Source organism: Haliotis cracherodii, unplaced genomic scaffold (assembly GCF_022045235.1).
Source record: "Haliotis cracherodii isolate W230 unplaced genomic scaffold, xgHalCrac1.p SCAF_23, whole genome shotgun sequence".
NCBI classification, from domain to species: Eukaryota; Metazoa; Mollusca; class Gastropoda; order Lepetellida; family Haliotidae; genus Haliotis; species Haliotis cracherodii.
Genome location: NW_027266279.1, coordinates 11,267,501 through 11,376,861, shown reverse-complemented (window position 1 = coordinate 11,376,861; position 109,361 = coordinate 11,267,501). Strand labels below are relative to the sequence as shown.

The 109,361-nt window shown below is 40.5% G+C and overlaps 2 protein-coding genes and 136 non-coding genes across 138 annotated transcripts; all 138 read right to left on the bottom strand.

The window, feature by feature from the left end:
* Positions 1-1,536: 1,536 nt before the first annotated feature.
* Positions 1,537-10,687, bottom strand: LOC139471794 (toll-like receptor 4). The gene is made up of 2 exons (XM_071254286.1): positions 10,633-10,687; positions 1,537-4,038 (listed from the first exon to the last, which is right to left on the bottom strand). Exons 1-2 carry the CDS (start codon positions 10,645-10,647, stop codon positions 1,537-1,539), a joined length of 2,517 nt encoding a protein of 838 aa, XP_071110387.1. The 5' UTR covers positions 10,648-10,687.
* Positions 10,688-17,129: 6,442 nt separating this feature from the next.
* Positions 17,130-17,202, bottom strand: Trnar-ucu (transfer RNA arginine (anticodon UCU)). The gene has a single exon. It is a non-coding gene; the product is annotated as a tRNA-Arg (tRNA).
* A 255-nt stretch (positions 17,203-17,457) lies between these two features.
* Trnar-ucu (transfer RNA arginine (anticodon UCU)) lies at positions 17,458-17,530 on the bottom strand. Its single transcript has one exon. It is a non-coding gene; the product is annotated as a tRNA-Arg (tRNA).
* Positions 17,531-17,784: 254 nt separating this feature from the next.
* Positions 17,785-17,857, bottom strand: Trnar-ucu (transfer RNA arginine (anticodon UCU)). Its single transcript has one exon. It is a non-coding gene; the product is annotated as a tRNA-Arg (tRNA).
* Positions 17,858-18,111: 254 nt separating this feature from the next.
* Positions 18,112-18,184, bottom strand: Trnar-ucu (transfer RNA arginine (anticodon UCU)). The gene has a single exon. It is a non-coding gene; the product is annotated as a tRNA-Arg (tRNA).
* A 254-nt stretch (positions 18,185-18,438) lies between these two features.
* On the bottom strand, positions 18,439-18,511 carry Trnar-ucu (transfer RNA arginine (anticodon UCU)). Its single transcript has one exon. It is a non-coding gene; the product is annotated as a tRNA-Arg (tRNA).
* A 254-nt stretch (positions 18,512-18,765) lies between these two features.
* Positions 18,766-18,838, bottom strand: Trnar-ucu (transfer RNA arginine (anticodon UCU)). Its single transcript has one exon. It is a non-coding gene; the product is annotated as a tRNA-Arg (tRNA).
* A 255-nt stretch (positions 18,839-19,093) lies between these two features.
* On the bottom strand, positions 19,094-19,166 carry Trnar-ucu (transfer RNA arginine (anticodon UCU)). The gene has a single exon. It is a non-coding gene; the product is annotated as a tRNA-Arg (tRNA).
* Positions 19,167-19,421: 255 nt separating this feature from the next.
* On the bottom strand, positions 19,422-19,494 carry Trnar-ucu (transfer RNA arginine (anticodon UCU)). Its single transcript has one exon. It is a non-coding gene; the product is annotated as a tRNA-Arg (tRNA).
* Positions 19,495-19,749: 255 nt separating this feature from the next.
* Trnar-ucu (transfer RNA arginine (anticodon UCU)) lies at positions 19,750-19,822 on the bottom strand. Its single transcript has one exon. It is a non-coding gene; the product is annotated as a tRNA-Arg (tRNA).
* A 255-nt stretch (positions 19,823-20,077) lies between these two features.
* Positions 20,078-20,150, bottom strand: Trnar-ucu (transfer RNA arginine (anticodon UCU)). The gene has a single exon. It is a non-coding gene; the product is annotated as a tRNA-Arg (tRNA).
* Positions 20,151-20,404: 254 nt separating this feature from the next.
* Trnar-ucu (transfer RNA arginine (anticodon UCU)) lies at positions 20,405-20,477 on the bottom strand. The gene has a single exon. It is a non-coding gene; the product is annotated as a tRNA-Arg (tRNA).
* A 254-nt stretch (positions 20,478-20,731) lies between these two features.
* Positions 20,732-20,804, bottom strand: Trnar-ucu (transfer RNA arginine (anticodon UCU)). The gene has a single exon. It is a non-coding gene; the product is annotated as a tRNA-Arg (tRNA).
* A 255-nt stretch (positions 20,805-21,059) lies between these two features.
* Trnar-ucu (transfer RNA arginine (anticodon UCU)) lies at positions 21,060-21,132 on the bottom strand. The gene has a single exon. It is a non-coding gene; the product is annotated as a tRNA-Arg (tRNA).
* Positions 21,133-21,385: 253 nt separating this feature from the next.
* Positions 21,386-21,458, bottom strand: Trnar-ucu (transfer RNA arginine (anticodon UCU)). The gene has a single exon. It is a non-coding gene; the product is annotated as a tRNA-Arg (tRNA).
* Positions 21,459-21,711: 253 nt separating this feature from the next.
* On the bottom strand, positions 21,712-21,784 carry Trnar-ucu (transfer RNA arginine (anticodon UCU)). The gene has a single exon. It is a non-coding gene; the product is annotated as a tRNA-Arg (tRNA).
* A 254-nt stretch (positions 21,785-22,038) lies between these two features.
* On the bottom strand, positions 22,039-22,111 carry Trnar-ucu (transfer RNA arginine (anticodon UCU)). The gene has a single exon. It is a non-coding gene; the product is annotated as a tRNA-Arg (tRNA).
* A 255-nt stretch (positions 22,112-22,366) lies between these two features.
* Positions 22,367-22,439, bottom strand: Trnar-ucu (transfer RNA arginine (anticodon UCU)). The gene has a single exon. It is a non-coding gene; the product is annotated as a tRNA-Arg (tRNA).
* A 255-nt stretch (positions 22,440-22,694) lies between these two features.
* Trnar-ucu (transfer RNA arginine (anticodon UCU)) lies at positions 22,695-22,767 on the bottom strand. Its single transcript has one exon. It is a non-coding gene; the product is annotated as a tRNA-Arg (tRNA).
* Positions 22,768-23,021: 254 nt separating this feature from the next.
* On the bottom strand, positions 23,022-23,094 carry Trnar-ucu (transfer RNA arginine (anticodon UCU)). The gene has a single exon. It is a non-coding gene; the product is annotated as a tRNA-Arg (tRNA).
* Positions 23,095-23,348: 254 nt separating this feature from the next.
* Positions 23,349-23,421, bottom strand: Trnar-ucu (transfer RNA arginine (anticodon UCU)). The gene has a single exon. It is a non-coding gene; the product is annotated as a tRNA-Arg (tRNA).
* Positions 23,422-23,676: 255 nt separating this feature from the next.
* On the bottom strand, positions 23,677-23,749 carry Trnar-ucu (transfer RNA arginine (anticodon UCU)). Its single transcript has one exon. It is a non-coding gene; the product is annotated as a tRNA-Arg (tRNA).
* Positions 23,750-24,004: 255 nt separating this feature from the next.
* On the bottom strand, positions 24,005-24,077 carry Trnar-ucu (transfer RNA arginine (anticodon UCU)). The gene has a single exon. It is a non-coding gene; the product is annotated as a tRNA-Arg (tRNA).
* Positions 24,078-24,330: 253 nt separating this feature from the next.
* Positions 24,331-24,403, bottom strand: Trnar-ucu (transfer RNA arginine (anticodon UCU)). Its single transcript has one exon. It is a non-coding gene; the product is annotated as a tRNA-Arg (tRNA).
* A 254-nt stretch (positions 24,404-24,657) lies between these two features.
* On the bottom strand, positions 24,658-24,730 carry Trnar-ucu (transfer RNA arginine (anticodon UCU)). Its single transcript has one exon. It is a non-coding gene; the product is annotated as a tRNA-Arg (tRNA).
* Positions 24,731-24,984: 254 nt separating this feature from the next.
* Trnar-ucu (transfer RNA arginine (anticodon UCU)) lies at positions 24,985-25,057 on the bottom strand. The gene has a single exon. It is a non-coding gene; the product is annotated as a tRNA-Arg (tRNA).
* Positions 25,058-25,311: 254 nt separating this feature from the next.
* Positions 25,312-25,384, bottom strand: Trnar-ucu (transfer RNA arginine (anticodon UCU)). The gene has a single exon. It is a non-coding gene; the product is annotated as a tRNA-Arg (tRNA).
* A 254-nt stretch (positions 25,385-25,638) lies between these two features.
* On the bottom strand, positions 25,639-25,711 carry Trnar-ucu (transfer RNA arginine (anticodon UCU)). The gene has a single exon. It is a non-coding gene; the product is annotated as a tRNA-Arg (tRNA).
* Positions 25,712-25,965: 254 nt separating this feature from the next.
* Trnar-ucu (transfer RNA arginine (anticodon UCU)) lies at positions 25,966-26,038 on the bottom strand. The gene has a single exon. It is a non-coding gene; the product is annotated as a tRNA-Arg (tRNA).
* A 254-nt stretch (positions 26,039-26,292) lies between these two features.
* Positions 26,293-26,365, bottom strand: Trnar-ucu (transfer RNA arginine (anticodon UCU)). The gene has a single exon. It is a non-coding gene; the product is annotated as a tRNA-Arg (tRNA).
* Positions 26,366-26,619: 254 nt separating this feature from the next.
* Trnar-ucu (transfer RNA arginine (anticodon UCU)) lies at positions 26,620-26,692 on the bottom strand. Its single transcript has one exon. It is a non-coding gene; the product is annotated as a tRNA-Arg (tRNA).
* A 255-nt stretch (positions 26,693-26,947) lies between these two features.
* Trnar-ucu (transfer RNA arginine (anticodon UCU)) lies at positions 26,948-27,020 on the bottom strand. The gene has a single exon. It is a non-coding gene; the product is annotated as a tRNA-Arg (tRNA).
* Positions 27,021-27,274: 254 nt separating this feature from the next.
* Trnar-ucu (transfer RNA arginine (anticodon UCU)) lies at positions 27,275-27,347 on the bottom strand. Its single transcript has one exon. It is a non-coding gene; the product is annotated as a tRNA-Arg (tRNA).
* A 255-nt stretch (positions 27,348-27,602) lies between these two features.
* Trnar-ucu (transfer RNA arginine (anticodon UCU)) lies at positions 27,603-27,675 on the bottom strand. Its single transcript has one exon. It is a non-coding gene; the product is annotated as a tRNA-Arg (tRNA).
* Positions 27,676-27,929: 254 nt separating this feature from the next.
* Positions 27,930-28,002, bottom strand: Trnar-ucu (transfer RNA arginine (anticodon UCU)). Its single transcript has one exon. It is a non-coding gene; the product is annotated as a tRNA-Arg (tRNA).
* A 254-nt stretch (positions 28,003-28,256) lies between these two features.
* Positions 28,257-28,329, bottom strand: Trnar-ucu (transfer RNA arginine (anticodon UCU)). Its single transcript has one exon. It is a non-coding gene; the product is annotated as a tRNA-Arg (tRNA).
* Positions 28,330-28,584: 255 nt separating this feature from the next.
* Trnar-ucu (transfer RNA arginine (anticodon UCU)) lies at positions 28,585-28,657 on the bottom strand. The gene has a single exon. It is a non-coding gene; the product is annotated as a tRNA-Arg (tRNA).
* A 252-nt stretch (positions 28,658-28,909) lies between these two features.
* Positions 28,910-28,982, bottom strand: Trnar-ucu (transfer RNA arginine (anticodon UCU)). Its single transcript has one exon. It is a non-coding gene; the product is annotated as a tRNA-Arg (tRNA).
* Positions 28,983-29,235: 253 nt separating this feature from the next.
* Trnar-ucu (transfer RNA arginine (anticodon UCU)) lies at positions 29,236-29,308 on the bottom strand. Its single transcript has one exon. It is a non-coding gene; the product is annotated as a tRNA-Arg (tRNA).
* Positions 29,309-29,562: 254 nt separating this feature from the next.
* Trnar-ucu (transfer RNA arginine (anticodon UCU)) lies at positions 29,563-29,635 on the bottom strand. Its single transcript has one exon. It is a non-coding gene; the product is annotated as a tRNA-Arg (tRNA).
* A 254-nt stretch (positions 29,636-29,889) lies between these two features.
* On the bottom strand, positions 29,890-29,962 carry Trnar-ucu (transfer RNA arginine (anticodon UCU)). Its single transcript has one exon. It is a non-coding gene; the product is annotated as a tRNA-Arg (tRNA).
* A 254-nt stretch (positions 29,963-30,216) lies between these two features.
* Positions 30,217-30,289, bottom strand: Trnar-ucu (transfer RNA arginine (anticodon UCU)). Its single transcript has one exon. It is a non-coding gene; the product is annotated as a tRNA-Arg (tRNA).
* A 254-nt stretch (positions 30,290-30,543) lies between these two features.
* On the bottom strand, positions 30,544-30,616 carry Trnar-ucu (transfer RNA arginine (anticodon UCU)). Its single transcript has one exon. It is a non-coding gene; the product is annotated as a tRNA-Arg (tRNA).
* Positions 30,617-30,871: 255 nt separating this feature from the next.
* Positions 30,872-30,944, bottom strand: Trnar-ucu (transfer RNA arginine (anticodon UCU)). Its single transcript has one exon. It is a non-coding gene; the product is annotated as a tRNA-Arg (tRNA).
* A 255-nt stretch (positions 30,945-31,199) lies between these two features.
* On the bottom strand, positions 31,200-31,272 carry Trnar-ucu (transfer RNA arginine (anticodon UCU)). The gene has a single exon. It is a non-coding gene; the product is annotated as a tRNA-Arg (tRNA).
* A 254-nt stretch (positions 31,273-31,526) lies between these two features.
* On the bottom strand, positions 31,527-31,599 carry Trnar-ucu (transfer RNA arginine (anticodon UCU)). The gene has a single exon. It is a non-coding gene; the product is annotated as a tRNA-Arg (tRNA).
* Positions 31,600-31,853: 254 nt separating this feature from the next.
* Positions 31,854-31,926, bottom strand: Trnar-ucu (transfer RNA arginine (anticodon UCU)). The gene has a single exon. It is a non-coding gene; the product is annotated as a tRNA-Arg (tRNA).
* A 254-nt stretch (positions 31,927-32,180) lies between these two features.
* Positions 32,181-32,253, bottom strand: Trnar-ucu (transfer RNA arginine (anticodon UCU)). The gene has a single exon. It is a non-coding gene; the product is annotated as a tRNA-Arg (tRNA).
* Positions 32,254-32,507: 254 nt separating this feature from the next.
* On the bottom strand, positions 32,508-32,580 carry Trnar-ucu (transfer RNA arginine (anticodon UCU)). Its single transcript has one exon. It is a non-coding gene; the product is annotated as a tRNA-Arg (tRNA).
* A 254-nt stretch (positions 32,581-32,834) lies between these two features.
* On the bottom strand, positions 32,835-32,907 carry Trnar-ucu (transfer RNA arginine (anticodon UCU)). The gene has a single exon. It is a non-coding gene; the product is annotated as a tRNA-Arg (tRNA).
* A 254-nt stretch (positions 32,908-33,161) lies between these two features.
* Trnar-ucu (transfer RNA arginine (anticodon UCU)) lies at positions 33,162-33,234 on the bottom strand. The gene has a single exon. It is a non-coding gene; the product is annotated as a tRNA-Arg (tRNA).
* Positions 33,235-33,489: 255 nt separating this feature from the next.
* On the bottom strand, positions 33,490-33,562 carry Trnar-ucu (transfer RNA arginine (anticodon UCU)). Its single transcript has one exon. It is a non-coding gene; the product is annotated as a tRNA-Arg (tRNA).
* A 254-nt stretch (positions 33,563-33,816) lies between these two features.
* On the bottom strand, positions 33,817-33,889 carry Trnar-ucu (transfer RNA arginine (anticodon UCU)). Its single transcript has one exon. It is a non-coding gene; the product is annotated as a tRNA-Arg (tRNA).
* A 254-nt stretch (positions 33,890-34,143) lies between these two features.
* On the bottom strand, positions 34,144-34,216 carry Trnar-ucu (transfer RNA arginine (anticodon UCU)). The gene has a single exon. It is a non-coding gene; the product is annotated as a tRNA-Arg (tRNA).
* Positions 34,217-34,470: 254 nt separating this feature from the next.
* On the bottom strand, positions 34,471-34,543 carry Trnar-ucu (transfer RNA arginine (anticodon UCU)). Its single transcript has one exon. It is a non-coding gene; the product is annotated as a tRNA-Arg (tRNA).
* Positions 34,544-34,797: 254 nt separating this feature from the next.
* Positions 34,798-34,870, bottom strand: Trnar-ucu (transfer RNA arginine (anticodon UCU)). The gene has a single exon. It is a non-coding gene; the product is annotated as a tRNA-Arg (tRNA).
* A 254-nt stretch (positions 34,871-35,124) lies between these two features.
* On the bottom strand, positions 35,125-35,197 carry Trnar-ucu (transfer RNA arginine (anticodon UCU)). Its single transcript has one exon. It is a non-coding gene; the product is annotated as a tRNA-Arg (tRNA).
* A 254-nt stretch (positions 35,198-35,451) lies between these two features.
* Trnar-ucu (transfer RNA arginine (anticodon UCU)) lies at positions 35,452-35,524 on the bottom strand. The gene has a single exon. It is a non-coding gene; the product is annotated as a tRNA-Arg (tRNA).
* Positions 35,525-35,778: 254 nt separating this feature from the next.
* Positions 35,779-35,851, bottom strand: Trnar-ucu (transfer RNA arginine (anticodon UCU)). The gene has a single exon. It is a non-coding gene; the product is annotated as a tRNA-Arg (tRNA).
* Positions 35,852-36,106: 255 nt separating this feature from the next.
* Trnar-ucu (transfer RNA arginine (anticodon UCU)) lies at positions 36,107-36,179 on the bottom strand. Its single transcript has one exon. It is a non-coding gene; the product is annotated as a tRNA-Arg (tRNA).
* A 255-nt stretch (positions 36,180-36,434) lies between these two features.
* On the bottom strand, positions 36,435-36,507 carry Trnar-ucu (transfer RNA arginine (anticodon UCU)). The gene has a single exon. It is a non-coding gene; the product is annotated as a tRNA-Arg (tRNA).
* A 254-nt stretch (positions 36,508-36,761) lies between these two features.
* Positions 36,762-36,834, bottom strand: Trnar-ucu (transfer RNA arginine (anticodon UCU)). The gene has a single exon. It is a non-coding gene; the product is annotated as a tRNA-Arg (tRNA).
* A 254-nt stretch (positions 36,835-37,088) lies between these two features.
* On the bottom strand, positions 37,089-37,161 carry Trnar-ucu (transfer RNA arginine (anticodon UCU)). Its single transcript has one exon. It is a non-coding gene; the product is annotated as a tRNA-Arg (tRNA).
* A 254-nt stretch (positions 37,162-37,415) lies between these two features.
* Positions 37,416-37,488, bottom strand: Trnar-ucu (transfer RNA arginine (anticodon UCU)). Its single transcript has one exon. It is a non-coding gene; the product is annotated as a tRNA-Arg (tRNA).
* A 254-nt stretch (positions 37,489-37,742) lies between these two features.
* Positions 37,743-37,815, bottom strand: Trnar-ucu (transfer RNA arginine (anticodon UCU)). Its single transcript has one exon. It is a non-coding gene; the product is annotated as a tRNA-Arg (tRNA).
* Positions 37,816-38,069: 254 nt separating this feature from the next.
* Trnar-ucu (transfer RNA arginine (anticodon UCU)) lies at positions 38,070-38,142 on the bottom strand. Its single transcript has one exon. It is a non-coding gene; the product is annotated as a tRNA-Arg (tRNA).
* A 254-nt stretch (positions 38,143-38,396) lies between these two features.
* Positions 38,397-38,469, bottom strand: Trnar-ucu (transfer RNA arginine (anticodon UCU)). The gene has a single exon. It is a non-coding gene; the product is annotated as a tRNA-Arg (tRNA).
* A 255-nt stretch (positions 38,470-38,724) lies between these two features.
* Positions 38,725-38,797, bottom strand: Trnar-ucu (transfer RNA arginine (anticodon UCU)). The gene has a single exon. It is a non-coding gene; the product is annotated as a tRNA-Arg (tRNA).
* A 254-nt stretch (positions 38,798-39,051) lies between these two features.
* Positions 39,052-39,124, bottom strand: Trnar-ucu (transfer RNA arginine (anticodon UCU)). The gene has a single exon. It is a non-coding gene; the product is annotated as a tRNA-Arg (tRNA).
* A 254-nt stretch (positions 39,125-39,378) lies between these two features.
* On the bottom strand, positions 39,379-39,451 carry Trnar-ucu (transfer RNA arginine (anticodon UCU)). Its single transcript has one exon. It is a non-coding gene; the product is annotated as a tRNA-Arg (tRNA).
* A 255-nt stretch (positions 39,452-39,706) lies between these two features.
* Positions 39,707-39,779, bottom strand: Trnar-ucu (transfer RNA arginine (anticodon UCU)). Its single transcript has one exon. It is a non-coding gene; the product is annotated as a tRNA-Arg (tRNA).
* Positions 39,780-40,033: 254 nt separating this feature from the next.
* Trnar-ucu (transfer RNA arginine (anticodon UCU)) lies at positions 40,034-40,106 on the bottom strand. Its single transcript has one exon. It is a non-coding gene; the product is annotated as a tRNA-Arg (tRNA).
* A 254-nt stretch (positions 40,107-40,360) lies between these two features.
* Trnar-ucu (transfer RNA arginine (anticodon UCU)) lies at positions 40,361-40,433 on the bottom strand. Its single transcript has one exon. It is a non-coding gene; the product is annotated as a tRNA-Arg (tRNA).
* A 254-nt stretch (positions 40,434-40,687) lies between these two features.
* Positions 40,688-40,760, bottom strand: Trnar-ucu (transfer RNA arginine (anticodon UCU)). The gene has a single exon. It is a non-coding gene; the product is annotated as a tRNA-Arg (tRNA).
* Positions 40,761-41,014: 254 nt separating this feature from the next.
* On the bottom strand, positions 41,015-41,087 carry Trnar-ucu (transfer RNA arginine (anticodon UCU)). The gene has a single exon. It is a non-coding gene; the product is annotated as a tRNA-Arg (tRNA).
* A 255-nt stretch (positions 41,088-41,342) lies between these two features.
* Positions 41,343-41,415, bottom strand: Trnar-ucu (transfer RNA arginine (anticodon UCU)). The gene has a single exon. It is a non-coding gene; the product is annotated as a tRNA-Arg (tRNA).
* A 255-nt stretch (positions 41,416-41,670) lies between these two features.
* Trnar-ucu (transfer RNA arginine (anticodon UCU)) lies at positions 41,671-41,743 on the bottom strand. Its single transcript has one exon. It is a non-coding gene; the product is annotated as a tRNA-Arg (tRNA).
* A 257-nt stretch (positions 41,744-42,000) lies between these two features.
* On the bottom strand, positions 42,001-42,073 carry Trnar-ucu (transfer RNA arginine (anticodon UCU)). Its single transcript has one exon. It is a non-coding gene; the product is annotated as a tRNA-Arg (tRNA).
* A 590-nt stretch (positions 42,074-42,663) lies between these two features.
* Positions 42,664-42,736, bottom strand: Trnar-ucu (transfer RNA arginine (anticodon UCU)). The gene has a single exon. It is a non-coding gene; the product is annotated as a tRNA-Arg (tRNA).
* Positions 42,737-42,992: 256 nt separating this feature from the next.
* Trnar-ucu (transfer RNA arginine (anticodon UCU)) lies at positions 42,993-43,065 on the bottom strand. Its single transcript has one exon. It is a non-coding gene; the product is annotated as a tRNA-Arg (tRNA).
* Positions 43,066-43,320: 255 nt separating this feature from the next.
* Trnar-ucu (transfer RNA arginine (anticodon UCU)) lies at positions 43,321-43,393 on the bottom strand. Its single transcript has one exon. It is a non-coding gene; the product is annotated as a tRNA-Arg (tRNA).
* Positions 43,394-43,649: 256 nt separating this feature from the next.
* Trnar-ucu (transfer RNA arginine (anticodon UCU)) lies at positions 43,650-43,722 on the bottom strand. The gene has a single exon. It is a non-coding gene; the product is annotated as a tRNA-Arg (tRNA).
* Positions 43,723-43,977: 255 nt separating this feature from the next.
* On the bottom strand, positions 43,978-44,050 carry Trnar-ucu (transfer RNA arginine (anticodon UCU)). The gene has a single exon. It is a non-coding gene; the product is annotated as a tRNA-Arg (tRNA).
* Positions 44,051-44,305: 255 nt separating this feature from the next.
* Trnar-ucu (transfer RNA arginine (anticodon UCU)) lies at positions 44,306-44,378 on the bottom strand. Its single transcript has one exon. It is a non-coding gene; the product is annotated as a tRNA-Arg (tRNA).
* Positions 44,379-44,633: 255 nt separating this feature from the next.
* On the bottom strand, positions 44,634-44,706 carry Trnar-ucu (transfer RNA arginine (anticodon UCU)). The gene has a single exon. It is a non-coding gene; the product is annotated as a tRNA-Arg (tRNA).
* A 255-nt stretch (positions 44,707-44,961) lies between these two features.
* Positions 44,962-45,034, bottom strand: Trnar-ucu (transfer RNA arginine (anticodon UCU)). The gene has a single exon. It is a non-coding gene; the product is annotated as a tRNA-Arg (tRNA).
* Positions 45,035-45,288: 254 nt separating this feature from the next.
* On the bottom strand, positions 45,289-45,361 carry Trnar-ucu (transfer RNA arginine (anticodon UCU)). The gene has a single exon. It is a non-coding gene; the product is annotated as a tRNA-Arg (tRNA).
* Positions 45,362-45,617: 256 nt separating this feature from the next.
* Trnar-ucu (transfer RNA arginine (anticodon UCU)) lies at positions 45,618-45,690 on the bottom strand. Its single transcript has one exon. It is a non-coding gene; the product is annotated as a tRNA-Arg (tRNA).
* Positions 45,691-45,944: 254 nt separating this feature from the next.
* Trnar-ucu (transfer RNA arginine (anticodon UCU)) lies at positions 45,945-46,017 on the bottom strand. Its single transcript has one exon. It is a non-coding gene; the product is annotated as a tRNA-Arg (tRNA).
* A 254-nt stretch (positions 46,018-46,271) lies between these two features.
* Trnar-ucu (transfer RNA arginine (anticodon UCU)) lies at positions 46,272-46,344 on the bottom strand. Its single transcript has one exon. It is a non-coding gene; the product is annotated as a tRNA-Arg (tRNA).
* Positions 46,345-46,597: 253 nt separating this feature from the next.
* Positions 46,598-46,672, bottom strand: Trnar-ucu (transfer RNA arginine (anticodon UCU)). The gene has a single exon. It is a non-coding gene; the product is annotated as a tRNA-Arg (tRNA).
* Positions 46,673-46,927: 255 nt separating this feature from the next.
* Trnar-ucu (transfer RNA arginine (anticodon UCU)) lies at positions 46,928-47,000 on the bottom strand. Its single transcript has one exon. It is a non-coding gene; the product is annotated as a tRNA-Arg (tRNA).
* Positions 47,001-47,254: 254 nt separating this feature from the next.
* Positions 47,255-47,327, bottom strand: Trnar-ucu (transfer RNA arginine (anticodon UCU)). Its single transcript has one exon. It is a non-coding gene; the product is annotated as a tRNA-Arg (tRNA).
* Positions 47,328-47,582: 255 nt separating this feature from the next.
* On the bottom strand, positions 47,583-47,655 carry Trnar-ucu (transfer RNA arginine (anticodon UCU)). Its single transcript has one exon. It is a non-coding gene; the product is annotated as a tRNA-Arg (tRNA).
* A 254-nt stretch (positions 47,656-47,909) lies between these two features.
* Trnar-ucu (transfer RNA arginine (anticodon UCU)) lies at positions 47,910-47,982 on the bottom strand. The gene has a single exon. It is a non-coding gene; the product is annotated as a tRNA-Arg (tRNA).
* A 461-nt stretch (positions 47,983-48,443) lies between these two features.
* Trnar-ucu (transfer RNA arginine (anticodon UCU)) lies at positions 48,444-48,518 on the bottom strand. The gene has a single exon. It is a non-coding gene; the product is annotated as a tRNA-Arg (tRNA).
* A 255-nt stretch (positions 48,519-48,773) lies between these two features.
* Positions 48,774-48,846, bottom strand: Trnar-ucu (transfer RNA arginine (anticodon UCU)). The gene has a single exon. It is a non-coding gene; the product is annotated as a tRNA-Arg (tRNA).
* Positions 48,847-49,100: 254 nt separating this feature from the next.
* On the bottom strand, positions 49,101-49,173 carry Trnar-ucu (transfer RNA arginine (anticodon UCU)). The gene has a single exon. It is a non-coding gene; the product is annotated as a tRNA-Arg (tRNA).
* Positions 49,174-49,428: 255 nt separating this feature from the next.
* Positions 49,429-49,501, bottom strand: Trnar-ucu (transfer RNA arginine (anticodon UCU)). The gene has a single exon. It is a non-coding gene; the product is annotated as a tRNA-Arg (tRNA).
* A 254-nt stretch (positions 49,502-49,755) lies between these two features.
* On the bottom strand, positions 49,756-49,828 carry Trnar-ucu (transfer RNA arginine (anticodon UCU)). The gene has a single exon. It is a non-coding gene; the product is annotated as a tRNA-Arg (tRNA).
* Positions 49,829-50,084: 256 nt separating this feature from the next.
* Positions 50,085-50,157, bottom strand: Trnar-ucu (transfer RNA arginine (anticodon UCU)). The gene has a single exon. It is a non-coding gene; the product is annotated as a tRNA-Arg (tRNA).
* A 253-nt stretch (positions 50,158-50,410) lies between these two features.
* Positions 50,411-50,485, bottom strand: Trnar-ucu (transfer RNA arginine (anticodon UCU)). Its single transcript has one exon. It is a non-coding gene; the product is annotated as a tRNA-Arg (tRNA).
* A 256-nt stretch (positions 50,486-50,741) lies between these two features.
* On the bottom strand, positions 50,742-50,814 carry Trnar-ucu (transfer RNA arginine (anticodon UCU)). The gene has a single exon. It is a non-coding gene; the product is annotated as a tRNA-Arg (tRNA).
* A 255-nt stretch (positions 50,815-51,069) lies between these two features.
* On the bottom strand, positions 51,070-51,142 carry Trnar-ucu (transfer RNA arginine (anticodon UCU)). Its single transcript has one exon. It is a non-coding gene; the product is annotated as a tRNA-Arg (tRNA).
* A 256-nt stretch (positions 51,143-51,398) lies between these two features.
* Trnar-ucu (transfer RNA arginine (anticodon UCU)) lies at positions 51,399-51,471 on the bottom strand. The gene has a single exon. It is a non-coding gene; the product is annotated as a tRNA-Arg (tRNA).
* A 256-nt stretch (positions 51,472-51,727) lies between these two features.
* On the bottom strand, positions 51,728-51,800 carry Trnar-ucu (transfer RNA arginine (anticodon UCU)). Its single transcript has one exon. It is a non-coding gene; the product is annotated as a tRNA-Arg (tRNA).
* A 254-nt stretch (positions 51,801-52,054) lies between these two features.
* On the bottom strand, positions 52,055-52,127 carry Trnar-ucu (transfer RNA arginine (anticodon UCU)). The gene has a single exon. It is a non-coding gene; the product is annotated as a tRNA-Arg (tRNA).
* Positions 52,128-52,382: 255 nt separating this feature from the next.
* Trnar-ucu (transfer RNA arginine (anticodon UCU)) lies at positions 52,383-52,455 on the bottom strand. Its single transcript has one exon. It is a non-coding gene; the product is annotated as a tRNA-Arg (tRNA).
* Positions 52,456-52,709: 254 nt separating this feature from the next.
* On the bottom strand, positions 52,710-52,782 carry Trnar-ucu (transfer RNA arginine (anticodon UCU)). Its single transcript has one exon. It is a non-coding gene; the product is annotated as a tRNA-Arg (tRNA).
* Positions 52,783-53,038: 256 nt separating this feature from the next.
* On the bottom strand, positions 53,039-53,111 carry Trnar-ucu (transfer RNA arginine (anticodon UCU)). The gene has a single exon. It is a non-coding gene; the product is annotated as a tRNA-Arg (tRNA).
* Positions 53,112-53,364: 253 nt separating this feature from the next.
* On the bottom strand, positions 53,365-53,439 carry Trnar-ucu (transfer RNA arginine (anticodon UCU)). Its single transcript has one exon. It is a non-coding gene; the product is annotated as a tRNA-Arg (tRNA).
* A 256-nt stretch (positions 53,440-53,695) lies between these two features.
* On the bottom strand, positions 53,696-53,768 carry Trnar-ucu (transfer RNA arginine (anticodon UCU)). Its single transcript has one exon. It is a non-coding gene; the product is annotated as a tRNA-Arg (tRNA).
* Positions 53,769-54,023: 255 nt separating this feature from the next.
* Trnar-ucu (transfer RNA arginine (anticodon UCU)) lies at positions 54,024-54,096 on the bottom strand. The gene has a single exon. It is a non-coding gene; the product is annotated as a tRNA-Arg (tRNA).
* Positions 54,097-54,352: 256 nt separating this feature from the next.
* On the bottom strand, positions 54,353-54,425 carry Trnar-ucu (transfer RNA arginine (anticodon UCU)). Its single transcript has one exon. It is a non-coding gene; the product is annotated as a tRNA-Arg (tRNA).
* Positions 54,426-54,681: 256 nt separating this feature from the next.
* Positions 54,682-54,754, bottom strand: Trnar-ucu (transfer RNA arginine (anticodon UCU)). The gene has a single exon. It is a non-coding gene; the product is annotated as a tRNA-Arg (tRNA).
* Positions 54,755-55,008: 254 nt separating this feature from the next.
* Positions 55,009-55,081, bottom strand: Trnar-ucu (transfer RNA arginine (anticodon UCU)). The gene has a single exon. It is a non-coding gene; the product is annotated as a tRNA-Arg (tRNA).
* Positions 55,082-55,336: 255 nt separating this feature from the next.
* On the bottom strand, positions 55,337-55,409 carry Trnar-ucu (transfer RNA arginine (anticodon UCU)). Its single transcript has one exon. It is a non-coding gene; the product is annotated as a tRNA-Arg (tRNA).
* A 254-nt stretch (positions 55,410-55,663) lies between these two features.
* Trnar-ucu (transfer RNA arginine (anticodon UCU)) lies at positions 55,664-55,736 on the bottom strand. The gene has a single exon. It is a non-coding gene; the product is annotated as a tRNA-Arg (tRNA).
* Positions 55,737-55,992: 256 nt separating this feature from the next.
* On the bottom strand, positions 55,993-56,065 carry Trnar-ucu (transfer RNA arginine (anticodon UCU)). The gene has a single exon. It is a non-coding gene; the product is annotated as a tRNA-Arg (tRNA).
* Positions 56,066-56,318: 253 nt separating this feature from the next.
* Positions 56,319-56,393, bottom strand: Trnar-ucu (transfer RNA arginine (anticodon UCU)). The gene has a single exon. It is a non-coding gene; the product is annotated as a tRNA-Arg (tRNA).
* A 256-nt stretch (positions 56,394-56,649) lies between these two features.
* Positions 56,650-56,722, bottom strand: Trnar-ucu (transfer RNA arginine (anticodon UCU)). Its single transcript has one exon. It is a non-coding gene; the product is annotated as a tRNA-Arg (tRNA).
* Positions 56,723-56,977: 255 nt separating this feature from the next.
* Trnar-ucu (transfer RNA arginine (anticodon UCU)) lies at positions 56,978-57,050 on the bottom strand. The gene has a single exon. It is a non-coding gene; the product is annotated as a tRNA-Arg (tRNA).
* Positions 57,051-57,306: 256 nt separating this feature from the next.
* On the bottom strand, positions 57,307-57,379 carry Trnar-ucu (transfer RNA arginine (anticodon UCU)). Its single transcript has one exon. It is a non-coding gene; the product is annotated as a tRNA-Arg (tRNA).
* A 583-nt stretch (positions 57,380-57,962) lies between these two features.
* On the bottom strand, positions 57,963-58,035 carry Trnar-ucu (transfer RNA arginine (anticodon UCU)). Its single transcript has one exon. It is a non-coding gene; the product is annotated as a tRNA-Arg (tRNA).
* Positions 58,036-58,289: 254 nt separating this feature from the next.
* On the bottom strand, positions 58,290-58,362 carry Trnar-ucu (transfer RNA arginine (anticodon UCU)). Its single transcript has one exon. It is a non-coding gene; the product is annotated as a tRNA-Arg (tRNA).
* A 256-nt stretch (positions 58,363-58,618) lies between these two features.
* On the bottom strand, positions 58,619-58,691 carry Trnar-ucu (transfer RNA arginine (anticodon UCU)). The gene has a single exon. It is a non-coding gene; the product is annotated as a tRNA-Arg (tRNA).
* Positions 58,692-58,946: 255 nt separating this feature from the next.
* On the bottom strand, positions 58,947-59,019 carry Trnar-ucu (transfer RNA arginine (anticodon UCU)). Its single transcript has one exon. It is a non-coding gene; the product is annotated as a tRNA-Arg (tRNA).
* A 256-nt stretch (positions 59,020-59,275) lies between these two features.
* On the bottom strand, positions 59,276-59,348 carry Trnar-ucu (transfer RNA arginine (anticodon UCU)). The gene has a single exon. It is a non-coding gene; the product is annotated as a tRNA-Arg (tRNA).
* A 255-nt stretch (positions 59,349-59,603) lies between these two features.
* Positions 59,604-59,676, bottom strand: Trnar-ucu (transfer RNA arginine (anticodon UCU)). Its single transcript has one exon. It is a non-coding gene; the product is annotated as a tRNA-Arg (tRNA).
* Positions 59,677-59,930: 254 nt separating this feature from the next.
* On the bottom strand, positions 59,931-60,003 carry Trnar-ucu (transfer RNA arginine (anticodon UCU)). The gene has a single exon. It is a non-coding gene; the product is annotated as a tRNA-Arg (tRNA).
* A 255-nt stretch (positions 60,004-60,258) lies between these two features.
* On the bottom strand, positions 60,259-60,331 carry Trnar-ucu (transfer RNA arginine (anticodon UCU)). Its single transcript has one exon. It is a non-coding gene; the product is annotated as a tRNA-Arg (tRNA).
* Positions 60,332-60,585: 254 nt separating this feature from the next.
* On the bottom strand, positions 60,586-60,658 carry Trnar-ucu (transfer RNA arginine (anticodon UCU)). The gene has a single exon. It is a non-coding gene; the product is annotated as a tRNA-Arg (tRNA).
* A 256-nt stretch (positions 60,659-60,914) lies between these two features.
* On the bottom strand, positions 60,915-60,987 carry Trnar-ucu (transfer RNA arginine (anticodon UCU)). Its single transcript has one exon. It is a non-coding gene; the product is annotated as a tRNA-Arg (tRNA).
* Positions 60,988-61,240: 253 nt separating this feature from the next.
* On the bottom strand, positions 61,241-61,315 carry Trnar-ucu (transfer RNA arginine (anticodon UCU)). Its single transcript has one exon. It is a non-coding gene; the product is annotated as a tRNA-Arg (tRNA).
* Positions 61,316-61,571: 256 nt separating this feature from the next.
* Trnar-ucu (transfer RNA arginine (anticodon UCU)) lies at positions 61,572-61,644 on the bottom strand. Its single transcript has one exon. It is a non-coding gene; the product is annotated as a tRNA-Arg (tRNA).
* A 255-nt stretch (positions 61,645-61,899) lies between these two features.
* On the bottom strand, positions 61,900-61,972 carry Trnar-ucu (transfer RNA arginine (anticodon UCU)). Its single transcript has one exon. It is a non-coding gene; the product is annotated as a tRNA-Arg (tRNA).
* A 255-nt stretch (positions 61,973-62,227) lies between these two features.
* On the bottom strand, positions 62,228-62,300 carry Trnar-ucu (transfer RNA arginine (anticodon UCU)). Its single transcript has one exon. It is a non-coding gene; the product is annotated as a tRNA-Arg (tRNA).
* Positions 62,301-63,203: 903 nt separating this feature from the next.
* LOC139471597 (paired box protein Pax-7-like) lies at positions 63,204-79,476 on the bottom strand. Its single transcript, XM_071253976.1, has 6 exons — positions 79,362-79,476; positions 71,296-71,808; positions 65,986-66,327; positions 65,689-65,813; positions 64,721-64,889; positions 63,204-63,954 (listed from the first exon to the last, which is right to left on the bottom strand). Exons 1-6 carry the CDS (start codon positions 79,426-79,428, stop codon positions 63,821-63,823), a joined length of 1,350 nt encoding a protein of 449 aa, XP_071110077.1. The 5' UTR covers positions 79,429-79,476; the 3' UTR covers positions 63,204-63,820.
* Positions 79,477-109,361: the final 29,885 nt, after the last annotated feature.

Here is a 109,361-nt window from a genome sequence, read left to right as displayed (position 1 = left end):
ATAACCGAAGATAAAGATAAGTGATAATTTGATATTCAATGGAATTGGGGGTTTACCAGAAGAAGATAACATAAACAAAATTTTCAATTGTGTACAGAGTTACATACATAATACAAAGAGATTTATGTAAACTATATTTTCTCAATGTTCACGTATCTTTCCTGTTCTTTTCTTTCCTTCTGTTCCGTTCATGTTAAGTGAGGTGAGGTGAAATGGGGTTTAACGTCGCGTCCAAGATTATTGCACTTATATAGCGACGTGCATGTACATGTGTGTGTTTGTGTGGCTGCTTGTACTAGTCCGGACTGATGCCGATTTATAGTGCTGGCACACTGAGATACCATGCCGCAGTTTAACATGAATACCCCACTCTGACTCCGAGCCGACCAGTCCTTGTTTTAGCCCCTTAATGCCGAGCGCCAGACAGGGTAACAACAAGTACCATCTTTTAACGTCTTTTTGTATGACGCGGCTGGGGATCGAACCCCGGACCTTCCGCTCTCCGGGCGGACGCTCTACCACGAGACCACGGAGGCGGTCCGTTCATGTTAAGAACAAGCTGTGAATCAGTTGTGTAATTATCTGGGAGGAGGTGTCCTAAGTTGGAGCACTTGCACCTAACCCCATTCACTTTTTGTGAATAAAATATGTTTAAATCAACCTTAATCAAAAGGTACAGTTTAACTGCATTCCGTGATAGCAACGAAGATAACCTCTGCCACAACCTCTTGTTGTGTGCCCAGCGTAATGTCATGGGGAAACAAAATAGTAACATATGAAAAACATAGACCTTTTGTAAGACATGCATGGTATGGGTATACATTAGATATATCAGATTATTGTGAACAAGAAAACACGGAGGGGTAAGGTCAACCCAAGCACAACAAACAGCAACTTTGACAATAAACCACATCAAACATATAAGAAAGACTGTATACATCTTGGTTTCACTGAAATAAAATGTAAATAAAAGCGTTAAAACCCTTTGCATGTTCATAAGATATCCGCGAAAGGGTCTCCCCACCTGCGCAATCCGTCACAAACAGATGCAAAGGCAAATCAATTGTTCACCTGAAATTACACGGGGACAAACTAGTAATTGCATCGGACATAATTTTTGTCACTGATGCGTCAAATTTGGAATTGTCATTCACGTGTCGACTTTTCGAAAGCTTTTCCGACCTTGAATGTTGTTACCTTGGTCAAACGTCTTTTGAGCAAGAGATTATGACGCTCTTTGAAATCTTGGTAGAAAGAACATGCTTGGTTGTACCTCAATGTTTTTGAAATGCAGACACCTAGGGCTGGAGCTGCAGGAATATTGGTCGACTTAAAGGGAAAGTTGAAGTAGTCCCTCTTGTTTTACAGCCTTGTGGAGAATGTTTTGACACTCCTTATCTTAAAATCTTAAAATCAAATTTAAAGTATGCTAAAATAAAATATGCTAAATAAGGAATCTTAAGATATTATAATTAAAACAAGTTAAACTGAGGAAAATGATACACACAGAACATGCTTCTATATATAAACAAGCATCTAAGCAATACGCACAGCACGGTCAAGAGTTTGCCAAAACACCTCCTGACCTTCCCGATCATTCGTGTACTCTACGTAGGAGTCTTGACGCATTAACTCCACAATATCAGGAGGCATGTCCTTCACAGGGATGTTCTCCAGGACTACAACCAGCAGCGTGTTCCGTCCAGTGTAGATGCTCTCCATCCTGGCCATCTCCACTTCGTACTTACACCAGTAGCTCCTCAAGAAGTTTCTTGAAAGGACGATCACCGTCTTCCTGCTGGATTTGATGGCGTTCAGGATGTTGGCAGCAATAGCTTCTCCCACGAGAAAGTCTCGATGGTGGATACAGAGTCGAAGTCCATGCCTTCCTTCCAATATCTGCCTCATGTCCTCCACAACAATCCCACGGTCCTCGTCAGCGTAGGAGATGAAGGCATCAAACTCAAACTGTGACCCATCCTCTTCTTCCTCCCCAGAAGCAACATAACCCCTGTGTTTCATCCGTGCCAGATAGTAAAGGTATCTCAGTTTCCATCTAAACCTGTACACGATTCCTGCCATGCCCAAACACAGAACCAGCATCACAAGACAGAGGGCCCCAAGAGTCATGCCCAGATAGGATGCACATTTCTTTTTCAGATCAAGAATAACTTGATGGATGTTTTCCATGATAAATTTTCTGCCACCGTCATCAACACAAGATATTCCTGCATAATTTTGTATTTTAGAAGCATGTTCTGTCATCCATATCAATGACGCCAGCGTTGTGCAGCTGCACCTCAAAGGGTTTTCTTCAAAGTACAGTTTGAAATCGTTCATGGTCATGGAACCAACTTGATGTCGCAAACGAGATGGAACCTCTACAAACAGGTTTCTTGATAGGTCTAGCATTTTCATGTCAAAGTTGACTATTTCTGAATTCCACGTCATCAAATAATTATTACTTAGATTTACGTTTTTGATACGCGTCAGATTTTTTATGATTGTCTTGGGAAAAGAAGTTATTTTATTATTTGACAGATCCAGATTTTCAAGCAAGGGGAAATCATGAAAAAAATTACTGTTATCATTTTGGAGTGTATAGCCTAGATAATTGTAACCAAGGTTCAACGTTTTAATGGATGGAAAGTGCTTACCAAATTCTTTACCTATGAAATCACAGAAATTGTGCGACAAATCAACTATCTCCAGATGTTTTAGCCCCCAAATGGGCCCGATCCATTTGCTGAGATAATTATGTGATAAATTTAACTCACGAAGACTGTTCTCACTGAAACGAAAATTTACAATATCATAAGTCATTTTGCAATAACTGAAATCTGCATATGTAGCATTTGGGGGTATGGTTAGAGCAACATTCATTGTCAAAGCTTGTGTGTTTTGAACTGAATGACGCCGATGTCTTGAATACAATTTTTCATTGTCAAAGAAGGAAAGAGATGATGTCCCTTGATAAGAGGCATCAAACCATTTCAAGTTCGTCAAAATGAACAATTCAAGCATGTATAACCCAAAACCTAGGTGATTATCTCTGATACAAATCTTTTTAAGAGATCTTGGAAGGTATAACATTGCATTTCGATCAATCAGTTCGATTCTGTTTCCTGTAATATTTAATTCTTCTAATTCTATGTTTCTAAGATATTTCATATCAGTTGTTTGCAAAGTTATACTTGGTCCTAGAGTCCGACTTAATTCACTCGCGTCAAACACCTTGAGTGAGGAATTCTGCAGTCCGTACAGAGCTTGTCCAGCCTTGGATATACCTAAGAACCTGTTAAATGATAGATCAAGAATTTGGAGATTCTTAAGCATTTCAAAAGATGACAGTTCAATGTCAATCAACAGACAGTGTGACACATCTAGAGTCTTTAAGTTTTGCACATTCTCAAAGGTCTTATTCCTCAAGTTGCGGGTATGACACATTCCACCATCCCCTCCACCAAGAGACAGATATTTGAGTTGTTTCAAGAATTTGAATCCAGTTCCAAAATATATCTCTCTCATACCATCAATGATCAGTTCTTCCAAAGCAAAAAGGTCTTTGAAGGCGCCATCAGGGTATGAACTTGAACTATCAGCGGAAGGACGTAATCCAACGTTGTTATGAATGTAAAGTTTCCTCAGCTTTCCCTGATGCCTGAACACCCCATCATGGTAACTCTTATTTGTTGGAGGTAATTGATTTCCACGAAGATCCAAAGTTACCAGGTTTGTCAGATTCCGGAAAGCATCAAGCTCAATGCTTCTTACTCTGTTCGACGAAACATCCAGCCTAAGTAGCATGTTGTAATTGAGATATCCATTTTCTAAACGAACAATGTTGTTTCCTGAAAGATTAAGATCGGTGATATTAGGTGGCAGGTGTATTGGGATCTCATGTAGGTTTCTGTGTGAACAGTCCGCCTCCATAACGCCTTCCACAGAATAACAGTGGCACGGTTGGCAGCTAGCTCCTCCTGCATCCCCAGACGTAGCTAAGCCTGAGATAGCAAGGAGCAGGGTCATGTACAGGTGCTGAAAATACAAGGAAGTTTGTAAGTTTTTATATTTTTCATGATGTATGCACATTTCTGTTCAAAGTGTCACATCAGCTTGATAACAGCTACATAACCCCTGTGTTTCATCCATGTCAGATAGTAAAGGTATCTAAGTCTGAACCTGTACACGATCCCTCCTACTTCTACTATCACTACCACTACCAACGCTACTACTACCACCACTACCCATTGGCGGATACAGAGGAGGGGTGCGGGGGTGCGCCCCCCCCCCCCCCCCCCCCTTTTTATTTCGAAAAAAATCTTTATTTCTGTATAAATTACCACCAAAGACAATAAATAGATCTTAATTGTGAACCCCCCCTTTTCAAAAAAGCTGTATCCGCCCATGTTACCAGTACAGTTTCAGTTTCTTTGTCACCTATATCTATAAAGAAAAGGGGGCACGGGTGGCCCAGTCGTCTAAGGCGCCACCATTCGCTGTGCAGAGTTGCGTCCCTTGGGGACGCCAGAAACCTATGATTGTGGGTTCGAATTCCGGTTCGCCCCGATTATGTTTCTAGGTTTGTCAGCACCATACCCGTGCTCGTGGGTTTCACCGAAGTGGTAAACGTCTGAGACCTGCATCACTTCGGGCTTTCCTTCCACATTAAGCTGACACGCCGTGACATAACTGGAATACTGTTAAAAGCGGCGTTTAACCCAACTCACTCACTATAAAGAAAATGACCTCCGCGGATCCGAGGGTAGGTTTTCAACAGAATCATTGAGATTTAGACAGTGTGACTAGACACACGCCTCTCCTACCACAACACTACCACCACATCCTTTTTCAAAATCCTGGATCCGCTTCTGAGAAAACTATATTTTAGTTAAGGATATTGTCGTCATCACACTGTCTTGTAAACAATGGCAAATATAGGATTTATTCCCCACATCCTTAAGTGTATACAATGCCTTTATCGAGCTGTTCGGGTGTATCACTCTGGCCCACATGTGTAATCATTGCTATCTTTCCCCCTTGTTGTTCTAAACAATGAGGACATTTCCCTTGCCCGGAGACCGCGGTTCCGTTTTGGCGACAGATGGCACACTGTTGACGGACAGTAAATCACGAGGAAATTTACAACAGACCACAGGGAAATTAATTATGGAATCTAAACTTAAACCCACAACATGAAAATACGTTGTTGAATATGATCTATTCAAATATTAGTCTCTCTGTGATTTCAAATAAGGAATTTCTAACGATCCGCTTTGGGGGAAGCCTTGTGGTTCAAGCGTTCGCTCGTCACGCAGAAGACGCGGGTTCGATTCCCCACATGGGTACGATGTGTGAAGCACATTTCTGGTGTCCCCCGCCGTGATATTGCTGGAATATTGCTAAAAGCGGCGCAAGACCATACTCACTCTAACGATCCGTGGGTATTCATAGGTAGAATTGATCCCCAGTAACCGACACTTCTTGTGAGAGTCAACATACTTAATTTCACTCCAGACTGATTTTGTCCTAAGATAGAATCACTAAAAGGCGACCTGACCCCAGAACTGACTGACACACTCTAGAGTGAAATAATGCTAATATCAAATCATATCTCTCTCAGAATGTGTGTTTGTGGTGTGAGTGTGAGCGTGAGTGTGTTTGTGGTGTGAGTGTTAGCGTGAGTGTGAGCGTGAGCGTGAGTGTGAGTGTGAGCGTGAGTGTGTTTGTGGTGTTAGCCTGAGTGTGAGCGTGAGTGTGAGTGTGAGTGTGAGTGTGAGTGTGAGCGTGAGTGTGTTTGTGGTGTGAGCGTGAGTGTGTTTATGGTGTGAGCGTGAGTGTGAGTGTGAGCGTGAGTGTGAGTGTGAGCGTGAGTGGTATTCACATGTTGACGAATTACGTTTTCCTTATATGAAATACAGTTCTAAATTTTAAACTAACCCACCATAACTGTTGCCACGAGACATATTATTTCATGTAACATTTTTAAAGAAATATTTGAAAAATAACTCATATACACAAACACATATACTGTAAATCATAAACTTAATGCGAACAGGAAATTAATGCGAAACATGAGACCGTTAGCGGTTCGCATTAATAAAATGCCACATTTTTATTAGGCATTTCGCCATCCAAATTCGCTGAACCCTGTTCGTGATTATTAACTTTCGATGCCGGAAACACTCGAAGTAACAGCAAAACAACCACACATGAAACTTTATTCAATCAGTTCAAGAATGACATAACATACAAAAGCCCATACAATACAAGCACTGAAACGGGGACGATTTGTGAATTCTACTCACTGTCAGATATCAACAACTGTGATATAGTTGATAGTATATAGATGTCCTTGTGTACTCTCTGAGGGAGTTGATTTTAACACTGTAGTAAGTGAGTGAGTGAGTATGGTTTTACGCCGCTTTTAGCAATATTCCAGCAATATCACGGCGGGGGGACACCAGAAATGGGCTTCACACATTGTACCCATGTCGGGAATCGAACCCGGGTCTTCGGCGTGACTTTGAGACATATTAAAAAGATGAAACTTGGCAAAACTGATCATTTAGGTTGAAATTAAAGTGTCAAATGTTCTTTAAGTGAAACACAACACTGGTCTCTGAGAAAATGGCATCACAAGTCCGTATCTCGTGTGTCCGCCATGTGCATTGATAACTGCCGTGAAACGTCGATAGATGGAATGGATGGATTAGTTGATAAAGGCCATAAGCACTTGAGTCCACGCTCTGAGGAACGCCTGGCGCAGTTAAGCTGCAGTTGTCGGCCTTGGTCGGACGTCATTCAACCGTCTTTGAATCTCGTCCCACAGGTGCTCAATGGGATTTAATTCGGGACTTGGGACAGGCCACTGTATGGTTCTGATGCCATTCTGCTGGAGGAAGTCTCTTGTTGCTCATGTAGTGTGGGCACGGGCGTTATCATGCTAAAACCCATGGATAAATGAGGTATGGCGTGTAGTCTCAAGGCTTGATCAATGTACCGAGCTGCTGCGACATCATTGCCTCTCCCTGGACATGTTCTGGAAGACCAAAGGGCCGACCCTCTGTGCGAGATCAATTCCACCCCACACCATGATGCTCGGACGACCCCACGAGTCTCTCTCAACAACACAAGCATCCGAATAACGTTCCCCATGGCGTCGCCAGACTCTTTCTCTCTCTCTCTGTGTCATCTGCTGTTGAGATACAGTAACGGCTCTCGTCTGAAAAGAGGACTCTTCTCCACTGCTGGTTGCGCCAATGCTGGTGCTGTGTTGCCCAATGAAGACGGTCCTGGCGATGACGTGGTGTCAGAATGGGTCCTCGGTGTGGCCTGTGACAGTGGAAGTGTCTGCTCGTCAATCGTCGACGCACGGTGTCCGCACTTATTTGTCGCTGGTGTGTCCCCATGGTCTGTCGAGCAGTTTCCGCAGCAGTAACAAAGCAATCTTGAAGATGCTGTTGCACAATCTTACGATCCTGAAGTCGGGTGGTGACCCTTGGTCTTCTACTACGTGGTCGCTCATCTGTTGTGATGGTGGTCTGGTACCGTTGCTGGAGCCTGTATATGATCCCTACGTGGACTTGAAATGCATTGGCTACTTGCCGGGCGGTTTGTCCAGCTTGCAATTGTCCAAGGGCTTGGTGTCGCTGATTTCTTGTCAATCGTGGCATGTGGTAGCAATTCAATAACGAATGAATGTTATCCGATCTAGGTGGATTTTTACAGGGCAAGATATGGGGGAACGCATGTGCATTTAAATTTGCACGGAACTCACGTGCATTCGTTTGGGCGATCGGTTTTATTGTCATCTGCTTTGTTTTTTTATCATCAAATTTCATTTTTCTGGACAAGGTAATGTTAAATTTTAGAAACTTTGACAAAAATTACCAAGATATCTAAATGAGAACTTTTCCTACAATGTTACTTGGGGTGTCGTTTCTTTTGCGGTTCAGTATATATCCCGCCTATAAACTAAGCGTCAAAAGAAGGTATAGGTTGGCAATTTGTAATTTCCCTAAAAACAGCGATAACTAGTAGGAAAGTGCGTATTGGGAATATGACTGCCCAGGCACAGGTAACAAAAAACACCTCACCCGAACGCGCCACCTTTGACGGCGCTCGTGCGGTGACAAAAAAATGGTGAAACAGGTTTCCCGCTTATGGCATAAACTGCACGTGCATGTTAGCTGTATAAATGCGTTCGTCTGCAGGGTATAACCACACGTGATGAAAGCACACAAAAGAAATGCCACGACTGTCACAGGAGCAGAGAGAGAGAGAGCCATCGGTATGGCCGAAATTGGGGCAACACAGGCCCAAATTGCCAGAAGGTTTGGTTGTACACCATTGTCAGTAGCTAGACTGATTCAACGGTACAGGCAGACAGGGAGGACACAGGACAGGCCTAGAACCGGACGACCCCGAGATACAACACCACTGGAAACGGTCAGATACGGCTCATTCACCTGCGAAACAGATTCGTAACGGCGACGGCGACGGTAGCAACAGCGTTGGGACATCCCATTAGCCAACGTACAGTACTACGACGACTTTGTGCTGTTGGACCCCGAGCGTATCGTCCTTTCCGAGGAATGGTACCGACTGCTCAAAATCGACGCCTGAGACTGTGATGGGCGAGGCAGGTTCGACGCTGGCAAGTGAGAAACTGGCGTCGAGTGCTGTTTACTGATGAAAGTCGGTTTAACTTGTTCCGAAATGCAGTACAGAGACCAATTGTTGCAGCCAGTTGTGCTTCCTTTCTTACAAAACCAACAGCAGGGAACGTTGTTTCAACACGACAATGCCAGGCCCAATACTGCAAGACTGACTCGGAACTTTCTAAACCAGCAGAACGTTGACGTTTTCCCCTGGCCTGCCCACTCACCCGATACGAATCCTATTGAACATCTGTGGAACCATCTTAACAGACAGATTAGAGCACGCCATCAGCCTCCCGTCAACAGACAAGAATTGCAGCAGGTCCCGAGAGACGAGTGGCAACGGATTCTAGTCCACGTCATCAAAAGGCTGACCCCACTATTGTTTACCTTGAGCTTACATTACCTGTGATAGCACAATATCTTTCAAAATGTGGTCGATCAATCATTTGTTACCCCTCCGTAGATTATATTATAATTAACAACAAAACCTCTTCTTGATATTTTGTTATCGATCATGGAACTCGACCTATACTTTCTTTTGCCGCCCAGTTTATATTATTTTTTCTTCTCATAACTACAAACCGTTGTCCATGACCACACTTCTTGTTAACGTATTTAGTTGATCATCATATATTATTTCGTTTAATGCCTTCATGAATATAACTTGTACTGGAGAGGTATTAACATAAGCCCTTTGGCTTGTTTACCGATCCAGATTCATTGAATAAAATATGTTTAAATCATTTCCTTATCTATGTAGATCGATTTTACCATCATCATCGTAACACTCAACTTTCAATATAGGACCCGTGAAGATCCGGGGTAGAATAGATCTTCAGCAACCCATGCTTGTCGTAAAAGGCGACTATGCTTGTCGTACGAGGCGACTAACGGGATCGGGTGGTCAGGCTCGCTGACTTGGTTGATGCATGTAATCGACCCCAATTGCGTGGATCGATGCTCATGATGTCAATCACTGGACTGTCTGATCCAGATTCGATTATTTACAGACCGCAGTCTTGTAGCTGGAATATTGCTGAGTGCGGCGTTAAACAACAAACCTACCAACCTACTACTTTTCAATGTAGTAATGTACAGTTAAACAAGTTATAGACAGTATTTGAATGGCGGTATGTTAAAACTAGCTTTATTAATAATTCTGTGAAACTATACTAGTTGTTGTACTGTCCTTTATTGACATGGCTATGAGGTTGCAATATAGATGTATACGACGCGATGTAAAAATTTAACTCACTCACACACTCACTCACTTTGAATGGCGGTATCTTTTGATTTTGTCAAATACGGTTATATACTTTTTTAAATAATTGTGTATTGTTATATTGACATACTGGTAAGGAAATGAAAAGTCTACCAATATAATTATTTTAAGGGTGAAGCAAGGAATAAATAAGTCAGTCAATTATTACTAATTATATTAAAAAGCATTAGACAAATGGGCACTGTGTGTGCGTGCGTGCGTGCGTGCGTGCGTGTGTGCCTCGCGTGCGTGTGTGTGTGTGTGTGCGTGTGCGTGTGCGTGTGCGTGTGTGTGTGTGTGTGTGTGTGTGTGTGTTATGATTCTGAGGGCAGTGATATGATCCGCGGGATCGACCTGATCCTCCTACACCGGCATAAAACATCATGCACGCAAAATATATTCTTAGCTCCAAAAGGGGAGGTGGGGTAGCCTTATGGTTCGCTCGTCGTGCCGACGGCCCGGGTTCGATTCCCCACTCTGTGTGTGTGTGTGTGTGTGTCTCTCTCTCTCTCTCTCTCTCTCTCTCTCTCACACACACACACACACAAATAACGGACGACGAAAGCACACACACTCACGCGCGCATGTATGCACGTACGCACACATACATATGAAATTTACACCAAACCACTTAAAGTATTTCTAAATTGGGTTTGCTGTATTTCTGAGATATATTTCAAAATGGTTCACAAATCGTTTTCTTACCTGATTAAACTTCATGATGAGCTCTAGAGTGAGATCGTGAAGATGCACAGCGAAATTTTAGAAAATACAGTTGAAGGCCGTTTCCTGCGTTGCACTTTTACTGCTTGTTTCAAGCTCATAGATGTTAACATGGGACGGAAATAACGGTTTCCGATAAGAGAACGTACGTACGTTTTGATTGGATGACCATAGCCTCATTTCGCGCAAGGAAAGTCATGTGAGACTTTCCTTCTCTTTACAAAGTCTCACGGCAATTCATTTATACATAACCTTACACTTGTCGCCTTTAATGTGTGCGTTCGAATTATAGATTGACGGAGATTCTTATCCATTGTTTGTAAGGACCAGTCATCTAAATAAAAGCGATCGTCATATGAACTTTTAAACATGATGTTTAACGCTGCATTCAGCAATATTTCAGCTATATGACGGCGGTCATAAATAATCGAGCCTGGACAGGACATTCCAGTGATTGATATCATGAGCATCGATGTACGCAACTTGGATATGATGACATGCATCAACCTAGGATTTGTGTTACAAAGAACACTCTTCGGGAAGTCACATAAAGCACATTTTGTTATAAAAAATATTGGATAAGGAAGACCAATCCCACCAGATGCTGTAGTGATTGACAACAGTTTCCTCCTAAAGTGAGCGAGTGAGTGGGTTGGTGAGTGAGTGAGTGAGTGAGTGAGTGAGTGAGTGAGTGGGTTGGTGAGTGAGTGAGTGGGTTGGTGAGTGAGTGAGTGGGTGGGTGGGTGGGTGAGTGAGTGAGTGAGACGATATTGCTGACTTAAGAACAGTATCCTCCTAAAGTTCCTAAAGTGAGTGAGTGAGCCGATATTTCTGTTTTATCAAGACGTGTCATCTTTTTATGGACATGCACCACTTTGTTTGCTTGTTGTTTTACGCCGCACTCAGCAATATTCCAGCTATATGACGGCGGTCAGTAGTCAGTAAATAATCGAGTTTCGACCATACAATTCAGCGGTTGACGTCATGAGCATCGGTCTACGCAATTTGGATACGATGACATGCATCAACCAAGTCAGCCAGTCTAACCATCCGATCCCGTTAGTCGCCTCTTATGACAAGATCGGGTGGCTGAAGATCTATTCTAACCCGGATCTTCAGGGGATGCCCACTTTGGTCGCTCCTCCCAACCAGCTCTGGGGTGCTGGGGACACATTCTACCCAAGTGTCCCCAAGGATGCCAGTTCGATGAAAGCACGAGCACAAGTATGGTGCTGATTGACCAAGAATCACATAAAGTGCTACCTAATTGTCCTGTAATTAAAATTCGCCGTGCAGGGTTGATTTGCATGATTGGCTGTGATATGGAATCCTGGTCTGCCAGTAACATATCCGTGTTCGTTCGCCTCATCAAAGTGGTAAACCTCTCCGCCCAACGTTCAACGCCGTCGGCGATCAAAAGACTAAACAAGCAAGACAACGCAATCCACCTTTGTGTGAGTGAGTTGGATTTAACGGCGCTTTGAACACTATTTCAGGTATTTCACGACAATAGGTTACTGGCACGTCTAAGGGACGCAACTCTGCGCAACATACATGAATTGCGGCGTCGTGGGCGATTGGGTTACCCGTGCTCACGGACAAGTAAGAGATTTCAGGTGACTTACAGTAATCCAGGTCACCACGTGGTTCCAACCTGATGTCACAACAACAGCCACGGTTTACCTGTCCCAGGACTACTAGTTCTTTGCAGCCAATCCACACTTACTTACACTTCGCTGACTGGCGAAAAGTCCAATTATTCAGTATCATACGAAAACCTGAAATTTCTCCTGGATGACAAAATATCAACCCAACAGATGAAGGGAAATAAATTATATTTATTGGAACAAATCTAATGGCTGCAATAATGTTGATATATATGCAAGCGTTTCGCATTCTTATTAAAGCGTTTAAGGATTACATGGAGTACATTATGAACTACAAATGAATAGTTTGCACAAAAGGGGAGGAAGAACGAATTTCAAACTTTCAAGAGCCCGTCACAACACAATGTCATGATGAAAATTTTAAGAAATGTTTCTTCGCCGTGAATCCCATTAACAACCCACTGTGACGATCGTGTTTCTGCTGTTTTTAAAATCAAATTCAGTGAATGAATGGTGTGATTATCAAGTACAAAATAATGGTGCATGAGATATCAACTTAACTACAACTACAACTACTACGCGGTTCCAAAGGGGATAAAACAAGGACAGGTCGGCTTCGAGTCAGTAAACTGTGTATGGGTGGGGTAATCACCTTAATATGCTACCACTATCAAGCCAGCATTACGTCGGGTTAGTCCACTCACTCACTCACTCACTCAATCACTCACACCAAATACCCAAACACTCACACTTACATACACTCACATACATACATATGCATGTCGCTTTTCATCTGCAATAATCTTGAACGCGACGTTAAACCTCATTTCACGGGCCGTAAAAAATCAAATCAAAATATATAATTTATAACTGAAATATTGTTCAAAGCAGCGTGAAACTAAACTCACTCACCTGAGTAGGTTCCATTGCCAAATCTTGACGTGCTCGGTTCAGCGATCTGCATCGAAATGAAATATGACGAAAACTGTTTCCTAACCATAGGGAAAAGGTTGATGATAGTGCTCATGTCTCTCTCCATAATTGTAGATAACAGTTATCACTTTCCTGTTCAATATCACACAACGTCCTGAATCACAGAGGAAAACTTCAGTATTGTAAGCAACACATCAAAATAGCTGTAATCTGGGCAAACTAGTTGCATAGGAGGGTGAATTTGGTTTAAGTTTGTGTTGAACATGATTTCAGGTGTATAACGGCGCGTCAGCTTGATGTGAGGAAACTTCATGTCTTCGGGTTTCATTTCCAACCCGCATTTTGCCATCTGAGTCTTCCCGTTCTCAGGGAACTAAAGTACTCACGGAAATGAAAAAAACCTGGTTTTTCGATCTCAGATTTTAAATAAATGCAGTTAATATACAAAATATATAAATATTCAAACAACTCAATTAGTACTAATTGGGCCTTGGCACAAATACAGCGTATCAAGGGTTTTTTAATGTCTTTTTACACGTAAAAGTGTGTAAAAATATGAACAAAACAGACAATTGTGAAACTGAGCATAACCAGGTGTTAGTAGATCAAGGTGAATGTCCATGACGTATGACATCTTGATGACAGGTAAAAACAGATGCTTGAAACCCACGAGCATGTGATTTGTCAGTGGTTAGTGATTTGTGAGTGGCATTGTGGGATAGTGAATCATCGTCAAAATATCAGAACGTAAAAGTAACATATTCCCTTCTCAAACAACAACTTACATGTCATTGGTATTATGTACATAAACATAGCTGTTATTTTTATTGTTGTTTTGATAACTTTTTTTCCAAGGCTAATTTGCATAATGCCTATAGCCTGTTTCTGCCATGTCAATTTGGACTTAGTTTTATTTTTGAATGTTGAAAGTGCCTACAAATTACCTCCTGTAAAGTACATTTTGTATTGAGCACTGAGATAAAACTAGCAAATCCAGACTAGTACTTTTCCAGTTGTTTTGTTATTTCGTATTTACATCTACGTAATGCTTTGTGTCGATTATTAAATCCAGCAAAACAGTTTTTTTCATTTTCATGGGTACTTTAATGTTTAAATCTGGCGGTAACTGACCATGGCATTTGAAACAGCCGCCTTCTCACGGAAATATTTGTTCCGGTTAGTTGCAGTCTGACTGTTGCAGTTCTTCTCGTATTTTGCATTGTTTGCCAGGTCCGAGGAACTTTGTTTTGATCCCACTTTTCCGATTGGCTACTAGCTTTGTGGGCGTGTCAAGTTATGTGCATAAATTAAACAATCACCTGATTCATGCCACGCCACAGTATGTATTCCTACACCTGGAATGTTTATCAATCTCGTCATTTTTGTCTGCTTTGATATATACAACTGTTTGGTTAAACTATTGTACATGTTTTCGATGTCGAATTTAATTATAAGGATTGACTGTGTATCTTTTTCGGTTCATTGAGGTATCAATCGTAATACCGATGTGCAAGATAATATCGCCAGCAATTCTAAAATCAAACTGTATAGAATCTGTTGATTTATCTTTTTGCCACACATTCAGCCAAATATCTTTCCAATCAAATATCCAAAGCAATATTACTCCACTAAGAAATAACAACTGTTTTTTGTTAAAGTGTTTTTTTAAAAATGAACATTTCGTGAAAAATGTTAGCTACAACAACTTCAACTGACACGTCCTGTCCTAAAATGATTGCATAGCATTGTTGTATGGTGCTTACATCCATTTCAGGTGAAGTATCTACAATAATTTGTTCAGACATGAATTTTGGAACGACTTCAAAACAAATATGTTTAATGCAAATAATTCCACTTGAAATGGACGACTGAAACATAAGAGTTTTCCCATTGAAGATGATTAGTGGATTTTTGAAAAGTGGTTGATTCATAATATCATCTCCATTTTGAAGCAAAGGCCTTTTCCCTCTAGTAATTTCGTTCAATGCAGATGAAAGCTCAGCATAAAATGTGCTTTTATCACCGTTATTATGTTCAAGGGCTAACACATGAATTCCAAATTTCATTTTCGGAAGATGAGACATAAAATATACCATTGTTTGTTTACGAAAGCCATGCTATAACCCTCAATGCAAAACTTACTCTTCTTGTACAAAAATGTTTATTAAGGCTTGCGGGTTAACCCTTGTTATTACCCTTAATGTAAACATTTTTTACATTCAGGGTTGCGGGTTAACCCGTGTCACACCTCTTAATGTAAATTAATTACAATTAAGGGGTGAAGTAACAGATGACATTTCTTTTTACATTTATGATTATCACTATGAAATAATACTTATCTGACATCTCATGAAACTTTACAGATATAATTGATCATTATTTTGTGCAAATGACTAATCATGTCTGGATTCCCTCTCTACAACGACCCCCTGGTTGCTATATGCATGTTTTATAAAAGGGTGTATGACCCCTGACCCTCTAACCGACTACTATCAAACTTACTGTAGTACAAAGGTTATCTTACGATACTCTACAAGGCATACTCATTTCCGTTACTATAGTTATTGTCCGATTTCGTTCAATATGGAAACCCTACAACAATGCCCACGCCCATGAACCTATAACTGCTTCGGCGAATGCAACTTTTCGGTGGAGTAATTTTGGAGCAGACCAGACTAAGTCGTAGATAGTGGTGGGTTGTTATAATAGCTATGAGTTTTAGTCATAGCATAATGGACATTTTGAAGCAGTATTACGCATATGACAGTTAAGCATACACCAGAACCAAAGGATATTAAAAACGACAGGAATTCGAATGCAATAATGTTTTTGTTAAAAACGACACTCGTCGGTTTCACAGAAACCGTGTCGAGTCAAAAACAGCCATGAAAAGTTATTTTTTGTAACTGTAGAAAACACATATCATAGAAAATCCTATTTAGATATACTGTAGTCATTGAACACCATTAGGCCCGCCCAAAATACTCCATTTGCAGTTTTTTTATTCCCAACTGCTTGTGGAATCTTCCTGTCACGTTTGGTAGAAACTTGCAGGGTGGGATAAGAGGAGATATTTTTTTTAAAGACGACGAATGCAGCGGGAAAACATAAGATAACCGCGGAACGTCGTACCAGGTGAGCTATAAATGCTATCTTTCGACATATTTTATGAATAAATCGTTTTGGATTGTGAGAAGAGTTCGCATGACGGATGCCACACGCCGTACACAGACGGATGGCAATGCGTCACATAGGCCTTTCGGCCATCTTGCATGTATGGGAAATAATTGAGCTAGCTTGAACTGTCCTTATGGGAATTAAATAACCCCGCAGACGTATGATTATGTTAACATGAGTATACAAACGTATAGGGACCTGGCAATAGGAAGCCTAGTTTTACGAAAAGATCCGGCATACAATACATCTTTCACAATCATTTGGGTAAAAAACCCAAAAGATCCGGCATACCATACATAATTCACAATCATTGCAAGCTGAAAAAACCAAACAACCCGAGTGGATAGCGAAATGGAATTGATTCTGCAATGGACTCGGTAGACACTGACATGACTCGTGCTCTTTCCGTGTTTATGATGACATTAAAATGAAGAATGTTGCCTCACGATATGATTGTAGTTGGTAAAGAAGTTTGTTAAAAATTGAAAATCAAAATGATTGCTGCATCCCTGGTCGGATTCGAACCCACGGCCTCTGGATTAGAAGTCCTACAATCCTTCACAATCATTTGGGTAAAAAAAACAGAACAAAACCCGAGTGGATAGCGAAATGGAATTGATTCTGCAATGGACGTGGTAGACACTGACATGCCCCGTGCTCTTTCTTTGTTTATGAAGACATTAAAATGAAGAATGTTGCCTCACGATATGATTTTAGTTGGTAAAGAAGTATGTTAAAAAATTAAATGTAAAATGATTGCTGCATCCCTGGTGGGATTCGAACCCACGGCCTCTGGATTAGAAGTCCAGGGCGCTATCCCCTGCGCTACAGGGACCTGGCAACGTGCAGCCTAGTTTTATGTAAAGATCCAGCATACCATACATCTTTCACAATCATTTGGGTAAAAAAACAGAACAAAACCCGAGTGGATAGCGAAATGGAATTGATTCTGCAATGGACGTGGTAGACACTGACATGCCTCGTGCTCTTTCTGTGTTTATGATGACATTAAAATGAAGAATGTTGCCTCACGATATGATTATAGTTGGTAAAGAAGTTTGTTAAAAATTGAGAATTAAAATGATTGCTGCATCCCTGGTGGGATTCGAACCCACGGCCTCTGGATTAGAAGTCCAGCGCGCTATCCCCTGCGCTACAGGGACCTGGCAATAGAAAGCCTAGTTTTAGGAAAAGATCCGGCATACCATATATCCGTCACAATCATTGCATGCTGAAAAAAAACCAAAACCCCAGTGGATAGCGAAATGGAATTGATTCTGCAATGGACGTGGTAGACACTGACATGCCTCGTGCTCTTTCTGTGTTTATGATGACATTCAAATGAAGAATGTTGCCTCACGATATGATGGTAGTTGGTAAAGAAGTATGTTAAAACATAACTGTAAAATGATTGCTGCATCCCTGGTGGGATTCGAACCCACGGCCTCTGGATTAGAAGTCCAGCGCACTATCCCCTCCGCTACAGGGACCTGGCAATGTGCAGCCTACTTTTACGAAAAGATCCAGCATACCATACATCCTTCACAATCATTTGGGTAAAAAAAACCCAAAACAACCAAGTGGATAGCGAAATGGAATTGATTCTGCAATGGACGTGGTAGACACTGACATGCCTCGTGCTCTTTCTGTGTTTATGATGACATTAAAATGAAGAATGTTGCCTCACGATATGATTTTAGTTGGTAAAGAAGTATGTTAAAACATAACTGTAAAATGATGGCTGCATCCCTGGTGGGATTCGAACCCACGGCCTCTGGATTAGAAGTCCAGCGCGCTATCCCCTGCGCTACAGGGACCTAGCAATTTGCAGCCTACTTTTATGAAAAGATCCAGCATACCCTACATCCTTCACAATCATTTGGGTAAAAAAACAGAACAAAACCCGAGTGGATAGCGAAATGGAATTGATTCTGCAATGGACGTGGTAGACACTGACATGACTCGTGCTCTTTCTGTGTTTATGATGACATTTAAATGAAGAATGTTGCCTCACGATATGATGATAGTTGGTATAGAAGTATGTTAAAACATAACTGTAAAATGATTGCTGCATCCCTGGTGGGATTCGAACCCACGGCCTCTGGATTAGAAGTGCAGCGCGCTATCCGCTGCGCTACAGAGACCTGGCAATGTGCAGCCTACTTTAATGAAAAGATCCAGCATACCATATATCCTTCACAATCATTTGGGTAAAAAAACCAAAAAAAACCCAAGTGGATAGCGAAATGGAATTGATTCTGCAATGGACGTGGTAGACACTGACATGCCTCGTGCTCTTTCTGTGTTTATGATGACATTTAAATGAAGAATGTTGCCTCACGATATGATTTTAGTTGGTAAAGAAGTATGTTAAAACATAACTGTAAAATGATGGCTGCATCCCTGGTGGGATTCGAACCCACGGCCTCTGGATTAGAAGTCCAGCGCGCTATCCCCTGCGCTACAGGGACCTGGCAATAGAAAGCCTAGTTTTACGAAAAGATCCGGCATACCATATATCCGTCACAATCATTGCATGCTGAAAAAAAACAAAAAACCCCAGTGGATAGCGAAATGGAATTGATTCTGCAATGGACGTGGTAGACACTGACATGCCTCGTGCTCTTTCTGTGTTTATGATGACATTAAAATGAAGAATGTTGCCTCACGATATGATTTTAGTTGGTAAAGAAGTATGTTAAAACATAACTGTAAAATGATTGCTGCATCCCTGGTGGGATTCGAACCCACGGCCTCTGGATTAGAAGTCCAGCGCGCTATCCCCTGCGCTACAGGGACCTGGCAATAGAAAGCCTAGTTTTAGGAAAAGATCCGGCATACCATATATCCGTCACAATCATTCTAAGCTGAAAACAACCCAAAACCCGAGTGGATAGCGAAATGGAATTGATTTTGCAATGGACGTGGTAGACACTGACATGCCTCGTGCTCTTTCTGTGTTTATGATGACAATAAAATGAAGAATGTTGCCTCACGATATGATTATAGTTGGTAAAGAAGTTTGTTAAAAATTGAAAATTAAAATGATTGCTGCATCCCTGGTGGGATTCGAACCCACGGCCTCTGGATTAGAAGTCCAGCGCGCTATCCCCTGCGCTACAGGGACCTGGCAATAGAAAGCCTAGTTTTAGGAAAAGATCCGGCATACCATATATCCGTCACAATCATTCTAAGCTGAAAACAACCCAAAACCCGAGTGGATAGCGAAATGGAATTGATTCTGCAATGGACGTGGTAGACACTGACATGCCTAGTGCTCTTTCTGTGTTTATGATGACAATAAAATGAAGAATGTTGCCTCACGATATGATTATAGTTGGTAAAGAAGTTTGTTAAAAATTGAAAATTAAAATGATTGCTGCATCCCTGGTGGGATTCGAACCCACAGCCTCTTCATTAGAAGTCCAGCGCGCTATCCCCTGCGCTACAGGGACCTGGCAATAGAAAGCCTAGTTTTACGAAAAGATCCGGCATACCATATATCCGTCACAATCATTGCAAGCTGAAAAAAAAACAAAAAAAACAGTGGATAGCGAAATGGAATTGATTCTGCAATGGACGTGGTAGACACTGACATGCCTCGTGCTCTTTCTGTGTTTATGATGACATTCAAATGAAGAATGTTGCCTCACGATATGATTTTAGTTGGTAAAGAAGTATGTTAAAACATAACTGTAAAATGATTGCTGCATCCCTGGTGGGATTCGAACCCACGGCCTCTGGATTAGAAGTCCAGCGCGCTATCCCCTGCGCTACAGGGACCTGGCAATGTGCAGCCTACTTTTATGAAAAGATCCAGCATACCATACATCCTTCACAATCATTTGGGAAAAAAAAACCCCAAAAAACCAAGTGGATAGCGAAATGGAATTGATTCTGCAATGGACGTGGTAGACACTGACATGCCTCGTGCTCTTTCTGTGTTTATGATGACATTAAAATGAAGAATGTTGCCTCACGATATGATTGTAGTTGGTAAAGAAGTATGTTAAAACATAACTGTAAAATGATTGCTGCATCCCTGGTGGGATTCGAACCCACGGCCTCTGGATTAGAAGTCCAGCGCGCTATCCCCTGCGCTACAGGGACCTGGCAATAGAAAGCCTAGTTTTAGGAAAAGATCCGGCATACCATATATCCGTCACAATCATTCTAAGCTGAAAACAACCCAAAACCCGAGTGGATAGCGAAATGGAATTGATTCTGCAATGGACGTGGTAGACACTGACATGCCTCGTGCTCTTTCTGTGTTTATGAAGACATTCAAATGAAGAATGTTGCCTCACGATATGATTGTAGTTGGTAAAGAAGTATGTTAAAACATAACTGTAAAATGATTGCTGCATCCCTGGTGGGATTCGAACCCACGGCCTCTGGATTAGAAGTCCAGCGCGCTATCCCCTGCGCTACAGGGACCTGGCAATGTGCAGCCTACTTTTAGGAAAAGATCCGGCATACCATATATCCGTCACAATCATTCTAAGCTGAAAACAACCCAAAACCCGAGTGGATAGCGAAATGGAATTGATTCTGCAATGGACGTGGTAGACACTGACATGCCTCGTGCTCTTTCTGTGTTTATGATGACAATAAAATGAAGAATGTTGCCTCACGATATGATTATAGTTGGTAAAGAAGTTTGTTAAAAATTGAAAATTAAAATGATTGCTGCATCCCTGGTGGGATTCGAACCCACAGCCTCTTCATTAGAAGTCCAGCGCGCTATCCCCTGCGCTACAGGGACCTGGCAATAGAAAGCCTAGTTTTACGAAAAGATCCGGCATACCATATATCCGTCACAATCATTGCAAGCTGAAAAAAAAAAAAACCCCAGTGGATAGCGAAATGGAATTGATTCTGCAATGGACGTGGTAGACACTGACATGCCTCGTGCTCTTTCTGTGTTTATGATGACATTCAAATGAAGACTGTTGCCTCACGATATGATGGTAGTTGGTAAAGAAGTATGTTAAAACATAACTGTAAAATGATGGCTGCATCCCTGGTGGGATTCGAACCCACGGCCTCTGGATTAGAAGTCCAGCGCGCTATCCCCTGCGCTACAGGGACCTGGCAATGTGCAGCCTACTTTTATGAAAAGATCCAGCATACCATACATCCTTCACAATCATTTGGGTAAAAAAACCCAAAAAAACCAAGTGGATAGCGAAATGGAATTGATTCTGCAATGGACGTGGTAGACACTGACATGCCTCGTGCTCTTTCTGTGTTTATGATGACATTAAAATGAAGAATGTTGCCTCACGATATGATTTTAGTTGGTAAAGAAGTATGTTAAAACATAACTGTAAAATGATGGCTGCATCCCTGGTGGGATTCGAACCCACGGCCTCTGGATTAGAAGTCCAGCGCGCTATCCCCTGCGCTACAGGGACCTAGCAATTTGCAGCCTACTTTTATGAAAAGATCCAGCATACCCTACATCCTTCACAATCATTTGGGTAAAAAAACAGAACAAAACCCGAGTGGATAGCGAAATGGAATTGATTCTGCAATGGACGTGGTAGACACTGACGTGCCTCGTGCTCTTTCTGTGTTTATGATGACATTAAAATGAAGAATGTTGCCTCACGATATGATTGTAGTTGGTAAAGAAGTATGTTAAAACATAACTGTAAAATGATTGCTGCATCCCTGGTGGGATTCGAACCCACGGCCTCTGGATTAGAAGTCCAGCGCGCTATCCCCTGCGCTACAGGGACCTGGCAATAGAAAGCCTAGTTTTAGGAAAAGATCCGGCATACCATATATCCGTCACAATCATTCTAAGCTGAAAACAACCCAAAACCCGAGTGGATAGCGAAATGGAATTGATTCTGCAATGGACGTGGTAGACACTGACACGCCTCGTGCTCTTTCTGTGTTTATGATGACAATAAAATGAAGAATGTTGCCTCACGATATGATTATAGTTGGTAAAGAAGTTTGTTAAAAATTGAAAATTAAAATGATTGCTGCATCCCTGGTGGGATTCGAACCCACGGCCTCTGGATTAGAAGTCCAGCGCGCTATCCCCTGCGCTACAGGGACCTGGCAATAGAAAGCCTAGTTTTAGGAAAAGATCCGGCATACCATATATCCGTCACAATCATTCTAAGCTGAAAACAACCCAAAACCCCAGTGGAGAGCGAAATGGAATTGATTTTGCAATGGACGTGGTAGACACTGACATGCCTCGTGCTCTTTCTGTGTTTATGATGACAATAAAATGAAGAATGTTGCCTCACGATATGATTATAGTTGGTAAAGAAGTTTGTTAAAAATTGAAAATTAAAATGATTGCTGCATCCCTGGTGGGATTCGAACCCACAGCCTCTTCATTAGAAGTCCAGCGCGCTATCCCCTGCGCTACAGGGACCTGGCAATAGAAAGCCTAGTTTTACGAAAAGATCCGGCATACCATATATCCGTCACAATCATTGCAAGCTGAAAAAAAAACAAAACCCCAGTGGATAGCGAAATGGAATTGATTCTGCAATGGACGTGGTAGACACTGACATGCCTCGTGCTCTTTCTGTGTTTATGATGACATTCAAATGAAGAATGTTGCCTCACGATATGATTGTAGTTGGTAAAGAAGTATGTTAAAACATAACTGTAAAATGATTGCTGCATCCCTGGTGGGATTCGAACCCACGGCCTCTGGATTAGAAGTCCAGCGCGCTATCCCCTGCGCTACAGGGACCTGGCAATGTGCAGCCTACTTTTATGAAAAGATCCAGCATACCATACATCCTTCACAATCATTTGGGTAAAAAAACCAAAAAAAAACCAAGTGGATAGCGAAATGGAATTGATTCTGCAATGGACGTGGTAGACACTGACATGCCTCGTGCTCTTTCTGTGTTTATGATGACATTAAAATGAAGAATGTTGCCTCACGATATGATTGTAGTTGGTAAAGAAGTATGTTAAAACATAACTGTAAAATGATTGCTGCATCCCTGGTGGGATTCGAACCCACGGCCTCTGGATTAGAAGTCCAGCGCGCTATCCCCTGCGCTACAGGGACCTAGCAATTTGCAGCCTACTTTTATGAAAAGATCCAGCATACCCTACATCCTTCACAATCATTTGGGTAAAAAAACAGAACAAAACCCGAGTGGATAGCGAAATGGAATTGATTCTGCAATGGACGTGGTAGACACTGACACGCCTCGTGCTCTTTCTGTGTTTATGATGACAATAAAATGAAGAATGTTGCCTCACGATATGATTATAGTTGGTAAAGAAGTTTGTTAAAAATTGAAAATTAAAATGATTGCTGCATCCCTGGTGGGATTCGAACCCACGGCCTCTGGATTAGAAGTCCAGCGCGCTATCCCCTGCGCTACAGGGACCTGGCAATAGAAAGCCTAGTTTTAGGAAAAGATCCGGCATACCATATATCCGTCACAATCATTCTAAGCTGAAAACAACCCAAAACCCCAGTGGAGAGCGAAATGGAATTGATTCTGCAATGGACGTGGTAGACACTGACATGCCTCGTGCTCTTTCTGTGTTTATGATGACAATAAAATGAAGAATGTTGCCTCACGATATGATTATAGTTGGTAAAGAAGTTTGTTAAAAATTGAAAATTAAAATGATTGCTGCATCCCTGGTGGGATTCGAACCCACAGCCTCTTCATTAGAAGTCCAGCGCGCTATCCCCTGCGCTACAGGGACCTGGCAATAGAAAGCCTAGTTTTACGAAAAGATCCGGCATACCATATATCCGTCACAATCATTGCAAGCTGAAAAAAAAAAAAACCCCAGTGGATAGCGAAATGGAATTGATTCTGCAATGGACGTGGTAGACACTGACATGCCTCGTGCTCTTTCTGTGTTTATGATGACATTCAAATGAAGAATGTTGCCTCACGATATGATTGTAGTTGGTAAAGAAGTATGTTAAAACATAACTGTAAAATGATTGCTGCATCCCTGGTGGGATTCGAACCCACGGCCTCTGGATTAGAAGTCCAGCGCGCTATCCCCTGCGCTACAGGGACCTGGCAATGTGCAGCCTACTTTTATGAAAAGATCCAGCATACCATACATCCTTCACAATCATTTGGGTAAAAAAACCCAAAAAAAACCAAGTGGATAGCGAAATGGAATTGATTCTGCAATGGACGTGGTAGACACTGACATGCCTCGTGCTCTTTCTGTGTTTATGATGACATTAAAATGAAGAATGTTGCCTCACGATATGATTGTAGTTGGTAAAGAAGTATGTTAAAACATAACTGTAAAATGATTGCTGCATCCCTGGTGGGATTCGAACCCACGGCCTCTGGATTAGAAGTCCAGCGCGCTATCCCCTGCGCTACAGGGACCTAGCAATTTGCAGCCTACTTTTATGAAAAGATCCAGCATACCCTACATCCTTCACAATCATTTGGGTAAAAAAACAGAACAAAACCCGAGTGGATAGCGAAATGGAATTGATTTTGCAATGGACGTGGTAGACACTGACATGCCTCGTGCTCTTTCTGTGTTTATGATGACATTTAAATGAAGAATGTTGCCTCACGATATGATGGTAGTTGGTATAGAAGTATGTTAAAACATAACTGTAAAATGATTGCTGCATCCCTGGTGGGATTCGAACCGACGGCCTCTGGATTAGAAGTGCAGCGCGCTATCCGCTGCGCTACAGAGACCTGGCAATGTGCAGCCTACTTTAATGAAAAGATCCAGCATACCATATATCCTTCACAATCATTTGGGTAAAAAAACCAAAAAAACCCCAAGTGGATAGCGAAATGGAATTGATTCTGCAATGGACGTGGTAGACACTGACATGCCTCGTGCTCTTTCTGTGTTTATGATGACATTTAAATGAAGAATGTTGCCTCACGATATGATGGTAGTTGGTATAGAAGTATGTTAAAACATAACTGTAAAATGATTGCTGCATCCCTGGTGGGATTCGAACCGACGGCCTCTGGATTAGAAGTCCAGCGCGCTATCCGCTGCGCTACAGAGACCTGGCAATGTGCAGCCTACTTTAATGAAAAGATCCAGCATACCATATATCCTTCACAATCATTTGGGTAAAAAAACCAAAAAAACCCCAAGTGGATAGCGAAATGGAATTGATTCTGCAATGGACGTGGTAGACACTGACATGCCTCGTGCTCTTTCTGTGTTTATGATGACATTCAAATGAAGAATGTTGCCTCACGATATGATTGTAGTTGGTAAAGAAGTATGTTAAAACATAACTGTAAAATGATTGCTGCATCCCTGGTGGGATTCGAACCCACGGCCTCTGGATTAGAAGTCCAGCGCGCTATCCCCTCCGCTACAGGGACCTGGCAATAGAAAGCCTAGTTTTACGAAAAGATCCGGCATACCATATATCCGTCACAATCATTGCAAGCTGAAAAAAACCCAAAACCCGAGTGGATAGCGAAATGGAATTGATTCTGCAATGGACGTGGTAGACACTGACATGCCTCGTGCTCTTTCTGTGTTTATGATGACATTTAAATGAAGAATGTTGCCTCACGATATGATTTTAGTTGGTAAAGAAGTATGTTAAAACATAACTGTAAAATGATTGCTGCATCCCTGGTGGGATTCGAACCCACGGCCTCTGGATTAGAAGTCCAGCGCGCTATCCCCTGCGCTACAGGGACCTGGCAATAGAAAGCCTAGTTTTAGGAAAAGATCCGGCATATCATATATCTGTCACAATCATTGCAAGCTGAAAAAAACCCAAAACCCCAGTGGATAGCGAAATGGAATTGATTCTGCAATGGACGTGGTAGACACTGACATGCCTCGTGCTCTTTCTGTGTTTATGATGACATTTAAATGAAGAATGTTGCCTCACGATATGATTGTAGTTGGTAAAGAAGTATGTTAAAACATAACTGTAAAATGATTGCTGCATCCCTGGTGGGATTCGAACCCACGGCCTCTGGATTAGAAGTCCAGCGCGCTATCCCCTGCGCTACAGGGACCTGGCAATAGAAAGCCTAGTTTTAGGAAAAGATCCGGCATACCATATATCCGTCACAATCATTGCAAGCTGAAAAAACCCCAAAACCCCAGTGGATAGCGAAATGGAATGGATTCTGCAATGGACGTGGTAGACACTGACATGCCTCGTGCTCTTTCTGTGTTTATGATGACATTAAAATGAAGAATGTTGCCTCACGATATGATTGTAGTTGGTAAAGAAGTATGTTAAAACATAACTGTAAAATGATTGCTGCATCCCTGGTGGGATTCGAACCCACGGCCTCTGGATTAGAAGTCCAGCGCGCTATCCCCTGCGCTACAGGGACCTGGCAATGTGCAGCCTACTTTTATGAAAAGATCCAGCATACCATACATCCTTCACAATCATTTGGGTAAAAAAAAAAGAACAAAAACACAGTGGATAGCGAAATGGAATTGATTCTGCAATGGACGTGGTAGACACTGACATGCCTCGTGCTCTTCCTGTGTTTATGATGACATTAAAATGAAGAATGTTGCCTCACGATATGATTTTAGTTGGTAAAGAAGTATGTTAAAACATACCTGTAAAATGATGGCTGCATCCCTGGTGGGATTCGAACCCACGGCCTCTGGATTAGAAGTCCAGCGCGCTATCCCCTGCGCTACAGGGACCTGGCAATAGAAAGCCTAGTTTTACGAAAAGATCCAGCATACCATATATCCTTCACAATCATTTGGGTAAAAAAACAGAACAAAACCCCAGTGGATAGCGAAATGGAATTGATTCTGCAATGGACGTGGTAGACACTGACATGCCTCGTGCTCTTTCTGTGTTTATGATGACATTAAAATGAAGAATGTTGCCTCACGATATGATTGTAGTTGGTAAAGAAGTATGTTAAAACATAACTGTAAAATGATTGCTGCATCCCTGGTGGGATTCGAACCCACGGCCTCTGGATTAGAAGTCCAGCGCGCTATCCCCTGCGCTACAGGGACCTGGCAATAGAAAGCCTAGTTTTAGGAAAAGATCCGGCATATCATATATCCGTCACAATCATTCTAAGCTGAAAACAACCCAAAACCCGAGTGGATAGCGAAATGGAATTGATTCTGCAATGGACGTGGTAGACACTGACATGCCTCGTGCTCTTTCTGTGTTTATGATGACAATAAAATGAAGAATGTTGCCTCACGATATGATTATAGTTGGTAAAGAAGTTTGTTAAAAATTGAAAATTAAAATGATTGCTGCATCCCTGGTGGGATTCGAACCCACGGCCTCTGGATTAGAAGTCCAGCGCGCTATCCCCTGGGCTACAGGGACCTGGCAATAGAAAGCCTAGTTTTAGGAAAAGATCCGGCATACCATATATCCGTCACAATCATTCTAAGCTGAAAACAACCCAAAACCCGAGTGGAGAGCGAAATGGAATTGATTCTGCAATGGACGTGGTAGACACTGACATGCCTCGTGCTCTTTCTGTGTTTATGATGACATTAAAATGAAGAATGTTGCCTCACGATATGATTGTAGTTGGTAAAGAAGTATGTTAAAACATAACTGTAAAATGATTGCTGCATCCCTGGTGGGATTCGAACCGACGGCCTCTGGATTAGAAGTCCAGCGCGCTATCCCCTGCGCTACAGGGACCTGGCAATAGAAAGCCTAGTTTTAGGAAAAGATCCGGCATACCATATATCCGTCACAATCATTCTAAGCTGAAAACAACCCAAAACCCCAGTGGATAGCGAAATGGAATTGATTCTGCAATGGACGTGGTAGACACTGACATGCCTCGTGCTCTTTCTGTGTTTATGAAGACATTAAAATGAAGAATGTTGCCTCACGATATGATTGTAGTTGGTAAAGAAGTATGTTAAAACATAACTGTAAAATGATTGCTGCATCCCTGGTGGGATTCGAACCCACGGCCTCTGGATTAGAAGTCCAGCGCGCTATCCCCTGCGCTACAGGGACCTGGCAATGTGCAGCCTACTTTTAGGAAAAGATCCGGCATACCATATATCCGTCACAATCATTCTAAGCTGAAAACAACCCAAAACCCGAGTGGAGAGCGAAATGGAATTGATTCTGCAATGGACGTGGTAGACACTGACATGCCTCGTGCTCTTTCTGTGTTTATGATGACAATAAAATGAAGAATGTTGCCTCACGATATGATTATAGTTGGTAAAGAAGTTTGTTAAAAATTGAAAATTAAAATGATTGCTGCATCCCTGGTGGGATTCGAACCCACAGCCTCTTCATTAGAAGTCCAGCGCGCTATCCCCTGCGCTACAGGGACCTGGCAATAGAAAGCCTAGTTTTACGAAAAGATCCGGCATACCATATATCCGTCACAATCATTGCAAGCTGAAAAAAAACAAAACCCAGTGGATAGCGAAATGGAATTGATTCTGCAATGGACGTGGTAGACACTGACATGCCTCGTGCTCTTTCTGTGTTTATGATGACATTCAAATGAAGAATGTTGCCTCACGATATGATGGTAGTTGGTAAAGAAGTATGTTAAAACATAACTGTAAAATGATGGCTGCATCCCTGGTGGGATTCGAACCCACGGCCTCTGGATTAGAAGTCCAGCGCGCTATCCCCTGCGCTACAGGGACCTGGCAATGTGCAGCCTACTTTTATGAAAAGATCCAGCATACCATACATCCTTCACAATCATTTGGGTAAAAAAACCCAAAAAAAACAAGTGGATAGCGAAATGGAATTGATTCTGCAATGGACGTGGTAGACACTGACATGCCTCGTGCTCTTTCTGTGTTTATGATGACATTAAAATGAAGAATGTTGCCTCACGATATGATTGTAGTTGGTAAAGAAGTATGTTAAAACATAACTGTAAAATGATGGCTGCATCCCTGGTGGGATTCGAACCCACGGCCTCTGGATTAGAAGTCCAGCGCGCTATCCCCTGCGCTACAGGGACCTAGCAATTTGCAGCCTACTTTTATGAAAAGATCCAGCATACCCTACATCCTTCACAATCATTTGGGTAAAAAAACAGAACAAAACCCGAGTGGATAGCGAAATGGAATTGATTCTGCAATGGACGTGGTAGACACTGACATGACTCGTGCTCTTTCTGTGTTTATGATGACATTTAAATGAAGAATGTTGCCTCACGATATGATGGTAGTTGGTATAGAAGTATGTTAAAACATACCTGTAAAATGATTGCTGCATCCCTGGTGGGATTCGAACCGACGGCCTCTGGATTAGAAGTGCAGCGCGCTATCCGCTGCGCTACAGGGACCTGGCAATGTGCAGCCTACTTTAATGAAAAGATCCAGCATACCATATATCCGTCACAATCATTTGGGTAAAAAAACCAAAAAAAACCCAAGTGGATAGCGAAATGGAATTGATTCTGCAATGGACGTGGTAGACACTGACATGCCTCGTGCTCTTTCTGTGTTTATGATGACAATAAAATGAAGAATGTTGCCTCACGATATGATTGTAGTTGGTAAAGAAGTATGTTAAAACATAACTGTAAAATGATTGCTGCATCCCTGGTGGGATTCGAACCCATGGCCTCTGGATTAGAAGTCCAGCGCGCTATCCCCTGCGCTACAGGGACCTGGCAATAGAAAGCCTAGTTTTACGAAAAGATCCGGCATACCATATATCCGTCACAATCATTGCAAGCTGAAAAAAAAAAAAAAACCCAGTGGATAGCGAAATGGAATGGATTCTGCAATGGACGTGGTAGACACTGACATGCCTCGTGCTCTTTCTGTGTTTATGATGACATTAAAATGAAGAATGTTGCCTCACGATATGATTTTAGTTGGTAAAGAAGTATGTTAAAACATAACTGTAAAATGATTGCTGCATCCCTGGTGGGATTCGAACCCACGGCCTCTGGATTAGAAGTCCAGCGCGCTATCCCCTGGGCTACAGGGACCTAGCAATTTGCAGCCTACTTTTATGAAAAGATCCAGCATACCCTACATCCTTCACAATCATTTGGGTAAAAAAACAGAACAAAACCCGAGTGGATAGCGAAATGGAATTGATTCTGCAATGGACGTGGTAGACACTGACATGACTCGTGCTCTTTCTGTGTTTATGATGACATTTAAATGAAGAATGTTGCCTCACGATATGATGGTAGTTGGTATAGAAGTATGTAAAAACATAACTGTAAAATGATTGCTGCATCCCTGGTGGGATTCGAACCCACGGCCTCTGGATTAGAAGTCCAGCGCGCTATCCCCTGCGCTACAGGGACCTGGCAATAGAAAGCCTAGTTTTAGGAAAAGATCCGGCATACCATATATCCGTCACAATCATTCTAAGCTGAAAACAACCCAAAACCCGAGTGGATAGCGAAATGGAATTGATTCTGCAATGGACGTGGTAGACACTGACACGCCTCGTGCTCTTTCTGTGTTTATGATGACAATAAAATGAAGAATGTTGCCTCACGATATGATTATAGTTGGTAAAGAAGTTTGTTAAAAATTGAAAATTAAAATGATTGCTGCATCCCTGGTGGGATTCGAACCCACGGCCTCTGGATTAGAAGTCCAGCGCGCTATCCCCTGCGCTACAGGGACCTGGCAATAGAAAGCCTAGTTTTAGGAAAAGATCCGGCATACCATATATCCGTCACAATCATTCTAAGCTGAAAACAACCCAAAACCCCAGTGGAGAGCGAAATGGAATTGATTCTGCAATGGACGTGGTAGACACTGACATGCCTCGTGCTCTTTCTGTGTTTATGATGACAATAAAATGAAGAATGTTGCCTCACGATATGATTATAGTTGGTAAAGAAGTTTGTTAAAAATTGAAAATTAAAATGATTGCTGCATCCCTGGTGGGATTCGAACCCACAGCCTCTTCATTAGAAGTCCAGCGCGCTATCCCCTGCGCTACAGGGACCTGGCAATAGAAAGCCTAGTTTTACGAAAAGATCCGGCATACCATATATCCGTCACAATCATTGCAAGCTGAAAAAAACCCAAAACCCCAGTGGATAGCGAAATGGAATTGATTCTGCAATGGACGTGGTAGACACTGACATGCCTCGTGCTCTTTCTGTGTTTATGATGACATTCAAATGAAGAATGTTGCCTCACGATATGATGGTAGTTGGTAAAGAAGTATGTTAAAACATAACTGTAAAATGATTGCTGCATCCCTGGTGGGATTCGAACCCACGGCCTCTGGATTAGAAGTCCAGCGCGCTATCCCCTGCGCTACAGGGACCTGGCAATGTGCAGCCTACTTTTATGAAAAGATCCAGCATACCCTACATCCTTCACAATCATTTGGGTAAAAAAACAGAACAAAACCCGAGTGGATAGCGAAATGGAATTGATTCTGCAATGGACGTGGTAGACACTGACATGCCTCGTGCTCTTTCTGTGTTTATGATGACATTTAAATGAAGAATGTTGCCTCACGATATGATGGTAGTTGGTATAGAAGTATGTTAAAACATAACTGTAAAATGATTGCTGCATCCCTGGTGGGATTCGAACCGACGGCCTCTGGATTAGAAGTCCAGCGCGCTATCCGCTGCGCTACAGAGACCTGGCAATGTGCAGCCTACTTTAATGAAAAGATCCAGCATACCATATATCCTTCACAATCATTTGGGTAAAAAAACCAAAAAAACCCCAAGTGGATAGCGAAATGGAATTGATTCTGCAATGGACGTGGTAGACACTGACATGCCTCGTGCTCTTTCTGTGTTTATGATGACATTCAAATGAAGAATGTTGCCTCACGATATGATTGTAGTTGGTAAAGAAGTATGTTAAAACATAACTGTAAAATGATTGCTGCATCCCTGGTGGGATTCGAACCCACGGCCTCTGGATTAGAAGTCCAGCGCGCTATCCCCTCCGCTACAGGGACCTGGCAATAGAAAGCCTAGTTTTACGAAAAGATCCGGCATACCATATATCCGTCACAATCATTGCAAGCTGAAAAAAACCCAAAACCCCAGTGGATAGCGAAATGGAATTGATTCTGCAATGGACGTGGTAGACACTGACATGCCTCGTGCTCTTTCTGTGTTTATGATGACATTTAAATGAAGAATGTTGCCTCACGATATGATTTTAGTTGGTAAAGAAGTATGTTAAAACATAACTGTAAAATGATTGCTGCATCCCTGGTGGGATTCGAACCCACGGCCTCTGGATTAGAAGTCCAGCGCGCTATCCCCTGCGCTACAGGGACCTGGCAATAGAAAGCCTAGTTTTAGGAAAAGATCCGGCATATCATATATCTGTCACAATCATTGCAAGCTGAAAAAAACCCAAAACCCGAGTGGATAGCGAAATGGAATTGATTCTGCAATGGACGTGGTAGACACTGACATGCCTCGTGCTCTTTCTGTGTTTATGATGACATTTAAATGAAGAATGTTGCCTCACGATATGATTGTAGTTGGTAAAGAAGTATGTTAAAACATAACTGTAAAATGATTGCTGCATCCCTGGTGGGATTCGAACCCACGGCCTCTGGATTAGAAGTCCAGCGCGCTATCCCCTGCGCTACAGGGACCTGGCAATAGAAAGCCTAGTTTTACGAAAAGATCCGGCATACCATATATCCGTCACAATCATTGCAAGCTGAAAAAAACCCAAAACCCCAGTGGATAGCGAAATGGAATTGATTCTGCAATGGACGTGGTAGACACTGACATGCCTCGTGCTCTTTCTGTGTTTATGATGACATTCAAATGAAGAATGTTGCCTCACGATATGATGGTAGTTGGTAAAGAAGTATGTTAAAACATAACTGTAAAATGATTGCTGCATCCCTGGTGGGATTCGAACCCACGGCCTCTGGATTAGAAGTCCAGCGCGCTATCCCCTGCGCTACAGGGACCTGGCAATGTGCAGCCTACTTTTATGAAAAGATCTGACATACCATACATCCTTCACAATCATTTGGGTAAAAAAAACAGAACAAAAACACAGTGGATAGCGAAATGGAATTGATTCTGCAATGGACGTGGTAGACACTGACATGCCTCGTGCTCTTCCTGTGTTTATGATGACATTAAAATGAAGAATGTTGCCTCACGATATGATTGTAGTTGGTAAAGAAGTATGTTAAAACATAACTGTAAAATGATGGCTGCATCCCTGGTGGGATTCGAACCCACGGCCTCTGGATTAGAAGTCCAGCGCGCTATCCCCTGCGCTACAGGGACCTGGCAATAGAAAGCCTAGTTTTAGGAAAAGATCCGGCATATCATATATCTGTCACACTCATTGCAAGCTGAAAAAAACCCAAAACCCCAGTGGATAGCGAAATGGAATTGATTCTGCAATGGACGTGGTAGACACTGACATGCCTCGTGCTCTTTCTGTGTTTATGATGACATTTAAATGAAGAATGTTGCCTCACGATATGATTGTAGTTGGTAAAGAAGTATGTTAAAACATAACTGTAAAATGATTGCTGCATCCCTGGTGGGATTCGAACCCACGGCCTCTGGATTAGAAGTCCAGGGCGCTATCCCCTGCGCTACAGGGACCTGGCAATAGAAAGCCTAGTTTTACGAAAAGATCCGGCATACCATATATCCGTCACAATCATTGCAAGCTGAAAAAAACCCAAAACCCCAGTGGATAGCGAAATGGAATTGATTCTGCAATGGACGTGGTAGACACTGACATGCCTCGTGCTCTTTCTGTGTTTATGATGACATTAAAATGAAGAATGTTGCCTCACGATATGATTTTAGTTGGTAAAGAAGTATGTTAAAACATAACTGTAAAATGATTGCTGCATCCCTGGTGGGATTCGAACCCACGGCCTCTGGATTAGAAGTCCAGCGCGCTATCCCCTGCGCTACAGGGACCTGGCAATTTGCAGCCTACTTTTATGAAAAGATCCAGCATACCCTACATCCTTCACAATCATTTGGGTAAAAAAACAGAACAAAACCCGAGTGGATAGCGAAATGGAATTGATTCTGCAATGGACGTGGTAGACACTGACATGACTCGTGCTCTTTCTGTGTTTATGATGACATTTAAATGAAGAATGTTGCCTCACGATATGATGGTAGTTGGTATAGAAGTATGTTAAAACATACCTGTAAAATGATTGCTGCATCCCTGGTGGGATTCGAACCGACGGCCTCTGGATTAGAAGTGCAGCGCGCTATCCGCTGCGCTACAGGGACCTGGCAATGTGCAGCCTACTTTAATGAAAAGATCCAGCATACCATATATCCGTCACAATCATTTGGGTAAAAAAACCAAAAAAAACCCAAGTGGATAGCGAAATGGAATTGATTCTGCAATGGACGTGGTAGACACTGACATGCCTCGTGCTCTTTCTGTGTTTATGATGACAATAAAATGAAGAATGTTGCCTCACGATATGATTGTAGTTGGTAAAGAAGTATGTTAAAACATAACTGTAAAATGATTGCTGCATCCCTGGTGGGATTCGAACCCATGGCCTCTGGATTAGAAGTCCAGCGCGCTATCCCCTGCGCTACAGGGACCTGGCAATAGAAAGCCTAGTTTTACGAAAAGATCCGGCATACCATATATCCGTCACAATCATTGCAAGCTGAAAAAAAAAAAAAAACCCAGTGGATAGCGAAATGGAATGGATTCTGCAATGGACGTGGTAGACACTGACATGCCTCGTGCTCTTTCTGTGTTTATGATGACATTAAAATGAAGAATGTTGCCTTACGATATGATTTTAGTTGGTAAAGAAGTATGTTAAAACATAACTGTAAAATGATTGCTGCATCCCTGGTGGGATTCGAACCCACGGCCTCTGGATTAGAAGTCCAGCGCGCTATCCCCTGGGCTACAGGGACCTAGCAATTTGCAGCCTACTTTTATGAAAAGATCCAGCATACCCTACATCCTTCACAATCATTTGGGTAAAAAAACAGAACAAAACCCGAGTGGATAGCGAAATGGAATTGATTCTGCAATGGACGTGGTAGACACTGACATGACTCGTGCTCTTTCTGTGTTTATGATGACATTTAAATGAAGAATGTTGCCTCACGATATGATGGTAGTTGGTATAGAAGTATGTAAAAACATAACTGTAAAATGATTGCTGCATCCCTGGTGGGATTCGAACCCACGGCCTCTGGATTAGAAGTGCAGCGCGCTATCCGCTGCGCTACAGGGACCTGGCAATGTGCAGCCTACTTTAATGAAAAGATCCAGCATACCATATATCCGTCACAATCATTTGGGTAAAAAAACCAAAAAAAACCCAAGTGGATAGCGAAATGGAATTGATTCTGCAATGGACGTGGTAGACACTGACATGCCTCGTGCTCTTTCTGTGTTTATGATGACATTCAAATGAAGAATGTTGCCTCACGATATGATTGTAGTTGGTAAAGAAGTATGTTAAAACATAACTGTAAAATGATTGCTGCATCCCTGGTGGGATTCGAACCCACGGCCTCTGGATTAGAAGTCCAGCGCGCTATCCCCTGCGCTACAGGGACCTGGCAATAGAAAGCCTAGTTTTAGGAAAAGATCCGGCATACCATATATCCGTCACAATCATTCTAAGCTGAAAACAACCCAAAACCCGAGTGGATAGCGAAATGGAATTGATTCTGCAATGGACGTGGTAGACACTGACACGCCTCGTGCTCTTTCTGTGTTTATGATGACAATAAAATGAAGAATGTTGCCTCACGATATGATTATAGTTGGTAAAGAAGTTTGTTAAAAATTGAAAATTAAAATGATTGCTGCATCCCTGGTGGGATTCGAACCCACGGCCTCTGGATTAGAAGTCCAGCGCGCTATCCCCTGCGCTACAGGGACCTGGCAATAGAAAGCCTAGTTTTAGGAAAAGATCCGGCATACCATATATCCGTCACAATCATTCTAAGCTGAAAACAACCCAAAACCCCAGTGGAGAGCGAAATGGAATTGATTCTGCAATGGACGTGGTAGACACTGACATGCCTCGTGCTCTTTCTGTGTTTATGATGACAATAAAATGAAGAATGTTGCCTCACGATATGATTATAGTTGGTAAAGAAGTTTGTTAAAAATTGAAAATTAAAATGATTGCTGCATCCCTGGTGGGATTCGAACCCACAGCCTCTTCATTAGAAGTCCAGCGCGCTATCCCCTGCGCTACAGGGACCTGGCAATAGAAAGCCTAGTTTTACGAAAAGATCCGGCATACCATATATCCGTCACAATCATTGCAAGCTGAAAAAAACCCAAAACCCCAGTGGATAGCGAAATGGAATTGATTCTGCAATGGACGTGGTAGACACTGACATGCCTCGTGCTCTTTCTGTGTTTATGATGACATTCAAATGAAGAATGTTGCCTCACGATATGATGGTAGTTGGTAAAGAAGTATGTTAAAACATAACTGTAAAATGATTGCTGCATCCCTGGTGGGATTCGAACCCACGGCCTCTGGATTAGAAGTCCAGCGCGCTATCCCCTGCGCTACAGGGACCTGGCAATGTGCAGCCTACTTTTATGAAAAGATCCAGCATACCCTACATCCTTCACAATCATTTGGGTAAAAAAACAGAACAAAACCCGAGTGGATAGCGAAATGGAATTGATTCTGCAATGGACGTGGTAGACACTGACATGCCTCGTGCTCTTTCTGTGTTTATGATGACATTTAAATGAAGAATGTTGCCTCACGATATGATGGTAGTTGGTATAGAAGTATGTTAAAACATAACTGTAAAATGATTGCTGCATCCCTGGTGGGATTCGAACCGACGGCCTCTGGATTAGAAGTCCAGCGCGCTATCCGCTGCGCTACAGAGACCTGGCAATGTGCAGCCTACTTTAATGAAAAGATCCAGCATACCATATATCCTTCACAATCATTTGGGTAAAAAAACCAAAAAAACCCCAAGTGGATAGCGAAATGGAATTGATTCTGCAATGGACGTGGTAGACACTGACATGCCTCGTGCTCTTTCTGTGTTTATGATGACATTCAAATGAAGAATGTTGCCTCACGATATGATTGTAGTTGGTAAAGAAGTATGTTAAAACATAACTGTAAAATGATTGCTGCATCCCTGGTGGGATTCGAACCCACGGCCTCTGGATTAGAAGTCCAGCGCGCTATCCCCTCCGCTACAGGGACCTGGCAATAGAAAGCCTAGTTTTACGAAAAGATCCGGCATACCATATATCCGTCACAATCATTGCAAGCTGAAAAAAACCCAAAACCCCAGTGGATAGCGAAATGGAATTGATTCTGCAATGGACGTGGTAGACACTGACATGCCTCGTGCTCTTTCTGTGTTTATGATGACATTTAAATGAAGAATGTTGCCTCACGATATGATTTTAGTTGGTAAAGAAGTATGTTAAAACATAACTGTAAAATGATTGCTGCATCCCTGGTGGGATTCGAACCCACGGCCTCTGGATTAGAAGTCCAGCGCGCTATCCCCTGCGCTACAGGGACCTGGCAATAGAAAGCCTAGTTTTAGGAAAAGATCCGGCATATCATATATCTGTCACAATCATTGCAAGCTGAAAAAAACCCAAAACCCGAGTGGATAGCGAAATGGAATTGATTCTGCAATGGACGTGGTAGACACTGACATGCCTCGTGCTCTTTCTGTGTTTATGATGACATTTAAATGAAGAATGTTGCCTCACGATATGATTGTAGTTGGTAAAGAAGTATGTTAAAACATAACTGTAAAATGATTGCTGCATCCCTGGTGGGATTCGAACCCACGGCCTCTGGATTAGAAGTCCAGCGCGCTATCCCCTGCGCTACAGGGACCTGGCAATAGAAAGCCTAGTTTTACGAAAAGATCCGGCATACCATATATCCGTCACAATCATTGCAAGCTGAAAAAACCCCAAAACCCCAGTGGATAGCGAAATGGAATTGATTCTGCAATGGACGTGGTAGACACTGACATGCCTCGTGCTCTTTCTGTGTTTATGATGACATTAAAATGAAGAATGTTGCCTCACGATATGATGGTAGTTGGTAAAGAAGTATGTTAAAACATAACTGTAAAATGATTGCTGCATCCCTGGTGGGATTCGAACCCACGGCCTCTGGATTAGAAGTCCAGCGCGCTATCCCCTGCGCTACAGGGACCTGGCAATGTGCAGCCTACTTTTATGAAAAGATCCGACATACCATACATCCTTCACAATCATTTGGGTAAAAAAAACAGAACAAAAACACAGTGGATAGCGAAATGGAATTGATTCTGCAATGGACGTGGTAGACACTGACATGCCTCGTGCTCTTCCTGTGTTTATGATGACATTAAAATGAAGAATGTTGCCTCACGATATGATTGTAGTTGGTAAAGAAGTATGTTAAAACATAACTGTAAAATGATGGCTGCATCCCTGGTGGGATTCGAACCCACGGCCTCTGGATTAGAAGTCCAGCGCGCTATCCCCTGCGCTACAGGGACCTGGCAATAGAAAGCCTAGTTTTAGGAAAAGATCCGGCATATCATATATCTGTCACACTCATTGCAAGCTGAAAAAAACCCAAAACCCCAGTGGATAGCGAAATGGAATTGATTCTGCAATGGACGTGGTAGACACTGACATGCCTCGTGCTCTTTCTGTGTTTATGATGACATTTAAATGAAGAATGTTGCCTCACGATATGATTGTAGTTGGTAAAGAAGTATGTTAAAACATAACTGTAAAATGATTGCTGCATCCCTGGTGGGATTCGAACCCACGGCCTCTGGATTAGAAGTCCAGGGCGCTATCCCCTGCGCTACAGGGACCTGGCAATAGAAAGCCTAGTTTTACGAAAAGATCCGGCATACCATATATCCGTCACAATCATTGCAAGCTGAAAAAAACCCAAAACCCCAGTGGATAGCGAAATGGAATTGATTCTGCAATGGACGTGGTAGACACTGACATGCCTCGTGCTCTTTCTGTGTTTATGATGACATTAAAATGAAGAATGTTGCCTCACGATATGATTTTAGTTGGTAAAGAAGTATGTTAAAACATAACTGTAAAATGATTGCTGCATCCCTGGTGGGATTCGAACCCACGGCCTCTGGATTAGAAGTCCAGCGCGCTATCCCCTGCGCTACAGGGACCTGGCAATGTGCAGCCTACTTTTATGAAAAGATCCGGCATACCATACATCCTTCACAATCATTTGGGTAAAAAAAACAGAACAAAAACACAGTGGATAGCGAAATGGAATTGATTCTGCAATGGACGTGGTAGACACTGACATGCCTCGTGCTCTTTCTGTGTTTATGATGACATTAAAATGAAGAATGTTGCCTCACGATATGATTTTAGTTGGTAAAGAAGTATGTTAAAACATAACTGTAAAATGATGGCTGCATCCCTGGTGGGATTCGAACCCACGGCCTCTGGATTAGAAGTCCAGCGCGCTATCCCCTGCGCTACAGGGACCTGGCAATAGAAAGCCTAGTTTTACGAAAAGATCAAGCATACCATATATCCTTCACAATCATTTGGGTAAAAAAACAGAACAAAACCCCAGTGGATAGCGAAATGGAATTGATTCTGCAATGGACGTGGTAGACACTGACATGCCTCGTGCTCTTTCTGTGTTTATGATGACATTAAAATGAAGAATGTTGCCTCACGATATGATTGTAGTTGGTAAAGAAGTATGTTAAAACATAACTGTAAAATGATTGCTGCATCCCTGGTGGGATTCGAACCCACGGCCTCTGGATTAGAAGTCCAGCGCACTATCCCCTGCGCTACAGGGACCTGGCAATATGCAGCCTACTTTTATGAATAGATCCAGCATACCATACATCCTTCACAATCATTTGAGTAAAAAGACAGAACAAAAACACAGTGGATAGCGAAATGGAATTGATTCTGCAATGGACGTGGTAGACACTGACATGCCTCGTGCTCTTCCTGTGTTTATGATGACATTAAAATGAAGAATGTTGCCTCACGATATGATTTTAGTTGGTAAAGAAGTATGTTAAAACATAACTGTAAAATGATTGCTGCATCCCTGGTGGGATTCGAACCCACGGCCTCTGGATTAGAAGAGCAGCGCGCTATCCCCTGGGCTACAGGGACCTGGCAATAGAAAGCCTAGTTTTACGAAAAGATCCAGCATACCATATATCCTTCACAATCATTTGGGTAAAAAAACAGAAAAAAACCCGAGTGGATAGCGAAATGGAATTGATTCTGCAATGGACGTGGTAGACACTGACATGCCTCGTGCTCTTTCTGTGTTTATGATGACATTAAAATGAAGAATGTTGCCTCACGATATGATGGTAGTTGGTAAAGAAGTATGTTAAAACATAACTGTAAAATGATTGCTGCATCCCTGGTGGGATTCGAACCCACGGCCTCTGAATTAGAAGTCCAGCGCGCTATCCCCTGCGCTACAGGGACCTGGCAATGTTGAGCCTATTTTTATGAAAAGATCCGGCATACCATACATCCTTCACAATCATTTGGGTAAAAAAACAGAACAAAACCCCAGTGGATAGCGAAATGGAATTGATTCTGCAATGGACGTGGTAGACACTGACATGCCTCGTGCTCTTTCTGTGTTTATGATGACATTTAAATGAAGAATGTTGCCTCACGATATGATGGTAGTTGGTAAAGAAGTATGTTAAAACATAACTGTAAAATGATTGCTGCATCCCTGGTGGGATTCGAACCCACGGCCTCTGGATTAGAAGTCCAGCGCGCTATCCCCTGCGCTACAGGGACCTGGCAATAGAAAGCCTAGTTTTACGAAAAGATCCGGCATACCATATATCCGTCACAATCATTGCAAGCTGAAAAAAACCCAAAATCCGAGTGGATAGCGAAATGGAATTGATTCTGCAATGGACGTGGTAGACACTGACATGCCTAGTGCTCTTTCTGTGTTTATGATGACATTCAAATGAAGAATGTTGCCTCACGATATGATGGTAGTTGGTAAAGAAGTATGTTAAAACATTAACTGTAAAATGAACGTTGCATCCCTGATGGGATTCGAACCCACGGCCTCTGGATTAGAAGTCCAGCGCGCTATCCCCTGCGCTACAGGGACCTGGCAATAAGAAGCCTAGTTTTACGAAAAGATCCGGCATACCATACATCCTTCACAATCATTTGAGTAAAAAAGCAAAAACAAAACCCCAGTGGATTGCGAAATGGAAATGATTCTGCAATGGACGTGGTAGACACTGACATGCCTCGTGCTCTTTCTGTGTTTATGATGACATTTAAATGAAGAATGTTGCCTCACGATATGATTTTAGTTGGTAAAGAAGTATGTTAAAACATAACTGTAAAATGATTGCTGCATCCCTGGTGGGATTCGAACCCACGGCCTCTGGATTAGAAGTCCAGCGCGCTATCCCCTGCGCTACAGGGACCTGGCAATAGAAAGCCTAGTTTTAGGAAAAGATCCGGCATATCATATATCTGTCACAATCATTGCAAGCTGAAAAAAACAGAACAAAACCCGAGTGGATAGCGAAATGGAATTGATTCTGCAATGGACGTGGTAGACACTGACATGCCTCGTGCTCTTTCTGTGTTTATGATGACATTTAAATGAAGAATGTTGCCTCACGATATGATGGTAGTTGGTAAAGAAGTATGTTAAAACATAACTGTAAAATGATTGCTGCATCCCTGGTGGGATTCGAACCCACGGCCTCTGGATTAGAAGTCCAGGGCGCTATCCCCTGCGCTACAGGGACCTGGCAATAGAAAGCCTAGTTTTACGAAAAGATCCGGCATACCATATATCCTTCAAAATCATTTGGGTAAAAAAACAGAACAAAACCCCAGTGGATAGCGAAATGGAATTGATTCTGCAATGGACGTGGTAGACACTGACATGCCTCGTGCTCTTTCTGTGTTTATGATGACATTTAAATGAAGAATGTTGCCTCACGATATGATGGTAGTTGGTAAAGAAGTATGTTAAAACATAACTGTAAAATGATTGCTGCATCCCTGGTGGGATTCGAACCCACGGCCTCTGGATTAGAAGTGCAGCGCGCTGTCAATAACAAGCCTGTCAATAACAAGCCTGTCAATAACAAGCCTAGTTTTACAAAAAGATCCGGCATACCATACATCCTTCACAATCATTTGAGTAAAAAAGCAAAAACAAAACCCCAGTGGATTGCGAAATGGAATTGATACTGCAATGGACGTGGTAGACACTGACATGCCTCGTGCTCTTTCTGTGTTTATGATGACATTCAAATGAAGAATGTTGACTTACGATATGATGGTAGTTGGTAAAGAAGTATGTTAAAACATAACTGTAAAATGATGGCTGCATCCCTGGTGGGATTCGAACCGACGGCCTCCGGATTAGAAGTCCAGCGCGCTATCCCCTGCGCTACAGGGACCTGTCAATAACAAGCCTAGTTTTACGAAAAGATCCGGCATACCATACATCCTTCACAATCATTTGAGTAAAAAAGCAAAAACAAAACCCCAGTGGATTGCGAAATGGAAATGATTCTGCAATGGACGTGGTAGACACTGACATGCCTCGTGCTCTTTCTGTGTTTATGGTGCTATTTAAATGAAGAATGTTGTCTCACGATGTGATTGTAGTTGGTAAAGAAGTATGTTAAAAAAATAAAATTAAAATAGATGTTGCATCCCTGGTGGGATTCGAACCCACGGCCTCTGGATTAGAAGTCCAGCGCGCTATCCCCTGCGCTACAGGGACCTGGCAACGTGCAGCCTAGTTTTATGTAAAGATCCAGCATACCATACATCTTTCACAATCATTTGGGTAAAAAAACAGAACAAAACCCGAGTGGATAGCGAAATGGAATTGATTCTGCAATGGACGTGGTAGACACTGACATGCCTCGTGCTCTTTCTGTGTTTATGATGACATTCAAATGAAGAATGTTGCCTCACGATATGATTGTAGTTGGTAAAGAAGTATGTTAAAAATTGAAAATTAAAATGATTGCTGCATCCCTGGTGGGATTCGAACCCACGGCCTCTGGATTAGAAGTCCAGCGCGCTATCCCCTGCGCTACAGGGACCTGGCAATAGAAAGCCTAGTTTTACGAAAAGATCCGGCATACCATATATCCGTCACAATCATTGCAAGCTGAAAAAAAACAAAAAAAACCAGTAGATAGCGAAATGGAATTGATTCTGCAATGGACGTGGTAGACACTGACATGCCTCGTGCTCTTTCTGTGTTTATGATGACATTCAAATGAAGAATGTTGACTTACGATATGATTTTAGTTGGTAAAGAAGTATGTTAAAACATTAACTGTAAAATAATGGCTGCATCCCTGGTGGGATTCGAACCCACGGCCTCTGGATTAGAAGTCCAGCGTGCTATCCCCTGCGCTACAGGGACCTGGCAATGTGCAGCCTACTTTTATGAAAAGATCCGGCATACCATACATCCTTCACAATCATTTGGGTAAAAAAAACAGAACAAAAACACAGTGGATAGCGAAATGGAATTGATTCTTCAATGGACGTGGTAGACACTGACATGCCTCGTGCTCTTCCTGTGTTTATGATGACATTAAAATGAAGAATGTTGCCTCACGATATGATTTTAGTTGGTAAAGAAGTATGTTAAAACATAACTGTAAAATGATTGCTGCATCCCTGGTGGGATTCGAACCCACGGCCTCTGGATTAGAAGTCCAGCGCGCTATCCCCTGCGCTACAGGGACCTGGCAACGTGCAGCCTACTTTTATGAAAAGATCCGGCATACCATACATCCTTCACAATCATTTGGGTAAAAAAAACAGAACAAAAACACAGTGGATAGCGAAATGGAATTGATTCTTCAATGGACGTGGTAGACACTGACATGCCTCGTGCTCTTCCTGTGTTTATGATGACATTAAAATGAAGAATGTTGCCTCACGATATGATTTTAGTTGGTAAAGAAGTATGTTAAAACATAACTGTAAAATGATTGCTGCATCCCTGGTGGGATTCGAACCCACGGCCTCTGGATTAGAAGTCCAGCGCGCTATCCCCTGCGCTACAGGGACCTGGCAACGTGCAGCCTAGTTTTATTTAAAGATCCAGCATACCATACATCTTTCACAATCATTTGGGTAAAAAAACAGAACAAAACCCGAGTGGATAGCGAAATGGAATTGATTCTGCAATGGACCTGGTAGACACTGACATGCCTCGTGCTCTTTCTGTGTTTATGATGACATTCAAATGAAGAATGTTGCCTCACGATATGATTGTAGTTGGTAAAGAAGTATGTTAAAAAATGAAAATTAAAATGATTGCTGCATCCCTGGTGGGATTCGAACCCACGGCCTCTGGATTAGAAGTCCAGCGCGCTATCCCCTGGGCTACAGGGACCTGGCAATAGAAAGCCTAGTTTTAGGAAAAGATCCGGCATATCATATATCTGTCACAATCATTGCAAGCTGAAAAAAAACAAAAAACCCCAGTGGATAGCGAAATGGAATTGATTCTGCAATGGACGTGGTAGACACTGACATGCCTCGTGCTCTTTCTGTGTTTATGATGACATTCAAATGAAGAATATTGCCTCACGATATGATTGTAGTTGGTAAAGAAGTATGTTAAAACATAACTGTAAAATGATTGCTGCATCCCTGGTGGGATTCGAACCCACGGCCTCTGGATTAGAAGTCCAGCGCGCTATCCCCTCCGCTACAGGGACCTGGCAATAGAAAGCCTAGTTTTATGAAAAGATCCGGCATACCATATATCCGTCACAATCATTGCAAGCTGAAAAAAACCCAAAACCCCAGTGGATAGCGAAATGGAATTGATTCTGCAATGGACGTGGTAGACACTGACATGCCTCGTGCTCTTTCTGTGTTTATGATGACATTAAAATGAAGAATGTTGCCTCACGATATGATTGTAGTTGGTAAAGAAGTATGTTAAAACATAACTGTAAAATGATTGCTGCATCCCTGGTGGGATTCGAACCCACGGCCTCTGGATTAGAAGTCCAGAGCGCTATCCCCTCCGCTACAGGGACCTGGCAATGTGCAGCCTACTTTTATGAAAAGATCCGGCATACCCTACATCCTTCACAATCATTTGGGTAAAAAAAACAGAACAAAAACCCGAGTGGATAGCGAAATGGAATTGATTCTGCAATGGACGTGGTAGACACTGACATGCCTCGTGCTCTTCCTGTGTTTATGATGACATTAAAATGAAGAATGTTGCCTCACGATATGATTGTAGTTGGTAAAGAAGTATGTTAAAACATAACTGTAAAATGATTGCTGCATCCCTGGTGGGATTCGAACCCACGGCCTCTGGATTAGAAGTCCAGCGCGCTATCCCCTGCGCTACAGGGACCTGGCAATAGAAAGCCTAGTTTTACGAAAAGATCCAGCATACCATATATCCTTCACAATCATTTGGGTAAAAAAACAGAACAAAACCCGAGTGGATAGCGAAATGGAATTCATTCTGCAATGGACGTGGTAGACACTGACATGCCTCGTGCTCTTTCTGTGTTTATGATGACATTAAAATGAAGAATGTTGCCTCACCATATGATGGTAGTTGGTAAAGAAGTATGTTAAAACATAACTGTAAAATGATGGCTGCATCCCTGGTGGGATTCGAACCCACGGCCTCTGGATTAGAAGTCCAGCGCGCTATCCCCTGCGCTACAGGGACCTGGCAATGTTGAGCCTATTTTTATGAAAAGATCCAGCATACCCTACATCCTTCACAATCATTTGGGTAAAAAAACAGAACAAAACCCCAGTGGATAGCGAAATGGAATTGATTCTGCAATGGACGTGGTAGACACTGACATGCCTCGTGCTCTTTCTGTGTTTATGATGACATTTAAATGAAGAATGTTGCCTCACGATATGATGGTAGTTGGTAAAGAAGTATGTTAAAACATAACTGTAAAATGATGGCTGCATCCCTGGTGGGATTCGAACCCACGGCCTCTGGATTAGAAGTCCAGCGCGCTATCCCCTGCGCTACAGGGACCTGGCAATAGAAAGCCTAGTTTTAGGAAAAGATCCGGCATACCATATATCCGTCACAATCATTGCAAGCTGAAAAAAACCCCAAAACCCGAGTGGATAGCGAAATGGAATTGATTCTGCAATGGACTCGGTAGACACTGACATGCCCAGTGCTCTTTCTGTGTTTATGATGACATTAAAATGAAGAATGTTGCCTCACCATATGATGGTAGTTGGTAAAAAGTATGTTAAAACATTAACTGTAAAATAAACGTTGCATCCCTGATGGGATTCGAACCCACGGCCTCTGGATTAGAAGTCCAGCGCGCTATCCCCTGCGCTACAGGGGCCTGTCAATAAGAAGCCTAGTTTTACGAAAAGATCCGGCATACCATACATCCTTCACAATCATTTGGGTAAAAAAGCAAAAACAAAACCCCAGTGGATTGCGAAATGGAAATGATTCTGCAATGGACGTGGTAGACACTGACATGCCTCGTGCTCTTTCTGTGTTTATGATGACATTTAAATGAAGAATGTTGCCTCACGATATGATTTTAGTTGGTAAAGAAGTATGTTAAAACATAACTGTAAAATGATTGCTGCATCCCTGGTGGGATTCGAACCCACGGCCTCTGGATTAGAAGTCCAGCGCGCTATCCCCTGCGCTACAGGGACCTGGCAATAGAAAGCCTAGTTTTAGGAAAAGATCCGGCATATCATATATCTGTCACAATCATTGCAAGCTGAAAAAAAACCAAAACCCCAGTGGATAGCGAAATGGAATTGATTCTGCAATGGACGTGGTAGACACTGACATGCCTCGTGCTCTTTCTGTGTTTATGATGACATTTAAATGAAGAATGTTGCCTCACGATATGATTGTAGTTGGTAAAGAAGTATGTTAAAACATAACTGTAAAATGATGGCTGCATCCCTGGTGGGATTCGAACCCACGGCCTCTGGATTAGAAGTCCAGCGCGCTATCCCCTGCGCTACAGGGACCTGGCAATAGAAAGCCTAGTTTTAGGAAAAGATCCGGCATACCATATATCCGTCACAATCATTGCAAGCTGAAAAAAACCCCAAAACCCGAGTGGATAGCGAAATGGAATTGATTCTGCAATGGACTCGGTAGACACTGACATGCCCAGTGCTCTTTCTGTGTTTATGATGACATTAAAATGAAGAATGTTGCCTCACCATATGATGGTAGTTGGTAAAAAGTATGTTAAAACATTAACTGTAAAATAAACGTTGCATCCCTGATGGGATTCGAACCCACGGCCTCTGGATTAGAAGTCCAGCGCGCTATCCCCTGCGCTACAGGTACCTGGCAATAGAAAACCTAGTTTTACGAAAAGATCCGGCATACCATATATCCGTCACAATCATTGCAAGCTGAAAAAAACCCAAAACCCGAGTGGATAGCGAAATGGAATTGATACTGCATTGGATGTGGTAGACACTGACATGCCTCGTGCTCTTTCTGTGTTTATGATGACATTCAAATGAAGAATGTTGACTTACGATATGATGGTAGTTGGTAAAGAAGTATGTTAAAACATAACTGTAAAATGATGGCTGCATCCCTGGTGGGATTCGAACCCACGGCCTCTGGATTAGAAGTCCAGCGCGCTATCCCCTGCGCTACAGGGACCTGTCAATAACAAGCCTAGTTTTACAAAAAGATCCGGCATACCAAACATCCTTCACAATCATTTGAGTAAAAAAGCAAAAACAAAACCCCAGTGGATTGCGAAATGGAAATGATTCTGCAATGGACGTGGTAGACACTGACATGCCTCGTGCTCTTTCTGTGTTTATGGATTAGAAGTCCAGCGCGCTATCCCCTGCGCTACAGGGACCTGGCAATAGAAAGCCTAGTTTTAGGAAAAGATCCGGCATACCATATATCCGTCACAATCATTGCAAGCTGAAAAAACCCCCAAAACCCGAGTGGATAGCGAAATGGAATTGATTCTGCAATGGACTCGGTAGACACTGACATGCCCAGTGCTCTTTCTGTGTTTATGATGACATTAAAATGAAGAATGTTGCCTCACCATATGATGGTAGTTGGTAAAAAGTATGTTAAAACATTAACTGTAAAATAAACGTTGCATCCCTGATGGGATTCGAACCCACGGCCTCTGGATTAGAAGTCCAGCGCGCTATCCCCTGCGCTACAGGGGCCTGTCAATAAGAAGCCTAGTTTTACGAAAAGATCCGGCATACCATACATCCTTCACAATCATTTGGGTAAAAAAGCAAAAACAAAACCCCAGTGGATTGCGAAATGGAAATGATTCTGCAATGGACGTGGTAGACACTGACATGCCTCGTGCTCTTTCTGTGTTTATGATGACATTTAAATGAAGAATGTTGCCTCACGATATGATTTTAGTTGGTAAAGAAGTATGTTAAAACATAACTGTAAAATGATTGCTGCATCCCTGGTGGGATTCGAACCCACGGCCTCTGGATTAGAAGTCCAGCGCGCTATCCCCTGCGCTACAGGGACCTGGCAATAGAAAGCCTAGTTTTAGGAAAAGATCCGGCATATCATATATCTGTCACAATCATTGCAAGCTGAAAAAAAACCAAAACCCCAGTGGATAGCGAAATGGAATTGATTCTGCAATGGACGTGGTAGACACTGACATGCCTCGTGCTCTTTCTGTGTTTATGATGACATTTAAATGAAGAATGTTGCCTCACGATATGATTGTAGTTGGTAAAGAAGTATGTTAAAACATAACTGTAAAATGATGGCTGCATCCCTGGTGGGATTCGAACCCACGGCCTCTGGATTAGAAGTCCAGCGCGCTATCCCCTGCGCTACAGGGACCTGGCAATAGAAAGCCTAGTTTTAGGAAAAGATCCGGCATACCATATATCCGTCACAATCATTGCAAGCTGAAAAAAACCCCAAAACCCGAGTGGATAGCGAAATGGAATTGATTCTGCAATGGACTCGGTAGACACTGACATGCCCAGTGCTCTTTCTGTGTTTATGATGACATTAAAATGAAGAATGTTGCCTCACCATATGATGGTAGTTGGTAAAAAGTATGTTAAAACATTAACTGTAAAATAAACGTTGCATCCCTGATGGGATTCGAACCCACGGCCTCTGGATTAGAAGTCCAGCGCGCTATCCCCTGCGCTACAGGTACCTGGCAATAGAAAACCTAGTTTTACGAAAAGATCCGGCATACCATATATCCGTCACAATCATTGCAAGCTGAAAAAAACCCAAAACCCGAGTGGATAGCGAAATGGAATTGATACTGCATTGGATGTGGTAGACACTGACATGCCTCGTGCTCTTTCTGTGTTTATGATGACATTCAAATGAAGAATGTTGACTTACGATATGATGGTAGTTGGTAAAGAAGTATGTTAAAACATAACTGTAAAATGATGGCTGCATCCCTGGTGGGATTCGAACCCACGGCCTCTGGATTAGAAGTCCAGCGCGCTATCCCCTGCGCTACAGGGACCTGTCAATAACAAGCCTAGTTTTACAAAAAGATCCGGCATACCAAACATCCTTCACAATCATTTGAGTAAAAAAGCAAAAACAAAACCCCAGTGGATTGCGAAATGGAAATGATTCTGCAATGGACGTGGTAGACACTGACATGCCTCGTGCTCTTTCTGTGTTTATGGTGCTATTTAAATGAAGAATGTTGCCTCACAATATGATTGTAGTTGGTAAAGAAGTATGTTAAAAATTGAAAATTAAAATGATTGCTGCATCCCTGGTGGGATTCGAACCCACGGCCTCTGGATTAGAAGTCCAGCGCGCTATCCCCTGCGCTACAGGGACCTGGCAATAACAAGCCTAGTTTTACGAAAAGATCCAGCATACCATATATCCTTCACAATCATTGCAAGCTGAAAAAAACCCAAAACCCGAGTGGATAGCGAAATGGAATTGATTCTGCAATGGACGTGGTAGACACTGACATGCCTCGTGCTCTTTCTGTGTTTATGATGACATTAAAATGAAGAATGTTGCCTCACGATATGATGGTAGTTGGTAAAGAAGTATGTTAAAACATTAACTGTAAAATGAACGCTGCTTCCCTGATGGGATTCGAACCCACGGCCTCTGGATTAGAAGTCCAGCGCGCTATCCCCTGCGCTACAGGGGCCTGTCAATAACAAGCCTAGTTTTACGAAAAGATCCGGCATACCATACATCCTTCACAATCATTTGAGTAAAAAAGCAAAAACAAAACCCCAGTGGATTGCGAAATGGAAATGATTCTGCAATGGACGTGGTAGACACTGACATGCCTCGTGCTCTTTCTGTGTTTATGGTGACATTAAAATGAAGAATGTTGCCTCACGATATGATTGTAGTTGGTAAAGAAGTATGTTAAAAAATTCAAATTCAAATAGATGCTGCATCCCTGGTGGGATTCGAACCCACGGCCTCTGGATTAGAAGTCCAGCGCGCTATCCCCTGCGCTACAGGGACCTGGCAATAGAAAGCCTAGTTTTACGAAAAGATCCGGCATACCATATATCCTTCACAATCATTGCAAGCTGAAAAAAACCCCAAAACCCGAGTGGATAGCGAAATGGAATTGATTCTGCAATGGACCTGGTAGACACTGACATGCCTCGTGCTCTTTCTGTGTTTATGATGACATTAAAATGAAGAATGTTGACTTACGATATGATTGTAGTTGGTAAAGAAGTATGTTAAAACATAACTGTAAAATGATTGCTGCATCCCTGGTGGGATTCGAACCCACGGCCTCTGGATTAGAAGTCCAGCGTGCTATCCCCTGCGCTACATGGACCTGGCAATAGAAAGCCTAGTTTTACGAAAAGATCCGGCATACCATACATCCTTCACAATCATTTGAGTAAAAAAGCAAAAACAAAACCCCAGTGGATTGCGAAATGGAAATGATTCTGCAATGGACGTGGTAGACACTGACATGCCTCGTGCTCTTTCTGTGTTTATGGTGACATTAAAATGAAGAATGTTGCCTCACGATATGATTGTAGTTGGTAAAGAAGTATGTTAAAAAATTCAAATTCAAATAGATGCTGCATCCCTGGTGGGATTCGAACCCACGGCCTCTGGATTAGAAGTCCAGCGCGCTATCCCCTGCGCTACAGGGACCTGGCAATAGAAAGCCTAGTTTTAGGAAAAGATCCGGCATATCATATATCCTTCACAATCATTGCAAGCTGAAAAAAAACCCAAAACCCGAGTGGATAGCGAAATGGAATTGATTCTGCAATGGACGTGGTAGACACTGACATGCCTCGTGCTCTTTCTGTGTTTATGATGACATTAAAATGAAGAATGTTGCCTCACGATATGAGTGTAGTTGGTAAAGAAGTATGTTAAAAATTGAAAATTAAAATGATTGCTGCATCCCTGGTGGGATTCGAACCCACGGCCTCTGGATTAGAAGTCCAGCGCGCTATCCCCTGCGCTACAGGGACCTGGCAATAGAAAGCCTAGTTTTACGAAAAGATCCGGCATACCATATATCCGTCACAATCATTGCAAGCTGAAAAAAACCCAAAACCCCAGTGGATAGCGAAATGGAATTGATTCTGCAATGGACCTGGTAGACACTGACATGCCTCGTGCTCTTTCTGTGTTTATGATGACATTCAAATGAAGAATGTTGACTTACGATATGATGGTAGTTGGTAAAGAAGTATGTTAAAACATAACTGTAAAATGATTGCTGCATCCCTGGTGGGATTCGAACCCACGGCCTCTGGATTAGAAGTCCAGCGCGCTATCCCCTGCGCTACAGGGACCTGGCAACGTGCAGCCTAGTTTTATGTAAAGATCCAGCATACCATACATCTTTCACAATCATTTGGGTAAAAAAACAGAACAAAACCCGAGTGGATAGCGAAATGGAATTGATTCTGCAATGGACCTGGTAGACACTGACATGCCTCGTGCTCTTTCTGTGTTTATGATGACATTAAAATGAAGAATGTTGACTTACGATATGATTGTAGTTGGTAAAGAAGTATGTTAAAAATTGAAAATTAAAATGATTGCTGCATCCCTGGTGGGATTCGAACCCACGGCCTCTGGATTAGAAGTCCAGCGCGCTATCCCCTGCGCTACAGGTACCTGGCAATAGAAAACCTAGTTTTACGAAAAGATCCGGCATACCATATATCCGTCACAATCATTGCAAGCTGAAAAAAACCCAAAACCCGAGTGGATAGCGAAATGGAATTGATACTGCATTGGATGTGGTAGACACTGACATGCCTCGTGCTCTTTCTGTGTTTATGATGACATTCAAATGAAGAATGTTGACTTACGATATGATGGTAGTTGGTAAAGAAGTATGTTAAAACATAACTGTAAAATGATGGCTGCATCCCTGGTGGGATTCGAACCCACGGCCTCTGGATTAGAAGTCCAGCGCGCTATCCCCTGCGCTACAGGGACCTGTCAATAACAAGCCTAGTTTTACAAAAAGATCCGGCATACCAAACATCCTTCACAATCATTTGAGTAAAAAAGCAAAAACAAAACCCCAGTGGATTGCGAAATGGAAATGATTCTGCAATGGACGTGGTAGACACTGACATGCCTCGTGCTCTTTCTGTGTTTATGGTGCTATTTAAATGAAGAATGTTGCCTCACAATATGATTGTAGTTGGTAAAGAAGTATGTTAAAAATTGAAAATTAAAATGATTGCTGCATCCCTGGTGGGATTCGAACCCACGGCCTCTGGATTAGAAGTCCAGCGCGCTATCCCCTGCGCTACAGGGACCTGGCAATAACAAGCCTAGTTTTACGAAAAGATCCAGCATACCATATATCCTTCACAATCATTGCAAGCTGAAAAAAACCCAAAACCCGAGTGGATAGCGAAATGGAATTGATTCTGCAATGGACGTGGTAGACACTGACATGCCTCGTGCTCTTTCTGTGTTTATGATGACATTAAAATGAAGAATGTTGCCTCACGATATGATGGTAGTTGGTAAAGAAGTATGTTAAAACATTAACTGTAAAATGAACGCTGCTTCCCTGATGGGATTCGAACCCACGGCCTCTGGATTAGAAGTCCAGCGCGCTATCCCCTGCGCTACAGGGGCCTGTCAATAACAAGCCTAGTTTTACGAAAAGATCCGGCATACCATACATCCTTCACAATCATTTGAGTAAAAAAGCAAAAACAAAACCCCAGTGGATTGCGAAATGGAAATGATTCTGCAATGGACGTGGTAGACACTGACATGCCTCGTGCTCTTTCTGTGTTTATGGTGACATTAAAATGAAGAATGTTGCCTCACGATATGATTGTAGTTGGTAAAGAAGTATGTTAAAAAATTCAAATTCAAATAGATGCTGCATCCCTGGTGGGATTCGAACCCACGGCCTCTGGATTAGAAGTCCAGCGCGCTATCCCCTGCGCTACAGGGACCTGGCAATAGAAAGCCTAGTTTTACGAAAAGATCCGGCATACCATATATCCTTCACAATCATTGCAAGCTGAAAAAAACCCCAAAACCCGAGTGGATAGCGAAATGGAATTGATTCTGCAATGGACCTGGTAGACACTGACATGCCTCGTGCTCTTTCTGTGTTTATGATGACATTAAAATGAAGAATGTTGACTTACGATATGATTGTAGTTGGTAAAGAAGTATGTTAAAACATAACTGTAAAATGATTGCTGCATCCCTGGTGGGATTCGAACCCACGGCCTCTGGATTAGAAGTCCAGCGTGCTATCCCCTGCGCTACATGGACCTGGCAATAGAAAGCCTAGTTTTACGAAAAGATCCGGCATACCATACATCCTTCACAATCATTTGAGTAAAAAAGCAAAAACAAAACCCCAGTGGATTGCGAAATGGAAATGATTCTGCAATGGACGTGGTAGACACTGACATGCCTCGTGCTCTTTCTGTGTTTATGGTGACATTAAAATGAAGAATGTTGCCTCACGATATGATTGTAGTTGGTAAAGAAGTATGTTAAAAAATTCAAATTCAAATAGATGCTGCATCCCTGGTGGGATTCGAACCCACGGCCTCTGGATTAGAAGTCCAGCGCGCTATCCCCTGCGCTACAGGGACCTGGCAATAGAAAGCCTAGTTTTAGGAAAAGATCCGGCATATCATATATCCTTCACAATCATTGCAAGCTGAAAAAAAACCCAAAACCCGAGTGGATAGCGAAATGGAATTGATTCTGCAATGGACGTGGTAGACACTGACATGCCTCGTGCTCTTTCTGTGTTTATGATGACATTAAAATGAAGAATGTTGCCTCACGATATGAGTGTAGTTGGTAAAGAAGTATGTTAAAAATTGAAAATTAAAATGATTGCTGCATCCCTGGTGGGATTCGAACCCACGGCCTCTGGATTAGAAGTCCAGCGCGCTATCCCCTGCGCTACAGGGACCTGGCAATAGAAAGCCTAGTTTTACGAAAAGATCCGGCATACCATATATCCGTCACAATCATTGCAAGCTGAAAAAAACCCAAAACCCCAGTGGATAGCGAAATGGAATTGATTCTGCAATGGACCTGGTAGACACTGACATGCCTCGTGCTCTTTCTGTGTTTATGATGACATTCAAATGAAGAATGTTGACTTACGATATGATGGTAGTTGGTAAAGAAGTATGTTAAAACATAACTGTAAAATGATTGCTGCATCCCTGGTGGGATTCGAACCCACGGCCTCTGGATTAGAAGTCCAGCGCGCTATCCCCTGCGCTACAGGGACCTGGCAACGTGCAGCCTAGTTTTATGTAAAGATCCAGCATACCATACATCTTTCACAATCATTTGGGTAAAAAAACAGAACAAAACCCGAGTGGATAGCGAAATGGAATTGATTCTGCAATGGACCTGGTAGACACTGACATGCCTCGTGCTCTTTCTGTGTTTATGATGACATTAAAATGAAGAATGTTGACTTACGATATGATTGTAGTTGGTAAAGAAGTATGTTAAAAATTGAAAATTAAAATGATTGCTGCATCCCTGGTGGGATTCGAACCCACGGCCTCTGGATTAGAAGTCCAGCGCGCTATCCCCTGCGCTACAGGTACCTGGCAATAGAAAACCTAGTTTTACGAAAAGATCCGGCATACCATATATCCGTCACAATCATTGCAAGCTGAAAAAAACCCAAAACCCGAGTGGATAGCGAAATGGAATTGATACTGCATTGGATGTGGTAGACACTGACATGCCTCGTGCTCTTTCTGTGTTTATGATGACATTCAAATGAAGAATGTTGACTTACGATATGATGGTAGTTGGTAAAGAAGTATGTTAAAACATAACTGTAAAATGATGGCTGCATCCCTGGTGGGATTCGAACCCACGGCCTCTGGATTAGAAGTCCAGCGCGCTATCCCCTGCGCTACAGGGACCTGTCAATAACAAGCCTAGTTTTACAAAAAGATCCGGCATACCAAACATCCTTCACAATCATTTGAGTAAAAAAGCAAAAACAAAACCCCAGTGGATTGCGAAATGGAAATGATTCTGCAATGGACGTGGTAGACACTGACATGCCTCGTGCTCTTTCTGTGTTTATGGTGCTATTTAAATGAAGAATGTTGCCTCACAATATGATTGTAGTTGGTAAAGAAGTATGTTAAAAATTGAAAATTAAAATGATTGCTGCATCCCTGGTGGGATTCGAACCCACGGCCTCTGGATTAGAAGTCCAGCGCGCTATCCCCTGCGCTACAGGGACCTGGCAATAACAAGCCTAGTTTTACGAAAAGATCCAGCATACCATATATCCTTCACAATCATTGCAAGCTGAAAAAAACCCAAAACCCGAGTGGATAGCGAAATGGAATTGATTCTGCAATGGACGTGGTAGACACTGACATGCCTCGTGCTCTTTCTGTGTTTATGATGACATTAAAATGAAGAATGTTGCCTCACGATATGATGGTAGTTGGTAAAGAAGTATGTTAAAACATTAACTGTAAAATGAACGCTGCTTCCCTGATGGGATTCGAACCCACGGCCTCTGGATTAGAAGTCCAGCGCGCTATCCCCTGCGCTACAGGGGCGTGTCAATAACAAGCCTAGTTTTACGAAAAGATCCGGCATACCATACATCCTTCACAATCATTTGAGTAAAAAAGCAAAAACAAAACCCCAGTGGATTGCGAAATGGAAATGATTCTGCAATGGACGTGGTAGACACTGACATGCCTCGTGCTCTTTCTGTGTTTATGGTGACATTAAAATGAAGAATGTTGCCTCACGATATGATTGTAGTTGGTAAAGAAGTATGTTAAAAAATTCAAATTCAAATAGATGCTGCATCCCTGGTGGGATTCGAACCCACGGCCTCTGGATTAGAAGTCCAGCGCGCTATCCCCTGCGCTACAGGGACCTGGCAATAGAAAGCCTAGTTTTACGAAAAGATCCGGCATACCATATATCCTTCACAATCATTGCAAGCTGAAAAAAACCCCAAAACCCGAGTGGATAGCGAAATGGAATTGATTCTGCAATGGACGTGGTAGACACTGACATGCCTCGTGCTCTTTCTGTGTTTATGATGACATTAAAATGAAGAATGTTGACTTACGATATGATTGTAGTTGGTAAAGAAGTATGTTAAAACATAACTGTAAAATGATTGCTGCATCCCTGGTGGGATTCGAATCCACGGCCTCTGGATTAGAAGTCCAGCGTGCTATCCCCTGCGCTACATGGACCTGGCAATAGAAAGCCTAGTTTTACGAAAAGATCCGGCATACCATACATCCTTCACAATCATTTGAGTAAAAAAGCAAAAACAAAACCCCAGTGGATTGCGAAATGGAAATGATTCTGCAATGGACGTGGTAGACACTGACATGCCTCGTGCTCTTTCTGTGTTTATGGTGACATTAAAATGAAGAATGTTGCCTCACGATATGATTGTAGTTGGTAAAGAAGTATGTTAAAAAATTCAAATTCAAATAGATGCTGCATCCCTGGTGGGATTCGAACCCACGGCCTCTGGATTAGAAGTCCAGCGCGCTATCCCCTGCGCTACAGGGACCTGGCAATAGAAAGCCTAGTTTTACGAAAAGATCCGGCATATCATATATCCTTCACAATCATTGCAAGCTGAAAAAAAACCCAAAACCCGAGTGGATAGCGAAATGGAATTGATTCTGCAATGGACGTGGTAGACACTGACATGCCTCGTGCTCTTTCTGTGTTTATGATGACATTAAAATGAAGAATGTTGACTTACGATATGATTGTAGTTGGTAAAGAAGTATGTTAAAACATAACTGTAAAATGATTGCTGCATCCCTGGTGGGATTCGAACCCACGGCCTCTGGATTAGAAGTACAGCGCGCTATGCCCTGCGCTACATGGACCTGGCAATGTGCAGCCTAGATTTATGAAAAGATCCAGCATACCCTACATCCTTCACAATCATTTGGGTAAAAAAAAACAGAACAAAAACACAGTGATAGCGAAATGGAATTGATTCTGCAATGGACGTGGTAGACACTGACATGCCTCGTGCTCTTTCTGTGTTTATGATGACATTTAAATGAAGAATGTTGCCTCACGATATGATGGTAGTTTGTAAAGAAGTATGTTAAAACATAACTGTAAAATGATGGCTGCATCCCTGGTGGGATTCGAACCCACGGCCTCTGGATTAGAAGTCCAGCGCGCTATCCCCTGCGCTACAGGGACCTGGCAATAGAAAACCTAGTTTTACGAAAAGATCCGGCATACCATATGTCCGTCACAATCATTGCAAGCTGAAAAAAACCCAAAACCCCAGTGGATAGCGAAATGGAATTGATTCTGCAATGGACGTGGTAGACACTGACATGCCTCGTGCTCTTTCTGTGTTTATGATGACATTCAAATGAAGAATGTTGACTTACGATATGATGGTAGTTGGTAAAGAAGTATGTTAAAACATAACTGTAAAATGATTGCTGCATCCCTGGTGGGATTCGAACCCACGGCCTCTGGATTAGAAGTCCAGCGCGCTATCCCCTGCGCTACAGGGACCTGGCAATGTGCAGCCGAGTTTTATGAAAAGATCCGGCATACCATACATCCTTCACAATCATTTGAGTAAAAAAGCAAAAACAAAACCCCAGTGGATTGCGAAATGGAAATGATTCTGCAATGGACGTGGTAGACACTGACATGCCTCGTGCTCTTTCTGTGTTTATGGTGACATTAAAATGAAGAATGTTGCCTCACGATATGATTGTAGTTGGTAAAGAAGTATGTTAAAAAATTAAAATTAAAATAGATGCTGCATCCCTGGTGGGATTCGAACCCACGGCCTCTGGATTAGAAGTCCAGCGCGCTATCCCCTGCGCTACAGGGACCTGGCAATAGAAAGCCTAGTTTTACGTAAAGATCCAGCATACCATATATCCTTCACAATCATTGCAAGCTGAAAAAAAACCCAAAACCCGAGTGGATAGCGAAATGGAATTGATTCTGCAATGGACGTGGTAGACACTGACATGCCTCGTGCTCTTTCTGTGTTTATGATGACATTAAAATGAAGAATGTTGACTTACGATATGATTGTAGTTGGTAAAGAAGTATGTTAAAACATAACTGTAAAATGATTGCTGCATCCCTGGTGGGATTCGAACCCACGGCCTCTGGATTAGAAGTCCAGCGTGCTATCCCCTGCGCTACATGGACCTGGCAATGTGCAGCCTAGTTTTATGAAAAGATCCGGCATACCCTACATCCTTCACAATCATTTGGGTAAAAAAAACAGAACAAAAACACAGTGGATAGCGAAATGGAATTGATTCTGCAATGGACGTGGTAGACACTGACATGCCTCGTGCTCTTTCTGTGTTTATGATGACATTCAAATGAAGAATGTTGCCTCACGATATGATTGTAGTTGGTAAAGAAGTATGTTAAAAATTGAAAATTAAAATGATTGCTGCATCCCTGGTGGGATTCGAACCCACGGCCTCTGGATTAGAAGTCCAGCGCGCTATCCCCTGCGCTACAGGGACCTGGCAACGTGCAGCCTAGTTTTATTTAAAGATCCGGCATACCATACATCTTTCACAATCATTTGGGTAAAAAAACAGAACAAAACCCCAGTGGATAGCGAAATTGAATTGATTCTGCAATGGACGTGGTAGACACTGACATGCCTCGTGCTCTTTCTGTGTTTATGATGACATTCAAATGAAGAATGTTGCCTCACGATATGAGTGTAGTTGGTAAAGAAGTATGTTAAAAATTGAAAATTAAAATGATTGCTGCATCCCTGGTGGGATTCGAACCCACGGCCTCTGGATTAGAAGTCCAGCGCGCTATCCCCTGCGCTACAGGGACCTGGCAATAGAAAGCCTAGTTTTACGAAAAGATCCGGCATACCATATATCCGTCACAATCATTGCAAGCTGAAAAAAACCCAAAACCCCAGTGGATAGCGAAATGGAATTGATTCTGCAATGGACCTGGTAGACACTGACATGCCTCGTGCTCTTTCTGTGTTTATGATGACATTCAAATGAAGAATGTTGACTTACGATATGATGGTAGTTGGTAAAGAAGTATGTTAAAACATAACTGTAAAATGATTGCTGCATCCCTGGTGGGATTCGAACCCACGGCCTCTGGATTAGAAGTCCAGCGCGCTATCCCCTGCGCTACAGGGACCTGGCAACGTGCAGCCTAGTTTTATGTAAAGATCCAGCATACCATACATCTTTCACAATCATTTGGGTAAAAAAACAGAACAAAACCCGAGTGGATAGCGAAATGGAATTGATTCTGCAATGGACCTGGTAGACACTGACATGCCTCGTGCTCTTTCTGTGTTTATGATGACATTAAAATGAAGAATGTTGACTTACGATATGATTGTAGTTGGTAAAGAAGTATGTTAAAAATTGAAAATTAAAATGATTGCTGCATCCCTGGTGGGATTCGAACCCACGGCCTCTGGATTAGAAGTCCAGCGCGCTATCCCCTGCGCTACAGGTACCTGGCAATAGAAAACCTAGTTTTACGAAAAGATCCGGCATACCATATATCCGTCACAATCATTGCAAGCTGAAAAAAACCCAAAACCCGAGTGGATAGCGAAATGGAATTGATACTGCATTGGATGTGGTAGACACTGACATGCCTCGTGCTCTTTCTGTGTTTATGATGACATTCAAATGAAGAATGTTGACTTACGATATGATGGTAGTTGGTAAAGAAGTATGTTAAAACATAACTGTAAAATGATGGCTGCATCCCTGGTGGGATTCGAACCCACGGCCTCTGGATTAGAAGTCCAGCGCGCTATCCCCTGCGCTACAGGGACCTGTCAATAACAAGCCTAGTTTTACAAAAAGATCCGGCATACCAAACATCCTTCACAATCATTTGAGTAAAAAAGCAAAAACAAAACCCCAGTGGATTGCGAAATGGAAATGATTCTGCAATGGACGTGGTAGACACTGACATGCCTCGTGCTCTTTCTGTGTTTATGGTGCTATTTAAATGAAGAATGTTGCCTCACGATATGATTGTAGTTGGTAAAGAAGTATGTTAAAAATTGAAAATTAAAATGATGGCTGCATCCCTGGTGGGATTCGAACCCACGGCCTCTGGATTAGAAGTCCAGCGCGCTATCCCCTGCGCTACAGGGACCTGGCAATAACAAGCCTAGTTTTACGAAAAGATCCAGCATACCATATATCCTTCACAATCATTGCAAGCTGAAAAAAACCCAAAACCCGAGTGGATAGCGAAATGGAATTGATTCTGCAATGGACCTGGTAGACACTGACATGCCTCGTGCTCTTTCTGTGTTTATGATGACATTAAAATGAAGAATGTTGCCTCACGATATGATGGTAGTTGGTAAAGAAGTATGTTAAAACATTAACTGTAAAATGAACGCTGCTTCCCTGATGGGATTCGAACCCACGGCCTCTGGATTAGAAGTCCAGCGCGCTATCCCCTGCGCTACAGGGGCCTGTCAATAACAAGCCTAGTTTTACGAAAAGATCCGGCATACCATACATCCTTCACAATCATTTGAGTAAAAAAGCAAAAACAAAACCCCAGTGGATTGCGAAATGGAAATGATTCTGCAATGGACGTGGTAGACACTGACATGCCTCGTGCTCTTTCTGTGTTTATGGTGACATTAAAATGAAGAATGTTGCCTCACGATATGATTGTAGTTGGTAAAGAAGTATGTTAAAAAATTCAAATTCAAATAGATGCTGCATCCCTGGTGGGATTCGAACCCACGGCCTCTTGATTAGAAGTCCAGCGCGCTATCCCCTGCGCTACAGGGACCTGGCAATAGAAAGCCTAGTTTTACGAAAAGATCCGGCATACCATATATCCTTCACAATCATTGCAAGCTGAAAAAAACCCCAAAACCCGAGTGGATAGCGAAATGGAATTGATTCTGCAATGGACGTGGTAGACACTGACATGCCTCGTGCTCTTTCTGTGTTTATGATGACATTAAAATGAAGAATGTTGACTTACGATATGATTGTAGTTGGTAAAGAAGTATGTTAAAACATAACTGTAAAATGATTGCTGCATCCCTGGTGGGATTCGAACCCACGGCCTCTGGATTAGAAGTCCAGCGTGCTATCCCCTGCGCTACATGGACCTGGCAATAGAAAGCCTAGTTTTACGAAAAGATCCGGCATACCATACATCCTTCACAATCATTTGAGTAAAAAAGCAAAAACAAAACCCCAGTGGATTGCGAAATGGAAATGATTCTGCAATGGACGTGGTAGACACTGACATGCCTCGTGCTCTTTCTGTGTTTATGATGACATTAAAATGAAGAATGTTGACTTACGATATGATTGTAGTTGGTAAAGAAGTATGTTAAAACATAACTGTAAAATGATTGCTGCATCCCTGGTGGGATTCGAACCCACGGCCTCTGGATTAGAAGTCCAGCGTGCTATCCCCTGCGCTACATGGACCTGGCAATGTGCAGCCTAGTTTTATGAAAAGATCCGGCATACCCTACATCCTTCACAATCATTTGGGTAAAAAAAACAGAACAAAAACACAGTGGATAGCGAAATGGAATTGATTCTGCAATGGACGTGGTAGACACTGACATGCCTCGTGCTCTTTCTGTGTTTATGATGACATTTAAATGAAGAATGTTGCCTCACGATATGATTGTAGTTTGTAAAGAAGTATGTTAAAACATAACTTTTAAAATGTCCTTCTCACTCATTGCAAGCTAAAGCTAAAAAAAACCCGAGTGGACAGCGAAATGGTATAAATGGTCGTGGTTGACATTAACAGTCGTCATTCTCTTTCTGTGTTTATGGGTGTTGTCAATTAAAGCCCGTGAAGATCCGGGTTAGAATAGGTCTTTAACAACCAAATTCTTGCCGTAAATGGCGACCGTGCTTGTCGTAAGTGGCGAGTAACCGAATGTCATTGTATCCCGATTGCGTGGATTGATGCTCATGATGTCAATGACTGGATTGTCTGGTCCAGACTCGATTATTTACAGACCACCGCCATATAGCTGGAATATTGCTGAGTGCGGCGTTAAGCAACAAACAAACAAACAAACAAAGATTGTTGCCAAACAATATGATTGTAGTTGGTGGCGAAAATCAGTTCCTATATTTGACTGTAAACGTATTGTTAAAATCCCACGGTCTCTGGATTACCCACATTTGGATAATGTTTGAATATAAACCGCCAGCGCCAGCGCCAGAAAACGACCGGAAATATTGCAGAAAGCATTGTAAAATCACACTGACTGTCTCTTCCAGAAGGCATGATGAAACTTTATCAAAGAAGAGTATGTTAAACGTAGCATAGAAACCACGATATAGTTTGAAAATATATTTATTCTCGTTTCAAAAGTAAATATTGCATCAGTAGTATGTTTACATCACTATACTTATGTATGGCAAATGTATGTCAATATATACAATAATCTGCGTTGTTTATAAATGTGGATTGCACATTATGCACACTACAGAAGGTCCCACACATAGACATAATACAGGAACATTTATACTGTACATTACTAGACATTCTTGAAACAACAAGTCAAAGACTTCATCAATGCTTAAATATAATGTAAATTGTTTTTCTATGGGGCAAATTCACAAACAGACTGTATAACCATACAGATAGCACCATTGATTTGCTAACTTTGCTCATGAAACATACCGGTTTAAAATCAATGCCATATCAGGAGTCTATCAGTATGACATTGTCATGCATGTACGATCAGTTCACTTGGAATACATTATCTTGTATATACATAGGTAGCTATATACAATGGCATTGTGGAATGATCCTTTCGACTCAGTTACATCTGAGATCTTGGGTGCTTCTCATTGAAGCGTAGTCTCTTCTTCCTGATTTCGTCACATAACCAGATTGTCAACCACGGTTGATGCAGCAGTCATTTTGAGCATAGGAATGTTTGTGTTTGTCCAAAATGGATGACGCATGTGGTTGCACGTTACACAGTTTGATATGAACTTGTAGGTCTCGCGAGATCTGTATTGACGAGACCGAACCCCAACATGGCGGAATGTTCACGAGATTTCAGTCGTAATGCCGCTAATGTTTCATCTGTTGAGCACTTGTCCACGCCTGAAAAGACAACAACACGTTTTAATTTATAGTTCGTATATAGTACAGTAAAGTACGTTTATAAGGAACACGCTTATAACGAACTGACCGATATAGCGAACTTATTTTGTAGTCTCGACCATTTGTTGTATGAATGCTGTATATATGCCTATAACGAATTACGGTCATTACAAACTAAAATTAGTGGTCCCCTTGAGTTCGTTATAACCGTAGTTTACTGTTTCAATGTATCGTTAATTCCTTTTGGGAATTAGGGTTAGGGACAAAGAGAATAGGTTTTACAAACTGAACAAGCATGTGGAATTAAACCACAAGCTTTTGTGTGACAGCCGACCGCATTCCAACATACTTATTCATATATGTATACGAGAGTGCGTGAGTTGGGTTTGAGGGCGTTTTCAACAGTATTAAAGGTTTGGCATGGCGTGTCAGCTTAATGTGGGAGAAAAACCGAGGAGATATAGGTACTAGATGTTTGTCAGTTAGGGAATGGAACTGAAAAACCAAGGCGATTCTGGGATTCGAAACCACGATCATAGGATTCTGGCACGGATAGGGGACGGTACTCTGCACAACGATTTCTGGCGACTGATCCCTCCCTATACAAGACATCATCTTGATTCATAAGGACCCGAAATGTTTGCCTTTATGACTGCTTTTCAGTCCATTTTTTTAATTCCCATCTTTACTCTGGATTAGCAGGTGATTACTCTTTTAAAAACACATTATTTTTATACAAAATACATCGATTAATGGGGTCATGTACCTTGAGACGTGAAGGTCGAGGGAGTAATACTAGACTTTGCGACGTCATACGGGTATGTCGAGACGCCAGGATGGTATGAGCTTAGTGTTGCGAGAGTTGAATTCACCGTCGGCGTTGACCATGCTGTGGAATATGTCGTCCCTGACGCCAGGCTGTTGTATGAGGGGACCTGAAAGAATGAAAGAATTAGAAAATACAAAATGTTTTCAATAAATATAAATAATTATAGAATTGGAGTTTTGCAACATGCCTCTATTGAGTTTCAGAATGATTATCTTTGCAAGATCAATGGTCGCTCTTGCGTATAGCGACAAATTGCTATCGCAGGTTCATGCAACATACGCTCACTTTTTTCAGTCATGGGAAATCAATAACCATCGATCGCAGTCTATTCTATTTTTTTCTTTATGTAATATAATCTATCTTTTTTATGACTCACAATAACATATTTTATATCGCGGAAGACGACTGACATTGGTGTCAAGGGTCACTCGGGTAATTCTTAGGAATCATAACCCGATTATAATGGTCGGATGTGATAACAACGGATAGCCAGCCTGCTACATTCAGATATTGAGATAACGACCTTCGTTTCAGTCTAGCTTTGTGGTTAACGCGTTCTCTCGCCACGCATAACAAAGGGTTCAATTCCCACAGTGGCACAATTAGTCAGACAAGACTTAGAAACAAGACCGAATTGTCAATGCAAGAGAATAGCTTGTCTCTATTATCCACCCAAAGAGATTCCATTTGGCGCAAAAGGCAAAATAGCTGTGAAACTTATATGAATGGACCACTGAAAATCAGGGATGACACCTGGTGTTAGCAAATGGTGACGTTCAAGCTTCACTCGCGCAGTAAAGCCAGGTGCTTTAACATTAAATGTAGCAATAATCCCGTTTGAAATGACTATTTCTGACTCAGAAACGAAACATTTGTGCATATAATATATATGGTAAGCGCCTTACTTGAGCTGCATGGCTCAGATACGAGTCCATCAATCCTCCATATGATACTTCCGGTTTGAATGATGGCGGATGGGAAAATGCTTGATGAAGAGGGCCGGGCAGTGGTGGACGATGCCAAAACGTGTCTGAAAAAAAGATATATTACAATAGTAACACGGTTCATTGCCTTGGCCAAATTAACATGTACAATCAACATTTTATTCTGACATCACTGATCACAACGATGGATATTTCCTTATTTTCATCAAACAACTGGCGGCGTGGTAACCGATTTCGAATGAATCATAAAATGCGTACCGGAAGCGGAAGGAATGTGATAGCTTGATTCAGGAAGTCCATACTGCGCATGGGAGCTCGGCACTGCTTGAGGCATCTGGAGGAATGTATTGATAGCTGATAGCTGATTGGTTCCTACTTGTTTTCGCCATCTTGCGCGTCTGTTGCTGAACCAAACTTGAACACGTGCTTCCGTTAACTTAGTTCTCTGTGCTAATTCTTCCCTTGTATAAATATCAGGATAATGCGTTCTTTCGAACGCTCTCTCGAGTTCTTCAAGTTGCTCCGCCGTGAAAGTAGTCCGGCTTCTCCTCTGTTTTCTCTTCAACTGCAGCCCTGGTTCAGAATCACAGTCCGAAACATCTGAAATAGATTAATATTTAAATAAATTTCAATAACGAAAATATACATCTGATTATGTACGATATATTCGAAAACTGGATATTGGTAAAGATGATTATTCACTTTTGTGTACGAATCTGAACACGGCTGAAAAAAGCACACAATCTTGGTGAAAACACGGGCTGGTCATACCAAAACACGTTCATTAAAGGATAAAACACGACTACGATTGTAAGATCCCAGGGTGGCAGGGACCGCGCTTGTGATACCGAACGCGAAGCCCCATGTTTTAATCGCCAGGTTTCCGCCTCCAGAGCGTTTTACAATCTCTACCCTGGACGAGGAGTGGTGATTTGTCAGTCTTATAAACCGTCAAAATAATTTAGTACTGAAACGTAAACCTAAACGTAAACCTAAAATCATATAAGTAAACCAGTGTTTCCATGTAGCGATGCGGTATGAGGGTAGACACTACAGTGAAGCGTCGTCACTGCTCTAAATGCACGAGGTGCGTTTTGCACGTGCAAATACCGGTAAAGTGACATGACGTGAGGCACGTGGCATTTCAAGCCTTGTTCCGACCGCAAGCAGTCGACTTGAATGTCCCAGAACCAGTGTAAGGTTTTGACCCAAAATAGCTTTATTGTGCTGACTGACATGACTGAGAAGAAAGTTCAAACAGTAACTGGGACGATTTTAATCTGCGTTTTGGGAATCCGCTTTAATCCCGATCAAGAAGTTGACGAAAGGTCAGAAATTTGTTGTTCGATTTGTTTGGAATACCCAGAACTGAAAACTCGTTTTCTTATAACCGTATGACCAACTGAGTGCAATAATCTTGAACGCCATTTCACCTCACCTCATCTTATATTACAATGTGTAAATATCGTTTACTGAATGACAATATCTGCTATAATATCAAAAGGATGATGCATGGTTTTAGATATTACAAACACATTTATATAAAACAAGTATGCAACATTAATTTACAGAGTGTTTTTCAATGTCAATTTCAGCAGAGAATGCTTAAACTATATGTCATTATTCAAAAGGCGATAAGTCATGAAAGCGATACAATTCTCACCTTTGTCAACGATATACAGTAACAAGTGTGATTATGGGCATGAACCGTGTCTTTTCAGTGAATTAAGTACTGTGAAGTACTGTCTCATGACAAGTTTCTCTGACATGAGGTACATATAAAACAGCCTCCCAATTGCTTTACTGCGGGCGACTTGTCATGACCCCAGACTGGATGGGGTGTTACAAGACAGCCCCATATAAACATGTCGCTAAATCAGTTACAAATCACTTCATCATATTTCATTGGGTTTCATAATGGGTTTTTTTCTCCTCATTTTTTCTTATTATCTATGGGGGAAGAAAGGTTTCTATTTGTACTTTCAGTTTCTACTAACAGAAGCTACAGCGATGCGTCTCCCATGCGAGTATGATGCGATTTGATTTCATGGTCGGTGGAACTTTTAGCTTCAACTGACTGTCATGGACTGCTCACTTTTTAATACAGCCATCTTAAATTAATTGAATTTTCGGAAGGGGTTGAAACAGAAATCATCTCATGCTCAAAGGAATGTATCTCAAATAAATTATTCATTGGGGGTCAAAATGGCGGGTCGTTTTTCACAATTGAAATGAAATTCGGCTTAGAGTTATTGAAGGTAGCTCAGGGAAGAGATGTATGGAATAAGGTTTATGATCCCCCCCCCTACTGTGAACTGCTAGGGTCTCTAAAGCTGGTTTCAAACACATCGGTCGTCTGCTAACATTCACAGCCGCACGGAACGACGGGAGTTGATCTTCAAAGGCGCCCCCTGGCGAGAGATGTGCACACGCCACGGCTCTCACAGTAAATGATCAAATCGGAAAATTCAGCATTAGTTTCAGTTGCTTGCCGATTTCGAGGGGTCTTTTCAAACCGTCGTAACGGTTCGGTACACGAAGAAAATGACAAATTTATTATGAGAAATTTAAATGTTTCGTGCTGTGAGATGTTTAATAGCTGATGGGGGAATCTCCCGCCACGACATTGTAGCGTAGTCAGGTTTGTTTCACGGTTCATAATTCACCCACAATGACTTCTCAATTCAAAATCTATTCTACACCAAAAACGAAGCAGAAATAAGTTGGGTATAATTTCGTGGCTTGAAAAGGACTCGCAAACTGACATTAATTTTAATACTGTCTGTTTGTAAGGCTCAAGAGCCCGTTCCTTGCAAAAGAATCAACACGGTTGGACTTAGCGTTTGATCCATCTCCGTTTAAAAAGGTGGTCAAGTTTTGGTAAATATTACCAACAACCGAGGGAGTGTGCGCAATTAACAGCCACCCCCGATGCGCAGATCCATCAATCACGTTTATAACTCCTCACAGGTGTGGTAGATGCGGCGAGCTTGACACCACAACTGAGCCCTGTTGGGTTATTTTATAGATGAGAATTTGAGTGTTCGACCCAGAGCAAACGAAAATGAGACGCTCGGCTCGAGGTAATTTAAAGAGAAACTTTGAATCAAACGGCACTTTACTCTCACCTTGACATGACCCCCTACAAATTTAGGTGGATTCAATCTCATAAAAATATGTTCCATTTAGAATTAGAAACATCTGGCCCTATTCAAATACCTCACCGCAAACAAAGTTACATTGAGTGCTCGACTATCTTAAACAAACGCGACGTCATTTCGTGAAAACTTTCGTCATTTGAGAACAACCAGCGATGCTAAACATATAGATCACAACCAGTACAGCATTGACGACAAAGCATCCACTAAAACAAATGGATCCAGGTCTATAATGACTGATGCCATGTTATGGTTAACAATCTGGCTTCATCATTTGCGTCATCAGCTCGAGCCTCGTGAATTTGAAACTATTACAAAGAGATAAAGAGTAATGAAATGGTCAGCTTGCGCCCATAAATGACAGTAATAGAGTTAAATCAAGCTTGCTTGAAATGGAATTCTAAATTATTTTCTCAGCAATTATTGGTGTTTTCTTTCACCCGCAATCCATGTTTACCCAACGAAATTTAATAATAAAATCACGTGTCACTTTGTAATGTTCAATTCACACCTTCTCGTTTAACGCGCATCCTGGCGCGCATGACACAAGCTGTCAATCAAACACGTGGTCAGCAACAAGCCTACGGCAGTACACGCCATTTAGGACAAAAGTATATTTTCTTAGGCCATCGGTAGAATGGCAATAGTCTAAAGTGGAGGTAATAGAACGAGCGAAGTCAGAGTTTAACAAGGGAGACAATTAGCCCTATTTCACGGGTCAGTAGAGGGCGCTTCCTTGTAACACACACCTATCACTTATCTGGTTTGTCAGGAAGAAGAGATATGAGGATTAGGCACGACAATGGAATGGTTGTTGGCCAAACAACCTCTTTAATAATAGGACAATCAAACAGCTCAATGCAACTGGACACATTTTGCTATTCCTTGCTGTCACTTCGTTGTACTAATTCTGTCCCCGTTTAGACTTGAGTGAGTAATTTCTGACTTGTCTATTCGGATCTTCGTCACTGTCACGTGACTGTACGGAGATTTCTGCTAACGATCTCCTAATTTTAAGTATGAAATTGGGTATTGAGTGATTTGAATGCATCACGCGTTTAAGGGTGTGTCAAGGGCTCAATAAAATCGTTCATTAATTCGTTGAAAAAACATTGTTTTTCATTATCACTTTCAAATTGATTCTATGAATTCATTATACGGATGACCGAAACCCAAATCATGATAATTAAATATTCGTTTTAGCTATTCAAAAATCCATCACGCGACAATTCATTTTCAAACATCACGAGGCACACAATAGGCCATAAACTAGAAAGACATTATACAGCATCATTAATGATTCTTTGACGTTGGAGCACACATGTATAAAAGTCCAGCTACACCGAATGTTAAAATTCAAAGTATCAGTCATAATATTCGCTTTGCAACAAACATGCTGTGTTCCGAACAGTAACCATCAGTTGATGCACTTTTTTCGCCGTGAAAGGAGCACGTCCAGTTGTTCAGCATTAACATCCCGCTTTTTGTGTCATGTTCAGCTGCTTTGATCATCGTGTATCCGGACAAAATTATAGGCAGATAACAATTAGATTGTATTCACTCTGATGAAACTTCAGATAAAACGGTGAGATATTGTTAAAACATGACTGCACCAACAGCTCAATTTTGAAATAGGAACTAAAATACTGTACTGTTTTCAAAAATCAAGCAGATGTTTGTGCACTCTTTTTGTTGTTAAATGTACTTTTTGTATTTTATAACTGATCATACACTTCGTATGTGGGATGTTTGTAAACCGAAATAAACTAAAACGATATTGAATTGAAGCATATACGTAGTGCCTGGTGCAACGAAATCTGGACTTTGATATACCTGTAACTCGACACACAATGTGGACCAACTTTATGGCCCTTCAGCATATGTGTTGGCACTAAAGTATGATTTCGACGCACCTCTTATCTCGAACTACGGATAACTCGATATATGTTCGACGGCCCCCATGACTTCGAGTTTAGAAGGTTTCGTTGCACAGGTTGACAGACAGTTGGTTGGCCAATCAGATGCTGGATGATGGATTGAAATTTATAAAAATATCTATGTGAAGAGTGAGTGAGTATGGTTTTACACCGCTTTTATATAGCGATGAGTGTCAACGTGTCCGACACTGCGTGCGCTTTTTATTATTATATTTCTAAATTACAGTGAGTATTGTTTTACGCCGCTTTTAGCAATATTCCATCAATATCACGGCGGGGAACACCAGAAATGGGCTTCACACATTGTACCCATGTCGGGAATCGAACCCGGGTCTTCAGCGTGACGAGCGAACGCTTTAAGGACTAGGCTACCCGACCGCCCATCTATGTGAAGAGATATGCTTTCAGGGTTTTATGGATATGCTTGTCAAAACGTACGATGTACCTGTCTAAACAAACAAATAGACCCTTACCCTCAAGTTTATCTTCACTTGTATCTGCAGTGTCGTCTCCTGCAGAATCTACCAGTTTTTCTCCGTTGCTCCTGGCAACCTCTTCTTCCTCGTCTTCTCCATCTATGCTCTCGTCGTCGGAACCTTTGCTGAATTTGGACCTGAGAACACGACTGATTGAGCTAACACTCGGGACAGTGCTTCTGTCACAGATTCCTTCCTTGAGTAGCCTATCTCGTATCTCCCAGCTGAAAATACCTGGGTTGTCTTTCTTGTACGTCTCAATCCGTTTCTCCACTTCCGGTGTGGCAACCCGCGGCTTGCTTCCACCGATGACGCCAGGACGTATACTTCCGGTTTCTTGATAACGTTGAAGTATTTTGGAGACGCACCCGTGAGAGACTCGAAGCTGACGGCTTATGACGCATGGACGTACACCTTGAGACGCCAACTCGACGATCTTTAGGCGGATGTGGTTAGGAAGAGGACGGCCGTTGATGAAGACGCCGCCGAGTTGATTTACACGACCTTGGCCTAAATGAAATGGACACATGGCGATTTAAATAAAACATTTGACACAGGTTACTGTATACTGATGAAAAATTATCGACATTGCAGTTATACGTATAGTACTGAAATACAATCATTTAGAAAAGGCATAAAGTTATTTTGTTTAAAGAACAAATTTAAATAGAATTATTTAAGCCGTTTGGAAATTGTTTAATTAAAGAACGTTGCATTTGAGTGTTAACATTGTATGCATTAACATGAGAAAATCAGTTCGTGTTACCCTGCGATATTTTTCTTGATGATATGAAACACCCAAGAAAGATAATTGGAAACATCCATTCATAAATTAAATATTATTTTCTCTTTGAAAAAATCATAGACAAATTGCGCGATTGCGCGATAATAAAATGCCGCATTGATACAACAACTTTGTGACAACACAACGTGTATACAGTTCACAGTTGTTATTTAACTTGGAAGGAATTTATACTGTTTCGAGAATTTGTGAAATCCGGCTTATCAGTTCTATCATAACTTTCATCAAGACGAAATTTCATCAGTTTCTTTATAATCAATAACATATCAACACTCGTGTGGTTCTTAATAGAACGTATTTGCACGACAAACAGACCCGCCGGTTTCGAAACATTGCTCAAGGTATAAACGTCAATACATTTTCAGAGTATGGGGCACATCTAAGGACCCTATTCTCAACGTGATGAATAACATTAATTGAAATAGGATGAAACATAATCTATTGTAAACACTGTTCATTCCTCAGCCTTTACTGTTCCAAAAGTCACTCGTGTATAAACAACATAATGTCTCAAAATAATAAAGTTACTTTTGAGGAAATAGGATAGGTTCGGCCATGTTGCAGGCTTTTATTCGTTCAAGCTTCCCATCTTGCAATATTAATGAAAAGAGTAATGTTTAATTGTCGCACAGACGTCTAAAAGCCCGAACACAAAAGGAAGCAGCCCTTAGATGTATTTTCAGTCCATTTGATTGTATGGTTATAACACAGGAGCTTGACTCCGAATTTAGCCATTAAACATTCTGCTAGAATACTTCAACTAAAATTCATTTTAGTCAGGATTTTTTATAAAGTTTATATAATTCTTTCATACAAATACATGTTCTCTATTTAAAGCGTGCCGATGAAGGTTTTTAGTCTGTATTCATCTTTCTTAACTTAACATTCATTATGTAATTACAGCGTCATAGTTAAATTTTCGATGATTGCTGACAAAGTGTGTTTCAAACCAGTGAACTTGTTTGAGTTTTGGAAATAAGTCCCGTGTCCGATGATTCCTATGAAAAGCGACGATAATAGTATTGTCCATTAAGGTCCTTTTAATTCTTTTCACGATATAGTCATAAAATTAGTTGTATGGAAAATATTTCCACCCACAGTAGGCTATTAAATATCTAAATTGTGGATATAACCATAAAATGATAATAAAATCAACAGAATGTTAAGCGATTATAACGTGACAAAAGTTAAAAAACATAACCCCTTTATTCCGAAATTTATCTTTAGGAAACCACTATCTGTAAAGTCAATGTGCCCATCTTTGATATTTGATATGTAATCCTATTTATCATAATACAACCGTAATTTGTGAAAGACTGTCGTTTAATAGCGTCCGATGTACATCAAGGATGAGCGCCCTATAAAACTCTTAAAATGCGTATTAATGCTAACGTGGATAAGTATATTGTTAATGTAATGGGAATTATTTGGCATAAATCTTTCCTCCATAATTTCATATGGGCTTTTTACCGCACACACCTTCGAGAGAGACAGATGAGCATTATTCTAAACGCTTAACATAGAAGGCAAACAGAAAAATAATTCTTTTAGAACGTCAATGTAGAATTATTCTCATTACAACTAAGTGCATATATCGCCATAAACCACAATGTACTTGCATTAGATGTGAGTCGTTATTCACATTTTCAAGTTATATAATGGCTATTTGTGTTTTGTATTTGTACGTATGAAAAATATATCCAAACAATACCTCCATACATATTAACGTGCATTATTTCCACGAATGAGAATAAGAAGAATATTCTTTTTAACAGATGGTATCGTAAATGTGAAAAAATGATCATATAATTCTAAAACCGCGTCTCATCAGACGGAATCGTAAAAAACACCAATTCTGTATGGTGTTTTGTATTTAATTGCGTCATACCTTTATGCGCGGTGACCTAGTTAGCATTTAAGTTCTTATACTAATAGCACTAAATAATGCAACATAATGCCATCAAAACAGATTAAAGTGGCTTTCATCTTACAATCATATAAACAACCTTTCACTCTCCGTTCAGTATATACAGAGAATATTTTCTGAAATTATATATATATTAATATATACTCGAAGGCATTCATGGGCATTGGCTACAAGAATATTGAATTGTACTTGCTGTTAACTTATTGCACCCAAATACAATGATTGTGATTTGTGCATACCATTAAGGGTCATAACGAAATGGATGCTAAAAATCGATATTCGGCTGTGTTTATGATGTACGCTTGTTGTGCCGATTAAACACACAGTATTAAAGGGACATTCCCGTTATTTATAGGCTGCAAAGCTGCCATCCACATAAATATAAGAACAATGCCTTAAAACCGAATTTACAAGAGATTTTATGTCTCGGCGTATTTGATAGCAATCAAATTTTTGTACCAATCGTTATGGCTGGCGGCATGGCTCATATCAATAATATGCACAGTATATACTAGAACACCCAGTCCTTTCAAAAAGTTACAAATAATGAAATCATGACAATAACAAACTTGTATAAGTGTAAGTTATGTTTCTTTTTGAAACTACTCTGTTTTACTTCCCTAAATAACAAACCTGTCCTGCAGAAATCGTTGAGCCTCTTTTGTGATTAAGTCGACTTTTATACGTAACCATCCAATGAAAATTTCCCAAGCTGCCACAGTCTTGGTAATTACAGCTATTTATGACATTGTGGCACTTGTTACCAGCTCATTATACCACATACTGATATGTACAGCGAGACAGTGGGAAAACACTCACGAGAAATATACACTCTTTTCACAATCAATACTGCTATAGGGAGGTATAATTGACAGCCGTCGACAAGTTGCGGACACATTGTCCTTGTCTATGGTACCGTGTTCCTTTTCGCGACCGTCTGTCGACGGGGGTTTGTTAGAAGGTGTCGGAGGCCAAAGTTTAATCAATGATGTAATTACTATAAAGTATTCATTTGGAAATGGGTTTCAGAACCAATTTTGATTTTATGCTGACGTCCAACAAAAGAGACCCACGTGGATATACACAGTAATAACCCTCGAAGAGTGGAAATATTGACTTAATGGAATTTAGACTCTTGCAGCGAAATCGCAAATTTTGGTATTACTGTTGTGTTGATGTTCAGCTTCGTGTCGTTTTGAAGACAACTGTGACGAATGGAATGATACTTATTCATTAATAACTCCCAAGGGCAACTCATTATGATTTGTACGAGTATATGCAAACTTTAACGATTATCGGTACTTTAGTACGGGATGGCCTTTGATATAAAGTGCTTGAACTAACGCCTGATGAATCAATAAGTCATATGGATGGCAGACATTTGATGCCCGAAGTTCAAAAGAAATGACAACTACAATGATGGAAAGACTATGAAAAGGCAGCATATGTTTACAATGAAACATTTAATTTACTGTCGAAGCATACAAGCATCAGGTACATGTCGAACGATTTACGAAAGGTATCAATAGTTCAAGTTGATCATCATAACGGGCGTCAAACGGGACACATGTATACAATGCAGGTTAGTGGTAGGTCAAAATCATATTAATAAAACTCTTTTGACTCCCCAAACGACCTTCTATGACCATGGTATTTAGTATATAACGTTGAGTACTGGAATGTAATTGTACTTCTTATAAATGTGGTACTGCACGAATATTGGTTGTATGGTGATTTCAGTATCTCAAACTATTATGTTCCATTGAAGTCTAATCACCAACACTATCTGAAGACCACAGACAGCGTAATGCATTTTGTTCTTAACTAACCCCTTATATTTAAAAAGAAATTATCGCATTTGAGTTACAGGAATTATACTCTCAGATTAATTTTGGTTTACTACGTGTACACCACACAAATAAAATATTTTAGGCTTCTGTATATTCTTGAATGCGCATTTCAACATACTAGTTTCAATACTTACAACAGCGCCATAAGAAAGAAATCTCGAAGAGGTAGCATACAAAAAGGCGGCACTATTATAAATCATTACTCAGGTTGGTTTCATAACATTCATTTTCACATAAGATACAACTGTGGAATAGGTGTTATTTATCGATAAACATGGATTACAGGTATTTTCATCACAGTTGATTAAACGCGATGCATTAAAATAATTTTAAATCCCATTGCCTTTGTCTGTAGGATGCGCTGGTGCTTAAAGTGATGAATGTTAAATGCAGACACCATACTCATAATAGATGAATTTACACAAATATATGCACCAACGCTTCATCCCAAAACAACAGGTGCAATGTTGGTGAAAATGAACATGTCATTACAAGTGAAACTCAACGGGAAACCATGGAAAACGGACAGAAATTAATTACTCCTCAATGATTATTTAAACGATGTCGACACCGTTAAGTTAAGGAAAACAGGCGGGGCGAAAAGATACATCAATAGAATACCAATCCATTGACATATGACAACAACAACTACTATTTTGAAAGTAAATTCGGGTGATAAAGGTTTATTGTTAAGATATCAACCCAACAAACAGACATCATTTCTCATCTGCGATCTTTAACAAAGGAAGTCCGAATGTTTTCATTGTGGAGCTCTTCAGTGCCCGAAGGCGTGAAAACGCATTACGTCCGGCACGAAACCACAAATCGCCTACCCAACTGTTGCGTCGGAGCCCGTAACAAAACTAAATGATTCGCTTTGCCACATGGCCTTGATTACTTAGGCACTGACCCACCCTACCATGATAATTTAATTACACTCTTTGGTTTTGAATCATTAACTTTTTCGCGCCTTGGGCGTACCAATTTAACTTTTCTCATTGCTCACACTTTATTCTTTTGTTTATATATCTTCAAAAATGTTACATATATACGCACACACAGAAACATAGCCCGAAATTTGCACATTTGATAATCGTGGAATTAAATAATCAAATGGTTAACGATTAATTTAAATATTAAGAATTGCAATCTTCTCATTTTTTTCTGATGTAGATGATCTACACGTCCTAGAACTAATCATACGATGGCTTTTTTTTTATCAAACCAATAATTTAATGTCAGTTCGTTACTTGGAGGTGTATGCTATAAATGTGACTAATTTAACTGTGTAATTAAAATAGGTTTTACATTAGCATACCAAAGTAAAGATCACCTTTCCATGAGGATTGTTATAAAAGAGATGGTTTTGCCATTTACCTAAAAATAAGATTACCAGACCTCAGCATTAATGCGATCCCATTTATAGTATTTTCGCTCATTGCAAGATGAACATAACTGTGTTTCATATACGTCCTAGAGGTGGTAAATATGAAGCGGAATTATGCATCATTAAGAAAGGAGTAGTGATTGCGCACGCGCGTAAGTGTTATTAGTCAATTAGTTTATGACGCGTTAAGTGAAGAGCATGTAAATTTGCAGATTATCTGATTCGATAAGGGACTTAACATTAGTTTGAGGTGTCCCGAAAGCGATGGTACTAAAATTCGGCTTATAAGTAAATTGCGAAATATCCAAAATAATAGTATCATCATTATCCGTTTATACATCTTTAAACAATTTAAAACCTTCCTCTGAAAACGTATAAAACGAAAATTTATTTACGACATATAACACATAAGGATATACATTGTTCAAGCAAATTTAAATTACAGACGTGTTATAATTAAAAGCACAAATACTGAATTAGTCTTTTTGACAAATTTGACCTTAGTAAGCCATTGGATTGATACAGATTGTAACACACCAAACATTCTTAAACACACACCTTTCATAAGTGCCTCTTGTTCTATCCGAGAAAAATCCATCATGTCAGTAGAGACTTTCCTGGCCCTGCTTCGTGCCAAACTTCACCTTTAGCACTCACGTTGCGATTTGAGAAGCGAGGGGTGTGATGGCAAATTTGTAGTCTTAATTTTATGCAAATTTTGCGCTTAATTATGCACGTTAAGACAATTGACAGACGGGATATCTCAGTCAGACTTAATAGGGGGTCACCGTCTCAGGATATCAGGCACATGTCCTACCCCCCGTCTTGAAAACTGTGCCCTATCACATTTGGCAATCTCAGCGCTAATTAAGCCATGTAATAAAACACTCGGATCAAAGCAACACAACACTTTGCGAGCAATTTCTAAACTTTCGGCGTTGTTTTAAAGATAGGATCATTACAAACTTGATAAGAAGGCAACCTGTTAACCAACAGGTTACCAGCATATTAACACCGAAATCTTGTGGCAAGTTAAATGTTGAAAGAGGCGTACCGCAAGGAAAACACCTTGCCCTGTCCCAATTGTCATTTCTCGCAATTAATTGCGAAACCAATCAGCGTTTGTTTTACTCAGCGGGAAGTTTATATAGTCCTTTAAATAGTTACTTTCTTGGAGGATTGTATTCAGTTGAGTTAGCTGGTTGGTCCGCTGTTATTCATTTGAGATAACTCATTTCAGGTAAATCGTATTTGAGAGGACATTTCTACCGATTTCGAAAGATACTTCACGTATATCACCTATGCTCTATAGCAGTTCTCAAATTATATTAGTTCATGCTCTGATGGAATAAACAGATCTGTTTTATGACAGTTTGCCTAAGAATATTACGATCATGATTATTGCTAAGGTGTAATGATCTTTTACTCTGCGAAAAACATGTTTGAAGCCAACGTTTTAAGTTCCCAGGAACCTGTGTCTACAATGTGTATTTCCAAACACGATATACATTGAAACTAAATGCAAAATAATCCATCAAAACAATGGCAGCGGGCTTGGTTTATAAGAAACATTGCTTACGATGTAAAATTCAACAAAACTATCTCAATGTGTATCAACGTTTAAAATGTTTGTCTGTGGGCACAGACAATATTGAGCTTCGCTCTACGGTAGAACTATGAATGTTTAATGAGCATATGATTTCGTTAATTATATCAACACGCGAAATCCATAACAACGGACTCCCAGTTAAGAGAACACAGTATATAAAACGAAGAAAACAAATTACAATAAAACTGGGTGGTATATTTGTGAATACTTCTTTGAAATACAATTTACAAACATTTACATTATCCACACTATGTGTCTCTCCTATCTGTACTTCATGCAAATATAAACATTTTTCCTCTCCCTTCAAACGTAATATAATACTAGACCTGCGTCATAGCACATCAAATCGGTAATTTGTATCCGACACAGAGTAATTGAGGTTAGTAAATAATTTCACGGTAAATGTATCCGCACACTTCGGCTATGAGTTTTAGCAGCAGCATGACTGTGAATGCTGGATATAAGTTAGTTAAGGTGTGAATACATACCTTCCATAGACAGAGGCCTGAGAAGGCCCAAACCAGCCAAGTGGTATGGTAAAACGGGGTTCAACATATCTCAGGTTGGCACTGGTAGTTCTAACACCTCTGTCGCACTGCGGTGTGAAATTTGTATCATAACTCGGATTTCGTCGCGTATACGACTTTAATATAATTACTTAGGTCGGTTGACAGAGCAATACTTCACACATGGCTAGTTTTACCTGCGGTTGGAGCGTTGTTGTCACGTGATGTTGATTTTCTTCCACATGAATGGGGATGAATGAGGATCGGACCTGTCAATAACTGTCACGGAATCAATTTGGGGGTGGGGTGTACGGATCTACTTTGAAGACGGGGTAACTCTTGACTTTTGTTATATTGCTTAAGTGAGGTGGGATAATAGGAATTTATAGCATACCTGGAGGAGTAAAGAAACTATATCAAGAACGTTTGAAAGATGTGAAGGGCTGTTGGATACACGAATATGATAGGGCATTAGCCAATGTTGAAGACTCTAAAGAGCTGAGCATTTTCATTTGATGCTTTTCAAATTGCACACAGTGCAAAAGAAGTGAATGTTTGAACTCAATTTGCCCAACGCATTGAGTGTCTTTTTCTTCACGTTTGACTCGTACGTGTTTCGTTGGGAAAACTACATTTTGCTGTGCTTTGATGCATAATTCACTTTATTGACAATTTGCGGAAAGGTTCTGTGAACTATTTCTATATGTTTGAAATGAATTCATATAAAGAAACAACGTGTAGGTTGCATTAAGCACAATTGTAGTTTACATACTCATACTGTTGCATATTATTGCATTGGGGCCAAAACATCTGAATAAGTCAGATACTGTTAAAAACTTTTACACCTTTTAAAACCGTCTCCATTATCATTAAAAAACTCCATTGAACAAAAACTCCATTGTACGTTTCCGACTATATCACTGAGAGAAATTTAAAAATATTATCTTTGTCTGGTAGTTTTTCAATTCAGTTGGTTAAAGTCGCTGAGACACTGCTGAATCGACGTTACATTTAATTCACACTCTCATGTTGATGGCATTTAGATACGTTTGAACGAATAATTGAATTGAATAATTTCAAAACTGGTCAGAGACACATTGAAGATGGGTGGTCCGTTGATCATGATGACAGAATAAGGAGTGCCATGCACTGTTGTGCAGGGTATTACCACGCAGGATGGTTAACATAAACTTAAAAGCATTAAGTAAACGACAAAATATCCCTAGATACACGTGGCATTATCTTTTTGAACAATTTGAACGAGAAAGCTACGAGAAAGCCTTCGTAGCCAATGTGAAATACAACTGGCCAAAGAAAAACGGTAGTAAAAATATGACAAGGTAACAAAACATATTATTTGTTTAACTCTTGCGTTGAAAACTTTTATAGAGACAGATGACATTTCAAATGTACGTGTAAGCATAATATGATATCATATTGTACTTAAAAAAGCTGGAGACAAAGCAAGGCGATTGTTCACCTGGAAAAATCAACGCCGGGAACATACGGTACAAGTCAAAATAGGGAATTGCATCAGGCATAGAGTTTGTCACTGATGCGTCAATTTTGGAAATGGCCTTCACATGTCCACCGTAATTTCTTTGAAAGGTTTACTTGAAATCTTAATGCTCGACTGTACCCCAACATTGTTACATGTAGACACCAAAGGCTGGAGCTGGAGCTTGAGGAATATTGGTCTTTATAAAGAGAAAGTTGACTATTGGAAAATTGAACTCATCCCTCTTGTCATACATTATTGTTTATAGTTATTTGTCACTCTGAATCTTTATGCACAGATCTAAACCTGGATCAGATGAGGCGGTTTCAAAGGTCTCTTTTATTTCTTGTTTTAAACAATAACTATATTCCATATGGTCTCATATATTGTCTTTAATGTTTACATATTCTGAATATTAAACGCCAACTTCAGAGAATAATCAGTCTCGATTCTCCACCGAAACAGATGGGCGTAAAAGGCAATATAGCGGTGAAACGTATGTGAATGTATCACTGGAAATCAGTATTCTAAACTATCATTTGGATCTGTAAATTGAATATGTACGTACATAAGGGACGTACACAATCTTCAAACACCGAAAACAGACACACAAATGACAATACCGTACGTTTCTGCTTTTTACGGAGAGTTTGAGGTATTGCAGCTTTGATGAACAAATCATGAATAGGTTTCATAAAACATTTATTAAAACACACACAACAATTTCAGTTTCCAGTATTGTTGAGGAAATGTATGTTACATGTAAATAAAACAAAACATTTCAATAATCGAAAGAATCTTTTTCTTTAAGCAGAGTCCATTGTTCGATTCCAACTACATCATAAACTTGTGTTTATAAAAATAGGGGATGACTCCAGGTGTTCGCTAAAAACAACGTTAAACTATTGACAATAGTTAATGGCATTGAATGTGCAGTGTGTATTTATATTGCTGCTTCGATGTTTTGTCGTGGTAACACAGTCCGTATAAACTTTCGTTTAAACTTCAAACGTATTTTACTGCGAAAGTAAATCAAATGGATCAGGCACAAGTTACATTATAGCATTATGGCACATGCACATGCACATGCACATGCAGATATATATATGCATACCCACATACATATACATATACACATACATACATACATACATACATATACACGTGCACATACATACATACATACATACATACATACATACATACATACATACATACATACATACATACATACATACATACATACATACATACATACATACAATGCTACTTTTATCAATATATTTTATTATATTTTATAAAATATTATTAATTCACAATATGAACATTATACCAATATTAGTACAGATGAAGTAGGTCTTTGTGTACTATAACCAGCATGTATAACACTGTATACACGCAACACAGAATACAAGATACACGAGAGAAGTATGAAATTATTCTTTTTCTAATCAAAAGAAAAATCTGTTTGTTTTCACATTTGAACACCAAGTATACAACGAGAAAATATATGCATTCATAATAACAGACTGCGAAAAAGTTTAATCTTGATTACTGCTTGAATAGTTGAACCTAAGACAGTTTAGGGCATGTTACATCTTGTCAATCCACATGAAAGAACCCCTTGCTTTCCCATTTAAGATGCATAAACCATACAATCTGAGTAATCAATTATTCATTTAACTGAAATTAAAATGAACGAACACAGATTCAAGATGATGACATAAGGAAAACGAAAGAGAAGAAAAAGCAATTATGAACTGATCTGTTATGACAATTTCGCGTTTAACATGACGAGGCATGATCCGGGAATTAGTGCATAACTTAAAAGCAACAGAATGGGTGTTGGTGTGTGGGTGTGTGCGTGCGTGCGTGCGTAGCTGCGTGAGTATTTGCGTGCGTGAGTGATGATTTGCTGAGATTACGAACAATACCGTTATCCTTTGATGTTGGATTTGAGAAAAAATATCGAGTTCTCCGTGCACTTCATTGAACTGAATAAATTCGAATAAATTGAAACCCGATTTCAGAATGTTCGGTATCTCACTTATGGTCAGAAAAAAAATATCTAAAAAATATTCGGAAATTTGTATTTAAATAGTTTTTGTAAGTACAGTGTATTTTATTGTACACAAGTGCTAAGAGATATTTCAAATAAATATCCTTGAACCAAAGTAAGAATTCAGTCAGTGAACCTATAAAAACTGACACAGAAATCGTCTTTTTGATAAACAGATTGTGTACGAAGTCACGCGAGCAATTTCATTTCAATTTTCAGCTAATAACGTAAGAAGTGCTTCAAACAGCCGCCACGGGTGCCCTTCAGGTCATTTACATCAAAAGTTACAAGAAATAACAAGGTGGACCTGTTGAACATTCGCATATATGATGTCGAGGGCGTTGTGTTTTCACAAGATCATTTCCACATACAATACGTCCGTCGGGATAGCGGGTCAGAATACAGGTTCCCAGTCCCCTATGCTGGTCGTAAGATGCGTCTAAATGGATCAGGTGGTGATTTGGTTGGTAGCTTGTCATCGTGCCTCAACTATTTGCACTTGATGTGGCTGGAAAATTGCAGACTGCGGCGTTAAACAACAACATTTTCAGCGACCGATGGTCTCATGAAAAGTATGGATCGAATAAAATTGTTTCTTAATTTTCGTTTCTTCGGTTTCTTTATGCCAAGTTTATATTTGCATAATGGCGGTGGTCATGAAATGAATTTTTTTTTAAATCATTTCCGCCTTTGACATTTTTTCTGTGATCTCTTATATGTCTTTTGACACAATTTCCATGTTCATGTGTTCCTCCCACCCCCCCCAAATAAAATCAATAAAGTGGAGACATTTCGCAAAAAACTAAATATAAAGGAGATATTTTACACCTAAACAGGCCACAAAGAAACACATTTGCATGGGATTTATGTGTATCTGATATTAACATCTCTCAATCCTTAGATCTTCTGCAGATAAATTTAATGTACATGAAGATTTTTCGTGTGACAATACAGTCATAACAAAAGATTGCTCCAGTTATGTCTGATCAAATACTACAGGTACACAAATGAGCACATATATATTCTGTTTTGCACGTTATGGTATATCCAAACTGCTATTGTCATACAAGTACAAAAGGTCGGCTTTGCTTTTGAGAAACGTAGCCTCCACGGGCTAGAGATTCAAAGCCATCATTTGTCATCGTTCCCGAACAGCGCTATACAGGGTAAGAATGCCCTAACACATGATTGATCGATGTCTCCCAATAAAACCACTTTATTTGTTCTCAGCTTATCGCATAAAACTGCAGCTAAATGCATTAGCGATTGACTTAAGGGAGAAAGATCACCGCCTCCTTAACCTCTTCGGCGTTAATTCTTGTAATCAACACGGACAGGGAGCTTGCGAACATAGTTCACCTGTTTCGCCCACATAAACACTTGTCTTCTTTGTGTCTCTAGCACCTTTATCGACTATCAATTGCCATTCCGGATCATTCAGTTCCGATTCATTAATTGTATTTGCCCTTAACCTTTAGGAGGGTTCTTTGTGGCTCAGGGACCGTGATGTGCCGGCAAATGAGAGGATGTTCGTCCCTGACAGCCCACTAGAGGTGGGTTGGGCTGATGTGGGGGTTGGGAATTCTTTGGATGCCTTGGGGTGTTGAAATATATATAAAAGAATTATTTCGCTTTGTGCGTAATAAAAAAATGGAATGTCGGGGATGGACGTGGTTTTGGTGCATCAAATTAGGTTTTCAAGTTGGTGACATATTTATTTAATAAAAGTTACATTTACGAGATTGATGGTAAGGTATTGTAATTATATATGTATTGTTTAGTGTCCAAAGTTTATATACAAAAATTTATTTCAACATTATTAAAACTGTTTTCAAATTGGCGATTTTCTTATTCAAATAAAAGCTTAATTTAAGAGATTGAATATGCTTAGCCATAGCATGCAATATAATTATATTTGTGTGGTTGTTTTCCGTTTGTATTTTAAAAAATATTTTAAAAATAGTTTTGGGTGTGCATCATTGGATTCAATTTTCTTTACAAAATTATCGACCCAATGCGTGTTAATATTATGCTGTTATTAAAATCAGCGTAATGTATTATCAATAACATCATCATCGCCATTTTCATCTTCATTATGCTGGCACACAATTACTACTGCCAGTACAACCACGCGTACTTAAAAATAATTACATCATTCTGAACCGTCACAGCAACTCAGTATTGTTCACGTTCGAAATTTAAACTATCACAGAAGCACGTTATCAAGTGAATTCTCACGAGAAAGCGGACTCATTACACATTATATTATACATACAATGTAACTTTTATTATCAAAAATTCTCATTTGTTCGTGTTCTGATTCAGTGAAGATTATACACTGGGAGCATATGTTACCGCAAATGGAACAAAACCACGCTGTCATTATAAACATGTTGGTGTCATTCGATGGCTCTTAACAAATAGTTATTGACTTCCTTATTCTAGAAGACTACGGTAAAGCTGTCACACTTGTAGGGCATTGTAGACTGTATCTCGGAATCACCCCTAAAAGATAAAACATACATAAGAGGAATAACATTAATTCATATATTTTTAAGTTGCATAATAACTAAATTGAATTTATGAAAATAACTCTTCTACTACTACTACTACTACTACTACTACTACTACTACTACTACTACTACTACTAATAATAATAATACAATGTTATTTATTTGTTTTTACATACAAACATACAAACAAACAGGAGAATGCGATCCGTCCTGCCAACTGCTGTGCATTTCGACATTGAAAGCATCAATTTCGAGGCATTCCTTCTAGAAATATCCGTACCAATCGGAAAACTACACCGGACTGTACAAATAACACAAAACCAATCCAAATTATTAGCTAATTTAACTTTCATTGAAACGAAAATGTAGAAAATAATCTTATTGTTGTAAGTTGTATGTGTTGAGAGGTTCGACACGCCTTCTTGTAATGGTCAGCGAACGCCGGCGACAGAAACAATTATACTCTAACCTTGTTTACGTGCGTTATCCCCAAATACGTAGCATATTTCTATCAAAATTCCCCGACAGGGTATGAAAGCAACCCTCTCATTTTCTCTATCGTATCATTGAGGCAATGGCGGCAAAGCGTTAAGACTGTCAGGGCAGTCACATATAAGCCCTCTAATCCTTTCGCTTATCTAGCCCGTATTAAAAAGACTCTATCATCCATACACGAAGCAAAATATAATCAATTTATCTTGCTCTCAGAAGTTAAATGCTTTCATAGTTTCCATTTCGACTCGAAGTGCGAATTTCGTCAATAGACTCGCACTACGGCGCCAGAAAGAAAATGGCGGTCGGGGACCATTCATTGTCGCCTATTGTAACATCAAATTTCATCCTCCTTCCTCACAGCATGATCGCCGTGGCTAGAAGGGCTTAACAAAGCAGTTATATTTTAGACGAGCTGGGATAGGGATAAAAGCAACTTAATAACGATAGGCGGGAGAAATTAGGTTTTGTATGGCGAATTTTATCGATTTGGAAGCAATCCGACTATGAGTAATCTGAGGACAATGGAACTAGTGTTGGCATTGCTTGGTGCTTCCAAACCATGTCGTGTCATTTTCCACGAGAATCACAATTTTCACGGGAAGTTAAGATCGGTATTACTGTTCATAATGCGTCTTTTGAGTAGCCACTCGCTTCACTGTCGAACATACACTGCGCATTACAATACCGCAATTGACTTACCAGATGAGCTGACGCGAGATCACGAGCCATGCGAGACTAGAACGAGATGGCCGTCCTCTATCAGCATAATTCATATTCACGCCTTGTTTCAATTTTTAAATATATCAATTGACAAATTACTAACGCAGTGTCCCGTTTCACACCGCTATCAAATGGTCTGTTTTACACAAAGCATTGCACATCAGGGAAGAATTGTAATTACCCGTGGGCGATTAAAAGTAAGAGGCAGACACTTTTAAGTTTGGATATAATTACCCTACCTATGTTATGGGGATACTATAAGCAATACGCGTCAGTTATTTATCGATGCCGTTTACACCAGCTTGTACAACACTCGCGAACAATCTGATTGTGAAATTAAATGCACAATAATAGGTTCTGTTTCATGAACGATCGTTATACACTACGACATTTTCTAATACTTTTTGTTGTTGTTTTTTCCCCCCAGTAAATGGGGATATTGACTGAAATAATCGGTAGATTTGAACATTTTGCGATATGCTTGAATAAATACCCGGCGTTGCTGGTCACATGATAAGTTTATTATATTGTGGCTTTTGTGATGTCAAAATACCTAAAAAGTTTTCTTCAATGGATCTATTTTGCTGAAACGACATCAATTGGTGAAATCTAGTTTTAACTCGTATCAAATATTGCCTTTTTCCGGTAGAAACCAAATATGCGACAGATACGTTTCATTCCAGTTGACAATTCTATGATACAGTCTTCAACAAACAGCCTTTCCATTTTCACCTGCGCTTTTGCCATTGACACCCTGATGCTGTAAATATACACGTAGATAAACATAGATGCAAGCTATAGATAAGTGTATCCGCTTTATGAGTTACCTGTCACGGTTTATCGTCCAAACCATGACAAAGTGATATTAAAAAATAATACCTACTTGCGATTATTATTTGTTTTCATCATATTTTGAATTTTGAAATAATGGCCACGTGTCTTGCCATTACCAACAGATGTGAGACTTCCCAACCCTAATATTCCCGTGATTAAAATATTTAAAATAAACTGTTGAGCAGAAGAAAGAATACACTTGATGGTGGCTAAAATGAAACAAACAAGAAATTGCAGTGTTTCGACAACTGTGTTCAGCCAAGTAACGTTTTTATTGTTTTGGGGGCGGTCGGGTAGCCTAGTGGTTAAAGCGTTCGCTCGTCACGCCGAAGACCCAGGTTCGATTCCCGACATGGGTACACTGTGTGATGCCCATTTCTGGTGCCCCCTCCGTGATATTGCTGGAATATTGCTAAAAGTGGCGTAAAACCATACTCACTCATTCACTATTGTTTTGGTCACATCCAATTTTCAAGTGAACAATTTCTTTTGACATTCAGTTTATACTTTCTCGTTTTTTAGATCAGCATGTGAGAATAAACTGCGCCCAAAACAAGGTGTTGATAGAATGGGGTCAAATGACGTGAATAGTTTTATGACTGTCAAATATGTATAGGTAAACGTTATAGTCTCTAAAAGCATGTTTTTGTCTTTTTAAGTTTTAATCGTATTGTAATCAGTGTTCGAAATAAGCACCTGGCTGTCGACCCGTGGCCGGTAGATATCGTGTCGGGCCCGTAATTTCAAAGGTGTATGGGTAATTGTGGCCTGAGTTATTTTATATGTCTATTTTTTTGTCACAATAAGATGCAGTTTTTCAAATGAGGCCCTCGCGAGTTTTGTCGGGGCCTGCAGCTTCTAAAGACTACATTTGCCAACAATCGCCAATGAAAAGGGTGGTAAATCCTGCTTGAGTACCGTGTTGTTCCATATTAGGGTTGCTGGCGATCTATAACCTAAATGTTTTATTTTATGTTTGTTTATGTTTAAATCTTTTTTATATTCAGCTAATTTTAAATGTGATTCTGTTATATGTTACTTGTCATTTTACTGTTCTTGTCGATTTTGTGTGTGTACTACAAAGATATTAATTGTGAAATGGTGCTATAAATGTGCTAACTCCCTCCGTTTTACAATTATAAACGTTGTTTTCAAACGGAATTGGTGCTGGCTGGAGTTCCGACATCTACATACATACTAAGGGCTATATAATGAAATTCGTTTCTGCAATAGTGAAAGTTCCATTGAAACTATCCTGATTAAAAGATCGATAATACGAAACAAATTCTACTGTATACATGTCACTAGAGATCGGATGATCAGGCTCGCTGTCTTGGTTGATGCCTGTCATCCAGTGATTGATATCATGAGCATCGATCCACGCAATTGGGATTGATGACATGCATCAACCAATTCGCCTCTTACGACAAGCATAGTCGCCTTTTACAGCAAACAAGGGTTGCTGAAGGCCTATTCTATCCCGGATCTTCACGGGTCCAAATACATAGTAGTGAGAGAGTGAGTATGGTTTTACGCCACTTTTAGCAATATTCCAGCAATATCACGGCCGGGGACACCACAAATGGGCTTCACACATTATACCCATGTCGGGAATCGAACCCGGGTCTTCGGCGTGACGAGCGAACGCTTTAACCACTAGGCTACCCGACCGCCCCCAAATACAAATAAAAGAGTCTCGACCAGACAATCCAGTGATTGCTATCATGAGCATCGACCCAAGCAGTTGGGAAGCGATGACATGCATCAACCAAGTCAGCAAGCCTGACCACCCGATCCCGCTTGTCGCCTCTTACGAAAATCATAGTCACCTTTTACGGCAAGAATGGGTTGCTGAAGACCTACTCTACCCTAGATCTTCACGTTTGTAATTTGGTATGACGCGACCGGGGATCGATCCATATTCTTTTGGCCCTCCGGGCAGACGCTCTATCCACTCCACCAACGGGGCGGTCCAAATCGCTGATAAAGCAGGGTCGCCGGACGAGAGGGGTTTAACTGTACACAGTAAACGCATGTTTCTGTACCGCCCGCCATTTCTATGAGAAAATAAATCTGTCATTTTGATTCATTCACAATTCAACTCATTCAAGCATGGGGGCTCAAAGTGTGATACAATGTAAAAACATATATGCGATAAGCCAAATACAAACTTGGTTGGTTGGTTTGTTTTTTTACGCCACACTCAGCAATATTCCAGCAATATCACGGCCGGGGACACCACAAATGGGCTTCACACATTGTACCCATGTCGGGAATCGAACCCGGGTCTTCGGCGTGACGAGCGAACGCTTTAACCACTAGGCTACCCAACCGCCCCCAAATACAAAGTAACGAATATACGAAGGTATGTATATACAACTACTAAAATTGTCAAAATGAAATTAAGGACCTACAATGACACCTGAGGACCATCTAAATGCCCCCCTGGAGATTCCGGGATAGAACTGGTCCCTTGTACCCTTTGCTTGTCGTAAGAGGCGATTAGATTAGATGATCCGGCTCGGTGACTTGGTTGATTGTACAACCGACAAGGAAATGAGTATGAAAATGGTTTTGTCGCTTTTATTTGTATGGTCCAGGCTCGAATAATAACAGGTTGTTGGAATTTATGTGGCTCTGATATTGCTGAGACACATGAGACAAGCGGAGCTCTAACAATAGACAGAGTGACGGTAACGTAAATGTTTTTTGTTTTTTTAAATGACTGCGATCTACGCGATTTCGAGTTAACGATATGTGTCTGTAAGTAAAATAGCGTCAGTCTTGACCAAAGTGTCAACAATTCCTGCAAGTTTCGTAAAGGTAACATTTTGCTTTCGAGGACATTTTGCCTCAAACGAAAAGTTATTATTTTTTGTCAAAAACAAAAATAGAACGGAAAGGAATCCGAACAATGGCTTCTGACCCCCAGAGAACTAAACTGTTCAAGACAGGTTCTTTATGACCAGGGTTAATTTTTTTCAGAAAAATGTGCAAGATGTAACATTTGTCCAGTCTTTGTGGGGTAAAACGTCCCAATCAGCGTCCTGTTAGGACTTTCTAAGTAGCTAACAGATAGTTTGATATAGTTGCTATAGTTGTCTACGTTGTAAAACGTTGGGTATTGTCACTTCCATGTGCAAAGGGACATTGGAGAAGAATTCGGTAAAATAAATAAATTCCTTCCTTCTACTCTGTGGCACATAGAGATTTTCCGTGAACTGTTGATAAATTGGGTTATGTTCCTTTATTTCTCTCTCCATCTTTGCATAAATACGTTATAAAGGGTCTCGATTTCCTCTTTGATTGTTGGCAGACTACCAATCCAAGCTTTGCTTGTCTTGGAAGATCTGTCCAGATGGCAATTGCCTCAGTATGGTAGTGACGTGGGAATCGCAGCCATGCTTAATCAGGGCCCACTTGCACAAAGCGATCTTAGCGCTAAGATGATCGTAACTCCCATACTTTAACATAGGCTTACAATAGTCGTAGCACTAAGATCGCTTTGTGCAAGTGGGCACTGATCTTGACGTGTGGCATTCCAGAGATTCAATAAGACATCGTCCCCTTCATACGATCAGCCATCCACGCTCGTCTCAGTCGCCCTCAGTACACACCGAAATGATAAATCTGCTCAACTCTGAAAATCCTGATGCTTGTCGTAAAAGGCGACTATGCTTGTCGTAAAAGGCGACTAACGGGATCGGGTGGTCAGGCTCACTGACTTGGTTGATACATGTCATCGATCCCAATGGCGTGGATCGATGCTCATGATGTCAATCACTGTTTTGTCTGGTGCAGACTCGATTATTTTACAGACCGCCCTCATATACCTGGAATATTGCTGAGTGCGGCGTTAAACAACAAACCAACCAACCAACCATTCATATGTTTTATAATCAAGATGCGGATAATCAAGGATGGTTGTTCTCTTGCATTGATGTTTTATGTTTTATAGAATCTCGCCCAGTAACTTTCAAAGAGATTGAAAGGTTGAGAGAGCACATGTTAGTCAAAACAATCACGTCTAGGATTATTAAGTTGTACATCACCCATGACACCTACCTTCCCCCATCCCTCATGTGGTGGTAATTGCCCAACTTATATTAACAGACAAATGGCTTGCTTCATCCCTAACTCGCTCTGAACCAGAACGTATACTTTCATATGGCGTAATGTTAAACGCAGTCAGGGTAAAAGGTTATTGGTAACTAATATATAGTCTGTCATTCCGTCCCTGAAACAAATATATCCAATACAGCCTATGCAAGTCTATAGTATTTATATATTAGGCAAAACTACTGGACTTGAAAATGAGGATATGAGGAATGAGATACCATGCCGCAGTTTAACATGAATACCCCACTCAGACACAGTATACTGACTCCGAGCCGACCAGTCCTTGTTTTAGCCCCTTAATGCCGAGCGCCAGTCAGGGTAACAACAAGTACCATCTCTTATCGTCTTTTGGTATGACGCGGTCGGGCATAGAAACCCGGACCTTCTGCTCTCCGGGCGGACGCTCTACCACTAGACCACGGAGGCGGTCGGTAATGTATGACGGCAAGAACACAGAAGACATTGTCTCTTACGGAATGTCATAATCGTTGGACCGTGGAATCCCAGAAGCTGATGCTCCTTCCAGGATGAGAGGGGCGGTCGGGTAGCCTAGTGGTTAAAGCGTTCGCTCGTCACGCCGAAGACCCGGGTTCGATTCCCGACATGGGTACAATGTGTGAAGCCCATTTCTGGTGTCCCCGGCCGTGATATTGCTGGAATATTGCTTAACGCGGCGTAAAACCTCACTCACTCACTCCTTCCAGGGTGAGATATCACGGTCGTGAGCAAGCTGTTGAGCAGGGAATGTATCATTGACTGACCTGTAAGGGACGGGGAATTACGGATTATGTGTCCCAGGTTTATTAATTTTGTAAGTTCAGAGCCTTGGAGTAATGTCCGACAATTCAAGTGCAACTTTCCCCCCAGCCTGGTATATATGCCCACAGCTGTCTTCGAGATTTCATGATTTGATCGTAAAACAAACGCTGTGCGAGAATGACCTATCTGGCTTGGATGCGTTCAGTGAGTGAGTTGGGTTTAACGCCGCTTTTAACAATATTCCAGTTATATCACGACGTGTCAGCTTTATATGGGAGGAAAGCCCGAAGTGATGCAGGTCTCAGACGTTTACCACTTCGATGAAACCCACGAGCACAGGTATGGTGCTGACAAACCTAGAAACATAATTGGGGCGAACCGGGATTCGAACCACCAATCATAGGTTTCTGTCGTGGCGAAGGGACGCAACTCTACACAGCGAATCGCGGCGTCTTAGACCACCCATGCCTCCCAGATGCGTTCAGACCAGCCATTTGTACCATCGGCAATATGATCTAAACTCCAATCACGTCATTCAAAATTCATCGAATCGAATTGTTCATCACACCAACTATTCTTGCCATTCAAGCATCAATTTCCGAATTTTAAAAATTATGTGGTGTGAACTGCTGGAACACAAAGCCTTTTCTAAAACATAGCTAGCCGTTTCTTGAGTCGTGTGGAATATCCATGAATATCAAATTATCTGTCTTTTAATAAACCTTCGTCCATTATTCTTAAGCATGACTGCATTAATTATATTCAGAAAGAAAATACATCCCAAATGTGTTTTTGAGCGATATTGAAATTCGTGATTTATCTAACCAACACCGTAATTAAAAACCGAATATGCATAATCCTCCTTTTTGTACACGTCATGCAAAGCTAATCAGTTTCAGAGTTTGAATAAAATTGAATGAATAGACTTAATTTTCATTGCAAGCACGTGTTGCTTCCAAAGGGGCCCCCAAGAACACGCACTATAAAGAAGCCAACCCTCTGTACAAGTGTATCGACTTGCTCAGTTGGCGGTCTCCATTACGCCGTATGTGATGACGCGGGATACGTATCAGCTACAATTTCAATTTAATATGAATTAATTAAAACGTATTTTAAAAATAATTTCTAAATTTAAAAATTCCCGCCACTTATTAGAATTTTGAATTTACATTTTGGGCACATTAGAGCGGTTGGGTAGCGAAATGGTTGAAGTTGACAACTAACTGTGCATCTTTCAAAGCCACATATATCAAGTAGTCATAGTGTTCTCTCGTCACGCATAAGGTCCGGGTTCGATTCCGTACATGGGAGGCCCATAATTGGAGACCCCTGTCGTGATATTGCTGGAATAATGCTTAAGCAGGTGGTAATGTATTCAAGTGGATACAACGCTGGCTCGTTATGTCGAAAACGCAAGTTCCATTTTCCGCTTGGGTGCAATGTGTGAAGTCCATTCTTCCTGCTCCTCCACCCCACCCCGACCCCCACACACATCCACACCCCTCCCTTCCCCACCATGGCTGCAACATTGCTAAAAGCGGCGTAAAACCATACTCGTGTTTTATCTTTGACTCGTAATACTCAAAATAACCATTAAAAACACTACACCAAAACTCAGCCAGTTCCGAATCAAGTTGCCCGGAATAGCAAAATCCGGATTAACGAAACACGGATTCGTAATAAATCTTCTGATAATACCTGGCGGTAATGGCCTTGGAAGTTTCGAGACTAATGGGTTCCAGATTAACGGGGTGGCATGTTTATGTATTAAAATGGGGTCAAATAAAATATATTACTCAGCGTTAAGTATGAGACAATTTGCATATACAGATCTCATCATCTACCTGCTCACTTGATATTCCATTCACAGTGATAATATACTCTCTAAGGTATATAACAAACGTACTCGTTAACTGACTTAAAGTAAGGTGGAAATGGTGTTTAACGTCGCTTCCAAGAATATTGAACTTATACAGCGACGTTCATGCACCTGTGTCTGGCTATTTGTGACAAATTTTATAATGCTTGAGATACCCCACTCAGACACAGCATACTGACTCAGAGCCGACCAGTCCTTGTTTTAGTCTCTTAATTCCGAGCGACAGGCGGGTAAACAACAAGTACCATCTTTTAACGTCTTTTGGTAGGACGCGGCCGGAGATCGAACCCCGGACCTTCCGCTCTCCGGGCAGATGCTCTACCACTAGATCATTGGGGCGGTCGTCTAATCTCGTATAGTTTACCTGAAAATATAATTATTGCAAATGGTCGAGTTACCATGAGCAGGGTATAGTCTACATAAAATTGTCACAATTCGTGAGTACTTTGTTTTACTTTTAACTATTTCGTTGATAAGAAGTAACTCTAAAGAAACAGAAATGCAAACAAATAAAGACAACTCAATTCGTTACTGCAATACCTGCATGCATATCTTCTCAGGAAAAGGATCAGGTCACCGTTCCGCAAAGGCGAATAATCACAACAGAATAATGAGATAAGATCACAATCTAAACAAAGAGGACATGACAAGTTTTATTCATCTTCAAATATACATGCTAATAGAGAAAAGTCCCGACATTATCGGTGAACATCAGCTGTTTTAATGAATATATCGTTTGATATATAGTTGTATAATTTTGATCAAAGAGTGTATTCCTATCATGTGAAACTGCAAACGATATCCTCCACAAGTTGCAAACCTTTTCCAAAAGCGGTAATATATTGACAACACTTTGAATGTAAAGGTCTTCGAGTCTCTGCTGTGATTTTGAAATTTCTACATTTTGTCAATACATACCAGTATTTACCCATAAGTCACAACCTCGTTTTTGGAAGATTGGATATTTGGATGAATGATCTGAACATATGTTCAGTGATGAAAAATAAATCATAATTGAAAAACACGCTTTACGACCTATGCTGACAAAAATAACACTTCAAGTCATTCAGACAAGATGTTTCCACAAGAACGGAATCTTCATATCCCTTGAAGGTTATAATCCCTTCTCCAATATAAAATTATGCAAGTTTTGAATTGAAGCGTCCATGGGTGCTTGACATTGATAGTGTCAATTTGGCTATAAAATTCAGTTGAAGGACCACAAAACGTGATTGACTTAAATAAACGCGAGTGTCCCAGGTGCTCCCTAACATAACCAGGAGAGCACTGATTTGATAGCACAGAAACTTCGGGGAGCCTCACTGTCGTATTGTGGGCGAGGTATCAACAACGAAATGGTTTGTTCGGCTCTGATCATTTCGACACATAGTCATCAACGATGGACTGCCCTGACTCGGCGCAGGGTCATTCCGACACAATTCAACTCATCTCAGCCCCGCCAGGGGGCAGTGCGGAGGTGAGAAATGCCAACAATAAATCTCCGCCATCTTGTTTTTCAGCCATGCGAGTCGACTTAGATCAAAGCTGTAAGCCTATCCGTGGGATTTGGCAGATTTTGGTGGAATATGGCAGTTAATACCGCCTTGTGTTCATCGTCTATGGCGAAGATTGCCATTCCTTTCTTCTTCTGTTAACTCAGAGTGGATCAGAAGGCTTTTAATCCGTCGCAACAGGGCGTCAAGATCAGGCCCCATAATGTGTTTTGGTTGCTCTGTTCTCATCCCATACAGCCCATGTGTGGAGTCAAGCACCAGCGATGCCAGTCGTATAAAACTGGTTATTGTTGTGACGAGATGGGACTGTGTATATTGTCGACAAATTGTTCGATTATGAATTTGTTTCTTTTAATTCTGTCAACAATGCGCAGGAACTCATGTAGCATGAAATGTGAGTCCTGTTCCAGGCGTATAGATTACACACTCTTTCATATTAATGAGCGCAAAAACGTCAACTGTTTACGTTTATTTTTCTACCTATATTCAATCTGAGATGAAACGAGAACGTTATTCATTGGCAATTTTTCACAGCAGATGGTGGAGCTTACAAGGTCCAAAATGTTGTTTATAAAGGTAAAGGATTTCTATCGGCGGTCTTACATTTATCCTCATTTTATGAGAAAGCGTGGCTTGGGCCATTAACTTATGTTTAAGGGTATTGAAGACGTTGAAAGGCTTGAATATATTTGTATAAATCTGTTGGCGTGTAGCAAAAGGCAGCTTGCCAGAACTCAACCCGTGTCTTGGTGATAACAATTCTCCTCCGTGAAAAGTGACCCAACCTATTAAGACCCTAAAGAAATTATAACATTATTTTTTGGAATCATGTTTGTTTCACCCCTCCCATCCGTCGAAAGAGTCTTTATCAATTGTCTCGTGTATACCCCAAATGTCACCTTTCATAGGCGTGTTAAAGATCTAATACAACAATGTGTTTTTAACATTTTAGAAAGGGTTAATGCTCCCACCACCTCCGAATTAAGAATGGAAGAGAGAAAAGGGGAAATGCGAACACCCTGTCGTGGATTTGTTATTTTCTAATACCGTGTAATGTTTGTTTGTTTCACTGATTTAACTACTTGAACTACAATTAAAGGAGACCAGTTAGACCGCATCGTCTTTTCCTATGTATAAAGATTCAGAGTGACCAAGTCCCTTTTCCCCAAGCCTACATGACAAGAGGAATGACCTCAACTTTCAAATAGTCAATTTTCTCTTTATGTCGAGCAATATTCCATGTAAAAGTTGTTTGATCAAGGTTACAACATTCATTTCTTGTGAATATGGAAAGGAATTTGTCGTTTTTATTTATAAAATCCACTTTTTTAAAACTTAAACCCAACCTCTTGTGTGTGCGAGTGCGTGTGTGCGTGCAGTTCGGGTATGTAGAATTAGCCAAGGCCAAGCACTACTTCATGAATAAAGACTTTTACACATGCCATGATGACGATGATGACGACGATGATGATGATGATGATGATGAAGAAGTATACAGTTTGCTTGCTTTGTACATAGTACTTATGGACATGATGGAACTGTGTTCAGTACATTGTTTAATTTATTAATTTAAGCATGTTTCTAAAGTCATTACTTATTTAAACATACAAAGACGAAATGGTAACTGTTTTAAGTGGAAATTACAAAAATAATAATTTATTTAACCAGTTTTTCGCCTTTTAAAACACTGCAGTTGTGCCTTAATCTTGTATGCCGTATAAACGTTTACATTACGCTTGGTTTTTCAGGTTTACATTATCTGTCATGAGAGGATAGTATTTGAAATATGTTGTTTGTATCTAAATCATTCCAGGATTTCTTAGTTTAAGGTATGAACGACTTACGGTGACAGAGATGGCTGTGCCAAGGCTGAATCATTCCAACTCAATCATACACCCACCCACCCACCAATCGCTCTCGTGTCCTGTCTTCATCCACTCATGTACACGTCTTAAGAAACAGTTGCTTTCTGTACTAAATGAGCTATTGTTCATATGTGGAACATGTCCAGTTAATGATTCTGCATGTCTGATAGTAACAAGGTGAGGCGAGGTGAGGTGAAATTGGATTTAACGTCGCGTCCAAGATTATTGCAGATAGAAACAAGGAACACTGCAACTGTAGCTATCATAGTTATACGTAACTAAAGTATGTGGTCTAGTTATTAATTTTCGGTAACAAATTTAATGTCTATTTTTATATATCTCCTCAGCCTCTGGATGTTTTGTTTATCGTTTGACCTTGAAAAACATGAAACTCAAAAAATGCCACATAACTTGTGTTACAAAGTGTTCAATAGATAAAGCAATAGACATTATAGATGTTTTTTGTGCAAATTAGTATTTCGATTTTGGGGGAATGCGTTTTACATATCACATTGTATATACATTGTACATAATTTCTTATATCATTTTTGTACAGTTTGGTTCATGAACATTTGAATTTGAATTCATCAATATATAATTACCGATGTCAGAAACGTGTTATACACTTCATGCTATTTCACAACTGGATATGATATGTGAGAAAAATATATACCCTTATTCATTTCTTATGGAACATATGTTTTCATGACAGAATGACTGTGATGTGTGTCATTTTGAAAATGAATATATACAAACTTGTAAGTAAATATATTTTGGAACGTTTTACGCGATTATTGAACATTTGCATTTTGTCGCGTTTGTGTTAAGTTTAAAATAGACGAGAACACAGAGTGCCCAAACACATGAGGTGTACAATATCTGAACATTCAGGAAATTGTGGGGGGTTTTCAAAAATAGTTTTGGAATAAATTATAGTGACAAAAAACATTTCCACAATCATAAGAAATATCAATTCCGACTATGTCATGAACATGTGTTGACGAATCACTATCAAATAGTACAAAGACATCATGCAACTGTGAAATAAGATTTTTATTGTAACAATATAACATTTTTACAAGTGGATTTGTTCAGCGAACAAAAGTGAAAGTTACATACTATTGTATTATACTAATTTTAATAACATACGAGTGTCTATGTAACTGGGTAAGTAAGTTCATTTTCTCTATTAACAGTTTTTGCTATAATGATGCAAATTGAAAACAAAAATGTAAAATTCGATCTATGCAAGGACTTTGTAGTAATGTGTTTTCTGAATACCTGCAGCACAAACCACGGTATCGTGTTTAGTATATTCTGATACAAAATCGATTTGAAATGCATCTGTTTATCGCTTTAAGCGATTTTCAGGAATTAGTTTGAATCCATTATCACACCTAAAAGATAGATTTAACAGCGGAAGTCCCTTTCATTGCTTACTTAGAATAACAGTCACACAAAGCATGCACATTAATGAAACAGGCCCACGGCATTTGCAAGATCCCTGCTATCACCGATACAAGTTGACCTAACAGGTGGGGCGCTCGCATTTGACCACAACATGACTGTGTGACGTCATCAAAGGAACAATTACCAGGTACTAATTACTTCCAAACATGGAACAAATTGATTTGATAACAAGTGGTGGTATCCTCCCAGGTGGTTGGTGGAGGTCGGGTTCTTACAAATGTTGGAATGGAAGGGACCAGAGTTTGGATTACGAGTTTGCTAGTTTTTCGAAATCAAAACAATCGTGAAAGCTACCACGAGGCTAAAATGTTTTTCAACGATTATTTGGCTGGCTATTTGACGTTGTTCATGATGTTTTGGGTTTGACAATACGTTGTATTTTGCTCTAGTTAAATTAAAAATATGATACAAAATATTGTTTGTCGACCTAAGAAATAATCTGCCCTGTGAAACAACTTTCTTAATTAAATAAGTCGCACTATTGAAAGAAGTACCATCCTCAGTCAGATGAAAATCAAATCCTTGTTAAATTATTGAAAGGAAAACCAACAAACACCTGAGCTGGAAGAGGAAATTGATATATATTTTAATTTTATATATGTATATATGAACAAAATATTGAAAGATGCGTTCAACAAATTGCTTAATGCAATAATCGAGAAGTCATACATAGATTGGAAGAAATAATTTTACAAATTTGTAATTACAATTGAACTCATGCAAATACTTTCAATAGAACTATTAAGTCGTATATTCATTTATATGTATATATGAACAAAATATTGAAAGATGCGTTCAACAAATTGCTTAATGCAATAATCGAGAAGTAATACATAGATTGGAAGAAATAATTTTACAAATTTGTAATTACAATTGAACTCATGCAAATACTTTCAATAGAACTATTAAGTCGTATATTCATTTAAACAGGTGATGTATTGTATGAATGTAAAATCAGCGTAATACATCATATTCGCATATTTGATATTTAGCCAGCTAACAAACCATCACAGATCATGTTCATTATAACTAGCTGTGTAGATCCCAACACATAATTGAATAGTCTTTATCATTGTTTGTTCATCTTCTCTTCCCCACAGCGGGGGAAAGTAATTTCTGCTTTGCTCTCTCACTCCACGGACGTTTCTTAAAGGGGGGAGGTAATCGACCCCTTACACAAGCCAGTATGACCCTGATGACTTCTTGTTCTCTCATTAATTACATCAATACATGTTGATACACAATGCTAATCTAAAGCTAATGTCAATTTCATGCAGAGATAAGTATCTATTTGATGCCTATTGTGATCAATTGCTCAGGTGTGCGGCGTCTTTTCCCCACATGGACGCTCGGTTGGATACCTGTAATTAGCGGCCAGGTGTATCTATGTACAAACAGGTGTGACGCAACTCGCTTCAATTGATGAAGAAGATGGGCGTGCGAAGGACACTTTAGGCTTCAGGTTTTTTAGTTTTCCGAGGTATTAGGATCGTTTGATTTTAAATACAAGTCAGATTTACATTTTGATCCATGTATAGTATGAAGCAGTAACTATCAATTTTACTTTAGAAGTATAGTAAGTACCGTGTATCACGTTTGAAGAAGCAATACTGGTCTGGGGATGTGTTAAACTTTCTAATCCAATTAAGTATTTAAAAAATACTTTTGGTGTATACACCTGTACCAATAATATTGTATGCGAATTTTTTTTTACTGATACCAATTCCAAACCATTTGGAAGAAAATGAACGCTAGCATGTTATCTGAACTGTCAATTAGAATAAAAAGACGTATCCGACCATCAACAGGTGACGTAGCCACTTAACACCTAGCTGATTATGTTTGATTGAAAGTTTTTTATAAGCCTTATTAGAGTTATTGCACTCTGATAACTGGTGTACGTTCTCAGAGGTGGATTACATCACACTGCATGTAACAAATAATTTGAACACTAAAAGTTCACGAAACATTCCAATGTATGCAGGTGCAGAGACCTAAATCTGCAACACTTTAGAAGTATAGTACGTACCGTGTATCACGTTTGAAGAAGCATTACTGGTCTGGGGATGTGTTAAACTTTCTAATCCAATTAAGTATTTAAAAAATACTTTTGGTGAATACACCTGTACCAATAATATTGTGTACGAAAAGTTTTCACTGATACCAATTCCAAACCATTTTGAAGAAAATGAACGCTAGCATGTTATTTGTACTATCAATTAGAATAAAAATACGTTGAAAGCGTATTATGATTTATCAACATAAGTAAGCTTTAATGATTTATACCTCATCACACCTGACAGGTATACATTCAGAATATTACCGATTAATTACACTCGCATATAAGTGTACAAACTTCGTATGTTTCAAAAATATGTTTCTTTTGTTTTATTGAGTGATCATATCACCAAGACAGGGGTGTTCTCACCTTATAAATTCTAATCAACACACTCTAACAAACGAACGAACGAAAACGAACGAACAAACGACATAAATCTATCGCCTTTACTTAAAAAATATATTCTTTTATATATAGTTTTTATGTACACAAATTAACGCTTTTATCATAAAATGAACAACAACTTTCCATTTGTTCAGATATCTACCCCGCAACAATATGTGTATTATATAACAAAATAATCTGAATAATCTGAACCAGAACTTTGTAGAACCAGTTTACAAGCTTATCACCTTTCTTCGTGGGGCTTTCATACGATGTACATACGGTTAGGGTAGAGTCAGTCACGATAAGTGTCTCTTTTAAATTTTAAGTTAACTTTAAGAAACTGGCATTCTCTTTATTGTGATCTGAAATGTGTCTATTAAAGGCATTTTATTAATGGAATTTATTTAGACAGATGTTATGAGACTGATTGCACTGTGGCGTTGACGTTTTAACTTAAATTATGATGGAAATCATAGTTAATATACACTACACTGCTTTAACGGCCATTCACCCCGGTCTGGGGCCATGAAAAACAACCAATGCCATATATCTTTTCATCCGCTGTAATTATCCGACCATCAACAGGTGTCGTAGCCACTTAACACCTAGCTGATTATGTTTGATTGGGAGTTTTTTATAAGCCTTATTAGAGTTATTGCACTCTGATAACTGGTGTAGGTTATCAGAGGTGGATCACATCAGGCTGTATGTAAAAAATATTTTGAACACTAAAAACTCATGAAACATTCCCATGTAAGCAGGTGCAGAGACCTAAATCTGCAACACCTGTCGACCAAGACGATTTGTCCCCCAAACCCCTACATGCCAAACCCCATCCATCCAAATACCCCTACACTTAACATTTAACAAGCAAATAATATGCAACACAAATGAAATATTGTTAAAAAACATTGTACTTTCTCAACACACCAGGGAAGTGAAAAAATCTCACATTTTATATGTATTAAAAAGCACCATCGAGATCGGATGTTCAGGCTCGCTGACTTGGTTGATGCATGTCATCGTATCCCAATTGCGTGGATCGATGCTCATGATGTCAATCACTGAGTGTCTGGGCCAGACTCGATTGTTTACAGACCGCCGTCATTTTGCTGGATATATGCGTTAAACAACAAACAAACACATGTAATGTGTGGTTTATTTTAAACGTACATGCGTCTCTGTCGGATTTGCTCCAATTAACACTTATTCTGAAAAGCAAGGCGATATTGTGCAGAGAGTGACAACCATGACATGTTCACACATTCATAGAAATACAGTAAAGTACGGTTATAACGAACTCAAAGGGACCACTAATTTTAGTTCGTTATAACCGTAGTTCGTTATAAGCATATATACAGCATAACTACAGCAAATAGTCGGGACCAACAAAGTAAGTTCGTTATATCCCTAAATTCGTTATAAACGTGTTCGTTATAACCGTAGTTTACTGTAATTTAATCGCGATCGTGAAATTCCCCAAAGTGGTAAACGTCAATGACATGTCGACGTTCATTTTTTTCAAACCGGCGTTAAATCAAACAATATATATTTCTTGATCCAATTCACTCACTCACATGCAAGTTTCGTTTTTCAAAGTACATCTATGTCACCAATTATCTTTTAGCACACACGCGTCCATGATTATTGATAAATTAATTACAGTGTGCTGAGCACTAGATGACTGGAAGGTGGAGAATGATATCAACGCACGGGAACATATGGTACAAATAGGGAATTGCATAAGACATCATTTTTATCACTGAGGAATTTGTTTAAAGCTTAACTAAGGCCTTGAAAGTTGTAACTATGATCAAACAATGTTTGAGTAAGAGTCGCATTGTGCTCTTATCAGAAGAGTGAGCATGAAACACCTAACCACCACCCCACCCCCCAAAAAAAAAAGAAAAAAAAAAAAGAAAAGAAGAAAAGAAAGTTATTCCTCCCGATTTTCTCAACTCCTGAAGGATGATAAATTGATATTTGTTAATTTGTCATGGTAACATTTTAGATTTTGCAGTATGTTTTATGTTAATATATAAAACATGTATCATCTTCACTTTATTTGGTGTTTAAAAAATTATTTTACACTCATATAGTCGATTATTTTCATTATATTAAAATTTTCAGTCGTCAGATCCGAAAAACGACTAATTGAAATTACCATAAATTTGCATAATCAGCTGAAGTGACACTTACCAGGCGTGTCGAACCGACAGGTATTTCCGGGTAGTGGGAGGCAGTTTCCATGTGCAACACGTGCGAATTTACCCTGTGAAGCGTCAATTTCTGCCTCGTCATCAATCAGTGTCAGCGACGTTGGGACAGATTTAGACATCTCGACACGAAACAAAAATAACCGTTTTATCACCAATCCATATGAGGTAAGGTGAAATGAGGTTTAACGTCGCGTCCAAGATAATTGCACTTACATAGCGACGTGCATGTACGTGTGTGTGTGTGTGTGTGTGTGTGTGTGTGTGTGTGCTTGTACTTGTCCGGACTGATACCGATTTATAGTGCTAGCCCACTGAGATACCATGCCTCAGTTTAACATTAATACCCCACTCAGACTCAGTATACTGACTCCGAGCCCACCAGTTCTTGTTTTCGATCCTTAATGCCGAGCGGCAGACAGGGTAACAACAAGTACCATCATTTAATGTCTTTTGGTTTGGTTTTGGGATCGAACACCGGACCTTCTGCTCTCCGGGCAGACGCTCTACCACTACATTACGGAGGTAGTCCCAATCCGTATGAAGATTGTGAAAATATAATTACCAGAAAATCAATGAATACTTAGAACTTAACATCAAACTTTAACATTGAGTTAATATTCGCCGCTGCAATATTCCTTCTTTTCGCGGCGGCAATATTCCTTCCTTTTGACGACGGTCAGTTTATAATTAAGACTGTTGAAATAAACCAGTGGTTGGTGAGAGAGCAGCGTCCTACCTCAACGGGCACGGTAACAAAGACGCCATGGATTCTTACCACCGATCCATTTATTCCACTTCTTCAACCAATTCTAACACAGGTGTAAATAAAAGCGACGAAAAAAACATTTCCATAATCAAAAGAATTCTCTACCAAAAGAACTGTTCATTGTACGATTCTGACTATATCATTAGCATGTGTTTATGAATCACTTTCAAATACCATGTGTTCACGAAAAGGTGCCCCCCGCCACAAACACATACCAAGGCAAGTCAATTGTTTACCAGAAAACTGTGAAATATCATTACGTCGTTGCAAGGAAGCATGGATTGATCCTATATATCTTCATTCTTCAAAAAGCCAATTTCTGGTGTCCCCCGTTGTGATATTGCTGGAATTTTGCTAAAAGCGGCGTAAAACCATACTCACTCACTCATTCTTCAAAACTTGTTATAAAAGTATTTATTATGTTATAGATAGTGTTATCGATGCAATATATCAATCCGATTAACTTGGTATGATGTCATCTATTAGGAAGTACTGGTGTCACCATGTGTAACAGCACACTGCAGATCGAAGAAATTATGTTCCAGGTTTTGGATTAATTTTCATAAAATTAAAAAGGAAAAATTGGAAAATCATTAAACATATCAGTTCTATTAACTGCATCGTTAGTCCCAGGGAATCACACCATGCATTTGTTCAATAGATATTCCAGTACTATGACTATTGTGACATGGTGTTGTGTTATATAAACATAATCAATATAAGCGTTTTTACTTTATCACCGCGTGTCCTTCAAGGGAGCAACCATTTATATTCTAGGAGGGCCTTGGATTTTCTTATGAGATAAAATACTACTACAAACTATTACTTGTCTATAAACACTTGACGCTTATTGTATTGAAACTACACCACAGAGACCGTAAACCAGAACCAAATAATTTATTTCATCACGTTTTCTTTTCCCCCGATATATACCAGATCACAACCCACACCTTCCCTCCCTGAAAACACGTAAATGCGACCAAGCTAATTGACTCAATAACCGTAAGCATCTGTTCATTTAAATTTTACAGAAAAATAGCCAGTAAGCCTGCAACAGCTGAAACACTGTCACCCATAATCAATCAGACACATGCTAAGGTGAATGGGTGAATGTGTTGGATTGAATGCCGATTTGAACAGAATGTCAGGTGTTGTCGGCTTAATGTGGGATAAAAGCACAAAGTGTCCCAATGTTAGACGTTCACCACCGTGGTGAAACCCATGAGCATGGGTATGAGGCGAACAGACAAGGGTAACAATTTGGGCAAATCTGGGGTTCGAACCCTTCATCAACAGGGCGTGGTGCGCTGAATGAACGCGAATCTGATACCACTCGTGTAAACGATCCGAGTATGTATATCCACCTGCCTATGAGTTAGTATGGTTTTACGCCGCTTTTAGCAATATTCCAGCAATACCACGGCGGCGTGAAGAGCTAACGCTTTAACCTTTAGGCAAGCACGCATTCCTCTCACCATTGACGCTTCTGTACTATAAACTTGTCATGCGCGGTATTTCAGTCTGAGGATTAATATGACAACAGTCAAATAAAACTATATTCACAACGGTGTTAGGCTTTTAGGTAGAGAAGTTCACTTGCCTTAACTGTCACAGTATATTGTTATCAATTAATCTATGTACAGGTCTTTGAACAGTCATTCCAAATAAGCAAATGTGCACGATGCCAACAATTTAAGAAATGAAGCGACAAAACCCTTTCCATATCCAATAGAAATATCTGCATAAAACAGAGTCGATAGTCGATTCCGACTATATCATGAGTATGTGTTTATAAATCACTATCAAATACTGATGATACCAGGTGTTCGCGAAAAGGTGAGCGTATCTTGCCCCTCCTGTGTCACCCATCACTAACACATGCAAAGGCAAGTAAATATTTCTGAACGTACAAGTTGCGTCCAAATATTTCAACAGAACTTCAAAGGCCTCAAACACCTGCAATACAGCTGGTGACAACCTTGACTCCAAGTGAAGAGAGTTCAAATGGGAGATAATCAATTTCATCCAATTATCAAAGCCAAGTACGTGACTATCGGCTTTATTGTCCAGCCTCCCGCGACCACTGGGCTTGTACAGTTAGTGCTAAGCGCTCACATAACCGTTACACAGGAGGTTTATATGCTCAACTGTCTTTGGTTCTTGTTTGAACATTTTCAGAACACCTTTGATTGTGTTGATTTATCATGCCTGTGTTTGGTGTGCCATGTGTTGTCTTAAAACAAAATTGACAAATTGTTTGAGAACTGTCAAAGCGTTTGAAGCCTCTTGGGTCCCAATGCCCCAGGAGGAACATGGGATAAATATAAGCGACAAAACTCTTTCTATATTCATAAGAAATCTCATATTCAAAAAACAAATCTTTTATACGATTAAACCAACACTATGTTGTTAACGAGATTTTTAAAATTTACCTGGGATTTTTTGTCAGCGACAGAATATCTTTTTCGTTCACTTCAAGATATAAAATAAAAACAAAACAATTCTCTGAAAATAGGAGCCACCGAACTGTTTCCGACTATATCATTAACATGTGTTTATGAATCACTATCAAATACCATGTGTTCGCATATCTTGCATTTCCAACGAGCAATTATTTTTGTGTGTGTAAAACCTGACGTAAAAATACATTTTGCCCAGTATTTTCAAGTATTTTCCAGTATTTCAAATGGTCAATTCCTCGATGATAAGGGTTTTATGCCGCTTTTATCAATAGTTTGGTCTTCAGCATGACGGTCGAATATTTGAACTTTTTGATTGTTTTAAAATTTAGAATTTATTATATTCCAGTGGATCAAATGTATTGTTTTTGCAGTGTGTGTGTGTGTGTGCGCGTGCGTGTGTGTGCGCGCGTGTGTGTGTGTGTGTGTGTGTGTGTGTGTGTGTGTGTGTGTGTGTGTGTGTGTGTGTGTGTGTGTGTGTGTGTGTGTGTGTGTGTGTGTGTGTGTGTGTGTGTGTGTGTGTGTGTGTGTGTGTGCTTTTGTTTCCAGAAGGCAAGGCAACAGATATCAATTTGCAGCTCTCTAGATAATTCCGTAAACTTCATAAAACTAGATCTGTGATATTCACAGAGAACAATATTCAATTTTGAAGTATAATTATATGTGTATTAATCGCGCCCGGCAGGGTATCGTCATTAAAGATTGTTGTATTTTACAATTGAAAACATTTTGATCTATCACGCTAAATATAATAACTGATAAGTTACATGACATTAAGTGAAATGAGTCCACACAAAAATTGGTACAATGTCTGAACCCCGCCGTATTGCTGGAATGTTGCTAAAGCAGTGTAACACACTACTTACTTACTCACTCACTCATGTGCAACAGATGAGCAATACGCCACTCACTGAAAATTATTGGAGATATTAATTTGAAAAGTTATTTTCTGGGATTATGTTTTCTTTTCACGTTGCTTTATAAATTGAAGTTAAAGTGTAATTTATGAAGCGGCATTGATTTGGTTCCTGGGACTGGTGAGAATGGAATCATAGAAGGAACGTTGTCGCTCTGTTACCCAAAACAAACCCAAGCACAAAATGACACAAATTACCAAAGCGAAACAACGCGTCATTTTGACCAACTGTCGCGCTTTGGTTTTTGGGTCCCGTTTTCCTTGGTTTTGTTCGGGCGACAATAACCCTACTAGGATTCCATGGCTATTGGGTACGGGATGAAATTGTGGTGATAGGTGGTTCGTTTAAACGTTAATGTCTGACATACTTTGAATCACAGTAAGTATTTCAGATGACCATGGACCTCAGTCTTAAGATGAACACGAAAATGCATATTCACTTAATTCGTGTCGCACTTAACAATTAAATTAAACTCAATTTCTTTATTAACTCAAACCACCGGCCGGTGGTATATGAGCAACATTATAACATACATATGTACAAAAATACAATGTGATCAAATGGCAACAGTTGTTTACTTTAGTGCAGAAAGGACTATTTTTACAAATTTAGACAGTTTTTTTAAGATTGTAAGTTCTCATATTTGACATCAAATGCTTAAAGGAAATAATGTTTGACCAGTTTAGATATCTATTATCAAATAATGTTTTTCTTTGCTGGTCAAAATATTCACATCTAAAGAGGTAGTGGAACTCGTCGGCTATGGCAGGGGAGGTACAAAGCTCACATGTGCGATATTCGCGTGGGATGCCCTCCCAGCAGCCAGTCTCAATCGGTAAATTATTATTTAGGGTTCTGAATTTTAAAATTGGAGTAAAGATTTCAGGTGATAAGAGAAGAAATTGTTCAAATTTGAAATTTGTTTTGCAAATTCTATAGTTGTAAGCTTTGGAGCTTGTAGTTAAATCGATATTCCACATATGCCGCGAGTTCGACGCACAAGCGTCATGGCGATAATCTTTCTTTTTGTAGTCATTACGGGATTCGTTAATCAGTCGTATTGGACCTAATCGAGGACATACAACCATAATACTTATGATTATGTACAATCGCATACTGACGGGACATATCTGAAAAGATATATATATGAACGTTTTTCTTTCGTTTTTGTTTTTAAGTAATTTGAACAATTTTACACCACTTTAATTTATAACAGCATGGAAAGGGGAGATAGTCAATTTGAATCTCTTTGTCTGGCATTAAAGACGCTGATTTGAAATATGATTCTATATTCGTAGCTCATCGGAAATAATGGAGAACAACGCCATTTCAAAGTTCTCTCAATCCAAAACAACGCACAATCCTGAAAATGCAAATGGCTGTAACAAGTAGCAGTGTATTGAAACTGCAGAAAGCAGTAATTTTAAAATAAAACATTTCTCCTAAAAG

Bases quoted from the DNA above. Each gene is read 5' to 3' on its own strand.
- LOC139471597 (XM_071253976.1), bottom strand. From the start codon at position 79,428: ATGTTGAACCCCGTTTTACCATACCACTTGGCTGGTTTGGGCCTTCTC. The intron at 66,328-71,295 runs GTAAGGGTCTAT...AATCTATTTCAG, and splicing joins AAGTGAAGATAAACTTGAGG to ATGTTTCGGACTGTGATTCT. The intron at 63,955-64,720 runs GTACATGACCCC...TTGTCTTTTCAG, and splicing joins CTCGACCTTCACGTCTCAAG to GCGTGGACAAGTGCTCAACA.